Source organism: Prionailurus viverrinus, chromosome F2, assembly GCF_022837055.1.
Source record: "Prionailurus viverrinus isolate Anna chromosome F2, UM_Priviv_1.0, whole genome shotgun sequence".
Taxonomy (NCBI): Eukaryota; Metazoa; Chordata; class Mammalia; order Carnivora; family Felidae; genus Prionailurus; species Prionailurus viverrinus.
Genome location: NC_062578.1, coordinates 8,116,258 through 8,235,987, shown reverse-complemented (window position 1 = coordinate 8,235,987; position 119,730 = coordinate 8,116,258). Strand labels below are relative to the sequence as shown.

The window sequence follows — 119,730 nt, the reverse complement described above, 5'->3', positions numbered from 1 at the left end:
TTCATGGAACATTCTAGTTGTTGCACCTTTCTTGAAACACCATTTATAGGGCTCACTACTTGGCAGCAGCTAGCAAACCCTCCAGTAGATTTTATTTAATGTGTTGATTTTAAAAAGCTAGCACTCGGGGCCCCCGGGTGGCTCAGTGGGTTAATCGTCCGACTCCGGCTCAGGTCGTGATCTCACGGTTTGTGAGTTCGAGCCCCGCGTCGGGCTCTGGGCTGGCAGCTCAGAGACCGGAGCCTGCTTCAGATTCTGTGTCTCCTCCTTTCTGCCCCTCCCCTGCTTGTTCTTTCTTTCTTTCTCTCTCTCTCTCTCTAAAATAATGAACACTAAAAAAAGAATTTAAAAAAGCCAGCACTGTGTTCAGGTTGCAGGCACAGGACTCTTCAGCTTCACCAGGAGTTTGACATTTACTGATGTCTAAGCAGATGGCATGCTTTTGCCTTTGTGCCTTCTAAATGCTGTTTCCTTTCTTGGAATGTCTTGTCCCAAGTTGTTAACCTGGAAAAATCCTACTCCTGTATCTCCTCCTGTGATAACTTACCATGATGTTCGAAGGGCAGCCTTTTCATGGTACACGGGACGCTGTGTCATGCTTCTTGGTTCCTTGAGGGGACGATGTGGGTCTTTATCTTCTTTACCATTCACCATCCATTCCACTGTTTCTCAAAGCATGGTATCTAGCATTGTTTTAGGTAGTTAAATGGATGAACATCCTTTCTATTATTATATTAGCATACAAATACTAAAAGGGATAGTGAGTTTTCATTTTTGGCCGTATTTGAAATTGCTTTTCAAATACATTTTTTTTTTTTAACGTTTATTTATTTTTGAGACAGAGAGAGAGAGAGCATGAATAGGGGAGGGTCAGAGAAAGAGGGAGACACAGAATCCGAAACAGGCTCCAGGCTCCGAGCCGTCAGCACAGAGCCCGACGTGGGGCTCGAACTCACAGACCACAAGATCAGGACCTGAGCCGAAGTCAGACGCTTAACCGACTGAGCCACCCAGGGGGCCCCTCAAATACATTTTAAGTTTTAAAAATTAGCTGAGTTAAAAAAAACTGCCGCTACACATTGACAACAGGTGTGGTGACATTATGAGGGTAACAGACAACTGTCTGAGGTCTGGGAAGCACTGGCCTGGCCGACGTCTTTCCTCTGCCTGGTTGGGCCGTGATCCGGGGTACATGAGAACTTGGGGAGCACTTCCTGTTGTCTCTTACATCCCTCTGCTACGGCCTCCAGAATTCGTCGGGCAGCCTGAGATAAGATAATAACATTTGGAAAATGAGTGAGCTGTCCACAAAACATGTTTTATGCTAGTTTTTCAATCATTTTATGACAGAAACCATTAAAAAAAAGTCAATGAAAGGAAATATCGGAAGTTAATGTACTAACTTTATATCAATAGACCAAAATCTAAGTGAAGATATTTTTTCTTCTTTTTAAATTTTATTTAAATCTAAGTTAGTTAACATATAGTGTTAAAATGGTTTCAGGAGTAGAATTTAGTGATTCATCACTTACATTAAAAACCCAGCACTCATCCCAACAAGTGCCCTCCTCAATGCCCATCACCCATTTTCCCCACCCCGCCAACCCTCCCCACCACCCGCCCCCCCATTTGTTCTCTGTATTTAAGAGTCTCTTATGGTTTGCCTCCCTCTCTGTTTTCATCTTATTTTTCTTTCCCTTCCCCTATGCTCGTCTATTTTGTTCCTTAAATACCACAAATGTTGAAATCATTTGATATGTCTTTTCCTGACTTATTTCGCTTAGCATAATGCATTCTAGTTCCATCCATATTGTTGCAAATGGCAAGATTTCATTCTTTTTGATCACTAGTATTCCATTGTAAATATACCACATCTTCTTTAATGAATGGATATTTCTGAAGAAATTATATTAAAAAAACTCATGAAAGTATTAAAAAATGGAAGAAAAATGTGATTTTAAAAAATGAAAGTATCTTGCTGAAAAAAGTATCAGGCTTAGTTTTCCTGGACTTCTAACCAAGGGTTCAATGAACCAATAATGCTAATGTTACTTAGGACACAGGAGAAAAAAAAAAAAAAAAAAAAAGGAAGCATTCTCAAAGCATTCTGCCAGCATAGTCTAATTCTGATACCAAAACCAGGCAAAATGCACAAAAATCAAATATAAACAAAGTGAACTTACCAAGTGAAATCCAGCAGTGAACTAAAACAATACATTATGATAAAGTAGGATTTAATGATACATGCCCATATTCTTGAATAATTTGACATTTTAAGAGTATTTTAGCACTTTATTAAATAAGAGCAAAAAAAAAAACCTCTAGGATACAGTAGTATCTTTAATTCTAAGGCAAGCTCTAACATCGAATAGAAATGCTTCTAAGCTTTCACTGCAAAATAAAAAGCAAGAAGCAAGTGCCATTATCATAACATTCCTGGCAATCCTAACCAATACAATAGGAAAAGAATAAAGATTAAAAGGCACACTTATTGGCAAAGAGAAACTCTTATGAGGGTGTCATGACTGCCGATTTAGAAAATCAAAGTGAATCAGTTGAAACGCTGGAACTGTTCAAAAGGGTTCAGTGAAGTGACTGGATGTAAGAAAGTACGAGCAGTTACATGCAAACAATAGTGTAAGAACAAGAAAGATCCTATTCAAAATCAAACCATAAGTGTGAAATACCAAGCAATAAACTTGGCAAAAGTACCAAGATTTATATGAGTATAAAGGCTTTCCGGAAAGACACAGATCAGAAAGGGACATTTTAAGTCTTTGGATAGAAAGATTCAATGTTGTGACATCACTCTGTCTAAACTGAAAACTGTAAATCCTAATGGGGATTTAAAAATAGAACTGACAGACGTGCCTGGGTGGCTCAGTCGGTTGAGCGGCCGACTTTGGCTCAGGTCATGATCTCACGGTTTGTGAGTTTGAGCCCCGCGTCGGGCTCTGTGCTGACAGCTCGGAGCCTGGAGCCTGGAGCCTGCTTCGGACTCCGTGTCTCCCTCTCTCTCTGCCCCTCCTCCTCTCATGCTGTGTCTCTCTCTGTGTCAAAAATAAATAAACATTAAAAAAAAAATGAAAAAATTTTAAGTTCACCTAAAAAAGTAAAAATGCTCAGGAAGAGCTGAGAAAAATTTAAAGGACTAATGATGAGGGATTTGCAATTATTAGCACATACAATGAGAACTATAGTAATCAAAAACGCAGCACAGGAATGGACAAGTGACCGATGGGACAAAAAGAATTCCAGACGTAGAATTACACACACACACACACACACACACACACACACAGAATTCCAAATTAAAGGACAAAGTTTAGTTCATTTAATAGAAAATGGTGTAGTAACTAGCTAGTATTCATTTGGTGAAAAGATTAGATGCCTAACAGCACACGCACTTGCATAACAAATATATATGAAAAACTGTTCATCCCTCACTAGTTATCAGGACATGCCAATTAAAATAACTTTGATCAGTCTGGTAACAATAAGAATTGAAAACATGCAACGTTCTGGACAGTCGGGAAGAGTGGCCCTATTCGTGCATAGTTGGTGAGAATACACATTTTTGAAGGGCAACTTAACATGACGTACTAAATACAAAAATTAGCATGACTTTTAACCTAAGTTTCAGTTCTAGGACCCTACCCTACTTAGAAATCTACACTGCAGTAGCGTCTGCAATTGCAAAAGCTAGGAACAACCGAAATGTTCATAGTAGGGTAATGGTTAAAGACCGTCTCAGATCTGTACTATGGGACTGTGTAAAAGTGGCAGCACAGGGGCGCCTCGGTGGCTCAGTTGGTTAAGTGTTTGACTTCGGCTCAGGTCATGATCTCACGGTTCAGGAGTTCAAGCCCCGTGTCGGGCTGTGTGCTGACAGCTCAGAGCCTGGAGCCTGCTTTGGATTCTGTGTCTCCCTCTCACTCTGTCCCTCCCCGCTCTCACTCTGTCTGTCTCTCTCTCAAAAACAAATATAAAAAAGAAAAAATAATGGTGCAACTGTTTACGTATTAAAATGGAGAAACTTGTACGGCTTATTAAACTCAAAACAAAATCAAATGTCAAAATATTATCCTATTATGTTCCATCCCACTGTGTGTGGGCAGCTCTGGGAAATGTCTCGAAGTACAACATACTAAGGTGCTGCCCACCATTGCCTTTGGGAAGGGGAATGGAAATGTGGGAGACGAGGTGGAGACAAAGCGCTCCAGGCAGGAGGCGAGGGTAGGGGGTGTCCCTTTTTGAGTTGTTCACTTTGTACTCAAATTGAAAATACATCCTTTTTTTTTATAAAAGCAACTTTGAAGAAGTCTTGTAATTTAACAAGAAGAAAAAGAGAGTTGGACTAGAACAAGGGCTGCTAGCCTCATTTCTGTTTTATCGGAAGCAACTCTAGAAGCTTTACTTTTATCTGTTTTCCATATTTGGCCTTTTGGTAAGACTTTATTTGAACACAGGAGCTGCACGATAAAGTTCTTTTGAACACTACCAATAGTCTACAAACGAGTCTATGTTATGTCTGCGTGTGATGAGTGGAGAGTATTTTAATCTCGGCTAGGCTTCCCGTTCTACTCGTATGTATGTTCAGAAAGATAAATTAGTTTTAATATTAACAATATATAAACAAGAAAACGTACTGTGGAAAAAAGATACACATGAAAGGTTAAGGGACACAAACTAAAAAACACTTGGTGATTTCGGAAATCTGCTTTTACTCCTCTAACTCCTACCTCAGTGGCTGAGTACAGTCATGTTCTAGTTCTAGAGGCCCCGTGGTTATGACCAAGGGTGCCATTATTTAAAAAACGATGACAGACTTACGATACATACACTGATGTTCTGTGACGAGGAAGTATAAAAACAAAGAATGTTGACAGATTTTGATGTTGCGAATCAATAAACAATTCATCCTTCATGACCAGCTCTATTGCCACAGGACAACTGGGAACACATTGGAAAGTTTCATGAGACAAAAATTAGCATTGCGTCTCCATTGCCCGACAAAGTTGTTTTATTTAACAGTTATTCTCCCAGTACTTACTGGAAATTCCAGTTTATTTCAATTCCCCTAGCTCCATCCCAGCCAAAGCCACATTTTGTCTAATGTTTAACGTGGCCACATTATTAAAAGATAAAGGTCCCAGATCCCTGACAGAGTCCTACGGTCCTATCTTTTTACCTACTTGTTAAAATGACTAAACGCAGTTTTTATTTATTTTTTAAATTTTTAAAAAATGTTTTATTTTTGAAAGAGACAGAGCGTGAGCAGGGGAGGGCAGAGAGAGAGGAAGACACAGAATCGGAAGCAGGCTCCAGGCACCGAGTGTGTCTGCACAGAGCCCGACGCGGGGCTCGAACCCATGAACCGTGAGATCATGACCGGAGCCGAAGCCGGATGTTCAACCAACTGAGCCACCCAGGCGCCCCCTAAATACACTTTTTAGATGAATAATTACGCAACACACATTCCTCCTTTCATTGCCATTTTAATAGAAAAAGAATATAAACCCCATTTTACAAAATATACTTATTATTTTTGCAATGGAAATTTAAAACACATTAATTTTATAAAATCAGAGAATGTTAAAAAGCAAATTCTAGACGGAGCAAAGACACAAACACAGTAAAATTCTAGAAAAAAAAAAGCTTAGATCAATGTATGTATTTTCTGGGAATGGAAAAATGTCTTTTAAGAAAAACAAACCCAGAAGCAACAAAAAAAAAAAAGACCAATAGGTCTGACTACCTAAAAATTAAAAACTCATGTATGGCAAAAACAAAAACAAAAAAGCTACAGAACAAGGAAAGGCCAATAACAAACTGGAAAAACATATCTGTAATACCTACTGAAGGCAAAGGGCTCTTAATTTATGAAGAAGTCATGTATATTAATAAGAAAAAGATAACAATCCCTCCAAAACTGATAAAATACAGGAACAGTAAGTTTAAAAGGGGAAAAACTATTGAGACCAAAATATATGAAAATATGCTCAAATCTCATTCATAATTAAGGAATACATACAAACAATAAGATACTATTTTTCTGACACATAAGATAACAAAATTAAAATGCTTGATGACGCCTGCCACAGTTGACAGTTGCAAAAAACTGACAACAGTCCAGGTGTCCACCAACAGGGACCAGTTAAATTAATACAACATGATGGAATATAGGATAGCCATGAAAAGGAATGAGGTAGAGCTCCACGTACGTAAGGATATGGGAAAGGTCTTCAAGATACATCGATGAAATGTACATAGTTTAAAAAAACATACGTTACGTAAAAAACGGGGGAGTACTGAACAGTGCATCAATGAGAGGGAAAAAAGTGTATTAAAGTATACTGCAATTCCTTTTCTGTCTTCCAAAGGAATTATAAAATACTGTTAGCTGTCGTTATCTTTAGATAAATGAATAATGGATAGGGGAAGGGGTAGGAGAGTTCTACTTTTCATTTTGTACCCTTCTGTACTGTTTATGTTTCTACCCTTAAAGGCTTAATATTATTTATCTCAGCAGGGGTCTGATGGGCAGACTACAGCTCATTCACTGTTTTTTTATATCGCTATATTAGAAGAAACACGGTGATTGTTTTTTATACCCACTTACACACAAAGATGTTAAACCAAAACATGTGCGATTCAAAAATATATATAGACACACACACATACATATATACACACTGTCTGACATTAAGCACAGGGGAAAGCCTACCTTTTCCATTTCAGATACTGACTATCCTCATGTATACTGCACACAGTTAATATTATCCAAAGGTGTCCAAGTACCTCATTAATATTCATGAATCTACTGTAAGCTCCTGCGTCATACGGTGATGTAAGATGGTGGGTACAAAATATTAGTGAATGCAGAAAGAAATTCAAGGGTCTCATCTGAATAACGTTCTGACCACACATGATCCATTTGTCTGTCCTTATACCACCTTCACAGTTACGATTCAGAGGCTGATCTTCGAATCAGGTCCCCAAAATAAGCAGTGATTGTCTTCAATTTATTATTAAGAAAGTTTTGTTCTATTTCCACTTGCCCTCCAGGCCCGGCTAAGGATGCCACCTAAAAAAAGGAATAGAAAAAAGTCACACATAACAGAAGCATGATTTCAAAATAAATCCTTCATTTAAATGCTTTATCAAATAATAAGACTCTGGCTTTTCAATTAAGTCTTTCAAATAACAAGGCATCTCAAATGTTCATCGTTACTTTCCAGGCAGGTATTAATGTAGTATCTGGTGGCAGAAATACTTGTTTCAAACACATTTGATCATATGGGTAGGACCATGTGCTGTGTTTCTCGGGCAGAACCCAATCTCTCCAATGGCAGAAGCTAACGCCCTCAGAGGGAGAGAAAATGAACGGACCCTTCCCAAATATCAGGTTTATTTATTAAATAGAAACTTAAAAAAAGAACTCCCTTCCCTGACAGCTTTCGGTCCTGTTCACCTTACCTTCTTCGACTTGCCCTTTCACACATTCAACAATATTCATCGAGCACCTGCTCCCTAAAGCTGGAATACACCAGACAGCAAGATAGAAATGATCCCACGCTCCTGTCAGAGTTCTGGTCTCTGCTGTATGCTTTTTCCTTCTCTTGTGCTGTTATCCTGACCAGGACCACTTCCTCCACCTTTGCTCTTGTGTATTTTTTTAAGTGTTTCTTTAATTTTGAGACAAAGCATGAGCAGGGGAGGGGCAGAGAGAGTGGAGACCAGAGGATCCAAAGTATGCTCTGCACTGAGAGCAGTGAGCCTGATGAGGGGCTCGAACTCACGGTGAGATTGTGACTTGAGCTGAAGGTGTATGCTCCACTGACTGAGCCACCCAGGCGCCCCTCGTGTGTATATTTTTAAGACCCCCTACTTTTTGAGGTCTACGAGGAAACAGTGACCAACCTTTTTATTAGGAAGCTAAAAAAGCATCACCTCCTCTCCACCTCCACGGAGTTAACATCAAAAGGATGGTTCAAACTAGCAATGCTGTCCCCAAAGGTCTACAGATAAAATTTTGGTTCATTCCAACAACTTTTCATTCTCACGTCTATCAACTAGCAAATATATTACCTTCTAAACCCACGATTCCATTACCAGAATCTTTATCAAGATAGCAGCGAGAACGATCAGGGGGAAGGGTATTGCAAGGGGAAAGTCCTGGGGGTCTGATAACTGAAGGCACTGATATTTGGGGATACCCAAAACATCAGGGGCAGGTTCCAACGAAAGGAGACCTGTAGTTTCCGTAATCCACTCTGTGATCCTAATCGGCAGAGTATTTTGCAGGGCTGCAGCTGGTTTTGTTTGGCATGGAGGTTGAGAGAACTAACCTCAGCGGCATTACACGTGCTACACCAGCATCTGGCAGAAGGGAAGATTTTTTGTGCATCACCAATGAGTGTGTATTTTAAAAAAGCATTTCAACTTCCTCTTAGAAAAAAAGTTACAGCTACAGAAATAGGGAAGAAACCACAGGTCATTCTAAAAGAAGCTGTCCCACTAAAAAAGTTAATATCAACATCAATGCCCACCTGCAAAAAAAAAAAAAAAAAAAAAAAAAAAAACACAACAAACAGAACCCCCCCCCCCAAAAAACAACAACAAATATACCATACACCAAAGAGATGGCTGTGTTTTTATCAGTAGGAATAGCTGACGACCCAAGTCAAACACAGTATCTGTCATAATGATAAAAAGCACACGTGTATCCCACTATTTACTAATAAAGAGTACATTAAAGTAAAACTTTAGAAATTAAAAGTAGCCAACTAGTCTTTAAGTGGCAATTATAGGAATAATTGTTTCTTCTATTTTGGTATCTTTATGCCAGTCTGATTTTTCTTTATTCATTTCATTTCATTTTTTTTTTTTTTTTTAAGTAGGCTCCACACCCAACAGGGGGCTTGAACTTACAACCTTGAGACCAAGCGTCACACGCTCCACCGACTGAGCCAGCCAGGTGCCCCTGTTAGTCTGATTTTTCATAAGGGCAAAATGACAAATTTTGTCTTTAAACAATAAAAGGCATTCTCACTAGTATATCTAAAATATAATTATTTCATGGTAAGTTTTCCAGGAGTTAGACATAATTCAGGTGCAGTATTTCTCCTGTTCCTTTAAACCAGTGATTTGCTCAAGAGGAAGTGAGGAATTGGCAAGCTGGAGTTTTCTCGAGGGAGGCGGGGGTTGGGGGTGGTGACTGGGGAGGAGAGAGGAGGACAAGGCAGGGGGAGAGGAGAGGGCAGGTTAAGAGAACTAGAGTTGAGACCACAGCAAAAGTCTACTAGGAGAGGTCTAGCAGAAAACCAAGAGCAAAGTCAGAGGCAAATCTGAATACCAGTTCCACCATCAATTTAGAAGGATCTGAAAAACAGCACTACCTATGTCCCTGAAAAGTGCGTTTTGTGAGCCATAAATAGAATTATATTAAAACAAATCTCTGAGGGGCTCCTGGGTGGTTTAGTCAGTTAGGTGTCTGACTTGGGCTCAGATCATGATCTTGAGGTTTGTGAGTTCGAGCCCCGCATTGGGCTTTCTGTTGTCAGCACAGAGCTCACTTCAGATCCTGTCCCCACCCCCTCACCCTCTCTGCCGCTCCCCTGCTCGTGCTCTCTCTCAAAAATAAATAAACTTAAGAAAAACCCAACAAATCCCTGAGAAAGTGGGGTACTTTTTTCTGGATAGAAAAAAGAATGGAGATGCGCTTACCGCGTGAGAGTTTTCTCGGGTCTGTTGCAAAATGCTTAATGAATTATTTTATTCAAAAACTATTTACTGAATGCATGGAGGTTTCTGTTCCAGGTAGTGGAGTGTAGCAAACACACACACACACAATCTCAACCTTCTTGAAGGCTGGGAGAGGCAGATGACAGACAAAAAAACAAGCGTGCACTTTTCCTGATACTGAGGAAAAGGTGGGTCTATGTCAAAATATAATGAGAAAACTCGTTATCTATTCAGTGTTTAGAAACTTAAAGTGTTACTTTCACATGTTCTAATTAAAACCAATTTCTAACTTTAGTGTTTTTGTACATTTTCCATGTTTTTAAAACCATATATATTTTATTTTTAAAGTTCTTTTAAATGTTTATTTAACTATTAGAGACACACACACACACACACACACACACACACACACACACACACACAAGCTGGGAAGGGGCAGAGAGAAAGGGAGAGAGAGAATTCCAAGCAGGCTCTGCACTGTCACCCCGGAGTTTGATGCAGGGGCTCAAATTCACACACCATGAGATCATGATCTGAGCCAAAAACAAGAGTCAGAGGCTTAACTGACTGAGCCACCCAGGCCCCCAACTATATAAAGGTTAGGATTCTGGAGCTGAAAAGACTATAAAGACTGTGTAGTTCAAACCAGTAATACTTTGTTTCAATCAAACTTAATGCCATTGATTTCCAGTTGTCTTTATTTTTCACTAGCAGGTTTAACTGAAAAAGGCTATTTGATTCCTTCCTCTTTCTTAAAGTTTAATAAATTGAGAGAGAGAAAAGGAGGAAAGGAGGGAGGCAAGACAGGAAGGGAGAGTAAAGGGCAGGTAGGTAGACAGATAAAGGTTATTACCTCTGGATTACATAGTATGTTTCTGGCATATTACCCAAGGATACTAGACTTACCAAAAGAAATCCCAATTAGTTTGGACTGAACTAGAACTAAGGCTTGTAACCCTCATCAACTAGATGTTAAAATAGTTGTTCCTTGGGGACTGGGAAAGGAGAAATGGGTAAAAATCGTGGTAAAGGTGGTAACTTTAATAAAAACGAAAGATTTAAGAGTCAACTAAACATTCAAAAGTGCATTTCCTTCCTCCCTTCCTCTCTTTCTTTCTCTTTTTAAGTAAACTATGCCCAATGTGGGGCTTGAACTCAGGACCCGGAGAGATCAAGAGTCTCATGCTCTACTGACTGAGTTGGTGAGGCACCCCTGCATTTGTTTTTCAAAAGCAAACTGATTTGAAGTAAATAGGTATGGCAGCTGAACAGATAAAAGAAAATAACCACTAAACTGGATCCTAATGGAAAAATATATAATCAATACTAAGGGCAGGAACTTTATTGTAAGATGCAGAAAAATCAGAGCACTGGAAATAAGTCTTTTTATTACACTGCAGAAGTGATTATATCTGCAATATGCAAAAACTTGCTTAGATGCAAATTACATCCGGTGAAAACGAGGAGTATTTTTTATGGGGCCTACAGATTTCCGCCATTTATTTGTTTGTTTATTTATTTGTATGTATGTATATTCATTTTTGAGAGACTGAGAAAGACAAGAGTGTGAGCAGGGGTGGGGCAGAGAGAGAGGGAGACACAGATTCCGAAGCACGTTCCAGGCTCCGAGCTGTCAGCACAGAGCCCGATGTGGGGCTCGAACTCACGAACCGTGAGATCATGACCTGAGCCCAAGTCGGACGCTTAACCGACTGAGCCACCCAGGTGCCCCCGCGTTTCTGCCAAGTAGCGACAGGAGCAGCAAGCATCTGAAGTATTATTGGCTGTGACTGGAAACAAGTGCCTTATCTATGGTTCCTCTGCCCTTGTGTTTTGTGACAGCCAATTAATAACTGCACACAAATGAAAGTAAGCTGGATAAAATATTTCTGATGAACAGTTCTCTGGGAGATAAAAGGAAGTATTTTTTATCAGCAGAAAACCAGGGAATACTCACAACTTAAGTTGAGTTCCAGTTATCTGCACATGATAAACAGGAAGGAGATTTCTATGCTGGAGTGAATGAATCTTAATTTTTTTTGCTACAAGTTTTTCAGATAACTTAAAGATTACCTCAAGCTCCCACAAGTATCATTTCTTGTTTTTTTTTTTTTTTTCAAATATTGACTTGGCGATTAAAATAAATGTGATTTTTAGAAGCCACCACTGTCAACAGGAGCACAGTGGTGACAGGTCAAAAAAACCCTGCTGAGCACCAAAAGCTTTCCTACATTAGTTTCTCAGAAGAAGGCTGCCAAAAATCAGTTCACTGAGCTTTGCTCCTTACTTGTTCTCAGAGCTGGATACCAGAAACCCGAAGACTGCTCTTAAATCCAGCTAGTTACATACAGCACCACGGATCAGAGAATCCAGAGGCCCCGGCTGCTTGCACAGGACTTGTTTGTAGCACCGTGTGGTATGCTTCTACTTTTTATCTACATCATTTACTGAAAAAACTTACCCAAAGGAGCAAAAGAAATGTAAGCTTCTGTCCAGGATCTTATCTGCCTTTCCAGTTGCACTTATGGGGCCAGGTGCACGGCCCCTCTGGAGAATGAGAATATCTGCAGCACAAGAACGAACAACACTGCCCTTCTGGCCAGCGGCAAACTCCCCAGGGAAAAGCCAGCTACCGAAGCTGGTCGGACGTATCCTTAACCGCACTGTATGTACTAGGCAGTAGGTTTCACTAGGGATAGAAGTGGTCTAGACACCTGGTACCAGTTCCTAGAAGAGATAAGAGGATCCTCGTGGAGACCAAGCTCAGCAGCGAGTGCCTTTCAGTTTGCGGTGAAGTTCCAGCCCTCTTTTTTCTCACTAATCAGGAATGAAACAGAACTGACCCAGCCGAAGTTCTTTACAGCTCCCTTGCTTCTCTCGTACCAACTTCTGTTCACTGCTTCCAGTTGGAGGGTGGGCTAACTCACTGATAGCAGACGGACCTGTTCCTCTTGGTAGTGAATCCCTTGTCAGTGGGAGATGGCAAGGCCCTGCCACTGTGAGACAGAAGGAGCAGTCAAGTCACCGAACTCCTCCAGCCCGCGCATCGCCAACTTCAGGCTGAGAACCTGACTTGCCTGCTCTGGAGCTGCTGCGATAATCCAACGAAACGCGCGGGGAAAGCCTCGAGCTCTAAGGATGCCAACCAGCGAGAAACGTGTATTCAACAGGGACATAATTAGAAGCTGTTTGTGTTGTGTACAAATGCAGGATGAGGGCACTTTTGAGCGCTCGGAGTCTCAGGGGCTGGCTACTTTCAGGTTCAGCGGCTTTAGAGGTTACTATTCCTACATGTGGCAGATCCAATCCAGTTCCTGGTCCGTCTTCTCCTCTCTCCTGCTTCTGGTATCTACCCCCGGACTACGGGCCCTCCACCTGTCGGGACGACTTCACATACTGACCACGTGGATTCGGTTTTGGCTATACGACCGTGCTGCCATTATACCAGATTTCTACTACGGAAATTTCTTTTGGAAGAATCTGACACAAATTTCTTATCACAGAAACCGGCAAGGCCCTAATTTTTCATTTCTCATATAAACAGATACTATAACAGCTTGGAACTAATATTTGCAAAGAAATCGGTGGTAAGATTTTCATTGCACTCAGCTAAAAACAAACACTAAAAACGCCAATGAACTGAATTATATTTAAAATATTTAACATTATATTGAAAGTAATCTTTTTCCAAATAACATTGCCTCAGGTTTCCATATTCAGCCTCACTGTTCCTCCATGTGGTTTTAGAAATGTCACCTGTAAGTCCTCCTTTCCTGCCTGCCCGCCCACCTGACACAACAAGCTGCTGGAAGCGTGAGGACTGCTGTTAAGCAGGAGCTCTCCCCTTCCCAGACACCATGTACTGGCTCCAGCGGGAGCCTCAAGCACTCGGCCCACTGGGAAGAAGGGCTCTCTTGATTCAATCTCACAGCTTTTAGGCCTGGGGCTGCAACGTAAACAATCACAGGTTCAGTTTTACCTGTGGTACTAGGTCAGCTCACAAACCTGGTCCTGCTTCTTCGGGAAATAAAACAGTTGGGGACTGGCCTGCTTGTCACCACGGCGTGTGCGGGGGAGGTCACCGAAGGGCAGAGCACGTCTGCCAGCCCAGTGCCCGGACTGACACAAAGCATGGCTGCCTCCTGGTTCATTTTTCAACACAATCCTCAGGGATGCTGCTCAACGCTGCCCTTTCTGTACCGGTACGCACAGACTATCAAGAAGAGTCCTTTAAAGAGAAGGCTAGACATTTCAGGAGACAAAGATAAGGAGGTGCTGTATCCCAGCCGCCAGCAGCCGCCCCTCTCAGCACCCCAACGTCTGCCCAGCAGACGGGTTCCTCCACGTTGGAGCTGCCGCCCAAAGGGACTTTGTACCGACCTTCCGCTCTGCTCAGACATCTCGATCCATACTGCGTACGTGCACTTTTTAAAACAGAAGTTTCCCGTATCTGGAATGTCTGGTGGAACCAAAGCTAGTATTGGCTGAACTCTGATTGTCAAAGGAAGATTATCATCCAGTAGATAAATACATATATCCTGGGCCCTCCAAACTGAATCTAATCAGTTCCAAAGTTTCAACTGTGACTTCCCCTCCAAAGAGCCTGTCGCAAAAAGACTTTCTAAATTATTCAGTTCTTGAGTTGGACAGTGAGAGTGTGGATAACAAGGGAATACGTGTCCTGGAATAACACCCACACAGAAAAGGGGAGTAAGAGACTGAGGTAATAGGGGACCTAGAAAAATGTGTTACTGGACACAGAAAACAACTAGCCTGGTCTCCCATGTGGAAAGACTACAGGACAAGCTGTATCTGTGCTGAGTCCATACTCACTTTAGTTACCCTAAATACAAGCACCATGAGTACAAATCTCCCTGCCTGGGAAATTAACTGTTCTTAATAGACATTTCTGTGGGAAAAATGCGGCCTGAGTTTCAAACAGCCGACTCATGAACTTGGGGAACCCAGCCCATGTGGAAGTTCAGGTTGCTGTGACATTCTAAATGTTCCTTAGCAAAAAAGTGGACTTCTCTGTAATGCTGCTTTCTCTCATTCTTGCAGGACTGTCTTGTCTCCCATTGTAAAAACACTATATATGGATAGATTTTTTTCATTTTAAAAAGTTGACTCCCTACTGTAATTTGATCCAAATTTAATACCAAACAATATAACAACACTTGAAATCTCATTTCTTTTTGACTTTTATTATTTTTTAGTGTCGTTACTCCCTCTACAGGTAGAAAACGTGAATGAACTAATTCTGGCAGGTTTCTGAACTAAACCAAAAACACAAGTTAAAGAGAAAAAAATTAACTTCCTCCTTGGGAAAATGTTAACTTAACTAGAAAAAACATACTCACTGTAACTTTTGCAATAAACAGTGAGTTTCCTATTGTCATTCAAGTACCCCAAGAAGCCCATCAAATATTTAATAGAAGGATCACATAACCACTTATGAGACTAGCAATATGGAGCATAATATTTATGTGAGCAAATAAGAATTATGGAATCAACAGGCTCAACTTTACCTGGGAGCACAGGATGCAGATGAGAGTCACGTGAGTAGGAGATACAGTTTAATAAGAGATTTGATATAAAAAATGCATGAAGCAAGGGGACAGTGCTTTTTCTTGTAACGGTACAGCACACAGTGTTTGGGAGGTCTAATATTCAAACGCTGTGGCTCATAAATAGATGGCAGGTGACAAGATCTAATTTCACCTCCTCTAACCCACAGAGTAAGAGCTCCGGCTTGTTCAGATCATTTACCCTTCTCTTATCCCAGAGAATCTCAACTCCGACAGCATACTACAATCATTTGGGGACTCTTCAACTGGTAGTTTTAAAAAGCTACTTGCTAAAATCATAAAACTCTCAGGAGAAAACACAGGCAAGAGTTTCATGACATTAGATTTGGTAACAATTTCTTGACTATGACACCAAAAGCATCGGCAATACACAGGAAAAAGAGCCAAACTGAACTTCATCAAAATTACAAACTTTGTACAGCAAAGAACACTATCAAGAGAGTAAAAAAGGCAGCCCACAGGATGGGGAAAAATATGGGCAAAGTATATACTGAGAGGGGATTAATACACAGAAGATACGCACGTGAACAGATGGTCCTCAACATCATGAGTCATTAGGGAAGTGCAAATCAAAACTACAATGAGATACCATTTCATACCCATTAGGGCGGCTATTATCATAACAAAACAACAACCAACAGAAAAAACAAGTGTTGGGGAGAATGTGGAGAAACTGAACTCCTGATGAATTGCGGGTAGGAATGTAAACTGGTTCAGCTGCCAGGGAGTAATTGTAGGGTGGGTCCTCAAAAAACTCAACAGAATTGCTCTATGATCCGGCAATTTTGCTTCTGGGTATATACCCGAAAGAACTCAAAGCAGGAAAAGATATAGGGCACCCGCAGCAGCATTATTCACATCGGCCAAAAGGTGAAAGTAGCTCAAAATGTCCACTGATGAATGGATAAACGGTATGTGGTATGTCCACACAATGGAATACCGTTCGGCCTTAAAAAGGAAGGAAGTTCTGGCACATGCTGAAACGTGGATGACTTCAGGACATTATATTCCGTGAAACAGGCTAGATACAAAGGGACAAATACTGTATGACTCCACTTATTTGGGGTACCTAGATCAGTGAAATTCACGGACGCAGAGAGGAGAATGGTGGTTGCCAGGGGCAGGTGGTGAGTCAGTGTTTCACAGTACAGAGTTTCAGTTGGGGAAGATGTAAAAGTTCTGAGGCGGATGGCGGGATGGTTGCACGACAGTGCGAACGTGTCTGACGTTCACAGATGGTTTATGGTAAGTTTTGTTGTGTGCATCTTACCACAATAAAAAACAAAAGCCACTCAGGCGATTCCAATTAGCAGCGGGAGCTGAGAGCCAGTGTTGCAAAGACCAAGGAAATACGTCATGATCGCGAGAGTGTGCCCAACTGACACAAGTGTATGTCTGTTCAGAGTGTATGTTTCTGATGAGAGGATGAGAAAAACAGGTGATCGGGGAGGTGTGTTTATAAATTAAGTTCTATCATTTCACAAATACAGGAGCTTCTATTCTGTCCTCTAGGGAAAACATATCTCTCCATACTGGTCCTCTTCAAGGTGTTAGGAGCATTTACATTCTCCTCACAACAACTTTGCGATAGGTCACAGACATAGGACGTTATCGAAGGTTTGTGGGCTAGAGGTACCGTGTTAAACGCGGAACCCCCAGACTCGTCTACGCCTCGGAACCGTCGCCGGACAGCTGGTGAGTGGCAGGGCCGAGACTAAACCCGGTCCGTTTGATTTGCTCTCTCTCTCTGAGCCCATTAACTGAACGCTACCCACACATTCCCACCGCTGTGTCTTTGGCGCTCTGGCCACCTTCTGTCAACTCCTACCATCGAAGCTTCTTGGACTCCGAAGTCCAGTTTACGTCCTACATCATCGGAGCGTTTCCTGAAGTCATCCAACCAGAGAGCCAGCGCGTTCAATCTCCACCTTCCTCGTGAGAAGGTTGCACTGTCGTTATTTACGTCCCCGCGGCGAAAGCCCTGGGACGGTGCCGGGCTAGGAGGCCTGTTGGCTACCGCAAGCCAGCACCGGATGAAGACACTACAAAGGGAGGCCGCCAAACGAACGAGACCTCCGGAGACCCGGGATGGTCTGAACGTGTGTGCGCGGGATGGAGGGCAGCGCCTCTGGCCTGAGGCGGGAGGCACGGGCCTGTGGGAAGCCGGCACAGGAAGAAGGAGAACAAGAACTCGCAAGTTCCGCTCCGGCTGCTCCCTCGGCCAATTGCCTTGTCTTTGGTATACGCTGCCTCACTTCCAGAAACCGGGAACGCTGGTCAACGTTCAGTCGTTAGGGCAGTCTGAAAAGAAATCCCGCGTGACGAGCTGAGAGGAACAGGTGGCCACGTGGCCACGAGTCCCTGCAGCCACCGTCTCACTCTTCCCTCTCCACACCCGCGAGCTGATGAAGGACACTCGGCAATGAAAGAGCCCGTGAATCCGCTTCGGCCCAGCGCCTCCCCAAGAGCGAGGAGCTGCGTCCTGACGTGGTGTTTGGTGACAATGAATTGCGGTCTTGTGGTTCCCGGGCTGGCAACCCCACAGCTCACCTGACACTCTCGTCCCCTGAGGTTATCACCGGGACTAACGTAGCGGTGAGCAGCGCTTGGCTGCCCGGGCTCCACCTTAGAATGATCTGGCAGCTTTACGAACCTGGTTAGATCAGTTTCTGAGGTGGGGCTTAGATAGCCAGTTTTTCTAAGGGTCCCCAGTGACCCTAGGCTACAGCCAGAGTCGACGCTAGTTTCTAGCCTGGCCTGTCTCCTCCACGTTACTTGACAACAGTCAATGCACGCTAAGACATTTGAGGACCGCCAGTATTTCATGGAAGAAAAACAAAATGGATTCTAAATTATATGAAATGCAGAAAGGACAGACCAGATTAAGAATTTAAACTTATAATAACAGTAAGAGATATTATTACAGTATAAAAGAAAACAAAAACAGTACAGAAATTTTAAGTATAAAGAACACGATACTTGAACTAAAAAAACACAAGGAATATACTCTCAGGAATGAACTAGTTGGAAGCCCAGATCTCCCAGAAGAAAAAGGAAGAGAAAAAGCGCCAGAAAATAGAATTATAAAAGACTAACACACGCGTAAGTGATGTCCCAGGAAAAAAAAACCAAGGTGGTGTGAAATTTAATTGAATAGGTAACGGGAGATAATTTCTCCAGAATCAGATGATAAGGCTGAGCACGACAGGGTCAGCTCTCAGAGTATCAAATAGGAGAGAAAGGAAAACTCCAGACCTAGTTATACTAGTAAAATCAAAACATGAAAGACAAAAGATTTTCAACAGAACGCTCACCACACAGTAAATACGTAGTGTTTATAAAAAGCAAATCAACAAAAACATGAAATAAAGCCACCATCAAATCCTCACAAGGCAGTTGTACCAAATCCAATTCTACCAGAGAAAAAATAACATTACTAAAATAAGTGTTTATGGTAAGAATGGAATGAGGACATTTAACTGTTAGTCTAGCTTCCCACACTCCAAGACTATGGTTAAAACTGCTTCTGGCCAAATTAAGGTTTCATCTGTCTATGTATTTCTATGTAGGGTCCTCTTCTGAGGAATACCTAAAAACTCGATTCTCAAGGTAGGCTTCAGTAAAGACAGATCTTGCCTAGTTTCGGTATGCACATTTGAAACACAACACATCCGGTCATCCTTCCAGAACATATTAAAAGCCCCGAGTATTCTATTTATGTATATGTACGCCAGGAGCTGTGGAGATGAAGTGCATTAAACAGGCAAGGATTTAACTACCAAACACCTCCAGTTTTCTACTATTAGCAAAAAAGCCAGAGACTTCTCATAAATATGTTCTCAAAGAAATGCCCTGTATCTTTTTTCTGCCCATTTTTCCTAATAGTTATGCCACAGGCTCAGAGAAGTTCTGCAGTAGTGGCTTACTTACCTGGTCAATATCAGCATTTCTTGGAAGGAAATAAACAATATTATTAGTGATCTTCTGGGAACGCCTGAAAATTTCAAAGGTGGACAGCAGTTAAGGAATGGTAACAAAAAGAGCAGTTCATTTCTGATCAGAGATATGTTCTTGCATCATATCCCAAATATATTTTGATAGGTAACAATAAGACACACATTTAGATCCTCTAATGGAACCTAAAAGAGAATTAAGTAGGAGATTCTGTAATTCAGATGGGTCAAAGATTAGCAGTTAAAACTGTTCATTCGATTATCCTTGTGGAAGGCAGCCAGGGGTCAGAAATACACTGTCTTTCTACCATTTCCTAATTACCGTGAGAGTAGAAAGAAGAGGAAAGCACAGTACCACCTCTTTCCAGTAAAGAATAAAAGACAAGTAAATCTGGTCATTGTGGTTTACATCCTAAATTTTAATTAGCAGTTTAGAAACACGCTTCCTGTTAGAGTCAGAGGTGATTCCTCTGGGGAGGAGAGATAAAGAAAGGGACAAATAATAAATGTTACCATGAAAGAAAAATTTGCTTCGGTGTCTTGGAAAAGTGAGAGGAAACACTGGAAGAGACAATGAGAATCAGCTCAAGCCAGTGTAAGTTGAAGAAAAGTTAAAGGATGGTCACCCAGACTCGTAAGGACAGGTCTTGAGGAATCTCCCAATGTCCAGGACCATAATTTCAAGCAATTAATACTTCCTACTTCTTGTTTTATAATGATATAATTGGACACTAACCAAAGGAAATGTAACTTCACATTGGCCATTACTCTTGGCAATCAACCAGCACTTAATGTTTACATACTGGCTTTTTATGCAAAATAAACCGGAACCTATCAGGTGCTACTAGTGAGTATCTCCCCCCTTCACTAATCTCTCTCTCCCTGAAACACACACACACACACACACACACACACACACACACACACTCATTCATACGCACGCCCTTCTCTCTACAACCACTGTTTGAGTAAACTGCCAGCCTTGCAAAGGATATCCATCTGGAGACATCATGGTCCTAATGTCAAAGGTCTCTGCGGTAGCATAGTCTGGTCCTCCCCAAGGGGGGCTAAGAAACACAACGTCAGCCTTTAAGTGAGAAGCCAGCAGGAGGAAATCTCCACAGATGAACTCTATCTTGTCTGCTATTCCATAAACTTCTGCATTATTGCGAGCAAGATCGATCTTAACAGGATCAATATCAATGGCAATCACTGAAAGTGGGAAAAGAAGAGAGGAGTTAAATGACACCGACTGTTACATAGAACAGCTCATCTTCTGAGCAGTCTCCTTTCTTCTCTTTACAAGAACTTTTTTTAAAGACTAAGGGAGTTTGGTTCATGTAGCAGGGATAAAAACTTAATTAAAAAATTTAACCTAAAGTAGAAAGATGCACTTGTGTAGTACCAAGAAAATGGGACTAAATGGCCTGGCTTTCAAAGCTGTGTCACTCAGCCAGCTTTTCCAAAGCAAGTAGTGACAGGAGTCACACAGTACCTACTGAGAGGTAACGTGTTCAGCACTGTGACCTGAACGCCCTGAGCAGCAAACACTTGGAAAGGTCGCTGACTGCATGTCAAGCCTGTAACCACACAAGGATTTCAGAAAAGACCCATTTCCTAAAATGAGACACAGCCTCCAAAGACAAATTTGACAACTTCTACAGAAGAGCAAATTGAAACACATTTGACAAACCTATAGAGCCAACTTATGAACAAGAAATGTAAAAACATCTGCTGATAACATTTAATGAGACATCTTAGGGAGGAGGGAACTGACAACGTTATGTTTTCACCGAGAGGGCTTTCATTTAATTTACTGCAATTTCATAATTAGCAATGCAAACATAAGTTGATTTGAGCTCACTCATGATGCCTTACAGCAAATAACTCAAGTGCACCTGTACGTGCACCAGTGTGCTCGTGGCAATATTTTATATTTGCAAGGTCTAAGTGGAACCTTAATGCATACACCATGGTTGTCATGGAAACACAGTTGTTTTCTACAAAATGCTGGTTTCAAAATTTGTTAACACTTTTGAGAAATAATGCACTAAATAATCACTTGAACAATGTATACGAGCTCCAATTACATGTTGAAAATTATGCATTTACAATGCTATTTTTCTGTTCTAAATAAGCTAACGTTCATAACAAAAAAGATGAAAATGTCCTTTTTAGCTGTTCAATCTGCTCCACTTGTAGTATAGAGACAGATGGAAAGATATGCCGACAACATCAAAAACTCAATGGGGAAAAATGATTTTCAACATCAAATATACTCAGTCAATTCTCACGTTTTCATCTACATTCTCCTAGAGGCTGTTTTATTTTTAGGCCTAACAGAATGTAAGCACTCAATCTATTATGTAAATGAAATGCCGACAAACGTTGGATGACATTATATAGAACTGCACTGTCCAATAATGGTAGCCACCAGCCGTATGTGGCTATTACCTTTAAATTGATTAAAATGAAATAAAGAATTCAGATCCTCAGTCACCCTGCCACATTTTAAATGCTCAATAGCCACATGTGGCTAGTGGCTATCATACCTAGACAATGCAGATACAGAACACTGCCATCATCACAGAAAATTCTATTGAATAGCAAGGATACTGAAGTAGATAGAGAGGGAAAAAATCTTTTAACGGCAAAATGCAAAACCTTGTGGATTCTCGAACACTCAGGTGAGTAGATGCATAGATCACAACCATCTGAGTGGAAGGAAGCAATGGCACAAAGGGATCATGTCAATCATACACAACACTATTTTCTCGTATGTGTATGGGCACGTACACGTATGTGTGTGGATTCATATATATTCAGCTGAAGAATGATTACGTGCACATGTGTATATATATATATATATATATATATATATATATATCAACACACATAGAGATATGTAAGCACACAATCAATTATACTTCAAATGTTTTGAATCCCCTAGCACGGAGCAGTACCTATAACTAACATTAGAGCATCTGCGAGCTGTTGCTGCTTGTTTGGGAAACAGGTCACAGGACACCACTACGCTGAACAGGCTTGAGGGGTCCTAGGCTTTCCATTCCAGATGCTGCAAAGACAGAAGCCAGGTCATGACAGTACCAGAGAGGCATGGTGTTCGCTATCTGCTTCCCTTTCCTCCCAGAAGCTGGCTACCTGTAAGCGTGAGTGATTAAAAGACCCTAAGGCGCCTTGATGAAAGCTGGATCTGGGAGAACATGCCAGAAATAGACTTCCTTTAGCGTGGGACCCACATTGGACATTTTCCTTTACTAAATGTGTACTAAGCTGCAGAAAGCCTTGGCTACGGACCTATATTCAAAGAAATACAAATCTACAATATGGACAGTTTCCATAGTATTTGAAAAAATATCCAGATCTATTTGCTGCTTTATTGGAGAGCGGATATTTTATTTTTTTAAACGTTTATTTATTTTTGAGAGAGAGACAGAGCATGAACGGGGGAGGGGCAGAGAGAGAGGGAGACACAGAATAGGAAGCAGGCTCCAGGCTCTGAGCCATCAGCCCAGAGCCCGACGCGGGGCTCAAACTCACGGACCGTGAGATCATGACCTGAGCTGAAGTCGGACGCTTAACCGACTGAGCCACCCTGGCGCCCCGGAGGGCGGATATTTTAATTGTCATGTTATGATGCAATATCAAAATGAAGACCAAGTTGACAACTTGAGACCAAGTTGACAATGATTTTGAAAAATCATTTTCATGCAATATACACTGATTTGAGCTCACAGGAATGGTTTATCTGGCAAGTGCAGAGAAGAAATTGCAGAGTAAATAATGAATTCAAGGAAAACAAGAAAATAATTCCTATTCCAGTAACTCTGAAAACAACTTTCATTCAGGCTATTGGGAGACCATATAAGGTGGGCAATGCCATGCCCTGGAGCATGATTAAATAAGGGTCACAGTTCATCAGCATGGGTCTTAAAATCAATGTTAAGTTTTCCTTCATGATTTTTAGCTTCTATATTAGGCTTCCAGAATCATGCTTTCCTAGTCAACATTAAGAACTTCATATAAATTAATGAGACTTAACCTTAATTCACTGAAATGGAAACTACATGTATCATAGAAAGATGTCGGGGAAAAAAAAGCATCTTCAGAGTATGACTCAATAAATTGATGTCTTTGATACTACGCTTTCAAAAGAATTTAGAAAGAACAGGGATACCAGAAAAAAAAACCTTGGCTTCATGACTCAGCTATGCCAATTTGGGCAGATTGTTCAATTTTATAAAGCTTTCTTTTTCCTGGGAAACAGCACACGTACTACCTACTTGACAAAGTTCTTGGTAGATATATAGCAATAGAGGTTTTCTTTCCCGGGATTCCAAAGTCAAACATGAGGAGGACCTAACACTTGAAAGATTTTTAGAGTCTTATGATGTTAAAGCTGAAAGGTACTACAGACGTTATCTCAATTTAAGGTCTCCTTTAAACTGAGGTTAAATGATGTCCAAAGTCACAGAGGTGGCAAAGCAGGTACTCTCTGTCCACTCTTCTTCTAAAGAAGGCCTTCCCATTTCAGAATTGTTGGTTTTCTATAATGTTATTAATCTTGGCTTCACCAAGCTGTGTCTGTGTAATCCTGGGCAAATTATTTCATCTCTATTTTTCTGTTTATCTGTGAAACACAGATAGTAAAAGATTTACCTCACAAGACTGCTGACTAATAAATGTATACATATTAAGCACTTATACTAGTACATGATACAGGGTGTATGGCTTGATATATGCTGTTGTTGTTGTTATTATTATTATTATTATTATTATTATTATGTATTTTTAAAAAATGTTTATTTACTTATTCTGTGCTGTTAGCACAGAGCCCAATGCGGGGCTCGATTTCATTGTGAGACCCTGACCTGAGCCGAACTAAAGAGTCAGATGCTTAACTGACTGAGCCACCCAGGCGCCCTGCTATTATTATTTTGGATATTTGGGGTTATGTTACTAATTATATACAACATACATAGGCTAAAGCAAAATGAAACTTTTTAACTCAAACAAACGGAAAATAAATCGCTTTCTTCCATTGTCGGCTAATTACCTCTCTTTCCTGTTAAGGCAAACTGAATGGTATTTCCTCCGACTCCACAAAATGCATCTACTACAATGTCACACTTGAAGGACTGGCTGACCCGGCCAGCAATGTGTTCAGCAATCTTCTCAGGGGTCACGGAAAACCAGCCCTCTGCAGAGGAAGAGCATCCGGATGAAGATGGTTCAATTTCAAGAAGCCAACCCGAGCACAAACATCACAGCAAACATTACTATATATGCTATACCCGAACAAGACCTAGTTTCTCTTTTCAAGAACTTATAAATTGCTTCGTTTTTTTTACAGAAAGTTCAGTAGAGCTTGTTATAAAAAGCAGTACTATTCCCATTCCCGATTTGCACAGAAGCAACCATCTCAATTCTTGCCTGTTGCTTTTATAATATACTTCTAATAACTGAATGCAACTTTAGTTTTTCTGTTTGAAGTATTAATGACTATTAAGGAAAATGGAAAGTTGGCTCTATTCAACTGGCCAACTCCCCAGACCCCACTGAGTTTCCGGATTACTTTATTTCTAACAGGGAACTATTGAGCCAGATTTGTACTTGACACTTTGGAAAAATGTGTACATTTCAAAAGGGTCAGGAAAAGCAAGAAGCTGACAGCAAAAGGATGCAAAGCTGTAGGAATAGACCCCTCTTCATTTTCAGAAACGGGGTCCTATGCCCACTCCAGAAGAAAGAGGATACTGACTTCCTTTCCCAACAGAAAAAATTAACATTTTTTTTCAGAAATTTATTTCTCTGGAACAAAATCATGCACCAACTTTCCTGTTCTCTTTCCTTACCAAAACTTTAAATGGCTCCTCATTGTTGGAAGAATACACACATAAATTCCTTTTATAGAATTAGAAAGCTTTTTTATCCAGCCTCATTTCTCCAAACAAACTCCTATGTACTCTCTTCGATACACAACAAACACAACATTTTGTAAATTATTAGAAGAGGTTCACAGAACCCAAAATTCTACCCAGGTCAAGTCTCCTGATTTTGACAGTCAATAAGGACCAATGTTTAGGGAGCCCCGATATGAAAATAAGCATCAATTTGCAGAAATGAATGAAGGAAGGTGTTCCAGACATAGCAGGAACACTCACAGAAGAACTCCGCTTCCAGAGTTAATTCATTAAATTACACCTTTTGCACTAGGTATTTCTTCATCAGATGTTCTGCTTAATAGTCTATTGACATTTTGCTATCCATCCTAAAATGCCGCAAATCCAGATTAAACCTGAATGTGAAGTTTTAAAAATACATATATACTCAAAGTAAGAGACACTGTAGAAAATAATTGGCCACTTTTCTTTGGAAAATGTCAGAGTCAAGAAAGACAAAAAGGCTGAGGGACTATTCCAGATGAAAGGAAAAGAAAACAACATGAAAACTAAATGCAATACGTGGTCCTCAACTGGAAGAAAAAACGCCATAAAGGACATGATTAGGGTAACAGATGAAACTGCAGTCTGGACTGCAGAATAGAATATTGCAGCAAGGTTCAATTTGTAATTTTATCACCATTACATAAAGTATCTTTGTTCTTAGAAAACACACACGCAAGTATTAAGGGGTAGGAGCGATTGGATCAGAAACACACACACACAGAATGATAAAGCAAATGTGGCAAAGTGTTACCAAGCAGTCAGATATGGGTAAAGGGCATTATGAAATTTTTACTATTCCTGCCACGTTTCTGTAACTTTGAAATTATTTCAAAATAGTGTCAAAACCCCCCCACATATATTTTACCTTTGTCCAATTTAATCCCATCATCAAAACGGGAGAAGAGCCTGTATCTCTGGGCCCAGTACTTTGCCAGCTCAGGAACAGCAGCTATCTCGGGAGGCAGGCCAATTACCTTTTTGTTCCTGTTTTTCTTTGTCTTCTTCTTCTTTTTACTTTTAGCTAAAATAAAAGAATATAAAAAATACAGATGCTCACTATGAAAAAAAGGAAATCGTAGATGAATTTATCTAAAAGTATACCCACATTCAATATTTACAATTTAGGAATGCACTCCAGAACATGTGTGCAACGGCACCCCTGGAGAAGCAGGAGGGCCTGATGCACATAGCACTGACTTTACATGACAGCTTCTGTTTTGCTGTTTATAACTTGCCTGGGCTTGGTAAAGAAACCCAGGCTCACTAAGATCCAATTTTTAATTCCTCAAAAGGAATGAATGAATAGTATTTTATCTACTTACTTCTCAAGATTGTTAGGGGATGTGTACAGATACTACACAGGTATAAAAGTTATTACTTCTGTTAGATAAGGTACTACTTTAGTCGGTCAATTATAGAAATCCAAACATTGTTCTTCCCTTCTTTAAAATAAAACCTCCCAAGGACTGACTGAGTCCTAACTTGGTAAATCCTCTGAACACAGACATGAGCTGAAGATCCTATGACCTAAAGGAAATTAAAATAGGTCATGGCTTTAATGTTAACAGAAAAGGATCTCATTCATTCAAAGATGGACTTTTTCTTTTTCTTCTTTTTTTTAAATGTTTTATTTATTTTTGGGAGAGCAAGAGACAGAGTGTGAGCAGGGGAGGAGAGGGAGACGCAGAATCTTAAGCAGGCTCCAGGCTCTGAGCTGTCAGCACAGATCACGATTGTGAGATCATGACCTGAGCCAAAGTGAGATGCTTAACCGACTGGGCCACCCAGGCACCCTGCGACGGACTTTTTTCTTAAACAATTTTTATTAATTTGGTTATCTTGTCTCAGTTCTGAGATCAGAAATAGCAACTTAGAGCATTATCACAGCTAGACATAATGAGAAGAATTGATGATGACAAATAAAACTACTGCTTCAATGATTCTCAAGGATAGAACTATGTCTTAATACGTCATCCGGTCATTGCAAATAGCACAAGGTGTCATCAACACTAACATTTTGAATGAACAATTCCTTATTGTGCAAGATCATCCTATACACGACAGAAGGTTAACCCCAAGTACTAAACGCCCCTACCCCCAGGTCATTCTAACAGCCAACACCTTCCAAATGCCCCTGAGGTGGGTGGTATGGGCCCAGGTGAGAACTACCAGCACTGTGACATGAGGTAATTAGGGAAGTAGGGAAGTAGGGAAGCGGTAGGGGGGAAATGGGACTGAGGAATCAGACAACCTGGTACTGAGTCCTAGCTATGCCACCTACTAGCTGTGTGATCTCAGGCAAATTTCTTAGTTTCTCTGAGCTTTACTTTCTGTATTTATAGAATAGGGATAATTCCATCTACCTATTTTATAGATTAAATGAAAATAAGGCACATGAAATCTGCAAGTACCATATGAACATCAGTTGTACATGACAAAAAAAATTTAAACTACCTTTAGTATGCTTTTTAGAAAGGCAAAGGAGTATGTGATACAAAGAATACAGCTCTCTACACACACACACACACACACACACACACACACACACACACACACAAATCAAGATTCAAATGAGGTATTTTCCTCAATATTAAAAAAAATTTATTTTAATCCTTATTTAGTTTTGAGAGAGAGAGAGAGAGAGAGAAAGAGCGTGAGCAGGGGAGGGGCAGAGAGAGAGGGAGACACAGAATCTGAAGCAGGCTCCCGGCTCTGAGCTGTCAGCATGGAGCCTGATGCTGGGCTCGAACTCAGGAACTGCGAGATCACGAACTGAGCCAAAGTTGGACGCTTAACCGACTGAGCCAGCCAGGCGCCCCAAAATAAAAAGAATTATTAAAAGGAACACCAGAGCAATACCAAATTTCAAGAGGGATAAAAGGGACTGCCAGTCACTTTTAGCCCAGGGAGCAGAGGGTAGTGGCAGAGACCAATCTTAGTGGAACAGAGACACTCAGTTTTCCCACATGTGCGCCCTTTTCTCTCATCACGCTTGCTCAGCCAAGAGTGTGGTCTCCTGGTGCCAAACCACAGCCACTAGCACACTTACACTTGCTGTGCATCCTCTCTACTTGAAAATGAATGGCGGTGAGAGGCGCCTGGGTGGCTCAGTTAGTTGTCTGACTCTTGATTTCGGCTCAGGTCATGATCCTAGGGTTGTGGGATCGAGTCCCACATTCTCTCTCTGCCCCTCCCCGTGTGTGCACACGTGCTCTACCCCCACCTCAAAATAAAATGAAATGAAATGAAATGAAATAAAATAAAATAAAGTAAAATAGCGGTGCATCCTTAGGTATAGACGGTTAACAAGTGACAGCTAGGGAAGCACATTATCCAAATTCATCAGCAAGTTGAAGCACAGTCTTACCTTCAGTGTCGACCTGTAGAGAGTCTGGTGTAATCTGAGTAACACAATCTTCCTGATGTGTAATAGCTGTTACTGTGCTGTCTCCTTCATTTTTTTCTGTTTCCAGTTCACCAGCTGAAGACACGGCGTGACACTTTCCAGGTTCTTGATTGCTCGTCTCAAGTGGGTCATCGCCTTTTTTAACAGACATTTCTTGCTCCTCTGAATCACTGCTTGTGCACGTGTCTTGCACGTTGTCATGAGAAACTGACTCCTGTGATGCTTCCTCATCCATTGGTTCATTAACCCATTTTAGAAATTTTTCTACCTGAAATTGTCAGTCATCGCAAGCACGAATTAATTCCAAATTGCACAGAATAGTCCTACCTGCTTTGACCATTTGGACTTCACTGAGAAGCTGAGTCATAATTATTAGCTCCAATAAGTACACTGTATCATACAAGCTAATTACACAAAAAGTAATTCTGAGCTAACTGCACAATTTTCTTATCTGGACATACCATGAACTTATTAAAGATTTCTTTAAAAGGAAGAAGATATCAGCTTAAACACAAGGTGGTGACTTTCCTGTAATCAATTAGCACTAAGAGGATAAAGCTGAACTGTTCCAGTAGCTTTCCATAGAGGCTTCTGACAATATAACCATACTATGTGATATTGCCATTACACACGTACCTACTTATTACTGTCATTAATGTTATCTTTTCCATTCATACAGGCCTTTCTTCAATGGCTGAGGCTATCGTCTATGTTAAATTGTACTCAGCATCAAAGATAAACTCTAAAAAGATTTAGTGCCCATCTGAAGAAAAAGAGCAATGCAAACTGCCCTTTAACGGAGCGAAGCCTGTAAAAGGATTCCTAAAAACTAGGTTTCTTAGAAATGTTAATAAGGTCAGGTAACTTCCTTGCAAACTTCTGTAACAAGAATATTCTTTTAAACAAAAAATTTTTAAAGCTTATTTATTTATTTTGAGAGGGGGAGGGGCAGAGAGAGAGGGGGGGGAAGAGACAATCCCAAGCAGGTTCTGCACTGTCCGTGCAAAGCCCAATGTAGGGCTCAAACCCACAAACCGTGAGATTATGTCCTGAGCCGAAACGAAGAGTCAGATGCTTAACCAACTGAGTCACCCAGATGCCCCTACAAGAATATTCTTCATAACAGAGTTCATGACCCTCTTAAGAGTTAGGAAATTGGAAGATGAGCATAGACAAACCCAGAATCTTCAAGGCGACTATGCCTATGTATCAGACAGATAACTAAGGACACAACAGCCATATTTCTTTTTTTCCTTGTCAATACATAGCAGGTATGTTTCTGCTTTGTCTACAGATGGATGTATAGGGGCAATCACATTCAACAAATAAAAAGTTCTATAGGACTGACTGACCTGAAGTGGTAAATGTGTTCCAGACATAACCAGGGCCACTAAAATATTAAAATACCACTAGCAACCAACCAATCTAAAATGAAAAGGAAAACATGAAGGCAGCTATAAATCTGTTGCATGTTTTAGAAGAATGCTGAAGTTTAGGAAGGATAATGTACCTTAAGGGTAACACAAAGTCATTACAGGATCTGAGATTTTGTTCTGTTGTCCAAAGGAGTTGCTGGAGAAGTGACTAATACAATGATACAAAGGTTTCACTCATGAGAAGGTGTCCTCCCTGCCCACCACCCCAGAACAGAAAAGTATCACTCATCAAACCAAGCAAAAACTATTCTAATTACTTTTGTTTTTCAGGTGCTGGCACAGCAGGTATAGCAGAGTCCAAGAGAGGGGACACGAATATTCTAGTGAACACTCCAGTTAACAGTGTAAATCACTAAATTCGCATGAGACCATTAGGATGAACTGGTTAGTGCAATGTTTAATTTTTTTTTTTTAACATTTTTTATTTATTTTTGATAGAGGGAGAGACAGCACAAGTGGAGGAGGAGCAGAGAGAGAGAGGGAGACACAGAATCCGAAGCAGGCTCCAGGCTCCGAGCTGTCAGCCCAGAGCCCAATGTGGGGCTCGAACTCACAAACCACAAGATCATGACCTGAGCAGAAGTCGGACGCTTAACCAACTGAGCCACCCAGGCGCCCCATAGTGCAATGTTTAATTGATCGCCTCTGGATGATCTCGTAACTAAGACTTACAATAAAAGCTGTACTAGAAATTGACTTCCAGGATCCTACTTAGCCTGAAGCAGATGAGAAAGTCTCACTGTTACTACATATACAAGGCAATTTTATCTATCTTCCCAGATACTTTATAGCTTTCAAAACATAACATTACTACCAACTTACTCTTTTTCAAATTTAGTTCACATGCTATATGCTTTTAGGAAGCAAGGGGAAGAGAATTATTTTAGGCACCTTTATATCTGCTAGAAGCAGGATTTCCATTTGAATACCATTTGAGTCAAGCTCACAAAATGAGATTCTATCTGTAAATATAGAACAAAATTTATACAGACCTTAGTCAAAGCTTTGCTTTTCTTGACAAATGTTTTATCTGACTCTTCAGTAAAGAAGATGTGTTTGTTTTTCATATTTATTTGTCTTCTCATGTCCAGGAACTTTGACTTATACTTCACATTCTTCTGCAAGTATCTGACCCGCCGATGACTGAAATTTGAAATTCCACCGTATCTGTGACCAAACCAAAGGAAGATGACTCAAACCTTAAGTTCTGTGAATTTGTTTTCTTATATGAAAAGAGAATAAAACGGACAATTTTCACTATTTTTCGATTAGCAGCCACCATTTTAATTTCTTTTCTAAATTATAAAAATTATGAAATTAAGTTCAAATGCATAGGAGTTGTATGGTAATTTTAAGTAAATCTGAAACATCAGTTGGGAGTATCAACATACCTTATATATAGCAGAAAGCAGGTATTACATAGTAAAATGTAATAAAGAAATCGCAGAAACATGTAACCCCGTTGCACACCAGGGAAATATAATCTTTTCTCATGGTGAGATGATACCAAAGCTCTTTCATACATACATACCTGGACTTCAATTATTTTAAAAGTGGTCACTGACTTCTTAACCTAAATTAATCTGAGCTTACCCAAGAAGCAAACCCATATTAACAAAATAACTAGAAAATATCTGCTGATCTAACCATCTGAATTTTTCTAGTCTTAAAAGATCAAGATCTGCTACAAAGACTTCTATGACTATATCAAGCCTTATTTAAGTACTTCTCCCCCAGACTATAAGAAACTTAAAGTGTAATATACAATTTAGCGATTACAAACTCCTGAACAGTTTAGTGTTAAATATCAGGTGTTATCTTCTAGCCATATTATAAACTTTATAAAAAAGTCCATTTTATCCTTTTCTTCTTCTTCTTCTTTTTAAAGAGTGGGAGCACACAAGCAGAAGAGGGGCAGAGCAAGAGAGAGAATCTTAAGCAAGCTCCATGCCCAGCGTGAAGCCCAACGCGATCTCATGACCATGAGATCGTGACCCGATCTCAAGAGTCGGGAAATCAACAGTTGGACACTTAACCAATTGAGCCACTCAGGTCCCCCTTATCCTTTTCTTCTAAGTAGAACTGGGAATCCTAAACAGAAGAAAAGTTAAATCCCAGGTCACAGAATAAATCTCCAGGGATGTATCCTAGCAAGAGCCACTCAAGTAATTTCTCAATAAAATTACATGTGGGTAGAAATAAATTCTGTCAGGAATTTAAACATGGCACTATCAAGAAGACACTTTATATTACTCATCTTTGTGATCTTTAGCCTTAAATAATTATACCAACGGCAACTGCCTTCAAGTACCGTAAGGGAGAGATAATTGATAATTAAAAAAATATTTATAGTATTATGAGCATGTAATCCTTAACCGATTTGGATTCAATTTATAAGTCAACTTTGAGATCTGTGTCCTTTCCTTGCTGACTTCACAATATGTAGGTATCAGCTAAAACTGCACAACTAACAAAGTAAGTCTCAACCCTTAGAAACATCAAAGACCTTAATCTTGGTTTAAATCACTGGTGCATGTTGACATAAATGGTAGGTCTTTAATGTGCCTTAAATACTCAGTTTGGTCTTCATGGTATATGCAATAAGCCCTTCACTTTTCTTATATTTAATGCCTGGGCATTTAATACCAGAGAAAACTTACACCTTCTGTATATAAATGTTCATAGCAGTTTATTTGTAATAGCCAAATACCATACATAGTCCAAATGTCCTTTAATAGATGAATGGTTAAAGAAACTGTGGTACATCCATACAACGGAATACTACTCAGCAGTATGAAGGAATGAACTATTGGTACACACAATAACGTGGGAAGAACCTCAAAGGAACACGCCTAAATCTTAGGAAGAACCCAAAAGTCCATGCAGGGTAATCAATTAAACACACAAGGATTAGATAATTGTGTGAGCACTGATAAGTCAGGGTTGCTTAGAAGTCTCAAAACCTTGCCCTGTATCCTCTCCCTAGGAAATGATATGATCCCAACCAAGTCACTGCTTTATCTATGAAACTGTAATAACGATATTGGATTGTATGAAGTGCAACTGAGTAAACGATGTATGTGAATATAGCAAATGTGTGGTGATCTCTCCACAAGAGAGGTTAGTGTTTTAACTATACTATCTCAAATGCTATCAAATCTATAACTATCATTAGCTATCAGAGAACTTTAAGACAGCTGAAGTGTTACAATTTTGGGAAAACAACAGTATTTATACATAATTACTTCTGTCCTGAGCCATGCTTGAATCCCAGAAGGGAACCATTGTCATCAAAGTCTGAATCTGGGTTTTCATCGACGTCCAGCTCGTGGCTAAACAAACAAAAGGTAAAACAGTGATAAACCATTATATCTAGAGGCCACTAGTTAATGAAAATATCAAAAGGTACACAGAATTAATCTACACACACTTTCTAATCACAACAGTCAACCACAGCTCCAGCTCACAAATCCACGAAGACAGGAAAGAGTACTTTAATCAGATTTTCCAAATAAGATAAAGTACCCAGCAGTATTTGGAACACAGCAAAAAGCACTCAGATCCTAAACTTTGTCAAGTAACTCTCTCTACTCTTGAACATGGCACGAATACAGATCTCTCCATCTGCCTTTGGAAAAACACCTGTAAAAACTACAGCCTTCAACTAAGCTCCTAGAATGTTACCTTTAGAAGTTTTCCTCAAAAACAAAGAAGGAAACATTTGAGAAGTATCAATCCAACCAAAAACTTTAAAAAATATATGAAGAATAAGGTTGTGATTCAAGTGTGTTATCAAGTAACCCATGATCACTGATCTAATGGGGATACCTCCCAGTGACCCCTATGACATACATGACAGTACTAAGAGAAAATGGGGAGAAGTAATTCTTACAAATTAAATTAAGCTCACTGAACATTTATGGTGGACCTACTACGTCCCAGAAATGTAAGAACACACAGAGTCTCTGCTTCCGGGCACTTAGGGAGGAATTAACAAGCACTGCGAACCATGTAGAAGGAACACAATGGAGGCATGCTTTTATGAAAGTACTAGGTTACTGGGCCCCCAAAGTTTGCATATTATTTTTTCTAGAAGCTGTATGTTAACATAAAAGTCATATGTGGAACACTTCACATCCTGTCACAGAAATAAAATGTTTTTAGCTAACATCTAAGTTCTGTAACATCCGTCCTTTCCTTGTATCTTACAGAATTAGCATTTGACTGTATCCAACCTGTGTTACTTGTCACTTTAATTTTACATATCAATAGTATACTGGAAGAGCACTGCCTCCAGAAGAGTTGGTCTGGGCATCAGCCTTGGAACTGCCATTGTTTTGCTATGTAACTCTGGGCAAAAGCACTTAACTCATTTTGTCTTAATATTCCCATGTACAGATTAAGAGCATTAGATACTTGAGGTCTTTGAGCATAAAATTCTGTGATAACATATACTTAGATTTTTGAAGAAAAAATCAGACCGTCCTTGAGAGAAACCATATCTACGGATACATTATTAAAAGCTGTCACCTACTGACACTCCCATCGGATATATTACATGCTAGTTCTAGTCTTCCTAACGATCTCATTAAAAAAAGCATTGGTTCCATTTTATAGACAAGAAACTGTGGGATTTGACTGCTGGGATTTGACCGTGTTCCAAGGCTAGTACGTCTCATCTTTTCTCCTTTTCTCCAGGACTAACAGTAAGTACTGTAATATAACAAATGCTTTATAGCCACCCCCTCATGGACACAAGTGCTTCTGCTACCCCACTGTGGAGAGGGAGGTAATGTGTTACTTGCCTCCTCTTGAGTTTGCTTGGCTTATGTTCAGGTGGATCTTCTTCACTCTCGTCTCCATCAATACTGTTGGAGTGTGGTCTTTCTCGGATTGCGTTTGCTTCGGAAGAGTCCTGTGAATCTAAAGAGGCAGAGATATTGCAGTGGAGTTCTCTCCTTGGTTTGACAATTCCTCTGCCTTTTGCAAAGGCGATCAAATACTTTACTGCCTTTCTTGCAATGAACTGTATGCGCATGTCAGGCACAGCGCCAGATCGAATTGACCTATTTTGTGTATCCACATGCAGAGTCTGAGCGTAAAATTGTAGCTATGTCTATCTATTAAAGTTTCCATGATCTAACTACTTAGAAAGCAAACGAAAACTTTTTCCTCATAGCTGTCCAAATCTACATAAATTAATCCAGTTACTTTTATGAAAGCTCTCTAATCACACACACTAACAGCTATCACATTTGACCGAATTTTAACTTACATGACTCTGAATACAGTGTTTTCAGAAAAATGATTTCTCCTTATTAAGAAGCAAATACATTGGTCTCTAATATAGCCCTTAAATTGACAATGCAAGTAACAGAAAGGTAAGCACCATCATTTAAAAAGAATGCTTTTAAACTTGTGGCAGCTCTGACTGAGGCACCTGTCTTTGTTCTGTATTTCTTCAGACTGGCACAAAGTGAGTAGGGGGAACTAGAAATGGAGAGTTGTCTGTAGTGTAGGCAATGGGATACTTTGATTGTGTAGGCACAGACTATTTCAGGAGAATACGCAACCACAAACAATAGAAAACATATACGCTTACATAGAAAACATGCAACATATACCTTGTGTTGTGATCTCAAGGGAGGATCCAAAACAAATTAAAACCTCAAATTCTCAGATTGATCCTGATGGCACTCACCCCGGGACTAATTAAAGAAATGGCCAATTACACACATAATTAAGGGAAAAGGTAACAAAAATGGCCAATCTATGCATGTAAACTAGGAAATAGACCACAGAAGGCAGAGACTATGAGGTTTACTATGTTTGACAAAGGGAACAAACAGGAAGACAAGGGAGGATGGTCAAAGAAGTAACATGAAGTAGTAAGACAGGGGCCAATACATTGGCCAATATACAGATTTCTAGTTTTATGGTCAAAATCAGCACAGAAAGTAATCGAGAGAGCAGAGAGCAAAGACTAACATAAAGTAATCACATTAAAAAAAGGATGAAAATAACACCAAAATAGAAAAGAATGATAATACTGAGGTAAGCTCCATTGGGAGAGCACAGAGAAAAAAGAAATCAAAAAGTAGGCAGGGTCCTTTAGGAACTCTCTCTAAAGGGAACTCTCAGCTAGATGACAATCCGCAATCCAAGGAACAAAGCAAACCCAATTGTTAAATAAAAGGCCAAAACCTTTTGCTTCATATAAGAATGAGGCCGAGAAGAAAGTCCTCTATTATAAACCAGACTTGTCTAGCACCAAACATCAAGGATGCCAAACTTATAAAAATTTCCTCCTCTCTGATTTTCCTGGTTTCCTTAGGATTCCTTAGAATCCTTTTCCCTAGCAAGAGCATTCTTAATAACCACCTCTGACTTCTTAACATACCTCTCACTGGCTTTCTTTCATCCTTTCTTTAGTTCTTTAGACATCAATTTGCATGACAGGTTTTGTTTTGTTATGTTTTCAATCACTTAGGCTGGAGTCAACGAAGTTCCTTATCCTGGATATTTAACGAGGATCCCGAGGTCAACTCTTCTAGATAGAAATTAATATCATGCCCTGTTGAGATTCCCTACAGAGCAAGACTTCATTGGTTCCAAAATAAATTTCCAGATATAACTTAAAGTAAGATTTGCCTGATATCCATTGTGTACTCTGAACCATTCTCTAATATGCCTCCTATAAATACATTTGCTTCACAGAAACTTGGAAGTTCCATGTCTATTCTAAATTTCTCAAGGGAGCTCCAAGGTGTTTTTTGTTTGTTTCGTTTCTATGTTTTATTTATTTTTGAGAGCAAGAGAGACAGAGCACAAGTGGGGGAGGGAGAGGGAGACAGAGAGGGAGACACAGTATCCGAGACAGGCTCCAGGCTCTGAGCTGTCAGCACAGAGCCCTATGTGGGGCTCAAACTCACAGACTGTAAGATCATGACCTGAAGTCGGACGCTTAACCGACTGAGGCCACCCAGGCGCCCCAAGGGAGTTTCAAGTTTTAATTGGCCACCAAGGTACAAGTGGAAAAAATGATACTTTTGAGAACACTTTGCAAATATTTTTCTGATTTATATGAAAGGGAAATAAACAACTTGGATATATGGAGTAAATCATTTTATACTATAAAATGCAGTTGGCATTGTGTAACTCTTGCATAAAGGATTAGTGTTATTTTGCTCAGTAGGTTCATTTTCCTGTTCAGTAGGATACATCTTGGCCAGTCTTACCCTGAGCTGGTTGGTTTGCGCTTCTGTTCCCAGACACGTTGCTGTCCTTGGTTCCTCCGTGACATGGTTCACTTTGGCCAGAAGCAGGGCATTCTCTGCTGCTGCCGACTTCACTTAGCAACTGACATCCATCATAACTTACTGAAGAATCTAACTGGCTCTTTTCCACTTCCTCTGAATTCAGACTTAAGTTACTAACTCCATCAAGTATTTCATTATGCTCTTTATCACTTGAACTAGAGCTTTCACTATCAATGGTTATAGATGAAGATGGAAAAGACGTTAAGTCCGCTTTTATGCAATTTTCATCTTTCTCGTCGTCAACCTCTATTTTAGGCCCACCAGTATCTGTATCACAGGTTTCTGGGGCATCAAAAGTCCAACCCTGCGCTTCCCAATACTGAAACTGTTCCAAATAATACCAATAGAGTTGACTATAATGTTGTTCCCATTCCTCCTTTGTATCAGGAATGTTCCAAGGTTCAGAACACAGTGTCTGACCTGGATGTTTCTCTTGCCAGCTTTGCCATAAGAGTCCTCCGCCATATTCATTCCAATACTTTTCCCACTTCTCTGTAATTTCTAGCTTTGGGCATAATGTATTTTCAACAGGAAGATTTTCAGTTTCAATGTCCTTTTTGGTTTGAAGTTCACATGTTTTGGTGTTCTCATACCGTTCAACTGAAGACGGATCATCGGAAGCCAAAATGTCATCTTCCTCATATTCTTGTCTCCAAGACTCTCTCATAATTTCATGCAAGTACTTCTTTTGCTGTTTTTTCTTTTTCTTTTTGACTTTAACTTTATTTCTAGTATTCATAGACACCTACGTAAGATAAATAACTTGAATATCAAATGCACCTCATAAAGTATAAGAGAAAATAGAATCCAAGTCTCTTTTACCATTAAATTAAATAATAGATCCTCAAACCCTCATCCTGGGCTTTAGTTACACACACAGATTAATTTTACTCTCTATGTTTACAGGAGGAGGAAAAAATCAAACACAGACATATATCAAAACTTGCAGTTTTGGTTAATTTATAAATATGTACGTTTAAAAAGAAGTGGGGTGCTCTAATGTATGAATGTGTTGGATTTGGGATAAAATAATTCCACGTGGTATTTCATGAAGAAAATGAAGAAACAAATAAAAGTAACTTATACTTTTGTAAAAATTCTTTTTTTAAAAAAATATTTACTTATTTAAAACACAAGTGGGAGAGGGGCAGAGAAAGAGACACAGAAGATCCCAAGCAGGCTCCACACCACTACCACAGAGTCTGATGTAGGGCTCGAACTCACAAACTACAATATCATGACCTGAGCTGAAATCAAGAGTCAGACGCTTAACCGACTGAGGCACCCGGGCGCCCCTACTTACCTCAAAAGTCTTATGTGCAGATACACCACCAAACTGGAGTGGTAGTCCCATACTTCTCATGAGTTCAGCCTCAGAATCAAGTTCACTTTCATCTAGGCCTAAGCCTTTGCTGTCACGTGACTCTGCCGTGCCACTTTCCTCCTCTTCTGTTGCTTGGTCTCCTACAGACAGCATTTGTTAGCTTCATTTCAGAGAGAATGTAGATGTAAGTCTTATCATCCTCATTTTAAAGAGGAACCTGAGATCCAGAATCATGCAAGTGTTACGATTTTTAAGGAGTTTAAAAGACTAGTAAAAAGCGGCCAACTGAGAATCAAGGACAACTTCTAGTCTGGCTGTGCCTGCTACCAGCTGCCCATCCAAGTTACACGTACTGAGTGCCTCCTCTGTGCTGGGCACAGAGCCCTCTGCACCGTGCAGAGTACTGAGGATACGAGGGGGGACAAGGTAGAGTAATCACAGGGAAAACACATTTTCGCCATAGGCAGTATTACTCAACTAGATCAGTGAAGTTAAAATGATGATTTGTGGAGTTACTTTAGGAGCTAGTAATAAGAGAGGGGAAAGGCATGTCTTTAGTCGCCTCGAGGGTACTTTATTATTATTTTTATTTATTTATTTATTTTTTTGAGGGTACTTTAATCACAACTGGGATTTATATTCTGTGACTCTGGGAGAGATGATTGAATGAAAGGGTTCTGCTATTGAAAGTGAAATCTACTGAGCTGGAAGATTCTTTCAAACTCCTGATTCTAGGTCTTACAAAAAAACCTGTTGTATTGTAACAAAGTAAGTTTTGCTTTATACTAATATGGTTAGATAAAAAAAAGTGTATCACACCATTAACAGGAAAAATGCCATTCAAATGCCCCATTAGCCATTTGAAATGTGAGATAAATGTCACTTTACACATTAGCATACTCAATTAGGGGTGAGCTGCACTCCAGCTAAATGACTGTAGGCAACAGAATGGTGAGTCTTACAAAGCAAAAATGGAGACTATAAAGAAATCTTTGTGTACAAATCCTACTAAAACAAAGAGGGAAAAAAACATCTCTGCCTAAGTAATAAGGGGGATTCCACTTACCATTCCACTCAATGAACTTATGAAAGTCCAAGAGAGAGCAAATAGGAAAAACAAATGTGCTAAGTTTTATGTTCCTTTCATAGTATGTGTTTTATTCATTGATTGATTGATTGATTGATGAAAAAGAGAGAGAGAGAGAGAGAGAGCATGCACACACAAGCAAGTGAGAGGAGTAGAGGGAGAGGAGAGAATCCCTAGCAGGCTCCACGACGACACGGGGCTCACTCTCACAACCATGAGATCATGAGCCACCCAGGTGCCCCATGGTATGTATATTTTACGTTTAGCAGGAGCTTGGGGTCTGAAGAAACCTTACTTGTACATTACATTGAAACACAAACCAAACACTTTATCCAGCAATCAACTGAAGAAACACTGACTCGTTCCATTATTGTGAGAGTTAAAGGACTTTTAAGGGCAACACGACACTCTTTACTTGTGCTGGCTTTAGCCTAGAACTCATGCTAGTTTTGCCTGTATCTAGAGAAACAAAAAAGATCTGTGTGGAAAGAACAAACGCGGTCTCAAAGGGAAGTCTGAGAGAGAGCAAGATGGTTTTTGGAAACTAGATAAGGCTCAAACTATACAACAAATTCTATTTGTTATTTGGGAACGTGAACCCAGATGATGGGCTCTTCACTTCAGTCAGAAGACTATGGATGTTCACTTGGCACTTATCCTGAATACCTTATTTATACGATTGGTAAAGTATATAAACAAGGAGGTCATTAGACTGAGGTGGCTCTAAGGCCTTTGTTGTCAATGGAAGCAAACCAAAAACCTAAGCCAGAATCCAAGCGCTCAAATCGAAGAAAATAAAACTTAAGAACAACCAATCACAAATAGCCAGTATGCTTCCCCAAATGAGCCCACTGCTTAAGCCATAGCCAATCAAGTAATTTCCTTGCTTTGCTTCTACACCGTCTCTATAAAAACCCCTCCTCTAACTCCTGTTGTGGAGTGGTGCTCCTATCCAGGGAGCCGGCACTGCCTGCCTTGGAGAGGTGTCTACTCGAATAAACTCTTGAAAATTTTAATATGCCTCTGTTTATCTTCCAACACAATAAAATTTTGCTGGGGGGAAAAATATGCTCTCTACTTTTCAAAGCTGCAAATTTCAGGCTGCTCTTATCTAATGGCAACAACTCAGGAAGGAACGTTACATAGAGCAAAAGAGGCTACCTCAAGTCCATAGAGGAGCTAGCAGGAAAAGAAAAGAAGTGCTTTGAAAAGGATTCTAGAACCATGTCATAATAAAAAATAAGGACTATAATTACTGGTTGTCATTTATAATATTTTATGCAACAAATCAATATGGTATTATAACAAATTATATTTAAAATCAATACAGTATTATAGTTACTTTGAGTGAAAAGGGACCATATGGTTTTATTCTGTATTACCTGCATTGTCACCATTGCCTTTGACATAGTAGCCTTTTAATCCCAAATTGCACAATTTTCGATCTCTGCAAAGCAAATTAAACAGTCAAAAACGAAATACATTATAAATCTGGGGGAAAAATTCAAGGCAGCATAGATTTAAAATGTTAAGGAACAGAAAAGCAATCTGCTAATATATCTTCCTCATCTGTAATACAGAGGAAAGAACACATATCTCACGAGGTTATTACAAGGATAGTACATCTAAGACAGGGAATATATGCCACATAGGAAACATTTATAATTACAATTACTAATTAGTATAATTAAAGGGTAGTTCTGGCATTGTGGGAAGAATTGATCTTATAATACATAAACAAGAAAGTGTTCTCTAAACTTGCTGTAAGAAGTGAGCATAAAAGTGGAAAGATTTAGGGGCGCTGGGTGGCTCAGTCTGTTAAGAGTCCAACTTCGGCTCAGGTCCTGATTTCATGGTTCGTGGGTTTGATCCCCACATCGGGTTCTGTGCTGATAGCTTAGAGCCTGGAGACTGTTTAGGATTCTTGTGTGTCTCTCTCTCTGCCCTTCCCCGCTCATGCGTGGTCTCTCGCTGTCTCTCAAAAATAAACATGTAAAAAAAAGGTGGAAAGATTTACCTTCCACACACATAAATCCACATGTAGACCCTACTCCATTTGCAAATCAGCCAAGTTATCATTGCTTAGTAGACAAGATAGTCACAGTCCAAGCAAAGGTTGTTTTGGGGACTAACATACAATGAAGTTCTTATTTAGATATTTTATCAAACTGAAACAGAAATCAAAACAAAACATTCAGTCTCAACAATTTTTAATTGAATAATTATTTAAGTAAGCTCGGTGCCTAATGTGGGGCTCAAACTCATGACCCCAAGATCAAGAGTTGCATGCTCCCCCGGCTGAGCCAGCCAATACCCTAGTCTCAACAATTTTTAACAACAGTGAATGATTCAACTTTTCTTTACATACCTACTTCAAGAGTTGTTTTCTATCAGCTAAGATCAGAGATTACTTAACACAAATAAACTTGACAGGACACTTTGAAAAAGGAGAAAATTGTGCCATTTTCTTCCTACCATTAAACTGAGCTGTAACGAACTCCATCAGAACTGCCAGAAGAAAGCCATCTGCAAGTAATACCTGATACTATTTTTCCAGTGTAACCACAATAAATTCAACCAAACAAAATTTTTGTATACTTGATATATTTCACTATCCTCCTGTTTATGTTTTGATACTTTATAAAAGATAAAGTGATGACTCACAGTAGGACAGCAAACACGCCAGGGGATGCAGTGCAAATGTGCTCTGGCACAATGCCCACTGGCCCCCCAAGAACACTGGACAATGGAGAGGGCTCTGGGGGTGGGGGAGAGCAGCGGCTACACAGAGGGCATCAACGGCGTGCCTGTCAGCACCCGAGGATACGGGGCACTAGGTGTCAGATGGAGGAAAAGGCTAGTAAGATTGCAAGATTGGTTACACTGAGCACATAAGTAAATGTACTGAGGATACCGATAGCCAAGCTATTCCTACACACCTACATGTATTTCTGTATGTATGCAAAATGCAGATACACCCTGCCTAATTCTATCTGCTGAGAGAGCATAGGGGAAATGAAAACCCAAGAGCAGGGAACACAACGAGCACCCAAGTCTTGGTTTCTGAACACTCCACTCCGCTAAAAGGAACCAAGGTACCTTCAGAAATGGCAGTTCCAGGTTGAAGCATGGACTATAAAAGATTATGCTTGGGTCACCTTCTGTGCCAGAAGGTTAGGAGGAGGTCTAACAATGCCAGGGACACATCAAAATGATATACAAGCCACCTCAGGAGGCCCCCACCACCTAAGCTGAGACAATATGAACATCAAAATAAATGACAGTAATAAAATATAACTTATCAATAAACGAACAATCCAGAGTTCACGTTAATGTAACTAAAGGAGTAAACAAATATGTGGAGAGAAGGGAAAGTGCTCCATACAGAATGCCAGCTGATAAAAGTAGAACAATACAGGCAGAGAATGACTCTTTGGCAATCTTCAAGAGGTAGCAGATTCAGGCAACAACGGGGTATTGGTATAGCACTGGAGTACTTTCCTACAACATCCTAACGAATGCAAAGGGAATCACTGTGACTTTACAGTGAAGAAAACTGGGAGACCCCAATGATTGGGCAATGGAGGTTAACGTCACCAGTGGTGGACTGGATCTCCAGAAAGTCATTGCTGAAGCGATGCAGGGCCAACCACAGGATCACTTCTGTGGCTTTCCTGCCATGAAGGCACGGCCCCATCTCTGTTCCTGTTGAAATGTCAGAGAGACCCAGGTTAAGTAAGGTCAGCCTACAGAAGGAGAAGGTAAGGTCTGCACTTCTTAAAATGTTGAGGCCACGAAAGGGAGGGAAAGGGTGAAGAATTTTTCCAAAGGAGATTGACAAGTCAAAAGTAAACATAAGAGGAACTATGTGGAATTCTGGATCAGAAAGAAAAGAGAAACACTGCTGGGAAAGCTGGGGGAAATGTGAACCCTCGACAGTGGTTATGAAGGAGAATATACTTGTTTTAGGGAAATGCACAATGGAGTATTTAGGAGAGATGGGGAATCACGTCTGCAGCTTGCTCTCAAATGGTTCAGAAAAGATGGTGTATGTGGGGCCTGGGCACGTGTCTCTGTGTCTGCAGAGGGAGAGATGGAACAAAGGCAGCTAACTATTAAGACCTGGTGAATCTGCGGAGAGGGGAATATGGTTCACGGACCTATTTTTTAAGTTTGAAATTATTTTAAAATGATTTACTATGTGGCCAACTAATCTTTGACAAAGCAGGAAAGAATATCCAATGCAAAAAACAGTCTCTTCAGCAAATGGTGCTGGGAAAACTGGACGGCGACATGCAGAAGAATGAACCTGGACCACTTTCTTACACCAGACACAAAAATAAAACTTAAAATGGATGAAAGACCTGAACATAAGACAGGAAGCCAGCAAAATCCTAGAGGAGAAAACAGGCAGCAACCTCTTTGACCTCAGCTGCAGCAACTTCTTATTTGACATGTCTCCAGAAGCAAGGGAAACAAAAGAAAAATAAACTATTGGGACCTCATCAAGATAAAAAGCTTCTGCACAGTGAAGAAAACAATCAGCAAAACTAAAAGGCAACCAACGGAATGGGAGAAGATATTTGCAAATGAAATATCACAAAAAGGGTTACTATCCAAAATCTATAAAGAACTTATCAAAATCAACACCCAAAAAACAATCCAGTGAAGAAATGGGCAAAACAGACACTTTTCCAAAGAAGACATCCAGATGGCTAACAGACACATGAAAAAAACGCTCCACATCACTCATCATCAGGCAACTATCAATCAAAATGAGATACCACTTCACACCTGTCAGACTGGCTAAAATTAACAAGTCAGGCAACAACAGATGTTGGTGAGGATGCGGAGAAAGAGGATCTCTCTTGCACTGCTGGTGGGAATGCAAACTGGCGCAGCCGCCCTGGAAAACAGTATGGAGATTCCTCAAAATATTAAAAATAGAACTACCCCGTGACCCAGCAATTGCACTACTAGGTATTTACCCGAAGGATATCCAAAGGAGTGCTATTTCGAAGGGACACATGCACCCCAATGTGTACAGCAGCACTAGTGACAATAACCGAAGTATGGAAAGAGCCCAAATGTCCATCGACGGATGAATGGATAAAGATGTGGTATATATGGACAATGGAATATTACTCGGCGATCAAAAAGAATGAAATCTTGCCATCTGCAACAACGTGGATGGAACCAGAGTGTATTATGCTAAGCGAAATAAGTCAAAGACTAATATCATATGGCTTCAGTCACATGTGGACTTTAAACAGATGAACATAAGGGAAGCAAAAATAATATAGAAACATAGAAGAAGACAAACCATAAGAGACTCTTAAATACAGAGAACAAACAGGGATGCTGGAGGGGTGTTGGGTAGGGGGCGCTAAATGGAGGAGGGGCATTAAGGAGAACACTTGTGGGGATGAGCACTGGGTGTTATATATAAGTGATGATTCTATTCTTGAAATCATTATTACACTATATATTAAATACCTTGGATTTAAATTAATAATAATAAAGTTTAAAAACAAGAAAAGCATATACTTTCTAAGAATGAGTAACATCAGATATATATAATAGGTAAATCTTAAAGAAAAAAATGATTTAAAAGAATTAAGTAATTCCTTTAAAAGAATTAAATAATTAATGTCTGTTGTTTTCATAACAAAAATCTACTACTCCATCATTTCAGCATTTTACTATATTCTATTCTAGACTACGTACATATTAACACAAAATTTTTACATAATTGTAATTATAGTGTAGATATTTTATATTCAGACGTTTATTAACGTAAGCTATTTTTTCATGTTACTACTGAGCCATCATGATGATTATTTTTAAAAGCGCCATTACATGTAATTATGTTTTCTTCATATATATGGTGTATGAAAACCTGAATGTGCAGATGAAACAGATTACTCTAGAGCTCATAAAACAGTACGTTAATTTTTTTTAACGTTTATTTTATTATTTTTGAGAGAGACAAAGCATGAGCAGGGAGGGGCAGACACACACACACACACACACACACACACACAGAATCCTGAGCAGGTTCCAGGCTCTGAGCTGTCAGCACAGAGCCCAATGTGGGGCTTGAACTCATCAACTGCGAGATCATGACCTGAGCCAAAGTCAGACACTCAACTGACTGCGCCACCCAGGTGCCCTGACAGTATGTTAATATAATGTCCTCAGAAAACAAAAATTAGTTACAATATGAGGTTCTATTTTCTGCCTTCTAGGAGAGGTGTACAATAACCTTTAGTTTAGTTTAGTATGAGAGTCAACTCAATACTAAGAAGGTATTAGGCACCTATGCTAATGCTCGTTTTCTGTTTCTGCTCCAAAGTATGGTACTGTATTTTTCAGTTTAATAATCTATTCTAGAATTTTGCTAACAGTCAATCTGTTATTTTAAGATGGTGAAACAGACCTTTTCTCTACCTGGAAAGTCAGAGTTACACTATTAAGCCTCTGAACTGCCAGCATGTCTCCAAGTCCCCAGGACTTCTCCTGGAAATAATTTCAAGATCCTATTTCCAAGTTCTTTTTGTTCTAAGGGGTTATAATTTGAGCATTAAGTGATCTAAAGGAAAAAGCCATTCTTTTCTCTTTATCTATTTTGAACCCAGAATGTGGCTTCTAAAAGCAAAGTAGAGCTTCTAAGTTTTAATATGTATGAAATTATACGAAGTTTAAAAAAATGAACATTTTGGTTCAAAAAGACTAAATTCAAAGTAATTGGTGATTTATATGGCAATTAAATTGTGTTTTATTCATTTATTTTTATTTTGAGAGAGAAAGAGAGAGAGTTTGTGTATACCAGGGGGAAGAGGTGTTGGGGGGGGGGTGGAGGGAAGGGAGAGAGAGAGAAAATATTAAGCAGTTTTCATGCTCCGTGCCAGCCCATCACCAGCCCATCAGGTTCCATCCCATGACCATGAGATCATGACTTGAGTTGAAATTGAGTTGGAAGCTCAACGGACTGAGCCACCCAGGAGCCCCCTAAATTGTGTTCTAAATAAAGTTGCTTTAATTGAAATCTAGTAGCATATTGCTTTGTAGGGGTATGGCATGACAGTTTGTTCTCAAATCTTTACATTTTTTAAAAAAACTCTTTATTGTTTATTATTTATTTTTGAGACAGACAGAACACGAGCGGGGGAGGGGCAGAGAGAGAGAGGGAGACACAGAATCCAAAGCAGGCTCCAGGCTCTGAGCTGTCAGCACAGAGCCCAACGCGGGGCTTGAACTCACAAACTGTGAGATCACGACCTGAGCTGAAGTCGGGACCCTTAACTGACTGAGTCACGCTTAACTGACTGAGCCACCCAGGTGCCCCATCAACTTCATGCATTTTATAACTCACATTCCCTTTCTTTCTTTCCTTTTTTTTTTTTTTTTTTTTTGTGGAAAGAAGGCTTCATGAAGATAGCCCCGAGACTCATCTGGCTGCAGGCTAAGAAGCAGGTATGTAGACTTGGCTTTCTTCTACTTTTTACAGAGTTCTGCTCGTCGCTCCCTCTCTCACTCAAACATACCCCAGTTTCCTTCCACTCTCTAGACCTCTTTTCAAAACCTATTTTTCTCAAAGAAATCTCTGTGATCTTTGGAGAAAGGTTAGGTTTTTGCTATGACAGCCCCCTGTACTCCTCTCCTATAACACCTACAACCGTAATTCGCTAAATAATTATGTAACAGTTGTCTTACTATGGTGTAGCGACAGGCTGTGTCTTATACCCCAGGGCCTACCAGGGTACCTAACACAAAGAACCACAGAAAGCATTTGCACATGCATGCACGTATGCAAAGATGGCAATATTTTAAAAGTTAAACATCGTGTTTAACTTCTTTTTGGATCAATTTTCCGATTACTCCACACAAATACAGTAACTGTAAGCATTTCTTTAAACTTCAATTCCCCCACATTAAGCTACATTAAAAGTACAGCCCATGAAATTTACTTCCACAGGTTGAATCTAACAATAAGCCTGCGAAATCACTGGAAATCATTGTGAAAACATACCTGCTTTAGGGACGGAAAAAAGATTGAAGCGTCTTAACTCACACACCCGATATGCAGACGGTCATCCCTATAATCCGATTCCTTAGTTCCTTGTTTCCCACCCACTGGTTATCTTCCTTCCATGGAGGGCAATTTTTACCCCAAATATTTCCCAAAAATACAGCTGAAAAACTGATGGAATTATAGTTAAATCTTTTATCTCGGGTAACTGGAAGCTCTATGTCTGCGCATATGCACTTGAATAAATCTCAAGGTTTTCAAAAAATGTTAACAAAAGGTACTCATCTTAAAGTCTTCACCTTGAGCTGTCACACCCCTGAAGGAGCGTTTACATTTCACTTCCCCCGATTTTTAAACGTCCCCTCGGTTTATAAAAACGAAATCAATCAGCTGCCGCGTTTTTTCACAGCAGCCGACAAAGTCGATTTCCCCCTTCCCCTAACGGTAATAGGCGACCTTCCGTGAACTCTGAGGACTTTCCTTCCTGAAACCACCTTGCCCACGGGTCTTCGACTTGAGCCACGGCTTCGGGGATCAATCACACGTAGCTTGCGAGGCCTACATTTCTGGGCAAGAACCGGGCTAGAAATGAAGAGGGACGCGTTTTTACTTACTCCACGAATGCCCTGGAGCACAGGCAAAGGATCTTACAATCCTCCTCCAGGTCTTCAACGAAGAGAAACATTTCGGCCACGCGGCTCCACTTGTCGCAGCACATTTTCCCACTTCGGAGCAGGAAGCCTTGCGACCAGCGGCACGGGACCGGCCTTCCCGGCCTCTGCTTGGTTCCCGGACACCGAAAAGAGGTCTCGCCGGCGCGCCCGCTGTGGGGAGCGGGGGAACGTCAGGAGTTTACAAACGGGCCCTGAGGTGCTCAAGCCCGGAGCGAGCGGAGGGGGCGCCACCGGAAACGGCTCCTGGCGGCCCCGGAAGGGGCGGGGCGGCAGGCGGTGCACGGCTCAACGCGGTCCGGGCTGCCGCCGGTGTTTGTCTTTTTCTTCACAGGTTGCTCGTGGGGGAGAACGCTGGCCGCTGAAATTTCTCCGCTTCCCTGGGTCGCTGAGCCACCGAAGGGCTCCCGCCGCTGCTCGAGGGTGAGGGCGAGCCGCCTCCGCCCCTCCCGCCAGAGGCGCGTCGGTCCTCCTCTTGTCCTCCGTTTCCGGCGCGCGGCTCCGCATCAGTGTCGCGGGGCTCTGAGCCGCCAGGACCGCGAGTCTCGTCTCGGTGAGGCAGTCCCGGAGTCCCCGGCGGATCCCGCAGTACTCGGTATAAGCTCGGGCACCGGAGTGGCGGGGAGGGGTGGCCCTGCCTGGGTCACAATGAGCCCTTTCACTCCGCCGCGCATCTCTCCCCCCCCCCCCCAACCCCCGCGCTTAAAAACCTCGTTTCATCTCAACTTAGGCGGCGGGGCGAGGTGTCAGAACCTCACTACAGGCCTCTGGGGCTTGCCCGGCGACCTCTGGTTCCGGGATCCGAATCGAGCCTTCTCGGGTGATCACGGGCGTGTACGGGAGAGGCCGCAGGAATAAGTGGTTAAGAAGGCTTCCGGACGAGTCAGGCTTGGAATCCTGGTTTGATGCCCCTTTGCTGCCTCTGTGATCCGGGCAAGCGAAGTAACCCTTCTGAGCCTCTTTGTGATCATCTGTAAAATAGGAACGGTGAATAATAGTACCTGCCTCCTCGGGCCTCCTCGGGCGGCTGGAAGGACTAAACGAAACTGTGTATCCGATCGCTCGTGTGCTATTAATAGTTTGAGTGGGTACCTACTTGGTGCGCGCAGGCACTGCGTTGGTCCCTGGGGTTTGCAGCCTGTGGAACAGATTTCTGCCCTCAGGCTGCTGATGCGTAAGAAAAATGCATGTGCACATAACCAGGACGCCGAAAACTGGAACACCACTGCTAGTTTTGAAAAAGGAAGTTAGTATTTGGTGTGTGGTATTCGTTGAGACTGCCCAGGCAGCTTCCTTAAAGAAGCAAGTTCAGACTTGGGGGTGGTTGGAGCGTTTCAGGACTTGGTTGTGCTGTTAATGCTGAAATGGCATTGTTACTTCTTTAGCCTGTGTTAAAGCTGAGATAAAATCCGGGTGTTTAACACGGTCCTTAATGTTTTGGTCGCGTTTACTATTGGATAGAAATAGAAGATTAATTTTCTAATGAAATGTTTATTTCCACCTGGTGTCCGAGATAGGCTCATAAGAGTGCTGCCCAGTTACAGATACACCCGTATAGATGTGCAACATTTGGGGGGTGAGGATAGGTTAAGGAAAAAAAAAGGTAGAACAGTAATTATCAGAATGCAAGATTCTAGCTAAAAGTTGAAGGACATTCTAGGGTTTAAAAAAAAAAAAATCCCAAACCTTGGAAGGTAGTTCATATCAGAACTTAGAGTTTGAAACTTGAAATCTAAAAGGTAATTGTTTTTATTTATTTTTAAAATTTTTAAATTTTCTTTAAATTTGTTTTTGAGACAGAGTATGAGCAGGGGAGGGTCAGAGAGAGAGGGAGACACAGAATCCGAAGCAGGCTCCAGGCTCGGAGCTGTCAGCACAGAGCCCGACGCGGGGCTCAAACTCATGGACTGTGAGATCATGACCTGAGCTGAAGTCGGACGCCTAACCGACTGAGTCACCCAGGCGCCCCTGGTTTTTACTTTTTTAATGTTTATTTTTGAGAGAGGGAGAGAGAAGAGAGCTCGCACGCGAGTGAGCTTGGGGAGGGGTGAGAGAGAGGGAGACAGAGTCAAAGCAGGCTCCAGGCTCCTGGCTCTCAGCACAGAGCCTGATGCTGGGCTTGAACCTACAAACCGTGAGATCATGACCTGAGCTGAAGTCGGACACTTAAACCGACTGAGCCACCCAGGCGCCCCTAAAAGGTGTTGTTTTAAAGATAAAATTACTAGGTTTGCCAGATGTTTTAATGGAGATATTAGATAAACTTCAGTTTTATTGATGGTTTGAAGTAGAATGTTTATTCGCTAGAACTGAGTCCTATCCCCCTGTTAAACAATTATTAAAAATGCAGAAAGGAAAAGGGAAAATTAATTTTATTTCAGCGAGTATTTAATTTAATTGGCATTTTCAATGTATCCTTAATGTGGCTTATATACTGAAAGTAAAAAATTGATCTGCTGCTATCCATGGTGCTAAAAGTACTGATAATGGGTGTTTAAAAAATAGATCTATTTCCGGGTGCCTGGGTGGCTCAGTCAGTTGAGCGTCCGACTTCTGCTCAGGTCATGATCTCACACCTCGTGAGTTCGAGCCCTGTGTTGGGTTCTGTGCTGACAGCTCAGAGCCTAGAGCCTGCTTCAGATTCTGTCTCCCTCTCTGTCTGTCCCTTCCCTCCTCATGCTCTGTCTCTCTCTGTCAAAAATAAAATAAAAATGTTAAAAAAATTTTTTTCTTTTTACTTTCTATAACTTATTTATTTTTTATAATTTACATCCAAGTTAGCACATGGTGCAACAATGATTTCAGGAGTAGATTCCTTAATGCCCCTTCCCCATTTAGCCCTTCCCCCTCCCACAATCCCTCCAGCAACCCTGTTTGTTCTTTGTATTTAAGAATCTCTTACGTTTTGTCCCCCTCATTGTTTTTGTATTACTTTTGCTTTCCTTGCTTTATGTTCATCTGTTTTGGATCTTAAAGTCCTCCTATAAGTGAAGTCATATATTTGTCTTTCTCTAATTTTGCTCAGCATAATACCCTCTAGTTCCATCCACGTAGTTGCAAATGGCAAGATTTCTTCTTTTTGATCGCCGAGTAATAAATACTCCATTGTATATATAGACCACATCTTCTTTATCCATTCATCCATCAGTGGACATTTGGGCTCTTTCCACACTTTGGCTATTGTTGATAGTGCTACCATAAGCATTGGGGTACATGTGCCCCTTCGAAACAGCACACCTGGATCCCGTGGATGAATACTTAGTAGTGTAATTGCTGGGTCATAGGGTAGTTCTGGTTTTAACTTTTTGAGGAACCTCCATACTGTTTTCCAGAGTGGCTGTACCAGTTTGCATTCCCCCCAAAATTTTTTTAAACAGATTTATTAAGTTTTTACAGAAAACAAGAAATCCTCTGTTCTGATTTATTAGTTTTTGAAATGTTCTTATTTTAACGTGTGTAAAGTCAATTACAATAAATGTTCTTCACTATCAATGTCTACATTACGATATTTTTTTAATATGTGATGCGAGGACTGTGTTTGATTGTAGATTTTTTTTTTTTGGTTGGAAATAACCTGTTATTTTGGTAATTAAAATACTGTATCTCCCCCCAAACCACTTTTAACCATTATAGTTTTTAATTGGATCAAAACAAAGTGGTAAGGAGTCCAATATAGCCTGTGGTAAATTGGAGGGGGACAAGGGCCAGGCAGAAGTAGTGGGAAGACAGAAATTGCAATCTTAATATTTTCAGCTTTCTGTTAGAGAGAGAGGGACAGAGATATTACAGAGAATGTAGTGAAAACCAGAGTAGGAAGTAGGAACTGGATTTTAATTTTGGTCCTTGGTTCTTCACTGAATTAATGTAGTAACTTTGGGCAAGTGAACTTGGCTTTCTCTTTTTAACTGGTTTCTGCAAAATGAAGAGGTTGCATTCATTGACTTCTAAAGCCAATATTCATATTATGGAAAGTAAGTATTTATCCACTCAAAGGCTTGTTATTCAGACTCCTCTGGTAGTTCTTTAGTGGCAGGTTTTAGGGCACTGTCTTGGTCCACATTTTTTGTCACGGATTTGAAGGAACACAGGTAAGGTCTATATTTAGCTGGTATTTGTTAGGTGCCTACTATGTGCCAGACATATTATTGTAAGTGCTTTACGTATGTTTTCTCATATGGGTTTTTAAAATTTTTTTTTACATTTATTTATTTTTGAGAGAGCGAGAGAGAGAGCGAGCACAAGTGGGGGAGGGGCAGAGAGAGAAGGGGACACAGAATCCGAAGCAGGTTCCAGGCTCTGAGCTGTCAGCACAGGGCCCGAAGTCAGGGCTTGAACTCACAAACTGTGAGATCATGATCTGAGCCGAAGTCGGACGCTCAACTGACTGAGCCACCCAGGTGCCCCATTCTCATATGATTTTTTAATATTTATTTATTTTTGAAGGAGGGAGAGATAGAACGTGAGCAGGAGAGGGGCAGAGAGAGAGAGAGAGATACAGAATTCAAAACAGGTTCTGGGCTCCAAGCTGTCAGCACAGAGCCTGACATGGAGCTGTGAGATCATGACCTGAGCTGAAGTCGGACGCTTAACCAACTGAACCACACAGGCACCCTGATTTTCTCAGATGATTTTGTTTACTGATGTATCCTCAAGTGTTTAGAATAGTGTGGAGCACGAACTACTTGCTTAGTAAGTATATGTTGAGTAAATGGATTAATAACCCAATGGCATAGTCTTCTCTGGGCCATCCCCTGTCTTATACGCTGTATTTATCCCCTGTGGTCTAGTCAAGGACCGGTCCCAACATTATTCCTCTCCTGCATCATCTCTTTCTTCCTCTCCCATTGACCCATTACCATTGGTATTAAAGCTTGCTGTTTTCTTTCATCTTAAAACAACAACAAACTTGACCCACATTCCCCTCTAGATACTCACCCTATTTTTCTGTTCCTTTTTGTGTCAGTATTTCTCTGCAGAGTTGTCCATATTTGCTGTTTCCAATTCGTTGCCCTTTTTTTTTTTCATGAATTTACTCCACCTGACTTTCATCCTCACTGTATCAAAATATTTCTTAATTATCAGGGTTTGTCAATGTCTCTGTGTTGTAAAATGCAGTGATCAATGATTATTTCTTAGGCTTCTCAGTATCATTTGAAACAGCTGAATACTCTTTCCTTACTTTGACACACAGGGTGCCATTCCTGGGAGGAGAGTGTTGGTTCCTCATGGTTTTCCCAACTTCTAAAATGTTGAGGGCTGCAAGGCTCAGTCCTGGGGACTCTTTTTCATTCTAGATTCCCCCCCCCCCCCCAGGAGGAATATATGTCTGTATTCCTCTAGTCCTGATCTTCCTGCTGACCTGTATGTCCAGCTGCCTGTTAAAGGTCTTCACTTGGATGTCTACTAGAATCTTAACATGTTCTAAATTGAATTTCTGATGTCGAGACCACTCCCAAACCTGTTCTTCCTGTAACTCCGTCTTTTCTCAAGCTAGCTAATAACAGTGGTGATCATAGCAATATTAGGTCTGCCTAGGTCACACGGGAAGTGACAGTCTCCTGGAATACAAGCCCACATTGCCAAAACTGCAGTCCTCCCAGACTTCTCTCTTTCACTCACATTCTACAGACGTTCATCAGCAATTCCAGTGGCTTTATCTTTACGATAGATCCAGAAACTGATGGTCTCTTACAGACCTTCACTCTGTTAGCCTTGTCTGAGCCATTTTCAGCATTTCACTTACTGCCTTAACTTCTCTTTTGCTCCCTGTGGTCACTTAAAGCTGCAGTCAGGCTGTCTCTTCTGGTGCCCTCTCCAGCTCACTTAAGATGAAAGCTGGCCTAGAGAGTTCCACAGTGCTACCTCTCTGCCCATTTCTGACCCCTCTCCCTTCACTCTTCTCAGCCTGCTACCCTGCTGCTCCTCACCTTACCAAGTACACACCCTGTGTGTCTGCTTTTATTTTAGCCAGGAATTCTCCAAATTCCCACATCGTTTGCTTCCTCACTTCCTCAGGTCTCCGCTCAAATGTACCTTTCAGGAGTCCTTCTTGGGCTATGATATTACAACATCGCAACCCCCTCCTACCCTCTTGCCTGCTGTGGAGCTCCGTATTCCGATTACCCCGCTGTAGATTTTTCTCCATAGCGTCATGACCCAGCGTCATCTAACGTAGTGTATCTATTACCATCTCCCAGTTTTACAGATTTTAGCAAGTTGAGGCACAGGTGGGTTACTGTACCTGTTGCTCTCAATATCAAACTGGAGTCTGTCACAGGGAGTGACCGGAGTGGTGAGAGGTTATGACGCTAGGGTCTGAGGAGTGGTTGAAAGAACTGAGATTTTTTTTTTAATGTTTATTTATTTTTGAGAGAGAGAGCACGCAAGGGGGCCGAGGGGTGCAGAGAGACTGGGAGACAGAGACTCCCCGGCAGGCTGTGCACTGATGGCTCAGGGCCTTGACGCGGGCCTCCATCTTAACTGTGAGGTCATGACCTGAGCCCAAATCAAGAGTTGGACACTTAAGCAACTGAGCCACCCAGGCGCCCCAAAAGAATTCAGGATTCTGACTAGAAAACGGGATTTCACAGCTTATCGTAGCTGTGCCGTGTCTCGCGGAAGAAGTTCTATGGTGTAGAACTAGGTCCGGCAGGGAAAAGTTACAGTCAGGTAAGTATATGGACGATCTTTTGTGGATTGATGGATGGTTTTGAAGATGGAATTGGACACCTTTTGAGTTTCCGGTTCTGAAAGGGCTTAAATCAAAAGCGAGGATGACCATTTTGGAGGAGGCCCTTTCCTGCAGCACGGGGGCACGGTTCAGGGACTGTGCATGAAGATGTCCGCATAACTTCTGTCCCTGGATGTGCACCTGTGCGCTGTCCCTCTTCGTTGTATGTGTTTGTTAAGTATGTGTGATAACTGAAAATGTAATTGAGCATAAGAGGTATAGTTCTATTACCAATTTTGAGTGGGGGAGGTACTAAAGAAGGTTTTAAAATCACAAGATTTTATGATCCTATTAAAATCAGAAATGAGACTAGTTTAGAGGGGGCAATTGTATTAAGCAGTAAGGGTCGGATCATCAAAATGATTGGTTTTCAGGCTTAGGAGAAGCTCCTTTTAACATATTTGAGAAGCCATCGTAAACTTTAACTTATGAACATTTTTTAAAAGCTCTTTTTGTGGAGGTGTAATTCACCATAACGTGGACCATTTTGAAATGTACATCTTGATGGTTTTTGGCATATTCACAAGGTTGTACGGCCATTACTACTATCTAATTCTGGAACCTTTTCATTCTTCCCAAAAGACACTTCCACTTCCATTAGCAGTCACTTCTCATTGCCCTCTCCTCCAGCCCCTGGAAGCCACTTGCCTCTCTGTCTCTACTGATTATCTTCTTCTGGGAATCTCATATAAATGGAATCATGTAAAAGGCGGCCTTTTGTGTCTGACTTTTTTTTACCTCGTGTGTTTTTAAGGTTCATGCCTGTTGTAACATGAGCCAGTACCTCTTTGTATGACTGAATAATATTCTATTGTTTGGGTGTAGTACATTTTGTTTATCCATTCATTAGTTGATGGGCATTTGTATTGTTTCCACTTTTTGGTCCTTAGGAGTAATTCTGCCATCAGCATTCATATACGAATTTTTGTGTGAATGTGTGTTTTCAGTTTTCTGGGATACGTACCTAGCAGTAGAATTGTTGGGTCATAAGGTAACTCTGCGTGTAGGTTTTTGAGGAATCGCCAAACTGATTTATTTCCACAGTGGCTGCATCATTTTTACTCCCAGCGACAACATATGAAGGTACTAATTTCTCCACATCGTCATCAACACTTACTTTCCATTTTCGTAGTTCTAGCCATGTTACTGGGGGAAAGCTCTAATTTTAAAAAGTAGTAAGTTTTGCTATGTTTATATTGCCTTCTAAATGACCACATCCTGATACGTTATAGGGGTTCAAGTCTTCAGATGGGTTGATAAGAATATGATGTAATTGAAGCCCACGTCACTGTATGGTAACAAATGGCAGCTACATTTGTGGTGAGCCCAGCAAAACATTCAGAGTTTTTGAATCACTATGTTGAACACCTGAAACTAACATAGCATCGTGTGTCCAATATACTTCAGTGAAAAAAATAAAGCCCAGCTTGTGGGCTTAGCATGTGCCGTGTTTAGCTTCTCTTATCATCACAGGCCCACATTTCTCACAATCACTGCCGTTGGTAACAAGGAAATTAGACTAAATCCTCCACCCCTGGAAGACCAAGTCAGATCGCAGGCCTGCCAATAAGTCAGGGAGCAAGATAATCTTGGCATAAAGACAGCGCACATATAACTGCTGTTGTGTATCTGTCTCTACCTCTTCCTCCACCCCTTTCTTTACTATGTCTTCTCGTCTCATCTCCAAAGGGTTTGAGATGATTTTTGTAGAGACTGTGTTGTATGCAGTGATGACAAAATGTCTCTAAGAATAGAATCAGAACCTAAGAAAACAGGAATGAAAGAAGGAAATCTTGTGTAGAGAACATGATCATAAGAGCTAATGTAATTATATCATTGAATATCATATTTGACCATCAACTTCTTATTTGGCAAAGTTACTAAAAAGAGACATGTTCAGTTATACATTTTACTTTTATACTTTTTCTCCAAAGAAGCAAAAAATTTTTGTAGCTCTGAATTTTTTTTAGTGCTTATTTGTTTTTGAGAGAGATAGAGAGACACGGTGTGAAGTAGGGGAGGGACAGAGAGAGAAGGAGACACAGAATCGGAAACAGGCTCCAGGCTCTGAGCTGTCAGCACAGAGCCCGACGTGGAGCTCGAACTCATGAACCGTGAGATCATGACCTGAGCCAAAGTCGGACGCTTAACCGACTGAGCCACCCAGGCACTCCTAGCTCTGAATTTTAAAAGAAAGTCTTAGGTGGGGCTTTATATACTGGAAATAAGCGTATAGCGTTGTCCTCACTAAAGCATTGGTCACGAGAATGATTTAACTGTGATACGCTAGTGTGGGGTTATAATATTTGTCACACATATGTGAATGTCTTTTGTTATTTATTTTATGGAAATTCTAACTTTAGATATTAATGATTATATATTTTTAAGCATATTTTTCTTTGTATACTGTGTTTTCCAGAACATATACACTGAAGATTGGGACAAGATATTTGCCTAATTTCTGGTAAGTTAAGTGACTGGTTTAGAGATAAGTGGCATAAAATAATTGTATGGCTGTAGTTTCAGCCGTTGAAGCCTTAAGAGAAATTTTAGTGACTACAAGATAAAAATGACACTGATAAATTTTTATTATTGCATAATGTCAAAAGAATAGAGAAATTTTTTGTAAACCTGCTTGTGAAGGACAGTACACACAAATGTATGTCATCATTTCCTAAAGAATTGGGTTACTTTTATTGACTCAAATATTGATGCTTTCTTTTGTGAAGAGCAGTTATCTCAACATAGCCTAATTTAAGATACAAACATTCAGTGTGATCCACTTAAGATGTAAGTCAAATTGTTAAGATCAATCCGAAATCTCATTCTTCATCAGGTTTATTTTCCTTCTCAATTATAGCTTGTGAGTTATTTCAAAAGCTAAACCTGACATGCTTCATGAGCATGCAAATGAAACCTTATAATTTTCACATTTAAATCTGCAACAGAGTTAACCATGAACAATGTACTTCTTTTTGGTATTAAGAAATGATTCTATGTGGGTGACTCAGTTGGTTAAGCATCTGACTTCATCTCAGGTCATGATCTCACGGTTTGTAAGTTGGAGCCCCATGTGGGGCTCTGTGCTGACTGACAGCTCAGAGCCTGCATCCTGTCTGGGATTCTGTGTCTCCCTCTTTCTCTGCCACTCCCCTGGGGGCGATCTCTCTCTCTCTCTCTTTCAAAAATAAACAAACATTAAAAAAAAAAAATGAAATAAGAGGCGGTTGGGTGGCTCAGTTTTTTAAGCATCTGACTTCAGCTCAGGTCATGATCTCACAGTTCGTGGGTTTGAGCCCCACGTCAGGTTCTGTGCTAACAGCTCAGAGCCTAGAGCCTGCTTCGGATTCTGTGTCTCCCTGTCTCTCTGTCCCTCCCCTGCTTGCTCTCTGTTTCTCTCTCAAAATAAATTAACATTAAAAAATAAAAAAAAATAAAAGGGGGGGGGGGCGCCTGGGTGGCTCAGTTGGTTGAGCGTCCGACTTTGGTTCAGGTCACGATCTCGTGGTCTGTGAGTTCAAGCCCTGCGTCGGGCTCTGTGCTGACAGCTCGGAGCCTGGAACCTGTGTCTTCCTCTCCCTCTCCTTGTGTCTCCCTCTCTCTCTGCCCCTCCCCTGCTCATGCTCTGTCTCTCTCTCTCTCTGTCAAAAATAAACATTAAAAGAAAAATTTTAAAAAATGATTCTGTATAGTATTTATGTAGACTGAAACACTTCTCAGTTGTGAAGAGAATAACATTGGATTATTTTTCCCTTCTAGTGGCAAAATTAAAGACCTACCATGACAATGAAGAAAGAGACTGAATTTGTCATTTTCACCTAAAGAAAGATGATAGACAGAAATCAAACCTGCGGTATAGGACAGGATTCTGTGCCCTATATGACTTGTCTGATTCACATCCTCGAAGGATGGTTTGGTGTGGAGCAGTTGGAGGACTATTTGAATTTTGCAAACTATCTCTTGTGGGTTTTTACACCACTAATACTTTTAATACTTCCTTACTTTACTATCTTTCTTCTCTATCTTACTATTATTTTCTTACACATTTATAAGAGGAAGAATGTATTAAAAGAAGCCTACTCTCATAATTTATGGGACGGTGCAAGGAAGACGGTGGCGACTCTCTGGGACGGACACGCAGCAGTTTGGCACGGTAAGCAAGAGTCCCCTGCTGTCTGTGTTGCCGTTCACGTGTGTGGCACTGAAACTGTCTCATCGTTCGTGATACTGAAAAGTACAAGGGATATTTCCCTAGTTCCTTTCATCTGTCTGCATGCATTGTGCGTTTACATGTCTTTTTTTAAATGATTGGTTTTTTGTTTTGTTTTGTTTTGTTTTAATTTTAGTGTTTGTTTATTTTTGAGACAGAGAGGCAGAGTGCGAGCAGGGGAGGGTCAGAGAGAGGGAGACACAGAATCTGGAACCGGCTCCCGACTGAGCGGTCAGCACAGAGCCTGACGGCGGGGCTCGAACCCACGAGCTGTGAGATCATGAACTGAGCTGAAGTCGGAGGCCCAACCGACTGAGCCACCCAGGAGCCCCTAAATGATTGTTTTCAAACATGTTACTTTTTCTTAAAGAACCATACAACAGTGTAGGCTGTTATGATAACGTAAAATGTAAAAGTGCATGTGTGAGACATCTAAGAGTAAGAAACTAATTAAAACGATTTAGAAACCTATTTTGAAAATAGGTTTAATTATTTAAATGCTTTAATTAGTGTTTAATTCCATCTTGTTCAAAGTAAGTTTGAACTTTCCTAGTCAAATTAGATTTTTTTTGAAAAAGAATTATTAACTAATAATGTTAAATATAATTTGTATACCAAAATTTATCCATTTTCTGCTTGCTTCATTTCAGAGGTTATTATGTCTCTTGAAGAAATGAGATAGCAATAAGTTTCTCTCCAGGATATTCATTCTTTTCTTTATCATTTGAGAGATTGTGATGTTTTACATTTAATGATTGGTGGTTCTTTGGCCGTCATGAGAATTGCCCTCCTGTGGCCTGTTATCAAGGACTTGGTGTTTTTCTCTACCAATTTTTGTCTTATTCATCATTTTTGCTTAAGGACTGTACAAAAATTCAGTAGGTGTTTAACAAAGATGTGCTTTCTATTTCATGTTAAGCATCAAAATCGTTTCACAGAAATACACAGAAGGAAGCACAGATTTTGACATAGGTACTGGAGGAAATATATATCATGAAAGTATAAGGCTGCTGTTAGCACAGATTACCAGTAACACGCTTATTATTAGGCCAACGTGTCATCATTTTTTTCTTTTTTTTTTTTTTTTTAATTTTTTTTTTCAACGTTTATTTATTTTTGGGACAGAGAGAGACAGAGCATGAACGGGGGAGGGGCAGAGAGAGGGAGACACAGAATCGGAAACAGGCTCCAGGCTCTGAGCCATCAGCCCAGAGCCCGACCCGGGGCTCGAACCCACGGACCGCGAGATCGTGACCTGAGCTGAAGTCGGACGCTTAACCGACTGCGCCACCCAGGCGCCCCCAATGTGTCATCATTTTAATATGACCTACATTCTTATAAGTCTTTTGAGCATTTAGTATGCCATACACTGTTGAATGCTTGATGTACATTAATTCTTAAATCTTAGAATAGATAGAGTCTACATATTATCTCCATTTTGCAATTTTCCTGTGAGGAAATTGAGGAACAGAGAGGTTGTTATTTGCCCAAGGCACGCTAGGAAGCTAGGAAGACGAGCCAGGATACAATCTCCGGTATCAGGCTCTAAAGCCTGTCCTCTTGTGATCTGTGCTCTGTGGAAAGTTTGTCCCAGGTTGGGGATTCAAGATCATGGTGAATACCTGAATAGCAGGTTTGCAACCAGGAGCCATATACCTTTGATGTACTGAATTTGGAATATTTACTCCTGAATACTAGTGCTCATGCTGGTCATTACAACTCTCATAACCTCTAATGGTGGTTTTACATGAGACAAGATGATACTTCCGCTTTCCACGTGTGCCTGTCTGCAGAGATTGCGTTGGTGTCGGCTGCTGTCGCTTGTTGTCTTTAAAACAGGCACACGGAACTTCTTTGGCATTGTTGACAATACTTACTGGGAATATGTATCCCCCTCTTACGTATACACCCCCTCTATTTCAGGATAATATATAGCATGAGGAATTTGAATTTATTCATATTTCAGGAGACATGATTTAATTTAGGTAACTAAGCACTAAGCTCATTTTGTAATAGAATATATACTTTTGGGGTGTTTTTATTTTTTTGAGGTACTTTTAAAGATGCATTTATGGCTCAGAGGAAGTAAACGACATAGTTCTTAGCCTCTTTTAATGTTTTTTTATGGTAACTTGGCATTGTATTTTATTAGGATAAGTGATACTCTTTTAAAAGTGAGTTTTCCTTATTCAATCATTAAAAACAAGGAAATCCTGCCATTTACAACAATATGGATGGACCTTGAAGACATTATGCTAAGTGGAATAAGTCAGACAGAGAAATATAAATACTGTATTTATGGCACCAAAAATTGATAATTGATTTTTTCTATACCCTTACCAGCACTTGTTATTTATTGTTTTTTTTGATAATCGCTATTGTAACAGATGTGAAGTGATACCTCAGTGTGAATACCCTGATGGTTAGTGATACTGAACATTTTTCATGTACCTGTTGGCCACCTCTATATCTGGGAAAATGTCTATTTAGATCCTGCCTCTGTCCATTTTTTATGTTTGTCCATTTCTCCTCTTTTTTTTTTTTTTTTTTGCTATTTTTGAGTTGTATGACTTTGTGGGTTGCATATTAATTGCTTATCAGATATATGGTTTTTGCAAATATCTTCTCCTATTCAGTAGGTTGCCTTTTCATTTTGTTGATGATTTCTTTTGCTGTACAGAAGCTTTTAGTTTGCTACAGCCCCACTTGTATATTTCTTTTTGTTGCCTTTGATTTTGGAACCTGGTTTAAAAAATCATTGCCAGGTCTGGTATCAGGGAGCTTACTTCCTAGGCAGTCTTCTAGGAATTCTGTGGTTTCAGGTCTTAACCTTCAAATCTTTAATCCATTTTGAATTAATTTTTGTACGTGGAAGATAGTACATTCTTTTCTTTATCAGTTTTATTCTTTTGAACGTGACCACCCAGTTTTCCCAAACACTGTTTATTGAAGAGACTGTTCTTTCCCCATTGCATATTCTTGGCTTTTTTTGTCAAAAATTGGCCGTATATGTGTAGGTTCATTTCTGGGCTCTCTATTCTGTTCTACTGATCTGTGTGTCTGTTTTTATTTCAATATCATGCTGTTTTGATAACTATGACTGTTTAGTTTTTCAAACTGTTGTGTAGTTTGAAATCTGGGAACATGATGCCTCCAGCTTTGTTCTTTCTCATGATTGCATTGGCTCTTTGGGATCTTTTGTGGTTTCATACAAATGACTTAGGATTATTTGTTCTATTTCTGTGGAAAATGCCATTGAAATTTTGACAGGGATTACATTGAATCTGTAGACTGCTTTGGCAGGTATGGGCATTTTAACAATATTAATTCGTCTAATCCCTGAGTATGGGATATCATTCCATTTGTGTTTCAAGTTTCTTTCATTAATATCCTATAGTCTTCAGGGTATAGGTCTTTTTACCTCCTTGGTTAAATTTATTGCTAGATATTTTATTCTTTTCCATGCAATTATAAATGAAATTGTTTTCTTATTTTCTCTTGTTGTTAGTGTACAGAAACACTAATTTCTGTAAATTTCTGTATATTGATTTTGATCCTGCAACTTTACTGAATTTATTAGTTCTAACAGTTTTTTGATGGAGTCTTTTTTAATTTAATTTTACTATTTATTATTATTTTTTAATTTAAATCCAAATTAGTTAATATATAGTGTAATAATGAATTCAGGAATAGGATTTAGTGATTAATCACTTAGGTATAACTCCCAGTGCTCATCCCAGCAAGTGTCCTCCTTAATGCCCCTTGCCTGTTTAGCCCACCCTTCCCACCCCCCACTCATCACCCCACCAGGAACCCTCAGTTTGTTCTCTGTATTTAAGAGTCTCTTATGGTTTGTCTTCCTCTCTGTTTTTATATTATTTTTGCTTCCCTTCCCTTATGTTCACCTGTTTTGTGTCTTAAAACCCACGTATGAGTGAAGTCATAGACTTTCTCTGACTGACTTATTTCACTTAGCATAATACACTCTAGTTCCATCCACGTTGTTGTAAGTAGCAAGATTTCATCCTTTTTGATCGCTGAAAAATATTCCATTGCATGGTTTTGTGTGTGTGTGTGTGTGTGTGTGTGTGTGCGTGTGTATACAACTTCTTTTGTGTATATATACGTATATATATATCTTTCATTGTATGTGTCTATATGTGTATATATATATACATATATATACACATATATACACATATAGACACACAACTATCCATTCATCAGCCTATGGACGTTTGGGCTCTTTCTGTACTTTGGCTATTGTTGATAGTGTTGCTATAAACGTTGGGGTGCATGTGCCCCTTCGAATCAGCACTCTTGTATCCTTTGGATGAATACCTCTGTATCCTTTGGATAAATACCTAGTAGTGCAGTTGCTGGGTTGTAGGGTAGTTCTATTTTTAATTTTTTGAGGAACCTCTTTACTGTTTTCCAGAGTGGCTGCACCAGTTGGCATTCCCACCAGCAGAGCAGAAGGGTTCCTCTTTCTCTGCTTTTTGGTGGAGTCTTTAGGGTTTTCTGTATGTAATATAATGTCATCTGTAAATAGTGACAGTTTTAGTCCTCCCTTTCCATTTTGGATGCCTTTTACCTCTTCTTCTTGCCTAATTGCTCTGGCTAGGACTTCCAGTACTATGTTGAATACAGGTGGTGAGAGTGGGCATCCTTGTCATGTTTCTGATCTTAGAGGGAAAACTTTCAGCTTTTTATCATTGAATGTGATGTTAGCTGTGAGCTTGTCCAAATGGCCTTTGTTATGTGGAGATACATTGCCTGTATACTCACTTTGTTGAGAGTTTTTATCTTAAATGGATATTGGACTTTGTCAGATGCTTTTTCTGCATCTATTGAGATGATCATATGATTTTTATTCTTCATTTTGTGACTGTTGTGTATCACGTTGATTGATTTGCAAATGTTGAACCATTTCTATATCCGTATAATAAATTCTACTTGATTGTGGTGTATGATCCTTTTAATCCATTGCTGAATTTGGTTTGCTAATGTTTTGTTGAGGGTTTTTACATCTGTGTTCATCAAGGGTATTGATCAGCCTATAATTTTCTTTTCTTTTTTAAAAAACTGTTTATTTATTTTGAAAGAGCGTGCGAGCAGGGGAGGGGCAGAGAGAGAATCCCAAGCAGGCTGCACACTGTCAGGGCAGAGCCCAACGCGGGGCTTGAACCCATGAACCGTAAGATCATGACCTGAGCCGAATCAAGGGTCAGATGCCTAACTGACAGAGTCATCCAGGCACCCCTATAATTTTTTTTCTTGTGATGCCCTTGTCTGGTTTTGGTATTAGGGTAAAACTGGCCTCATAAAATGAGTTTGGGAGCGTTCTCTCCTCTATTTCTTGGAAGAATTTGAGGATTGGTATCAGTTCCTCTTTGAATGTTTGGTAGGATTTACCAGTGGAGCCGTCTTCTGGACTTTTGTTTGTTGGGAGGTTTTTGATTACTGCTTCAGTCTCCTTACTTGTAATTGGTCTGTTCAGATTTTCTATTTCTTCATGATTTAGTCTTGGAAGGTTGTATGTTTCTTAGAATTTATTCACTTCACGTAGGTTGTCCAGTTTCTTGGCATGTATTGTTCATAGGAATCTCTTACCCTTTGTCTTTCTGTGGTATCAGTAGTAAGGTCCCCTCTTTGATTTCTGATTTCATTTTTTGAGTGCTGTCTTTTTCTTGGTGAGTCTAGCTAAAGGCTTGTCAATTTTGTTTATCTGTTCAAAGAAACTGCTCTTGGTTTCATTGATATTTTATATTGTCTTTTTATTTCCTCTCTAATCTTTGGCATTCCCTTCCTTTTACTACCTTTGTTCTTTTTATAGTTTCTTGAGGTGTAGTTACGTTGTTTATCTGAGATTTTTCTTGTTTTCTTGAGATAGGCATTTATCATTATGAACTTCCCTCTCAGAACTGCTTTTGCTGTATCCCACAAGTTTCATTATGGTTTATTTCCATTTTCGTCTATCTCAAGGTATTTTTAAATCTCTCTCTCTTTTTTTTAATGTTTATTTATTTTTTTTTGAGAGAGACAGAGTGTGAGTGGGGGAGGGCCAGAGAGAGAGGGAGACACAGAATCGGAAGCAGGCTCCAGGCTGTGAGCTGTCAGCACAGAGCCTGATGCGGGGCTCGAACCACGAGCCGTGAGAACATGACCAGAGCCAAAGTCAGATGCTTAACCGACTGAGCCTACCCAGGCGCCCCGAATCTCTTTTGCTTTCTTTTGCTTTCTTCATTTCTTCATTGTTCAGTGGACTTTTTCTTTTTGCTGGGGCCAGCTGAGGCTGAGGTCAGTAATGACACCTGACAGCAGTGAGATGGGAAGGAGGAACAGGTCTTATGACTAGAACCATGATCACATTTCATCAGCTCCTCAGAGTGTTAAGTTCCAAGTCTTGTGATAAACTATGCAGGGTATTTTCCTTTGAAGCATTGGTGGAGCTTACTGAAATCTGTTGTATCCCCCACCTCCGCCAAGAGGACAGGGTTGCCATGAGAGATGTGCTAGTGGTTGGTAGCAGTCTAAAGGGCAGTAGACGGGTTCATCTCTTTAGCGTCGGAGGAGAAAACAAGTATACTCAGGAAGCCAACCTTGAACTGAAGCACGTTAGAAGGAAGCCTCCAGAGATCGCCCCTCTCCCCATGTCCACCAGCCTTTCATCCTGTCATTTACTCGCTCCTCCTTACAGTGACTTTGTGGGGTTTATAGTGTGTCAGGAAGAAAAGACGGGGGGGTGGCGCGGGTCTTTAATTTCACTTGTACTGCAGGAGATTTCTGCAGTCTCTGCAACATACCAAAAAATATGTTTGTGAATAAAATCAAAGTTTGCAACGTGGTTAAGTTACCCATTGGTATGTAACAGTTTAAACGGATGTTTTATTTTGCACTGAGTCAAGAGTTTAAGAGTTTTCTTATTTTTATCAATGAATTATTTTCGTATATGTGCTGCCGAAGCAAGCGCTCAATGAATTATTTTATGACTCACTGTTAAATTTTACTCTAGATTGTGTTATCTCAGGGAAGCTATAACTTAATTGACGTCTCCTACCTTGGCCCTCTTCACTACTCCCCTTGATCTGCTCATTACCCGTTTTACAACCTGCTTGTAACAAGACGAATCTCCTCCTCTAGAACTACTCTGTATTAAGCTTACACAGAAGGGTCCAGATTGTGTTTTAAAAGCCAGTGGATTCAATAAAGTGTACTTGATGTTTTAGAGACGTGTAACTCCTTGGGTAGCCTTGATTAACAACCAAAGATAGTCTTAAGTTTTAATATGTCTGTTAGATTGGAACCCAAAGGTTCTTTTTTATCTTATAAATTTTGTGATTCTAAGATCTTACATGGTTTTTCCATAGAGAGCAATAACGATTGTTGCTTTTATTCATAGACTTTTTAAAAACTAATACTCCAAGTATTATACAAAGAACTTATTTTCCTAAATCATTTGACTAGAAGTGCCTACGTTACCCTCTCTTTAATGCTTTTAGTGTATATTTCCTACAAACAAGGAAGTTCTTCTATTTAACATTAATAAAACCATTCAAATCAGGAAATTAGCATGGAAATATTACTGATCTTTAGATCTCATTCAAGTATTTTGCTTTCCATTTGATTCATTGTTTTTTATAACTTCATTCTATCTGCTGAAATTTCTAATCTGATTGTATATGTGTTCCTTTTTCCACTAAATCCTTTAACATATTAACCATGGTTAATTTAAAGTTACCGTCCGATGATTTAAACTTTTGGGTCTGGTTCTCTTGATTAAACAATCTCTTGACAGTGGATTTTTTTTCTTGCTGCTTTGTATGTTTCGTAATTTCTTTTTTTATTGAATTCTGGGCATTGCTTTTAAAAGAAAGTAGAAAATGAGGTAAATAGTATTTATAACTGAAAATTGACCTTTTTCTGTCAGGCCGTTAGTGAGTGGGGTGGCGTTTAATTCAGCCTACCCTGTAGTGGACTGGAGTTGTGTTTTGTTGTAGCTGTAGGTACCTTCCATTCAGCACAGAATGCAAAATCCTGCAGCTGCCTTGTGCACAGTGGTGTTTCCCAGCACCCCTCCCGCGTCCTCAGTCCAGTACATCTGCCACTGCTGGGCACATCGTTGCCTTTATAACTCCACGTGAGGCCGGCGGTGGGGTGGGGATGTCAGGGACACTCTTCGGTTTTCCTGGTCTGGCTGGGACCGCACTCAGGCCCGGTCCCTGCATGCCTGAGGCGCAGGTGGGAGGCTTTCTCAGCGTCCTTTTTCCTCTTCCCAGTGGCAGGCAAACTCTGCCCTACCTAGGTGGGAGTTTGGGGTTGGCAGCAAGTTTCTTGCCCTTCCTTCCAGGGGGAGTCGATCTCTCCTTGATGTCATTTCAGAACCCGGGCCTACTGTCTACCTCCCAGGGGCAGATGCTTTGGCTTCTGCGCTCCCCTAGCAGTAGTGGACTTTTCCCTGAGAGTGCGATGGCGGGGTGAGGCAAGGGTGAGAGGAGGGGACTGAGCTCTGTCCTTTCCAGCATCAGGTGCCCTTTCCCTGGAAGGGGTGGAAGAGTTTCTTGCACTTCTCCCAGTGTCAGGTGTCGATTTTCCAAGAGAAGCTTCCAAGAAGCAAGTGGGGTTTTGTTCTCGATACCATTTGCAAGGGCTCTTTTCAGTCTCTTGCCTACTGCGCCCCCACTTTTTCTTGTAAGCACCCACTGAGGCCTCTGGAGGACTGTTGCTGAGTGAGTGTGGACTCTTGCTTATGTCTGGGCTTCCCAGGGATTCTGCACTCAATGGCCACCAGCACTTGGCCTTTAAATTTGTTAACATCTCAGTTACTTTCTTCTTGCTTACTTTTAGGGCACCTGTGTCTTCTCCATACTTAAGTTTAAACTTCCCTCTCATTAGAAGTGCTCATCACCCATTGGAGCTCTCGGTTCACCTGATGGAGAGAGCGACCTCAGCTTTCTGACACACCGCTTATTCTTGCTTTTAGGGTGGGAATGAGGTTCTCATACAGCTAGACTTTATTCTAGTTTTCTCCTTTTCTGTTTTTGTAGCCACCTTCTCCAGCAGTGAGAAACCTGGCTCACGTTATCCTTAATGTGTAGGCTCATTAGACCAGTCCTCCTGTATTTAATCAAGCTCTCATCACTGCCATCATCCCGTGCTACTCAAGGACACCATCTGACCCCACTTGGGCTGACACCCCATACTAGGCCACTGAAGTGTCTGAATGCTGTCCTCTACCCCTGTGTTTGTCCCCACTCCTGGCTTCCCTCCCTTTCCCACCCAGGCCCCAGCACCCTGTTCTAGGCTGTTGCCCTCTGGGGGTGTACTCACAACTCTGCTTGGGCTCTGATTCCCCACTCTGGACCACCTCATGGGGATGCCCTCCTCAACCTGCCTGAGCTGGAGCATGCCTTGCTGCTCCCCGCCCCGACTTCGCTGTGGCCCACCTAATCGCTGTGGGACCGATTTATGTGAAGAGAGAAAGAGAAAGAGGAAGGCTCGTGCACTTCAACGACAAAAGACCGAGTTTCTGAGTTAGTAACCATCCTTTAGTGTAAATAGACTAATAAATATATTTTAAGCATCTGTATTTTGTCTTTCTAACAGGTTATGAAGTTCACGGGATGGAAAAAATACCAGAAGAAGGACCAGCACTTATAATTTTTTATCATGGAGCTATTCCCATAGATTTTTACTACTTCATGGCTAAAATTTTTATCCATAAAGGCAGGACTTGCCGAGTAGTAGCCGATCACTTTGTCTTTAAAATCCCAGGTAAACTTTGACTGTGGATAGTGGTGTTAACATGATCAAATTATGTTAAAGTCTGTGTCCTTGAGCTCTCTAGGATCATTTGGAAAAGCTTTTTGCCTTTTTAGGGTAACACACTTAGAACTCTAGTTTGGGAGTATCTAATTACCCGATTTATGTAATATATCTAAATATAAAAACATGGTCAAAAATGTCACCTAACTTTTTTCTTTATTAACAGCTATTTTGTTATTATTTGTCTAAGTTAAATTGTGAAATTCCACTTAAAAAAATAAATTGTAACTTTTACCAAGTAATTAATTTATATTTTGCCATAGAAAGTAGTTGATTTTTCATATGATGAATTTTTCCATGAGATACTGATTTTTGGAGTTTAACTTCACAGTAATTAGAGTTTGATTACTGTTGGTATTCTAGCAAATCAAACTTACTTAAAACATCAGTGAGGGTATATTTTGTCTTCATATAATAACATTGCTTCAGAAATCCTATCCTTACGAGTCTGTCTTTTTCGTACTTGCCCGCTGGACTTACAACTCTTAAAGTTAAGGACTATATTCTTCTTAATCTGTTCATAAAGGCTTATGCCTTAATGAACCAAATGATTTCAAACTGTTTTTAAAAAGCCATCCTAAAATAAACTCCTTGGTAGTAAGTCTTATTTTCTTTTGTCACTGAATCACCAGAAATGAGCCAACAAAGTTTATCATTTGTTCTATGGCATAATAAAAGCAAAAGCCACCCATCAACCAGAAAGACAAACACCAAGCAGTGAATTAAGTAACAGTGCCTTTCATAGGCATGGTTAATCTTTTGAGTGTCCTTGTGTACTAAAAAGCCATTTGTACTCTGATTAAACTAAATTGTCCAGGAAAGGTTTTTCTTTAGAAAATAATTGTGATCACTTTATAATAAATTTGAAAACTAGAGAAAAGGAGAGTATCATTATGATCTTACCACCCTAACATAACCAGTTATTGTTTTGATTTATTGTACTTCATTTTTCATTTGCATAATTTTGCATGTTATGCAATCACTTCTGTGTTTTTCTTTATAAAATTGTGATGTTAGCATTAACATTGTACCATGCTTTATAAAGAATAGTTTTAATGTAGGGCTAAGATATTTACTTGACTAGTTTTCTCTTATAGAACATTAGGTTGCTTGCATTGTTTTTATACGTAATGTGCATATTTTTATTTGCATTTGCCTTGAAATTTCCCCTTTATCATCTTGTAATTTATGAAACCCATTATGAAAATGTATCTAATTAAATCAGTGAGCTTTTAATATAATGGGGGTGAATAGTCTTTCAATCTTAATAATATGTATAATCTTGCTTTAGATCCTTAAACCTGTGAGAAGTTTGGTTAGTCTGCACAGTCTTCACTACCCAATTTTCCATTCTCAAGAATAATGTATACGCTAACATCAGCCCTCCAGAGTTCCAGTGTAGGATTTGGTTAAAATATTTAGTTACTAACAGGATTATTTCTTTCATCCATAAATAGTTGTGCTTTGAAAAACTGTATAATAGTAAGACCTGGAATTGGCTGTTACTGAATTAAATACTCACTTTATTAAAAACTCTTAAAAAAAACCAAACCTCTTAATGATTTTGCTATCATTATTGATTTTAAAAATTTAATTGTGAGAGTAACATCATCTAACTTGGAATTTCAGTTGATTTGATTATGGCTTGCCAATTTTGGTAGGGCTAAGCATAGTCAGATTTACATTCTCCTGAGTGATTCTCTTTCTTATAGGGCTAAAGGAAGATTAGATTTGTGATTGCTGATGGGATATCATTTCTGATTGCTCTAGTGAATACTATACACAGTGTTTGGCCCCGAGATGCAGTGGAAGGGGCTTTGGAGTAGACATACCTGGACCAGAATCTCTGCCCTGCCATTTGCTAGATGTGTCACTTTGAGCAAGAGACTCATTGAGCCAACTTTCTTTGTCTGTAAAATGGGGGCCAGAATCCCTGTTTTCCATGGTTTTTGTGAGTTTTAATTAAGGGTTTGAATATGTCCAGTAGCCCGAATAGCAGGTGATCCGTGAGGAGGTGATCAGTGGGAGGCGATGAGTAAGTCATAGTAGCCGTTACTTTACCAGCAATATTAATTGTACGTAAACCTTAAGAGTTCTTGTTGATCTAAAAAGAAGTAAAGAAAGGAATTTACTAATTTAAGTGTAGATATTAAGTTCTGTGGGTTGCAAATGTTTTTGTTTTGAAGAATTGGACAAGAAGTACTTAAGACATATCTTCATGCTAATGTTTCTTACAGGGTTTAGTTTATTACTTGATGTATTTTGTGCTCTACATGGACCAAGAGAAAAATGTGTTGAAATTCTGAGGAGTGGTCACTTGTTAGCTATTTCACCAGGTGGAGTTCGAGAAGCCCTAATTAGTGATGAAACCTACAACATCATTTGGGGTAATCGTAAAGGCTTCGCTCAGGTTGCAATTGATGCAAAAGTGGTGAGTTGTATAAAACCAATTATTAAAGTAAAGCTAGGTTGGATTTAAAATAAATGCTTACATAGTGAGCCAGAGTATATAAGAATTTAGATCCTTTCATTGCACTACTTAAAAATCAGTGTACGCGTAACTCTTTGTAAGGTAGTGGTGGAGAAGTTGTGCATGGGATGTCACCTCCACATCAGTCTGGAAATTTGGCAGATAGCCACCAAAGTTTTATATCGTATTTCAAAATCTGACTTTTAATCAGATTTGTAAAATGTTTTGTATTCCTTCAGTCATACCTTGTTCAAAAGTGTAATCAGTTCAGTTCTATGTATTTTAGTCCTTTGGTATGATTGAATTGGCATATTTTCAGTGACGGTCGTTGGTTGGTTTCACTGCAATTCTTTTATCTGTGACCAATTTATCTAATCCTAGGAATTGAATAATTCGTAGCCCCTATTATTTTTTTTATCAGCAAATGTGGTCAGCTCTGATTGTACTGAAGATGAGAAACAAATATTACTGTAACTTAGATCTTTGAAAAGATTTTGATGAAAGAACTAGTCAATAAAATTAAGTGTTCCTCTGAGATCCACTGTAATTATTCTGTTTAGTAGACTGGAGAATGTGAATGCCATTTTGTCCTTTTGCTTTGGAAAGTATTTCTCAACTTTTTGGTTTCCATATTGTACTTTATCCTGTGAAACGCTTACTGATCACTTGTGGAATGTTCCTGTGTTTTCTGTTTTCATTTTAGATTGTCTGTTGGGAAAAGAAATGGTAGTGCCTTTGACCAGGATGGTGTTCTTTTTCTGGGCCAGTTAGTTAGAGACTGCTGACAGTACTTCCCTGCGTCAGTGTTTTTTGTGTGCCCGTTGCTGCTACATAGAGACCGGTGTGCACGCTTAACTTGCCTGTTCAGCTCGCAGATACAGGCTCTTGATTAAAAACGAAGAGATTACAGATGACTCATTCTGACCCAAGACGGATATTTGAGGAAGAACGGGATTTTTCTTTTTTTTTTAACTGCAGAATTAAAATAAAATCCATTGAGTTTTAGTTTGTCCTGTACACATGTACATGTGACTACCAGAAGTTACTGCTGTGGCGCACTAGTAATGTGATCCCAGAATAAGAGTTACTGCACTTGCCCAAGTGTTTAATAATAGACAACATACACATTTAAACACTATTGTCCTACTGTAGATTATAAGCTCCCTGAGGACGAGACCATCTACAGTGATTGGCATTTGGTAGTCTTTGAATTGAATTGAATTGATTTTTTAAACACAACGTTAAGCACTACTAGAAAAACGTTAAGCACTACTAGAAAGGGATGTTTGAAGTTGAACTTTATGTTAATAGTATTAGTGATACAGAAAATTAATTTATAGCACATTTTATTTCCCAAAGAGGCTTTTTTTTAAAGCCATATAGCTTTTTTTTCCTTAAGTTTATTTATTATTGGAGAGAGAGAGAGAGAGAGAGAGAGAGAGAGAGAGAGAGGATCCTAAGCAGGCTCTGCGCTGTCGGCACAGAGCCCCACGAAGGGCTTGAACTCTCACGTACTATGAGATCATGACCTGAGTGGAAACCAAGAGTCAGATGCTTAACTGACTGAGCCACCCAGGCACCCCTATTTCTCAAAGAGTCTTAAGCACTGATGTATAAAACAAAATTTTAGAATATATGAATAATGTAAAACAAAAGGATATATGCACCATTGTACAAAAATTAATGGTAATGAATGTAATATCTGTTAAAGCAATGGTAAAAGCTGAAAACCTAATCAAAGATAGTTTAGTTTTCAGTTTATATTTTGAAAGAATGATTTCTTATAAAGTTTTAAGATAAAAATGACAAAAATAGATTTGGAATTAAATTGATCGTGAGATTCTAATTTCTCATCCTTAACTTCACAGATTTAAGGAACATTGCCTGGACGAAGGCCTGAAAGTAAGAAATTACAGAGAGAAAGGAACTATTTTTTTCAATCTTTGGTAGAGTTTCTAGATAATTAAGTAAGATAATCCAGATCATTTAATTAAAGTTTCTGTATAAAACTTGGGAAAATTTTATAAACCCCTTTTTTTAAGTTTAAAAACAAAAATCGTTAATGTTGTTGATTTACAAAATAGCATTAAATGTTTGGTAAATACTGTATCACCCCAACCTTTTGTAGTGCTTCTAAAGGCTTTACGTTGGTACTCCTGTATAGTAAGTAGGTGACGTAATTATTCCAGTGTTGCAGATGAGGGAACTCAGGCACAGAGAGATGAAGGGACGGAGGGGTCAGGTCATACAGCAAGGCAGAAGCAAAGCAGAGCTTACACTGCGGGACTCCTGCCTGCATTTCACCGTGAGTCTGCTGACCTGGAGGTTAGGGGGACCCTCCGGATACGTGACGGAGCTCTTTCAATCATATATGGATCTAGTTGTGAATGCTACAAATATCCCATCTGGAAAACCCCTCCACAGTCCTCACAGAACTATCATAAACTTCAGTAAAAATTTAAGACTGTTGCAGGAATAACTGCATTTAAATTGTGACATTATAACAAATTGAAGTGAAAAAAATCTAGATTGTCAGTGCAAGTTTACAAAATATTGGTAAAAAATATTTAAGGTTTATCTGAAAGTTACAGGCTTTTTAATATGATCTAAATCACTCATTTTGTGAAATTCCTGAGAATTATCGCTTTGATAGGAATGTTTAGGTGACTTCATATCTAAATAGGTTGGGAAAATATTAGCCCATTTATTCAAGTTAGAAAACAAATAACTGATGTAAAAGAAAATAACAGTTGTTTTAATAAAATTGTTAATATGTATTATCTCAATCCACAAAATAGCCTTTGAGATAGGATAATTATTATTATTTCCACTTTGGTGATTTGTCCAGTGGTGCTCATTTACTTTTAGTGGCAAAGTTTAGACTCTCAGACCACATTCACCTGATTCCCCAAGACTAGTTTTAACAAAATACACATTCTCTTTGTCTTGCACACCCTTACACAGAGATACATGTATACTGCAAACAGTTTCATCCTAGGTTACTTATGCAAGTCCCTCGTATACAAAAGGTGCATGAGGAAAGGGAGGAATAATTGTACTACAGTATCAGGTTGTAATAAAGTAATGCTTATGGTCTTAAGGCTGTAAGCTTGAATGCAAATCTAAGCGACCATATGCCCAGACTATAGCCTGGAATACTGAGCCTGCTAGCGTAAGCATTTTCCTGTTTAGGGAGTTCTAGAAATATCTAGCTTCTGGAGAGTAAGCTTTTTAAACGATGATATGTAACCTCAAGAGTCTTCATAAAGTGCACGCTTCAGCAGAAACTTAGGGGTTCCTGCCACTCAGTAGACATAAATCCAGCAATACTGGTCAGAGAAGACAAAGGGTGTGTGTATATGTGAGCTGAAAGGTTTCTGTTCCTCTTTGGGCATTTTATGTTCTCAACTCTAAAGACATTTTATAACTCTTTAAAACGTTAGACTGTCAGCCAATTACTTTATTTCACCAAACTAGGGGTGGTTTCCTTGATCATAATCTGAATTTTTTACCAAAGAGTCCGTGTACTTTGTTTCATGTTTTAGCTTTGTGGATTAACGCCACGAAACTTTAAATTCTTCCACCGGAGTGCTTTTCTTTACCTGACTTTTTTTCCTAACTGGTTTTAAGATTGCTGCTGCCTGTTTCTGACGTTTTGTATTCAGAGAATACAAACTAATCCATTACAGGCATCCTGTCTGTTCTGTGTACTCATTCCTTCTGTGATTCCTTCGTCGCACTTCGTTTTAGCACCTAGTCTAGTCCAGGCACTGTTCCGGGTGCTGGGGACGCTGCTGTGAGCAGAACAACGTCTCCGCTGTTAGGGGTCTTCCTTCCGCTGCGGGGAGAGATACAGTAAATAGATGGTCAGGGGTTCTATGTGAGCTAGTAAGTCTTAGGAAGAAAGCTATGTCTTTAGTCCCTTTCCTTCAGTCCACCATAGTTTACTGTTCCCCACAGCTGAGTAAGAATGGCTTTGTAAAATGTCAGCTTATTTAAACATCTCAAGCCCTGCTCACCGAGGCAGGGAACACTGTATTCGGCACAGACTGATGGTAGACTGGAAGTAAAGTGATACTCAGCCTTTTTTTTTCTTTCTGAAACATCGTTTAATTCGTTGGATTTTGTGTGCATATTAAGGTGTTTCTATTCAATTTTTTTTGTCTACTTCAGTTTCACCATGGTAGAACCTCCTTACGTGATCCTTTGCTATTTCATCATTGTTAAGGTCTCTGTTTAAAAAATCATGCTTAATCGGTGATATTCATGGGATAATAAAAACCATGAACTTGTGAGCAGAAATGCTCTAAAATTAATGATAAAAGGAATTGTTTTCTGTATATGCTTTTCCTTTTTTTTTTGTTGCAGTGAGTCTTATACTTTTCATTAATGTTGAACATTTTTAGATTTCATAAGCTCACACAAAAAAGTGTTTCAGTTCTGTGACAGCATCTTGCCAAAACCTGTCATTTAAATTCATATGTATTTCCCCATACAGGGACCTCTGCCTTGTAACTTTTCTCCAGTCAGCATACTCTTCAGTGGACCGCTAAGATCAATTTACCATATTCATTTTATTCCGTGAAATTAATGATTTTGGTAATCCTCATTTTGAGTTTCAAGGGTTTATGTGGAATGATAGGAAAGTTGGCAAATGAAATATTATATATCGCCACTAGAGGGTAGTAGTTCCAATTTTTATTTTTACAAATGATCAAGTTAAATTTAGTCTGATAAATCACACTAGTGATAAAAGTATACCTTTATTTTTAAAATACCTCATTTTCATAATCTTAAGCAGGCCCCCAAAAGTTTGCATTACTGACTCAATGGTGATATTGAATGGATCAATATATTTACTTTTTAATTCAAATTCTCTCTAGCCCATTATTCCTATGTTTACACAAAATATTCGAGAAGGATTTAGATCACTTGGAGGAACAAGTAAGTTCTGATTCATATGGTTTTTCTAATTGTAATGTAATATTTAGATTATAGTAGTTTAAATATTTGGGCTTTTGAACCCTGTAAGAAATCCTTTTGAGTTATTACTTTAGATAATGAATTTATTATTTAGATGCTTTTCTATTTAAAGTCTAAACGATAACTCATTCTAAGTAATGGCAGTTCTTAGATGTTAGATTTTTGTTGAGAATCTCATCTACATACTGAAGCTTATTTGTTGTGGGCTTAAAATTACAGTGAGTTATCTAATTTCCTGGGTTGAACCACGTTGTTGAGGTTTAGAACAAATGTACCCATGACTCAGACTGCCTTCCTAACTCACTGCTGCATGAGTTTCAGCTTTAAAAATGGATGACAATATGATATTGAATTAAGATTAACGACACAAGGATGTATCATCTGCTTTGGTTCATATCTGTTACTTCTTATTTTTTGCTTTTTAAAATATTTTGAACCATGATACATTTATATTATAAAGTTCTTTTTGCCTAACTTTAATTTATGGGTAACAAAATAAGCTTTGAGTGTAGTTAGAGGAGAGATGACATTTAGATGTGCTTTTTCTTTGCGGTTTCTCTGTTGTTTTCTTTTTATTTTGAGATTTTCATAGTTTATTTTTATATCCTGTGGTTTATATATTATATTCGATTGATTATATTTTGTATCCCTAGCAATATATTGTTCCTATCCCCATGCAGATCTCCTCTTGAAGAACTTTAAATTTCTATTGTCTGTTTTATGTCTGATGTTGGTATATCGTTGATATTCGATTACATTTTTTAGGTATTACTCCCCCCCCCCCTTTTTTTTTCCAAATGTAAAGTGGAAAGTGATGTGATACTTAACTGTTGGGGATTATTTCTTACAGTAGAATTATTTCTTCTAATTTTCTCTCAGGTCATTTCTTCAGAATTTAAGTTGCATACCAAAAATTATTCCTAATTTTGTTTCTTTAATTATAAAGTGGTTTAAAAATTACTGTTGACTGCTTTTTGACTTTCTTTTTTACTTAGTTCATCAGTTTATTTTACATTATTGCCACTTGCAATCCTGCTAAATTTTGTACTTGGTCACTAACATTAGTAATTCTTTGCTACTCTGCAGTTTTCTTAATTTACAATATTTTTTCTTTACCTGGTTTATTGGTGCATTGTAGTTTCATGTTTACGTGAATTTATCTTACCCTTTTCTTTTTTTTTTCTTTTATTCATACCAGCCTGTTTTCGTGAGTCTCTAGACATTGTAGCTTCTAGCTTTGGGTTATAGTCTTTACCCTTTGTTTTGTAATAATAGTAATTGATTTGCCTTTTTAAAATTCTCTTATTTTTGAAAGCTCATTTTAAAAAAAATGAACAAACCTATTTTGGGGGGCATTTTTAGGTTCCCAGAAAAATTGAGCAGAAAATGCAGAGTACTGATACAGCTTCTCACCACCCCTCAGTTTCTCTTATTATTAACATCTTACGTTAGTATGCTCCATTAGTTACAAGTGATGAAAAGCTCGTCTTAAAAAAACATGTATTGTACTAATTGCCCGGGGGTGATATTGTTTGCCACCTTCCTCTAAGTCTTACATATTAATTTGAAAGTTACAATTATGTGCTCAGAATATTTAACCCATTAAAATACTTTGTTTACTTTAAAACAGGGTTATTTAGATGGCTTTATGAAAAATTCCGCTATCCATTTGCTCCGATGTATGGAGGTTTTCCTGTGAAATTACGCACCTATTTAGGTGAGCCTATTCCTTATGATCCAAAGATAACAGCAGAAGAATTAGCTGAAAAGGTAAATTATTGTTTCTTTCTTAATCTTTGAACAGAGTTTTCCTTTTAAGTACTGTATTAGAAATGACTTCACTACTGTATCCTACAAACATGTTCTAGATCAGTTGTGATTTCCTCCCCGCAGGGGACATTTGGCGGGATCTGGAGACTGTTTTTATTGTCATGACAGGCAGGACCCGGGAGGTGGTGGTGCTACTGGCATTTAGTGGGTAGAGGCCAGGGATGCTGGTAAACATCGTACGATGCCTAAGGAAGCCCCCCACCGCAGAGCTACTCAGTTTAAAATGTCAAACGTGCCGAAGTCGGGGCTCTTGGCACTGGTAAGTAAAAGGTTTCATAAGTGATGTTCAGAAGAACAAAGATTTGACCTCCATATAAAGACAAGTATTGTTCTTGTTTGATAGAAGTATCTTGGGAGGAGAATGGAATAGTGTTCAAGGGTGTGGGTGATGAAATCAGATTGCTCCCAGCTCCACAACTTGCTGTGTGACCTCAGGGAGTCCACAGCTCACTCTGTTAGTGTGCAGAACCGGGAAGAGAATAGTACCTGCTCATAGTTGTCCCTGAGCATTACATGAGGTTACGCAAGTTCATTGTTTAGAACAGTGAGTGGCAGATAGTAAGCGCTTCATGAATGCTGGATATTAACACTGTTAACACCAGTGACTCCTGTTGTCCTAGGAACTTACAGTCTAGTGAGGGAGCTAAATAACTAAATCAGTGCTTATATGGTGACGTGTTACCATGGTAGTGTGCTTACGGCAAGGTTTTTTAACCTGGGTACTGTGGGCGTTTTGCTGTGGGGTGCTGTCCTGTGCACTGTGGGATGTCTACCACCACCATCTCTGGCCTCTATTCACTAGATGCCAGTAGCACTCCCCATCCTCACCCCTCACTCGTTGTGATCATAGAAAATGCCTCTAGACCTTTCCGTATGATCCCCAACGGGGCAAAATCTGATCTGATTGAGAACTTCTGTCTTAGGACATCATGGAAGCACAAAGGGAAGCTATCTAACTTAGATTAGGGATGCCTCCTTGAGAGAGGTGATGCTTGAATTCGGCTTTGAAAGACAAGGAATTAGCTGGACAGAGGGTACTGAGGTAGAGGAAACAATGTATAAAGGGATGGTGTTATGAAATAGCATAAAATCTTTGGGGAGTTGAGAGTGGTCTTGTATAGCTACAGGGATATCATAGGCGATGGGGCTAGAAACACAGGAATGGTCTGGACTAGGATGGCCTATAATTGATTTTGTTTCCTGAAAGCAGGTGGGGGGTGGGTGCTCTTGAACATAGGTGAATGGTGTAATAGGTTTGCGTTTGGCAAGATCACTGGAAGTGATACGGAGGCTGAATTTGAGCGAGACCAGTAGAAGCTCAGAGGGGAAAAAGACTGCTTTGTGAAGGAAAAAATAGGAAAAGCTCCCTGGAGTGAGGGCATTTGGGTCTTGAAAGAAGGGCGTGGCTTGGTCCTGTGGACTTGGGGCTGGAGGAAGAGTATGAACAAAGATGCGGTGGTTGGAGAGTTGACCATATACCAGCAGTGTTGGTTAGAACGGCAAGGTTGGAAAAGACTGCCTAATAAATTCTCCAGGGATTTTGCAAACTCATTAAAGGCTGCAAGAAGCTCTGCAATGAAGTCTATTTAACTGTTTCAAAGGGCATTTCCCAGTCTTTGCTGACCAAAACCTCCTTGTTTTTCCTGGATTAGCAGCTGTGGAATAAACTTGGGGAATCAGTAGCTTGGTGGGTAGGGTTTGGTTGAGATGCTGCTGGATAATAAGTAAGTAGCTACATTTTTAGGCCCTTAACTATCAGACTAGGGAATTTGTCTACCAGATAACATTTCAGTGAGGATAGGTCTCTGCTTGGGAGTGGCTCATATCAGTTTCATTCACATTTAGGAGGCCCAAACAAGCAGATGTATAATCTGTTTCTCTACAATGGTTTGTGAAGATGACTATAGCAATTGTGATCACTTAGATACATAAGATTATAAGTGCACTCTTTAAGAGCAGGGCTCATGCTGTTGAATTCTTGGGTCTCCACTTCCCAGCACCATGTTAGGTATTTAATTAGATGTCAGTAAATGTTTGATGAATGAATGAATCACATAGTGGTCTCTATCTACTTGAAGAAGAGCAAGGGACAGATTTGAGAGATTTTACAGAGATAGAACGTACCAGACTTGAAAACTGATTCTATAGCTACCTGCAGGATATGTCCATATATATTATACGCATAGGTTTTTAAAAATACTCGATGATGAAAATTTAGAAGTTATCCGCACGAGACAGTTACTGAAGTCATGAGCTTCATTCACAAAGCAGGTTAGAGACAGAAGACTGAGGACAGATGGGAGGACAGGGAAGAACACACGAGGGGCATGCTGAGGACGTCGGCCAAAGCTGTGGAGACGTGGAGAAAAGTCAGTTTGTGTGAGAGAAGCCAGCCGGCGAGGATGTTTACACAGTAGGAATGACCGGTATTATTCATTCCTGCAAAGAGATCAGGGAAGATGAGGACGAGAAAAGCCCACTCAGCTTGCAGTTACATCTTCAGAAAGTATAAAACTACGTGAAAGCCATAAATTGAATGGCTTCTGTTGAATCACCTGGAAAATGGTGTGAGTGTGTTTTGATTATGACTTTTATACCAGCCGTAGGTATGTGTAGTGTGATTTCTTTCAAGTTTTTAAAGTGTAGTCAAAACCACAACGTTTATTAGCCGTTTTTAAGTGTATGCTTTAGTAGTGCCAAATATATTCACGTGTGCGGCCAATCTCCAGTCTCTGTACCCCCTGAAAACCTGCTGCCCATTCTTTCTTTTTTCTTTTTCATACATACCCGTCAGCTTTTTCTTCTGGTTCCTTCACGGGCCACGCGAGATTCTTGTTTTTCCCCCAGCTTTGTCGAGATACAAGTGACCAATCACATTGTAAAAGTTTAACGTGCAACGTGAAGATGCGATACATGTGTATATTGTGAAATGATGGCCACGGTAAGGTTAGGTGCTTCCATCACCTAATTGCCATTTTGTGTGCCCGTGGTGACAGTATTTAAGGCCTTTTCATTAGCAACTTTCTGATATATAATACGGTATTCGTAACTGTAGTCACTGTGCTGTACCTTAGATCCTCAGAACTTGCTCATCGTGTAACCAGAAGTTTGTACCCTTGACCAACATCTCCCTCTTCCTCCACGCCCTGGTAACGCCCCTATTCTGCTCTGCGTTTCCATGAATTCACCTCTTTTAGATTCCACATATGCGTGGAAATCATACACCACTCGTCGCTTCTTCCTCCCCGCAGCCCCTGGTGACCACCATTCTGCCTTCTATGACTATGAGTTTGACCGCGGTAGGAAAGGGGAATCATACAACGTTTGTCTTCTTGTGACTGGCTTGTTTCACTTAGCTTAATGTCTTCAAGGTCCATCCATACTACAGCACGTGACAGAATTTCCTTCTGGTTTTTAAAGCTGAATGAATAACACTCCGTTGTGTGTACCACATGTCGTATATTCATTCGTTCACCGATGCACGTTAGGGTTGCTTCCATTTCCTCTGCTGTTGGGAATAGTGCCGTGGTGGATATGGGTGTACAAATATGTCTTCGAGACCCTGCTTTGAATTCTCTTGGATATATACTCAGAAGTCAGATTGCCGGATCATAGGTGGAAAGAAAAAACTCCAGCTTCTCCCTCCCGGAGGGAAAAACCTAGTTCTTCCATACTGCGTCTTTCTTTCACTTGCACATCTCCTTTACTTTTACACAGAACATGACTTGCGACCCTTCTGGTCGCCAAATGTGTGGAGGGAGGCTTTGCCCCCACCAAGCAATTTTCCGACACCAGTTAGACATCCTGTCGCTTAACTCATTTCGGACACTGTCTACCTGGAAATAGTATGGATCCCACCGGTTAAGGAATCAGTCCCACAAGACTGCTCCCACCCCACTCCACATGCGAATCACGAGTAGTGGGTCCCCAGGTAACCTGCAACTTCTGTTCAATTTGGCTACAAATTGGAGGTTCCCAGGACCCCTCCCAGGTTCAATTATTTTGATGTATTGGCTCACAGAACCCAGGAATACACTTACTTACTTTACCAGTTTATTAAAGGATGTGATAAAGGATACAGACGACCAGCCAGATAAAGAGATACGTAGGGCAAGGAATGGGAGGGCCTCAACTGCAGGGCCCCTGTGGAGTTAGGGCGTGCCACCCTTCCTGGTGTGGATGTGTTCACCCGCCTGGAATGGAAGCTCCCTGAACTCTGTACTGTTGGGATTCTATGGAGGCTTCTTCACATAGGCGTGATTGATTGTTAACTCCATTTCCAGCTCCTCTCCCCTCTCTGGGGCATGATGGAGTAGAGCTGAAAACTCCAAGCTTCTAATCATAGTTTGGTCTTTCTGGTGACCTGCCCTTATTCAGAAGACATCCAGGAATCCAGTAGAACAAAAGACACTTTTATCACCCATGAAATTATAAGGATTTCAGGAGCACTGTGTCCTGACTGGAGTCAGAGACCAAATATTAGCACGAAAGATGTTCAGTGCCCTTATTGCTTTAGGACATAGTAAGAGTTTTAGGAGCTCTGTGCCAGGAACCAGGGGTAGAGACCAATATATATTTTCTATTATCTCTCGGTGCGATCATTCTTTTTTAATTTTGGGGGGGACCCTCATCCATACAGTTTTCTAGAGCTGGCCATGCCATTTTACATCCCTACCAATAGGGCACAAGGGTTCCAGGTTCTCTGCATCCTCACCAACACTTGTTACTTTCTGTTTTTTGTTTTGTTTGTGATAGCAGCCAACCTGATGGGTGTGAGGTAATATGTCATTATAGTTTTGATACGCATTTCCCTGACTAGTGGTGTTGAGCACCTTTTCATATGCCTTGAAGAAATGTGTGTTCAAGGTGTTGGCTCATTTTTAAAGTCATGTTATTTGGATTTTTTTGTTGTGGAATTGTAGAAGTTCTTTATTCTGATGTCCTCTTTACTGTATATATGATTTGCAAATATTTTCCCTCATCCTGTAGGTTCCTTTTCACCCGGTTGATTGTTCCTTTTTATGTACAGAAGTTTTTGAGTTTGAGGGAGCCCTGTTTGTCTATTTTTCCTTTTGTTGCCTGTGCTTTTGGTGTCATATTCAAGAAATGGTTGCCAAATCCAGTGTTACGAAGCTTTCCGTCCTATATTTTCTCCTAGAAGGTTTATAGTTTTAAGTCTTATGTTTAGGTCTTTAATCCATTTCGAGGTAATTTTTGCTTATGATGTAAGATAAGGTTCAACTTTATTCCTTCTGCTGTGGGTGTCTAGATTCCCCACCACTGTTTGTTGAAGAGACTGCCTTCCCCCCAATGTATGGTCTTCGCACCCTTGTCAAGGATCATTTGCCATACGTGCAAATGTTTATTTCTGTGTTGTCTGTTTTATTCCATTGGTCTATATGTTTGTCTTTATACCAGTACCACACTGTTTTCATTACTGTAGCTTTGTAGTATGTTCTGAAATGGGGAAGTATGAAGCCTACAACTTTGTTCTTCTTTTGGCTACTTAGGGTCCTTTGAAATTGCAAATGAATGCTGCTGGATTTTGATAGGGATTGCCTTGAATCTGTAGATCACCTTGGATAATATGGACATCTTAACAATATTAAATCTTTTAATCCATGAACACAGGAGGTCTTTCTATGTATTTGTCTCTTTAATTTCTTTCAGCAGTGTTTTATAATTTTCAATGTATAAGACTTTCTCTTCCTCAGTTAAGTTTATTTCTAAGTATTTTACTCTTTTTGATGTGTTTATAAACGGGATTGGTTTTTTTTTTTTTTTTTTTCAGATTGTTCATTGGTAGTGTATACAATTTTTGTGTTGTGTGTGGATTTTATATCCTGCAATTTTGCTGAATTTGTTTATTAGTTGTATTTGTGAAATCTTTAGGGTTTCCTATATATAAAATCATGTCATCTGTGAACAGAGGTGATTTTACTTTTCCTTCTGTGCATAAGTCTGATTTAATCCTATAGAGCAGGACTTATTACTGCCTTCTACACATAAGAAAACTGGATAATTTAGTTAGTTTTGCTAGGGTGTGCTGTGCTAACAACCAGCCAATCTCAGAGGCTAAGACAGGAAAGCTTACTTCTTGTTTATGTTATATTTCCCCTGAGGTCCCTGTCCTCCTCCTCCTGGATTCAGGAGGATTCAGGTGGGATGTTGCCATGGTAAAAAGAAAATGTCAGGCACCGAGGTGGCTCAGTCAGTTAAGCATCTGACTCTTGATTTCAGCTCAAATCAAGGTCTGATGGTTTTGTGAGATTGAGGCCAGCCTCATGGCTCCATGCTGACAGAGTGGACCTTGCTCGGGATTCTCTCGCTCGCTCTCTCTCTCTCTCTCTCTCTCTCTCTCTCTCCCTCCCCCTCCCCCCTCTCTCTCAATAAACAAACTTAAAAAAAAAAATGTCAGGAGTGAAACTTTTTAAAGCTTCTGTTTGCAGGTGGCTCACTTACTCCCACTGACATTTTATTTTATTTCTATTTTTATTTATTTATTTTTAAATGTTTATTTAGTTTTTTTTTTTTTAATTTTTTTTTCAACGTTTTTATTTATTTTGGGGACAGAGAGAGACAGAGCATGAACGTGGGAGGGGAAGAGAGAGAGGGAGACACCGAATCGGAAACAGGCTCCAGGCTCTGAGCCATCAGCCCAGAGCCCGACGCGGGGCTCGAACTCACAGACGGCGCGAGATCGTGACCTGGCTGAAGTCGGACGCTCAACCGACTGCGCCACCCAGGCGCCCCAAATGTTTATTTAGTTTTGAGAGCAAGAGAGCAAGCAGGGGAAGGGCCGAGAGAGAGGCAGACAGAGGATCTGAAGCAGGTTCTGCGATGACAGCAGAGAGCCTGATGCGGGGCCCACACTCACAAACCGCAAGATCATGACCTGAGCCAAAATCAAGAGTCCGACACTTAACCGACCGAGCCACCCAGCTGCCCACTGACGTTTTATCGGCCAGTGCTGTCACAGGGCCACCGTGGACTGACTTCACGGGGACAGGATCTGCATTCCTCCCATAGGATGGTCCAAAAGAGAGAGGCCTGGTAGGCAGAGAGAGTGAGTAACTATAATCTGCTCTGCCATATTGGGACTCAGCCAGACTAGACACTTAGAAAAGAATGTACAGTTGAAACAACGATAATGTTACATTAGATGAGACCGTTCAAATCAAGCAGCTGACATGTAGGAAGTTTCACAAAGGTTAACAGTAAAGAAACATTATGCGCCCTGTCTTTGCTTACGTGTCTCTGAACTTCATTCTTAGAAAACTTACCTCTGGGGCGCCTGGGTGGCTCCGTCGGTTAAGCATCCGACTTCAGCTCAGGTCATGATCTCACGGTTCGTGGGTTCGAGCCCCGCGTTGGGCTCTGTGCTGACAGCTCGGAGCCTGGAGCCTGCTTCGGATGCTGCGTCTCCTTCTCTCTCTGCCCCTCCCCTTTCTCTCAAAAATAAATAAACGTTAAAAAACAAAATAAACAATCAAAACACAGAAAACTTACCTCCAGTTACGCTGCGGGCTCATTAAATATACTGAGCGCTTACTACCCTCCTTCATCCTGAAGACAAAGCTCCGTGACACTGGCTTTTAGAGTCAGCACATGCTGTCCGTGCGACATGACTGTTGTCTCATCCCGCGGCGATGCCTTACTGATGAGGCTCCGGGAGCCTGACGCCAGGGAGAGGCCTTACCCAGTGACATTGCTTCTGCCCACGTGCACTTTATCGTTAACACATTTCTGTGCTGCCCCCGACCTATGTGTTCTCCTGTAGGATATGTGAATTCTGTGTTGTTCTTTTACAACTTTTTCCAGATTTAAGTGGCTCAGAGCCAGTTAGGAACCCCTTTTACAAATACCATGTATTTTTATGCACAAAATAGAAGGTAACAGAAAAAGAGCAGGAAAAGCCTGGCGTGGAAGATTAGGGACCTGGGTTAAGATCGTCACCCGTGTTACTCACCACCAATCCTACCACTAGGCAGCAGCATCACTTTAGAGAAATACGTTCTTCCCCAGACCCCGATTTCCTTATTTGTAGAGCAGAGAAATTGAACTAAATGCTCTTCGGCATTTCTTTTAGGTCTCAAATCAAGTGAACCCTGTTCCCTTATTTTCCTCGGTTAAGGAAAGTATATTCTGATAGTTAAACTCCAGTGCCTTGGTTTTTCATATGAGAGCAGGATTTACTCACATTCGTGTCCCTGGTAGGGTTAGGTATTTTATATAGTAAAACAGATAAATATAGTAAAAACTTACCAGTTTAAGTAAGGAAGAAAAGGCCTTTCTGAATCATCGAAATACCTCAGTTATCATCTCCAGTTGCTTTATGCGCTTTATTTTCAGTGCCTAAAGTAACAAGTAGTCTACCAAGGCATCGTAGAATTTCTTGGGGGAATTTACTTAAGTACATAGTTGCTGTATTCATATTTTGGATTGTAAGTTGTCATTATTGAACTAAAGTATACTGCAAATAAAGAACACCTAAAATTTTCCTTTTGTAATACATTGTCATGATTTTCCAGTCTTCATTGTTAATAATACAAACATAAACTAGGATAATCATCCCTGAATCATCACAAATTCAAAATTACTAGCATCCAAATTAATGTAGAAATGAAACCTCATTTAAAAAATGGGTGATAGATTGTTCTGGCATTTGATTGCGGAGAACCATTTTGTAAGCACTATCTAAATCCAAATTAAAATATACTATGCTAATGCTGAACAGGGCACTTGGGATATTTCCCGAAAGTTCTCTCAGTCTTAATCTCTATTGTTCTGTTTCTGTGTTTACAGTGTCTGTTTCTGTCTGTCTCTTTAACTCTCTCTCTCTAGTCTCATGCGCACATACACACATAGAAATATGGGTTTATTTATATCTACACGCATGTGTCATAAAGGTGTAAAGAAGACGGAGGGAAGTGGATAATGTGAGTGGTATTTGGGAGGTAAAATAAATGGATGTGCCGATGGATGGATTGGCTATTGGGAGTGAGAAGCAAGAGTTGTGAAGGATGGCTTCTAGGTTTGGGCTTACTTGGCTAGGTTTGTGGTAGTGTTGTTTGCTGAAACAGGGAAGGACTAAGGGAAGGACAAAGTATGAGGTGCCTTTAAAACACTCCAGACCATTCCTGTCTGAAGCTGAGCGGGCTGGAGGTGAATGTTTAGGAGTCATCAGCAAATGAAAGGTAATTAAAGTTGTGGAAAGGGGAAAGATTACTGAACCTTTGAAGCATAAGTCAGTGGCAGATTTGGGGACTAGAAATCTGCAAGGAAGATTGAAAAGGAGCAGCCTGAAAGTTAGAAGAAAACCTGGGTTTTCCTCCACTGTGAGAATTCCAGAAGCAAGATCAGGGGAGATTGAGAGGTCAAGTGAGATTAAAAGAATGTCACTGACTGGAGCACCGTGGTGGCTCAGTCAGTTAAGCATCCGACTCTTTTTCGGCTCTGGCCGTGGTCTCACCTGAGTCGGGCTCCGCACTGACAGTGCGGAGCCTGCTTGGGATTCTCGCGCTCTCCCTCTCTCTCTCTCTGCCCCTTCCCCCCACTGGCACGCACACTCACACTCTCTCGAAATAAATAAATAAACTTAAAAAAAAAATGTCATCGGGTTTGGTGACAGAAGAGTATCATTGGTGATTTTGCAAGAGTTGTATTTTCTTAATGCATTGCCCCGATATTTCTCCACCCCAAACCCTTCCTTGATGCTTCAGTTCATAGTAAACCAAGTCTACACTTTCTCACTTGGTGTTTGACAGCCTCATGATTTAACTGAATTATAATTTTAGAGCCTTCTACCACCCGGCTTCAGAACACATACCTGAAAGTGCAGCCAAGCCCCCTCACCCACCCGTCCTTAGCCAGTTGTTTTCCTGGGTCTTTTGCTTCCTGCTCTTGTCTCCACTGTCACTGAAATCTCACTGGTCCTTGGAGACCCAGGCCAACCAGTACCTTGTTCGTGTGTCCTTCCCTGTCACTGCCCACCAAACAAATGGGCTGTCGTCTGAACTTCTAGATACTGTCTTTTCACATCTCAGGTGGTAGATAACAGCTTACAAATGATCTTCATTGTTGTTGTTTTTTTTTTAATCTTTTTTTTTTTTTAAATGTTTTATTTTTGAGAAACAGAGAGAGACAGAGTGTGAGTGGAGCAGGTCAGACAGAGAGGGAGACACAGAATTCGAAGCAGGCTCCAGGATCTGAGCTGTCAGCACAGAACCCGAGGAGGGGCTTGAACCTACCAACTGTGAGCTCATGACCTGAGCCGAAGTCGGACACTTAACTGACTGAGCCACCCGGGCACCCCCAAATGATCTAAGGTTTTTATTACTTTGTACTTGACCCACTTACTAAGTTACAAGCTTGAGATTAGAGACTTGTTTCACTAATGTGATAGCTTCCAAAGCATCTACTGTTTTCTAAATAAATGAATAAATTTTAAAGAACATACTTCACAAGAGACAACCTTTATTAGTTACTTTTAGTCACTGCCAAGTACCTGAAGACATGGTTGAAATTTCATTTAACCCTTATAATAAGTATATGAAACAGTTCTCCTTTTACAGATATGCAAACTTGTGGTTCAGAGAGGCATATTTTTAAAATACATCTTTGGGGGGGGCGCCTGGGTGGCTCAGTCAGTTAAGTGTCCGACTTCAGCTCAGGCCATGATCTCACGGTTTGCGGGTTTGAGCCCTGCATCAGGCTGTGTGCTGACAGCTCGAAGCCTGGAGCCTACTTTGGATTCTGTGTCTCCCTCTCTCTCTGCCCCTCCCTCACCCGCACTCTGTCTTCTTCTGTCTCAAAAATAAATAAACATTAAAAAAATTTTTTTAAATACATCTTTGGGCTAGAGCTTCTTAATTATATTTAAAGGAGATGAAGCTCAGACTCTTAACTCTAAAGAACAAACTGATGGTTACCAGAAGGGAGCCAGGTTGGGGGGGAACAGGTGAAACTGGTGATGGGGATTAAGGAGGGCGCTTGTGATGATGAACAGCAGCGTGTAATGTATGCAAGTGGTGAATCACTATATTGTACACCTGAAACTAATATTCCACTGTATGTTAACTGGAATTTAAAAAAAAACCTTTTTTACAAAAATAAAAGGGATGAAGGTCCAAGATTTATAAAAAGAAGGCTTATTAAAAGGTTGCCATCTAAAATAACGTACGTGTGTACATGCATGCATGATGTGCACACAGATTTTTTTTAGATAGCCACAAAGTGATATAAAAGAAAAGATTATTGAAATTTGTCATGAATTTAATGGGAAGCAAATCGTTTTAGGAGACACCTTGTTATATCCTAATCGGCTTTTCCATTGCTGTGTCTTAAAGTCCTCTTAAACTGTCTAGAAATTGAGGCAGTGAACTAAAAGTGTATCAGCTCATTCGTTGTTCTCACTTTTTCCTCTTGCGTTGCCTGATGTAATTGTGTGTATGTGATGAAAGAAACGTGCACACAAATTTATTCGTGGATAGGAAGGAGTAAAACTTCCTTCCCCATCTGCGCACTAGAAAAATGTCCTACGACTTTTGTCGTTCCTCTTAGTGTTTATTGTATGCAAAACATTGCTGTGCTCAGCGTTGGAGAAAGACGAAGCTGTGTCTCAAGGAGCTTACAGTGTGGTGTACAAAATAGCCGTGTAACATTAACTGTGCTTCCAGCCTGGCAAGTGTGAGAACCACACGACGGGTATGCTGGGAAGGAAAGCATTAATTTTGGGGAGAGAGGGATGCTCAATTAGGGAGGGCTTTTTGCAAGTAGTAGTATATTAAAATCTTTACAAAATGAATGATCTATTTTGAGAACTAAAAGAATAATGGCTTTTCTTTTGTTTTCTTAATAGACAAAGAATGCTGTTCAAGCTTTGATTGATAAGCACCAAAGAATACCAGGAAACATTATGAGTGCTTTGTTAGAACGTTTTCATAAAAAACAAAAGATCAACTCGAAGACGATTTAATACGTTTATATTAGTATGTTTGTGTCCCTAGTACTGTCTTCTAAATTTTGTAGGTTCTATAATTAGTATTTTTTAAAAAGAATGTTAATAAGCATCTTTTGCTGAACTTGTTTGTTTAAAATTGTATCGATTTTGCTTTTGCAATCAATTGTGTCAAAATTAAGCAGTAACTCATTACCTGCCTAATAATTCAGAGAATGGTGTTTCTTTTTATAAATTCCTGATAATGTATGATAACTGTATAGATTTTAAAAACTAGGTTTATTAATAACAGCAATTTAGGCTAAACACACATTCCCAAATAACGCGTCTAATTTCTGTATCTGTTGCATTGGGCTAATTTTGCAAGATGGCGGAATTCAGTACAGACACTTTAAATTGGAGAAGAAATACTCCTTTATCTGCCCTTCATTCCTTTCCTGACCTTGGGCAAATCACATAATGTTCTTGTGCCTCAGCAATTCACTTTTCAAAACATAATAATGCTATGTTGAGGAGTGTTGTTTTAAATTCTTTATATTTGCTGTGACTGAGAACTGTAGAAGTGAAATTATAAATGAATTAAACAATACCAAGAATTTTTAGAAGCTTATGTATATATTTGGTCCATAGGATCTTTAAATGATTTCCTTAGGTATGATGTCAAGTTGCCAAGCACAATGGAAGAGGCACACTGTTTTCCAAATTGAATAAAAAAGAAATTCGGAGAAGTAAAATTTCTAATAATTATTCTTTTTTAGTATTATTTTTTAACAAGAATCTGTGGACAGACGATAGAGGGTGTACCGTGCTGTAACATGGCGTTTAATAGTGGCAGGTGGGAATCACGGTTGTGTTCCGCGTTTTGTGTAAGGGGCTGATTCTGTAAAACCAGAGCAAGAAAGCTCCACTCTTACTCGGTACCATGGCTTATTCAGTGTGATTTTGCAGTCAGTCACGTGGTGTATTATTGTTCCATAAGAGTATACTTGAATGATGAATTTATGTGAACACAAAGCTTTCTGAAAAATTAATGGCTTTCAATTTGTTGTCTCCTTGAAATCTGAATTTTAGAAGTATTTAAACAGAAGAGTACCAGAAATCAAATGCAGTATCTCCCGCTCCCTTTTTTAGATACTAAATTACCTGGATTTTTGTATAGATTTTTGTATAACAAGTATATATGTATGATATGTGTGATGTATATAAAAGTAAGCAACATAAAATAAAAGTAAAGCTGAATTACAGTTCATTTTCTTGTGAAATTACATATGCGACATTTTCTCATTTTAAAGTAATTTTTTTGTTTTACTGTTCATACATTTTTCACCCACAATCCTATGTTGACAATCATCTATGTCAGCCACAATGAGTAAACCTTACTTTCTAGTGTAAGAAATATATTTTAATTTCAGTTCCAATGAAAAGAGTCAGTTAATGATTATTTGCAGCTTTTTTTCCCTCTGGCAGTGAGCAGTGTTTGTTTGAAAATCGATAAGTATTTCCAGAATGAATGAATAAATGATTATAAAACAAATGAGAATAATGTTTCGGGGCCACCATTGGGTTTTAAAAATGGAGGAAAGAACAATATTCATTGCTAATGTAGCAAAAGCTATTATTGTTTACACTATTTAAGTTTTACTACTTCAAACCATGCTCTCTACCTGGAAGCTGTCCCGTCTTGCTCAGGACAAGATCTTTATCTTTGCTGTTTGAATTTACATGCCATTTAGATGAATGAGGGGATAGGAGTAAATACAGAAACACAAATAATAATGGAAAGGGGGTGTTGTTCACTCTTTTTGAAGGGAGTTTTTCATAAGCCTGATGAAAGCTAGGGACTCTCCAGAAGCAGGAACATGGCATACTTCTATGGGAGATTTTTCATATCCTTTTTAAAAAAACTTAAACTTAGAAACAATATCAAATTTACAGAAAAGTTGCAATAGTAGCACATAGTACTCCCACATACTCTTCACCCAGATTGGCCAATTGTTACGTTACATTTGTTTTATTCTCTTCACCCACCCCTCCTCCTATCTCTCTCCCCCATCCCATGTATATATTGTATAGATATTATATATATCATATATCTATATAGGTAGATGTTTTCTTTCTTTCAATTTTTTCTTCTCGATTATAAGTCTGTCCATTTATAGCATCATAGAACAATGACTGGAAATTTATCATTGATATCTAGTATTACCTGATCTGAAGATCGGATTCACATTTCACCAGTTGTCTCCATATTCTTTATATCAGTTTCTCTTCTGGATGCATGGTTCATAGCAGGATCACGTATTGCATTTAGTTTTACTGTCTCTTGAGTTGCCTTTAGTCTGGAATGATTCCCCAGCCCTCCTTGGTCTCTGACGATACTGACATTTTTGGAGAAGACAGACTGTTTGCTTTGTAGATACCCTTTACTCTGTTTTTCTCTGATATTTTTGTCATGATTTGAATCAGGTTATGCATTATTCCAGGAATACTACATAAATGATGCTGTGCTTTTTCAAGCGTTTCACATCACGAGGCACATAATGTCAGTTTGGTTCATTAGAGATGGTAGTAACTTTGATCACTTGGTTAAAATGGCACCCGCCAGGTTTCTTCCCTGTAAAATTTTCCTTTGTGTCGAGTTTATGGAGAGATACTTTGAGACCATGTAAATATATGTGTCTCATCAAACTTTCACCCACCGATTTTGGCATTCTTGAATTGACTCCTGAAATAAGTACTACTGTGAGGTTTTCAAAAGTGTGATCTTCTATTATTCTACATTTGTTAGTTGGCATTCTACTCTTCTAATAGAATTTTCCAGTTTCTGCTCTCCCCACATACTTGATATTATCACTGTGGACTCTGAGATTCGTATTCTGTTTAAAGGATTCTACATATACTTATAAGTGATTTAAATATGAGACCCTCTGAAGTTTATAGCATTAGGAACCTTTGAAATAATAGATGTTTACAAGGGTAAGAGATATGTTTTTGTATTTGTATATGATTACTGTTTTTAAAATATATTTTTGTTACCTTTTTTGGAAAAATGTATGTAACAAAATTTGTCATTTTAGCCCATTTTAAGTGTACAATTCATTCACCTTAAACACATTTACAATATTGTGGAATCATCACTACTGTTCGTTTCCAGAACGATTTCATCATCCCACACGGAAACCCTGTATCCATTAAATAATAACTCTCCATTCCCTGCTTTGCTCAGCCCTTGGTAACATCTGTTCTTTCTGTCTCTCTGAATTTGCCTAATCTAGGTAGCTTCTATACGTGGAGTCACAATATTTACCCTTTTGTGTCTGGCTTATTTCACTTAGCAAAATCAGTTGAGGTCTTTTCTGCCACCAGATGACGTAGTTCCAATGCCAGTTCTTTCGTCTCTGGCATCAGCTGGATTTCCTACAACTCCATTCAATTCTGACACTATTGGAGTTAACATAGACCCTCCAAGGTAAGGGCTCAGTCTCCTAAGACTGGCCCCACTTCAGATGCCAGCAGCAAATAGGGCCTCCAGGCTACCCCCACTTCTGCCTGGCCTACTACAAATTTGGAGGTTTCCATGACCTCCTCCCCTTCCATTCCCCCTCCCCAGGTTGGGTTAATTTGTAGAACAACTCATAGAACTTAGGAAAATGCCATACTTACTATTTTATTATAAAGGATACAATTCGGGAACCACCGAATGGGAGATGGCAAGGTATGGGAGTGGGGGGGGGGCGGGGTTGTCAGAGCCTCCATGTTCTCCCTGGGTGCCCCCCCTTGATAGCATATGATCTGTTCACCAGCCTGGAAGCTTCCCCCAAGCCTCATCATGGCATCATTCGTTGACTTGTTGGCCACTGGTTGGCCTCTCACCTCCCTAGAGGTTGGGGACGGGACTGAAAGTTCTAAGCCTCTAATCACATAGTTTTTCTGGTAACTAGCCTCATCCTGAAGCTATCTAGCCTTCCCTCATCCCACCCAACTAGGAGTCAGCATAAAACAGTTATTCTATCACTCAGAAAATTACCAGGATTTTAGGAACTCAGTGCCAGGAGCTAGGAACAAAGACCAAATTTGTGTGTGTGTGTGTGTGTGTGTGTGTGTGTGCGCGCGCAAAATCTATCTATGTATATATAATAAATGTGTAAATATATATTTACACATATATATTACTATGCCACAGTGTTTTCAAGGTTCATATAGATGTATCGAGATTTCATTCCTTTTTATGGCCCAAAAATATTCTATTGTATGTATATAGCACATTTTTTGCAAAGTGTTGTTTCTACCCTTTGGCTACTGTGAATAGTGTTGCTATGAACATTGCTGTACAAGTAAGTTTCTGTTTGGTTCCCTGCTTTCAGTTCTTTTTTATATATACCTAGGAATGGAGTTGCTGGATCATATTGTAATTCTATGTTTCACTTTTTGAAGAGCCACCAAACTGATTACCACAGAGACTACCATTTTAAATTCCCAATAGCAATGCACCAGGATGCCTTTTTCTCCATATTCTCGCCAACACTTGTTGTTTTCAGTTTTTTCACTTATTTTCAGTAAGTGGTATCTTACTGTGGTTTTGATTTGCATTTCCCTAATGACATGATTTTGAATATTTGTTCATGTGCTTATTGGCCATTTGCATTCCTTTGGAGAAATGTCTATTCAAGTCCTGTTGTTTTTAGAGTTCTTTATATTCTGGATATTAATCCCTTATCAGTTATATGATTTGCAAATATTTGATCCCATTCTCTGTGTTGTGTCTTTACTCTCTTGATACTGTCCTTTGTCGAACAAAAGTTTTTAATTTTGTTGAGATCTAATTTATTTTTTCTTTTGTTGCTTGTGCTTTTGGTGTCGGTCCAAGAAGTCACTGCCAAATCCAATATGAAGCTTTCCCCCTGTTTTTTCTTGTAAGAGTTTTATAATTTTAGTCTTTAAGTTTAGATCTTTGATCCATTTTAAATTAGTTTTTGTGTCTGGTATAAACGTTATGCTTTTGCATGTGGATGTCCAGTTTCCCTGAACCGTTGGTTGAAAAGACTGTCCTTTCCATTGTGTGGTCTTGGCACCCTTCTCAAAAATCAAATGGTCATATATGCAAGCATTTATTTCCGGACTCTCTGTTCTGTTCCATTGTTCTGTATGTCTGTCCATTTGCCATATCACTGTTTTGGTTACTGCAACTTTGTGGTAAGTTTTGAAATCTACAAGTATGAGCTCTCTTTGTTCTTTTTAAAGATTGTTTTCATTATTTGGAGTCCCTTGAGTTTCCATATGAACTTTAGGATGGGTTTTGCTATTTATGAACAAAAACTTGGGATTTTGATAAAGATTGTATTCAATCTGTAGATTGCTTTGGATAGTATTGTCATCTTCACAGTATTAGAACAGGAGATATTTTCCGTCTATTTATATGATCTTAGATTTCTCTGAGCAATGTTTTATAATTTTGCATTTTGTTCTGTTTTAAACAGTTGCTTTCATAATTTACTTTTCAATTACTCATTTTTAATGTATAGAAATACAAGTGACTTGTGTGTTAATTTTGTTTCATCATCTTTGCTGAATTCATATATATTTTTTAAATGTTTTATTTATTTTTGAGAGAGAGCACAAGCAGGGGAGAGACAGAGAGAGGGGAACAGAGGATCCAAAAGAGGCTCTGCGCTGACAGCAGCGAGCCGATGAGGGGCTCAGACTCACAAACAGTGAGATCATGACCTGAGCCAAAGTCCAGTGCTCAGCCGAGCCACCTAGGCACCCCATGCTGAATTCATATATTATCCCTAACAGGGTTTTTTTTTGGTGGAATCTTAGAGTTTCCTGTATATAAATTCATGTCATCTGCAAACAGATAATTTTACATCCTCCTTCCCAATTTGACTTTCATTTATTTCTTTTTCTTGCCTAATTGCTCTGGTTAGAACTTTTGACAATATGCTGACTAGAAATGGTGAAAGTATGCATTTTTGTCTTTATATGATTATTTTTCATGTTCAAAGATGAAAGAATAGATGTGGATCTTCGTATCTCTTCCATGTTGTGTGTTGACTTCTAAACATCAGGCTGGTTTGTGGTATGAGGGTTATTTTGAAATCTAGGTGGCTTTATGGTATTGTTTTAGATCATAATTCAACATCTATGAACCATTTTTTTTTTTCTGTCTTGGTCATCCCATTTAATTTCCCCCACTTGTCCTGTTCTTACCTCTTCTTTAATATGTGCCATCCTCCAGCAGTGTTGAAAGCCAAGTACTCGTGATTCACTCAAAATCTTTAAACCCTACATTTAACATTATTTCCCAATTTCAGTCTGTTGTTTTATAGGTAAAAGAACGCATTCATCAACTGGTAGGCAAAATCAAATTCCCAGCAGGAACTCTCACTTTTAAAGGTAGGCTGGGGGCACTTGGGTGGCTCAGTCAGTTAAGTGTCCAACTCTTGATGTCACTTCAGGTCATGATCTCAAGGTTGTGGGATCAAGCTCCACATTGGGCTCCGCGCTGGGCGGAGCAAATATGTTTACAGCTCGGCCATACAGTGTACCATGTTGAAATGCAACATCTGGAGTTGATACCATGGTCCCAATATGACCAGAAGTGAGTACGATAAGACTGTTTCTTCTTTTAACCTCGTCACTCTCAACAATGAGTTCCAGATTCACCATCTGATCCTTTTGGCTCATACTGAATTTATGATCAGTACAAAAATCACAGCTTTTTTTTTTCACAAGAACTGTTTTAAAGCCACAGATCGTGTGCAAAAGGAGGGTGAGAAGAAAATGTCCTCTGAACGAGACATTGTTGACCGTCTACCCAGGATCCATTGTTTCCTTCCTTTCTTCTTCCGAAAAGAATCCTGACTTTGTTCAGGTATCCTTCCCTCCTCCAGGAAGTTTGTGTATCTCAGGGGATGCTGTCTCCACTTGCAATTCCAAGGATGGCCCAGTTTGTCTAAGAATAATCTCATGTCCTTGATCTGTTAATAATTTTGACCTGGGAGATGGAAGTAGGAGTGAGCCCAGGGCCTTTGGGGAAATTCTTTTTCGTTTTTCTGGGTGAGCTCCCGGAAGTGACCTTTTCTCTCTTTGTTTGGATTTATTGCACATGGATGTGAGTCCTGGATCTGCTGTGAGCTTGTGACTTTTCAGCCTGTGAAGAAGCCAACTTCACTGGAGGCCAAGTAGAAAGATTTGCCATTAGATTAAGTCAACCCCCAAAGCCATTCTACCTCTGAACTTCTACTTACGTGAACCAATTACTTTCTCTCGTGTGTAAATCTGCTTAAATTGAATTTTTTATTACTCGCCACTTACATATCCTGGCGGATATGGGGATCAAATGATATAGCGTGTGATTTGTTATAGGCTAGCTTCTTCTCTAACAATGGGGAGTAGCATGGTGTGATGGTCACATGTAAGGGCTGTGTGTTTCAAGTTCCTCAGTACCTTGGGCCTTCCTCCTCCCAGTTAGATGACCTTGCAGGGAATTATTTACCCTCCCAAACCAAAGTTCACCTGTGTGAAAAGCAAGAGTAATACAAGCTCCTGTCTTACAGGTTCGCTGAGAGGATTAGTGGAAATCATTTCTGTAAGGCGTTTAGTACTTTGTGGCATCTAGTTGCACGATTATAAAGCACAAAGTGTAAGTAAGGCCTGGCTCATGATAGCTGCTGGGTACTCAGTAAATATTTGCCATTATTATTTACTTTCCTGGTATGTATGTGCGTATATGTGCAGTTTAACTGTTGGACCTTTGTTAAATGCTTCATATGTATGCCTGTTAAATATTATATTCTCTATTTTACCCTATCATTCCAAGTTGTAATGATCTCTCTGACTCTATCGGCAACATACTGACATCTCTCGCTTTCTTTCGTTAGGCCTTTTAATTCTCCCCCTAAGTGTTGTCTAAATACGGGGAAAACAGTATCTCAGAGAAGTGAACTAACTTGCCAGCAGATTGCTGATGTGTCTTCCGAAGGCCTTGACTTTTCCTCAACTACCGTTGCCACCTCCGGCCTCAGCCCTGCCCGTGGTCCAGGAGGACTAGAGGCGATCTTGCTCCGGGCTGTGGAGACCCAGCATCAGGCCGAGGCTCGTGGGTCCCGTGGTGCATCGCCATCCTCCTATAGGACAGACGTGCTTTTCCTCCGGCTGCTAAAGACAGAGCTGCGTGTCTCCCTTGGCATTGCCCTCTGCTGAAAGGGCTGCAGCGTCACCCTAGGGCACGCCCCTTCCCAACGGTAGCTCACCACCAGTGACGAATCCAGGGGGGGGAGTAACATAGGCCTCGTCCCTGTCTCAATTCAGCCTGTCTCTAAAGGGCCACCCCGGCTCCAGACCTCCCCCGTGGAGTTGGCCCTCACGGTCCAGAGACCGTAGCCCTCTGCGTGCTAACATCCATCTCAGAAACCAACTGCCCAGCATCTCTGGCTCTGTGCATATACTCTAGTTCCAGCTCTGACCAGGTTCCTCAGACCCTAGTTCTGATCATGGACATCTCAACCCTGATATATATATATATTTTTTTGTGTGTGTGTCAGTTCTTATCTTCAACCCCTGGCACCTGTGGGTCTTATGCCCACCCATCCGCTGGAGCCCTGAATGTTGCCTGCCTCTATAGGCTCCTGGATTTAATATATGGTTCTCCCAGATCTCTTGTTACATTAACTTTCTCCAAAAAAGAATCAAAATCAGGGTTGTAGGACTTGTTTTTAGCAAGTCAACACTGGTGTTAGCCGTTTATCTCTTTTTTTTCCTAAGTGCTTACGAGCCACCTGCTTCATCAACAGAGCTGGAATTATCTTAAGCAGGGTGTCTGTGAGTTAAAACGATGCACGTCGCTTTCAGTATCGGCATTTTCTTTCTTTATGGGGCCGGTGTTCTCAGAATCCACCTCTGCCCCTTCTTGAAAATTAAGACATTCGTTCAAGGTCCCCCGGAAAATTTTGGTCTCTGTACTGCTGTCTAAAATTCGTTGGCTGTTCGTAATTATAAATTCTAATTCATCTGGCCCTGGAGATTTGAAAAATCAAAAGCAATTAGAAATTACCATGTTTGACCAACGTATTTTAAGCATCAATTCTTTTAAAGAAAGCTTACTTATACTTCTCTAGTTTTAAGGTATTTTTTTTAATTTTTTTTTTTTTTTTTTTAAATTTGTGAGAGAGAGAGCACGAGCAGGGAAGGGGCAGAGAGAGAGAGAGAGGGAGACACAGAATCTGATGCAGGCTCCAGGCTCTGAGCTGTCAGCACGGAGCCTGACGTGGGGCTCGATCCCACAAGCCACAAGATCATGACCTGAGCCAAAGTCAGTCGCCCAACCGACAGAGCCACCCAGGCACCCCTAAGGTATTTTCTGATGAAGAAAACCAAATCTAAGTTAAAAGTGAGTGGTTTTGCTGTGCTATTAAATGTTTTTATTACCTAACATTCCATTAGGAAACAGTTTAATACTCACTTCCTGGTTGCCTGCCATTTACTAAACCCTTTACAGACATGACTTCATTCTACCAATCCTATGAGGTAGAAATCATGATCCCTTATTACAAAATATATGAAATGGTCCCGTTTCTACCGAGAAATAGAAACGTAGGCCCCCAGAGATGAAGAAACTTGCCCGTGGTGGTCATGTCACGGTTGGGAACAGAGGGGAGAATCCCGCCCCCGCTCTCCCTGTCTGTCTCAGAGCCTGCCCCTTTCCTCTTCCACATACTGCTCCTCACTGGGCCCCAGCCCCACACATGGGTCTGTCCTTCTCTTCGTGCTATTTAAAAGGCTCTCTCATTGTCTGTGATGGTTAATTGTGTGTGTGTCAACTTGACTGGGCCTCAAGGTTGCCCAGATATTTGGCAACGTTATTCTGGGTGTGTCTGGACGAGATTAATGTTGGAAATGGTAGACCGAGTAGAGCAGATGGCCTTCCTTAATGTGAGTGAGTCTTACCCAATTTGTTGGAGGCCTGAATAGGAAGAATGAAAGGTGAGGGAAGCAAGAATTAGCTCTATCTGCCTGCTTTTGTGCTGGGCCAAAGGTCTTCTGCAATAGGACTGAAACTTAACACCACACACTGGCTTTCCTGGTTCTCCAGCTGGCCGATGGCAGATCATGGGGTTTCCCACCCTCCATAATCGTCAGAACCGATTTCTAATAATAAGTCTCCTTCTATACACCTACATCTCCTGTTGGTTCTGTCTCTGGAGAACCCTAATATATTATTCTCATTTGCTGCTTCTGCCTGTAATGCCAGTCTAGAGTTTCGGGCCCTGCCATTTTGGAACTTGTACTCGGACATTTGCCATTTCTTCCACCTTTCATAAATATCTATTAAAACTTGAGATTTGATGTGTGCCTTCTATTTCTTTTTCTTTATTTTTAACATTTATTTATTTTTTGAGAGAGAAAGAGACAGAGCATGAGCAGGGGTAGGGGCAGAGAGAGAGAGGGAGACACAGAATCCGAAGCGGGCTCCGGGCTCGAAGCTCTCAGCATGGAGCCCGACGCGGGGCTCGAACTCATGAACCGTGAGGTCATGACCTGAGCTGAAGTCGGACGCCCAACCCACTGATCCACCCAGATGCCCCGTGTGCCTTCTATTTCTTCGTGCATCGCGTTGATATTGTGAGGACTTACATTTTTGGTCCCTGCTACTTCTGAAGCCATCTTCCTTTTTTAGAATCTCCAGATACAGAAATGTGGCTATTTTTATACGAAGTCAAGAGTGTCTGTGTTCAGAATTCCTTTGCTTCGCTTTTAAGGCATCATGGCCTTTTACCTTTCCAACCAGTTCTGGTGTCACAACCGAGTTAGGACAAGTTTTCATATTCTTCTCTCTACTGAATGTGGGACGTGCTTAACTTCAAGGCAAGTCAGGATTTATGAACTGCGTTTTGTTTGTTTCTTCTTGGTCAAATGAGATCCTCCGCAAAGGAGATCAAAAAACTTTTGAGATCCTCAAAGTTTTCATATTTTGCTGATTCCTGTCCATTTTGGAAGGGAGGTTTTTTGTTGTTGTTGTTCTCTTCCTTTCCTTGAAGCTGCCTGCTCTGTAAAATCTCTTTTATTCTCTATTACTTTTGAGCCCTTTGTTTTTTTTTAATACTGCAAAGTGTAACTTTTTGTTTAAAAAAAAAAAAGCTGTAAATGCACAGGAGAAGTATAAAGTCAGGAGCAAATTTTTGACACCACATTTCCTTCAACTTGTCAAAATGACGTGTTTGTGTTCTCCTTCGTATTTAGCTCCTTTAGCGTGAGGGGCAGGAACCATTTCTTTTAAGAAATGTGTCCGCTCTTAGCATATCTCACACAGATCCTTCAAATAAAGATGGTTAATTGATGGTATTAAATGAAAATGAAAGGTACCCTCTTCCTCAGTGATCTGTCTGAGGTAAAACAAGGCCCACCTTGATGAGTGTTTGAGTGACGTTCCTGGTTACCTCGTGCCCTAGTGCCCAGTTCCAGAATGATGGTTTGTCACACTGTTTTTAGTTTTTGTTTTTGTTTTTGTTTTAATTATTTCAAAATGTATCTGCAGTTCACTCTTTCTGATGTATACAGTTCTGTGGGCTTTGAAGGCATCAGTATGTACCGACCGTGAAAATCGAGATGTAGAACTATTGCGTCATCCACCCCCAAATTGCCCTGTGTGCCTTTCTGGAGTCACCCTTCTCCAACTTGCCATCCCTGAAGATTTGCCTTTTCCAGAAAGTCATATCAGTGGAATCATACACAATATATAGCATTTGGGGTTTGTCTTCGTTCACTTACCATAAGTGCATTCACCCATGGCATTACATGTGTTGCCAGTTGGTTCCTTTTTCTTGCTGAGCATTATTCCATTGTATGGACGTACCATAATGTGTTTCATCATTCCTGAGCAAAGGGACATTGGGGTTTTTTCAGCTTCTGGCTATTGCAGATAAAGCTGCTATAAATATTTTTGTGCAAGTCTTACACGAACATAGGCTTTCATTTTCCTTGGATAAATACCTAGGAAGGGGATTGCTGCATGTCTTGGTTTCCTGGGATTTCTGTAACAGATAACCACAAACGTGGTGGCTTAAAACAACAGAAATTGATTCCCTCACGGTTCTAAAGGCCAGAAGTCCAAAGTCAAGGTGTCAGCAAAGCCACACAAGGGAAGAGTCAGTTCCTTGCCTCTTCTGGTTTTTGATGGTTGCCAGCTTCCTTGGCTTGTGGCCACATGGCTCCAATCTCCATCGCTATCTTCAAGATGCACGTCTTCTTTGCATGATTGTCTTCCAGAGTGTTGGCCTTTAACTCCAGGTGACGAGAAACACATTTAGTCTGCAGACAGCTCTCCTCTGAGGCTTATTGATGGAGTTGAAGATGTATGGGGAATCTAGGTGTCATACCAGGGACATTTTTTTTTTTCTTTTTATGAGTGTTTCTTGAGTCTTGCTACTTCCTTCTGGGCTCGCTCTCTCTCTCTCTCTCTCTCTCTCTCTCTCTCTCTCCCCCTCTCTTTGTTCTGAACCACTCAGGGTTCTTGCTTGCAAACAACAGAAACCAATTCTGGTTAACTTAAGCAAAAGAACACTTTTAGTAAGGATATCCGATACTTTGCGTGATCAATGGAACAGCTCCATTTCTGGCCTTCAAAAACACGCAGTCACCGATGGAACCTACTTATGACGCTTTTGCACCTGGGATCCTGCTCTGTGTCCCAGGCGTCTTGTCTCTGCCACTCATGTCAGGAATAATCTCTGCCTCATCACTTTTATGTTCCCTCTCAAGATTCAAAGTCCTAGGTGGAAGCATCTAATTGGCTAAGTCAGGACCCAATGACCATGCCTTAGCCATGAAGGAATTGGGAAGAAATTACAACTCTCTCTTCACATTAGCCGCCTTCCTGGGAGCATCCTATGCCCAACAAATTTGGTTTTCTTCAAAATAAGAAATGTGTTTAGCTTCTAGGTAGCCAAAACAAAACGAAAATCACAAACGTTTGCTGCAGAAACACACAGTTCCTTTTGTAATTTTTTTTTTTAGGTTCGTTAGGGATGACTATATTTCTCCTACTTCTAGTCCCACAGAGGATGAGTGTGTCTTATTTTTAACCTCTACTACTGCTTGTTTTGGAGCCCAGGAGGACGCATAAAGCTTGACCTCCCAGCATTATCTTGACCAAATTTTCTCACACTGCCCAGGTATGTTAGCTAATGCCTATCGCTTGGTGAGCCCTTGTTCCTTTTGTTTACTGTATCAGAAATGTCATAACCAAAATTACTTCATAATTTTTAAACACACACACACACACACACACACACGCACACACACACACACACACACACTGGGCCAGTGGCAAAGATATCTTTTAAGCATACCCAGTTAGCATGTGACTCTGTAACAGGTTCGAAACCGTGCCCTCCCTCGTAGACCCACTCGACCACCTCTTTCTTGCCTCTTTGGCTGGCCCACTGCCTGAACCCTGTTGCTCTCCCACTTTTGGGCCTCGTTAAAACTTTACACAGAAGAGTATGGTATCTGTGTTTCTGAGCGGCCTCCAGTGGGCTGGGTAATGCTACCTGGGCACGTGGGAGAGGTATCTGCCCTTGAAGTGAATACCAGCAAAGGGGCGGGGGGGGGGGGCGGCAAGTGATGAGTGGAAGTTAGACATGCTCATTCTCCTCCTTTCTCTCTGCCGTGAACTACTCTGAGATGCAGTTCCTCTTAACAACTCTTCTGGAAAATCCTATGTGGTGAATGAATATACTGCAGAGCAACCTGCTGGTTTTTTGTTGTCACTGAGTGAAAACCAGCTCGAGCGGCAATGCTAACATATCCCAATACTCTGGGATTTTTTTTACTTTACCATCTTTTTACTTTACCATCACTGTCCTGGCCTTGCTTTTCCTAAATAAACCATTAGCATCTTAATCCTTGCCTCTGGCTCTGCCTTCTAGAGGATCTGGGCTAAAGACACGGGGTTTAAGACAACAGCTCTCAGTGGACTTACCCTGTCCACAACTACCGAACGTGACTGGTGTAAGGCTCATTTCCATATCCATCCCATTCCGAAAATCCAGGGAAGAAGGAGAGGTTTTCTCTTACTCCTAACAGATTCTAAATGATTCCAATCTTCCAGAGCATAATAGTTTTGATGTCATACATTTATGTTTTTACATTTATTTATTTCTTTTGAGAGAAACAGTGAGCAGGAACAGGTGAAGGGCAGAAAGAGAGAGAGAGAACCCTAAGCAGGCTCTGCACTGTCTGTGCAGAGCCCGACGTGGGACTGGAACTCACGAACCACAAGATCGTGACCTGAGCTGACATCAGAAGTTGGACACTTAACGGACTGAGCCACCCAGGTGCCCCTGATGGCTATAAATTTATAAATCTGAGCTGCCATGATTTATAAAGCTATGCTTCTGTACAGAAAGGTCAGGGGCAGGGCGAAAGTTGGGGTTTTAGTAATATCAAGCAGATCAAGAACAGTATCAATGACGGTGACCTGGCAGTCCAAGGTGGGCACCAGCAGTGGAGCCCAAGAAGGCTTGTGCTTTTCCAGTCCCCCTCACATTCCTGTTGAGAAAAAAAAAGACACCTTCTGTACAATAACCTTCTTGAGTCACCTCTCCTCGCATGAACAATAGTTCTGCGTTCTGTTAATGATTTATTATTCCGGCATTTCTTGGTTTATTTCAAAAGCCTAACCTAAAGTACCGAATGAGGAATAATGGATCTCTAGAGAAATCATTTAACTCATTTAGCAACAACATTTTACAACAGAATTCATAGGCGCTCCTCACTGAAAGAAATCCATTCCTACAGAACGGAGCCTAACTGTCGTTCTCCCAGACTTCCATTCCTCTCCTCTCCTCTTGGACTTGCAACCACTGTCACATAAATTAATTAAAGACGAAGCCAGCTTTCCCCGCCTTCTCGTTGTCTCCTTAGTTTGATCCTAGCTGCCTAGGTAGAATATAAACCTCTTCAGGACTGTGACTCTTTCTACTTTCTTTGTGTCCTTCGGGGCATAGGGCAATGCTTGGCCACATAATAGATGCTTCACATCTACCTGCTAATTAAAAACGTGCACAGTGAGTAAATAAGCAACCAATCACTGCAGAATTTGAAACCTCGGTATATGGGTTTTAGGATGCGTTTGTCTGCATGTGACAGAACTTCCAGATGTTGGGAATTTATTTCTCTTTTGCTCAAAGGAGATCCACGTCCTGGACCCTTCTGTCATGATCTCCTGCTGCCCCCGAGTCAACTCATCGTCCGTGACGGGGCTCAAGATCCAGGCTCGTCTTGCAGTCCAGGCCACGGAGGGGAGGGCGGGCAGGAGATGGCTTCGTGTAAACTAAGGCACATAATCTGGTGCAGCTCTGACCTGGGTTCAACTGAGCCAGGTGGGAATCAAAGTCCAGTTCTTAAGTCAGGACCCAGATGCTTGGAGGCAGTCAACGTTAACGATCAATAGCCACTGAGAGATGTGGGGTGAGTGACGAGGCAGCCATCAGGGGAAGGGGAGCCAGGGAAAGAAAGACCTAACAAAGCAGGCCCTGGAAAGGAGGCCCTGCCCTCGGAGCTGGGGACACCCGATTCTTGTGTATTTCAAGAATCAGGAAATACACACACAGCAACAGACGGTTTAGAGTCCGGCCCCTTCTTTCTGAGATGATTTTTCACCTTATAGTGGAGGTGTAACAGCCAAATAGAAGTCTCTAGGGAAACTTTTTTTTTTATTTTTGGTTGGAACAATTTTTCCTGTTTAAATCCTATTTGATAGATTTCTGAACTACAAAAGTAAAGCCTGTTCTTTGTAATGACTGAATTCGTCCAAAGGCATATAAAGAAATTAAAAGGATCCCCCTCATGCCTCCCCCTCTGTGAGCCTCTGAGGTGTGTGTTGTCAGCTTCCTCTTGTGCAGTGAACACCTTCCCCTCCTTCCTCATAGATGCCCAGACATATTCAAATGGATGTGCACTAGATGGGAATGTTGTCCTCTGGGGTGTGTGTGTGTGTGTGTGTGTGTGTGTGTGTGTGTGTGTGTTGTTTTTGCAAAAATAAAATCCAATTATAAACATGGTCTTGAAACCTGCTTTAAAAAGAAAAAAACAGGGGCTCCTGGGGGGCTCAGTCAGTTAAGCATCCAACTTCAGCTCAGGTGACGATCTCGCAGTTTGTGAGTTCGAGCCCCACATTGGGCTCTGTGCTGATAGCTCAGAGCCTGGAGGCCGCTTTGGATTCTGTGTCTCCCTCTCTCTCTGCCCCTCACCACTAACTCTCTCTCCTCTCTCTCTCAAAAATAAATAAAAATTTTTTAAAAACCTTAAAAAAAAAAAGCAAAAACATACCTTGAACACCACTCCAAATGAACAGATATAGACCTAACTCATCCTTTCTGATAGAAGCATAATATTCCACAACAAATATATTGTTGTTAAACCATCTTTTTACTGCTGGATATTTGGGAACCCATGTGATAGTCGCCTATCTATGTGAGAATATCTCCACATCTAAGTTAGTGTTGCAGAACCTGGGAAACATCAACATTCTTCACGTCTCCCTTAGTTGGGGTGCATAGTGGCGTCCAGAATTCCATTGAGGACTTGAGGTGAGAAGATTACCACCAAGCCTTCCCAGGGTAGGTATTCATTATGTGACAGTGCACGACTGTTTAGAAATTTTGAACCGTAAGAACCTCACCAAATCCCGGAAGCGGGATGGCTGGAGTGAGTCTGTCTCCTCAGGAAATGAAGCATTAAGTTAATTAAGATGACAACTGTGGGCTTGGGGTCTGCGTGGAGCTCTGTGTGTCAGTCGGGAGGAGGAAAGGCATCTAAAAGCGATAACCTCCAGGATTGAGGTGAAGCAGAGGCAGTAAAAATTGCTAGTCTTATCGTTTATAACCAGCTAACGAGACCTGTCAAGCGCCATCATAGCGTTAAGCTCTTCATCACGGATCCCCCACAGCGTGGCCTGGGCTCCAGGCATGTCAACCTCCCCTAATGAGACTCATTCATAACTGGCCCCCTTCAGTTCAGTGAGCACCGCATTACCCAGCAGCTGGACCTTCTCTTGTTGTGCCAGGTCCCCTCCCAAGGCCTTGGGGAATCTTCCCTAGCAACCTGACAAGGCTCGCAAGGCATAATTTTAAATGTGGTACATCCATGAGGGTCCTGATTTAATAGCAGCAGCCAACAGCTGTTGAACACTCCTCACAAGCCAGGTGCCATTCAGACCTTGAAAATCCGTTCACCACCTCGTAAAGTCGGCCCATTAGGGGAACGGTGTCAATATACCAGGAAAGTATCACGGTATCACTTTAATTTTGGCGTAACAGGTGTCTCTTAGAAGCAAGTGCCTTCAAGGACTTGCCTGTTGCAAGCGAAGGCCTTGACTCTGGGCCGCAAAGCCTGGTTCCTTGGGTGGACTCTTCTGTCCTAGATGCCACTGCCGGGAGCTGGGCCCCAGCCTGCCAACCAGTGGTCCGAGTGTGTGTATAAAGCAGGGGGTATCCACTTATGATGAGGTCTGTGCCTTTCAGATGGCTAGAGATCCGAGGATCCCCACCTTACGTCAATGATTTTGCAAAACCAGCCAAAACATCTCTTCACCGTGAAGGACCCTGATCAAGAAGCGGAAGTCGTCGTCATTTGAAATCATTTTCTTCGAAACGTAGTCCGGTAACCCAAGTCCTGTATCATTCTAATTTATGAAAAATGGGAGAAAACTAAATGTATTCATATTCGACTGATAAGAAATTGAACTGTTCTGTGAAAACTACGGGCAAATACGCACGAAAATGGAAGACTAGAGAAAGCCACGCTGAGGTGCTAAGATGAAGTGCCTCTGCATTTAGATAAAGTCCTGTGTTGTTGACAGGGATCTGTCTCCACCCACCACTTGTTTGTAGCCATACAAGGTTTTTTGTTTCTTTTAGTTTCTCTGCACCTTGCCCCCCCTTTCTCCTCTGCTTAACTGTACAATGCCCTCAATTCTTCTTGCTTTCCTTGGACGACTCTTGTCCAGCTAAAATGGCACATCCGTTTTGGTCTTCTCTGTCCCCTTGCGAGTTGGGCTGCCATAGACTTCTTTGTCACATTTGTAGTTTCTTAACGTATATGATCTACCAGGAGCATTAGAGCACTGTGGTTAAGCGCTTGGGTTCCAGAGGCAACCAAACTGGGTTTGAATGTTGCCTCTTTCGCTTCTTGTCTATGATAGCTTGGGCAACTCACGTGACCTCTTTGAGAAAAACAAAAACAAAAACAAAAACAACCCCAGAAAACACACAAACAGAAAACCCAGATGTAACTCACTTGGCACAGTCCTGGTATATACAACTGGATACGTGTCATGTATTATTAGTCAGCAATGGTTTGTATCATTGACCACTGTGTCCTTGGTTCCTTCCAGAACACTTGCCATGTGATACATAGTTACTGAATAAACCACAAAGTGTATGAAAAGATAAAAACATTTTCTTGTGATGAAGTCGCTAGAGTTCATAGAATAGAAGGGGTTTAATTGATGTATAAAAATGCGCCGGTGTATTTAAATCCCAAGCAACAAGTCCTACTAGCTAGGAAATTAGAATCTGTTCAAAAATGTTTTTCTCTACTGGTAAATCAAAAGAATTTGATTCCCCTAAAGATCAGCTTTCAGGACAACACTATGCCTAGAATGTAGACATAACAAAGAGATCCCTTCTGTAAAATGTATTGTATTGAGTTTTCTGCAAATTGAATCTAGGAATTGTTCATTTTTATTGATCACTGCCAGCATGAGATGCTACAATGAGGTCTCTTAAGTGTTCCATGACACAATTAAATAGATTTTGTGAAATCTGTGTGCAATAACTTTTGGAAATGAACAGTTGTATTTCATGTGTGTTTAAGACTGAAAAAGACTAATTGGCCTTACATGTAGGCAAGCATGGTATTGATTAAGTTTCTTGAGATTTGGGGTTATAAAGCACTATAATAGGCTAGACAGGGACGTTGTGAATCCCAGCGAATGTCTTGTTTTTGTTTTGTTTTGTTTTGTTTTTAAATAAAAGAAGAAAAAAAGGTAATAGTACATACAAGACATCGTCCATCCATTTTCTTCTGGAAAAACTAATTTATTTTCCCTTGCCCATCCAAGTCCCTATGCACTAACCTTGAAGATGTTAGTTTTTACAAAAAAGGGGGGTTAGAGGATTCTTTTTATACACCTCGTGTTGCTGTGCCTGGTACCACTTTCGTACCCTTATTTGTCCATTTTAACCAAACAAAAAGAGCCTCTTTTTGGTCCGTATCTTCTGCTCATGGCATCATTCATGTGTCTTTCCTGCTGTTGCTTACCGACCTCCAGATTTACAATTTCCTCCTCCAAAACCTACCCCCGTGGTGACCCTTGGTCCCCTACCTGATGGATGAATTGTCTACTATTCTTTTTTTTTTTTAAATTTATTTATTATTTTTGAGAGAGAGAAAGAGAGCAAGCAGGGGAGGGGCAGAGACAGGAGAGAGAGAATCCCAAGCAGGCTCCATCCAGGCTCTGACCTGTCAGCACAGAGCCCAACATAGGGCTCAATCTCACGAACTGTGAAATGATGACCTGAGCCGAAATCAAGAGTCAGACGCTCAACTGGCTGAGCCATCCAGGTGCCCCAATCATCTGACATTCTAAGTTGCAGCTGGCCTTGACCCTGGATGTCCACTGTTCATCCTGAAATAACCATTCCTGTGTCTTCCTTGCTGAAGACCCCCACTTTGGTTTGGTGGCCACCCTTCCACACATGGAACCCACAGATTTGCTGAATAGTCCAGGGAACCCCTTTCCCCTTGACAGAGATTTGTTGGGGGTTTGCATGTGACCCAGTTTGGCCAAAGACCCAGGAGGGTAACTATGTTGGGCTCCTCTGATTAAAAATGATAAATATGTGAAGAGATAGCTCCTTGTCTCCATTGCCTGTTGCTGTTTCTGGAACCACAGCCACTCTTGCCAGGCCTAGGGGAGCTAAACAGGCAAAGGATGGCAGAATGAAAAATGTCAAGAGACAAAAACAAATTTAAAAATGCTAGATTACCTAAGCCAGGGGCCATTCTACCTCCCGGTGAAAGAAAAATGTTCCTTGCTGTGAGCCAGTTGAAGTGGGAATTTCCTTTTTCATTGTGATGGTTTTTATCTTGATATTTCATCGTCATTAAATTTAGGCTATGCGTTTTTGGCAGGAGCACGGCTGAAATGAAGTTCTGTTGTGTTCTTCTTGGTGCAGCTGTCAGGAGGCACAGAGGGTCCATTACTCCCAATAATGGTGAAATGAACCTGATCACTTGGTTAAGGTGCTGTCTGCCTGGTTTTTCCACTCTAAAGTCACTGTTTTCCTTCTAAATGCCTTGAAGAAGGTATTTTTGATATTCTAAATTTCCTGTTCTTCCACACTCACACCCACTAGTGTGAGTATCCATTGATGCCTAAATCATTTATTACCACGATGGTTGCCAAGTAGTGTATCCATGACTTTTTTTAAGTTTTTAAACAAAAATTGTGGTAAAGTATGTAGAAAATGTACCATTTTAACCTTTCTGGAGTCTATAATTCAGTGACATTAAGCACATTTGCATTGTTGGGCAACCACCCCCATTACCCACTATACCACTCAAATCTCAAAGTTCTTCACTTTTCTACCTTCTGCTGTCAGCGTCTTTCTGTTTAGGCATTTCCCCATCTAGCCCATCATCAACATCTCTACCTATGTCTCCAGCCTGCTGAACATCAAAAGCTCCATGTAAATTGGGGTTATAGTCTCTAACATCATTAAGACCCTAAGCATTGCCTGAAGATCTTTTATATAAGTTCTTAGTGGCTAACCCAAGATGATCCCGAACTTTCCCTGATTTCTTAGCCCTGCTACGATGCTCTCAGCCTCCTAACTCGTGAGCTCCATGAACTTTACTGAGAAAATAAAAATCGTAACCCTCATTCTAGAACCTCAGCTCTCCACCCACCACCCACCAACATCTCCCATCTCTCCTCAGACAGCTTTCTCTCCTCATAGTCCGGTAAAGGAGGGTCCATTCCTTCTGTCAAGGAGAACCCACCACCATTTGTCCCTGAGGATAAGGATGGATCCTACCTGCTCTCTGCTCTGGGAAGCCAAGCACTTGCCCTCTGGCTTCCAGTGGAGTTTTGGCCAATAGATTCTGGAAGGAGACTGGAGCGTGAAAGGAGAGGGAGTGATTGAGCCCCCTGGCCCACTCCATGACCAGCCTTGAGTGTCTCTGTCAAGCCACAGCTCCTGCTGGGTGGTCCCGTCTTAGAGCTGGGACACTTTCCCCTCCAGCCCCTTCAGGCCACAGGTGGCAGTGGCTTCTCCTACCAGCTCAGGAGTGCTCTGCTCTTCCCCTTTGGTTACTACTCCAGCCCGCACCAGGGGTTCCCGAGATCCCCTCTTCGGGTTTGATGAATCCTCTAGCATGGCTCACAAAAGTCAGGGAAACACTTACTTAATGGTCACCAGTTTATTAAAGCGTATGATAAAGAACACAGATGACCAACCAGCTAAAGAGATATGTGTGTGTGGGGGGGGGGGGGTCTGGGAGGGACCCGAGTGCAGGATGCTCTGTCCTCGTGAAGTTGGGATGTGTCACCCTCCAGGTGGGGATATGTTCTCCATTCTGGAAGCTCTCTGAACCCCATACTGTTGAGATTTTATGGATGCTTCCTCATGTATGCATAATCCATTTATTAACTCCATCTCCAAGCCCCCCTCCCTCTCTGAAGGATGGGGGACAGGACTGAAAATACCAAGCTCCTAATCATGGCGTGGTCTTTGCAGTGACCAGCCGCCATTCAGGAACCATCCAGGGGCCCACCCAAAGTCACCTCATTAGAACAAAAGATACTCCCGGCACTTTTATCACTTAGGAAATTACAAGGGTTTTAGGAGCTCTGTGCCGGGATCCAGGAGCAGAGGCCAATATACATATTTTCTATTATCTCAGGTTCTCTTTCCTAGAAAATGAATGATGCTCCAAAGTCTCTTTCGGAGCCTCTGCCGAATGCTGTAACTTCTCACGTAGGAAGAATGATGAGTGGGGTTCTGCTGGTGAGAAAGAATGAAGCAGAAACATTATTTTTTTCTTAATTTTCTTTTCAAGATGTTGGGGATAATTAGACCAGGCAAAATGTAAGTGAAGAGAACGTAATTCTCATTCCTGCCTTGACTTCTTGAACTTTGGCCAGTGCTTGGACATTGAACACACATCTAGTAGCTGTGGTTCAAATGCTTCCTTTCTAAATACTCACCCATGAAATCCAGTGGTTGCCTCCTGAATCGAAGAGTCTCAGAGACAGCATGAGGGGAGTCCAGACGGACGCGTAATTTAGATTCTGCCACAGAATATCTTCCAAGTTTCTATCTTTTGCTATTCTGGGGAGAGGGGCAGCATGCGTGAGAAAGATCTGAGAGTTCGAGAGCCCATTCTGAGCGGCACACCTCTGGCTTCCTCTCCTCTTGCCCTGGTCTACCTTCTGGTCTGGCCACATCAGAGGGACCTCGTGAGCAAAAGGCAACCGGCTGAGGAGTCTGGCCCTCCAGCCCTCCACGTCTCAGGAGCCCAGGGGCCCAGAATTCCTCTAGGTGCCAGAGCTACGTGGCTTCCTATTCGACTTTTGTTAGGTCTTCACTTCCTCTTCTCCCTTTTGACTCTTTGGCTTTGGGGTTTATCTATATCTAAGAATGAGGGAAGGAAGGAGAAACGTGGCTCGATCATTGTGGACGGCTCTTCCATTTATTTGCCGTCTACGGTGTGAATATGCGTGGCTTGTCATGTTCACCGATCTTAAATCTTTTGAACCTCATGGGAGCTTGGTCGAAGGGAATGTCCTGGGGAGCCATCATTAAAGAATTTTTCTTTTAATTTTTTTTTTCCCCCAAAAAGGACTCAGGGAGCATGGAGCGATTCTGAAGGAAGACTTTCCCAAGAAATGAGTTTCTAACTTACTCCTCATCCATTTCAAAGCATTTGAAAACAACTTTCCCATGAGACCATAGGAGTGTTGCTTTCTTCCTTAGCTTCTTAGATTTCTGAAGTTGAGGGAAGAAAGTCTGAAAAGGGGAAGGCCAGCGGACTTTGAGTAGCAGCAAGAAGGAAGCCATTTTCTTCATGCCAGAGGGCAGCAGTCTGGTGAGTAGCAACTCCTTCCCTGTCACACTGCTATTCTGGGTGCAGCTTGCTCTAGTAGCCTTAAATTATGCACTTGAATAGTGAATAAAATAAGTAAAATAAAATAAGATAAAATAAAACAAAATAAAATAAAACAAAAATTTTCCATCCTGTGTCATTCTACGTCAGTGTTGTTTAACCTCTGCAGGAGTAACTTCTTAAAGTCTAAATACTTTTCTGTATTAGGTTTCTTAATAAAAATATTGCTGATGGCTTTTTTAAGGGACTGTCCTAACTAGATGTATGCCAAGCCTTTTACTATATGTACCTTGTAAAAAGTACGATTCTTTGTTAGAAGGTTTTGTTTTGAAATTTTAGTGTTTATTTTTGAGAGAGAGAGAGAGCAAGCAGGGGAGGGGCAGAGAGAGAAAGGGAGACACAGAATCTGAAACAAGCTCCAGGCTCTGAGCTGTCAGCACAGGGCCTGATGTGGGGCTCGAACTCGAGAGCTGTGAGATCGTGGTCTGAACCGAAGTCCGGCGCTTAACGGACTGAGCCACCCAAGTGCCCCGCTTTTGTTTGTTTTGAAGCCCAGAAGGTCTTCTATAACTTTTACCAGAATCACCTGGGACGTACTTGTTAAAAATTCAGATTCCTGGGGCCCACCCCAAACCTACTGAATCGGAATGTCTGCGTTGAAGCCAAGGAGTCTGCATTTCCAACGTGTTCCCCATGTTTGAGAACATTTGTTCTAGATCACACAGATGCTGAGTCCAGAGCACAAAATTCTCAATCTGGGCCTAAACCATTATTTCTCAGCCCAGGTTACGTATTAGAATCACCTGGAGTGTTTGAACCATAAGACGTCTGGGTGTAGTGGTGTTAGGGATGATTATGATTATGATTATGATTATGATTATGATTATTAGCTTCTAAGTGTTTCTAGTGTGGACCCATGATTAGAATTTCTGGTCTAAACCTAGAGGCCAAAGAATCACCTTCAGGATGTTGGTTACTAAACTCGGTGAAATTGCATGATATACAACAACCGGGCGGACTGCCCAGTTCATGGTGAGTTCCTCTTCTCGAGAAGCATCTTGATTCACAGCATAGAAATCCAGAGCCCGCTGAGTCAGCTAAGATGTCAACCCAAGCTGAGTTCATCAGTATCTTTGCCTGGGAAGTATTTTTGTTCTTCGGTTCTTTTCGTTTTTATTTTTCCTTTACTAGACTGTTTCTCAAAATAAACATCATTTTATTTTTTTCCTTGTAATAAAAACAACGCATTAATAGAAATGAATCTAGGCAATACAAAAGGTGTAAAGTAAAAATGAAAATTATCTCCGTCCAGAGAGAAATCTTATTAACATGTTGATGAGTGCCTTTCCACATTGTTTCCATGCATATATAAAAAATGTGATCATATGCATGCTGTTTTGTAAATCTTTTGTATTAAACGTAACATATCGTGGGCATTTTTCTTTATAATGAATATTGATCTTCATGATTATTTTAAAATCCACATAGCAGCATTCCATGTAATGAATTCTCTGTTGAAAATTGAGGAAAGATACTTTCCATTTTTTCACTAATACAAATAGTGTCGCGATGAATGTAGTTAGGCAATACAACTTTGAATGCCTTTCCAGTTATTTCCTTAGGACAAATTCACAGAAGTAAGATTGGTGGCTAAAAGCTAGGCATATTTTTATTTCTTTAAATTTCTTTTTTTATTTTTTTAATTTTTGGGAGAGTGCAAACAGGGGAGGGGCAGAGAGGGAGGGACAGAGCAAACCAGGAGATCATGACCTGAGCCTAGTTGGACGCTCAACCGACTGAGCCACCCAGGTGCCCCTAAAGGGTATGTGTATCAAAAACTGATCACATTACCAAATTACCCCCTAGGGCAGCTGATCTCACTTCCTCTGCTACCATCGCAGCCTGAGAATGTGCCGTTACACGTATTACCAATGCTGGCATTGGTAATCTTCAAATTTTGCCAAAGTATTAGGCAAAAATTATACTTATTATCATGTAGTGACTTTGGTTGCTTGGTAGGGAGAACACTGATCCAACTCTGAGAGAGAAAATTTCACTTGAGCCATGGATGCCACGAGGGCTCGGTCCCACATTAGGGAAGTAACAAGGGACTGAGTCTGAGAAAGGCTTAGATGGCACCCTGCTTTATGATTATTTTTTTTTGGAAGTGTCTGCTTTTGAGGCCCCTACTGTTAAATTACCGTTTGTTCTGATTTTCAGTTCCCCTTTTGGTCCCAAAGATCCAAAGTAACTTGAGAAGGACTTGGAACGGTCTCGAAGAAGTTGCTCGCTGCATTAACCTCCCCATCACCTCAGTGTGAAATAGTGTGAAACAGGTCTGGCACTTAGTTCACTACTGTAACTGTGTCGCTTTATGTCCTCAGACTTCGGCCTCAAGTTTTTTGTTGTTGTTGTTCCTCAAAAACATTCTCTTACTTATCCAGCAGTGGTTTCATTCCTTTCTGCCCCCACTCCACCGTGTTTTGTTCGTTTGTTTTAATTGAGGTAATATTTACATAACACAAATGTGACCCTCAGCTATTTTATTTTATTTCACATTTTTTATTTTGTTTTTATTTTACGTAGGCTCCACGCCCAACGTGGGGCTTGAACTCCCAACCCTGAGATTAAGAGTCGCATGCTCCACTGGGGCACCTGGGTGTCTCCGTCAGTTGAGCGACCGACTTCGGCTCAAGTCAGTGAGTTCGAGCCCCTCTTCGGGCTCTGTGCTGACAGCTCGGAGCCTGGAGCCTGCTTCGGATTCTGTGTCTCTGTCTCTCTCTGTTCCTCCCCTACTCACTGTCTGTCTCTCTTTCCCTCTCTCCCCAAAATAAATAAAAACGTTAAAAAATTTTTTAAAAAATCAGCGAAATTCAGACACATGCTGCAGCATGAATGAATCTTGAAGCCATGCTAAGGAAAATAAATCAATCACAGAAAGACAAATACTATATAATTCGACTTCTACCAGGCGCTTAGAGTAGTCAAACCAGAGACAGGAAGAATGGTGGTTGTTAGGGGCTGGGTGGGGGGGAGGCGAGTGTGGGGATCATTGTCCAATGGGGAGAGGCTTTCAGTTTGGGAAAATGGAGAGAGTTCTGGAGGCTGGGGGGGGGGGGGGCGGTTGTGGTTGCCTGACCCTGTGAATGTTCTTACTGGTACTGAACCGTACAGTTAAAAATGGTGAAAATGGTAGATTTGGTGTTATTATGCTTTACCACAATTAAAAAAAATACTAGGGTCATCTGCAAAGGACACAGGAGGCATCGACAGAGGGCGACTTGACCATCAAAGAGAATAATGATTGTAGTAAAAAAAAATCTCAGTCACTTTTGGATACTGCTGGGGCACCGATGAACTCAGTATTCTGAAAACTGGTAAATAGAGTAGAAGTATGAGAAAAAAAAGATATGGGTAGAGAGGAATAATATGTGCAGCCAGTTTGAAGGATCTGTCATTTCGGCCCTCTTGTTTTTGTGTCTATTGTTGCTGAAAACTGGTCATAACCTTGTGGGGAGGCCCCTTGCCAGCCTGACGGGGAAGCTTAGGTCTGGGCATTTAAAAGAAAAATGATCGAATGTCAAATGTGTTTCTCGTGGGGCCTGAATCTCAGCCAGGAATGCAACAATGCCCTTTTTCCTTTATCTGTACCTCTAGTTGTAGAGACAATATTGTATTAGTCTCTCCTCAGAGCTGGATTAAATCTGGTCTGTTGCCAATGGAAGTTAGGACACTAAAGTTAGAAATCTCTTAAGTTGGAATTATGGAAATATGCACAAAATACCATTTCCTCCTGGGTTTGGTCCACGTTTGCCGGAGAACTTTATAAAATTGTTGACCAGATTCTTCTCCAGGGACAAAAACACCTCAAACAGTGAACAACACTAGCAGCTGTTTATAGTATATTTAATGTCCATTTTATTAATATGATCATTTATTTAAACGACATTCCCTCGAACATTAAACATAAATGATTAATATTCCTCCGAGTAGTTACATGCTACCTAAGATGAATATATCGCAATTTAACAAATTAAAATACCCAAAGGCTTACGCATTGATTGCAAACGTATTTAACCAAACTCTTCCAAACATTAAATGAAATCGTGAATGTCCTCTGTCTAGTGGTTCAGATAACTAGCAGGAAAAGAATGCACAGAAGCATAATGATAATTACCAAATGAATTACACTTAACTAATACGAGTTATGAATATGCTAATGCCATGGGTTGATTGATTGATTGATTTCTTATACTTTTTTCCTGGGGTTGCCTTCCTAGAGTTTCAGAGAGTTGTATACGGCCTGAGAGAAAAACACCCAGACTAGCTGGGGTTGCGGGATCTGGTCAAGCACCTGATTCCTGCTCAAGACCCAGCGTCCGTTGCTGCTAAAGACTTTTAACTGTGAGCCACTGTGAAAAGGCTGATCCCTTTTTATATCTCCCTTCCTCCTTTACATCAATGAGGCTTTTAAGTCCATGTTCTTCAGGAGGCTTTTAGTTCTTGAAAATTTGTGGATTTCCAAGAAACGACACATTCTTTAACCTTTACATGGTCTGCATTACCAAGCGTATCCTGCCATTAAGGCCTGATTTCGTAGTATTACCGGAAATTGATGGGTTGTATGCATTATATTTAATCAGGCCATTCAGAGTTTTGGCTACAAGTGAATGAGGGTTAATACCATCTTTGGGACATTGGCTAACTGATCTGGGAACAATTACGTCTGACCACTGGTACTGATGACCTGATAACATCTCAGTTCCCTGAGGTTCTGTTCACTTACTAAAGTATCTTTTTTTTCTGTTTTTCATATTGGATACTTTCTATTCTTATCTTTGTAAAAATCTGACGTCTTGAATTTGATCTTAAGCTCATCCAATGAATTAAAAAAATTTTTTTTAACATTTATTTATTTTTAAGAGACAGAGAGAGAGAGAAAGAGAGAACAGGGGAGAGGCAGAGAGAGAGAGGGAGACACAGAATCCGAAGCAGGCTCCTGGCTCTGAGCTGTCAGCACGGAGCCCGATGCGGGGCTCAAACTCATGGACCACGAGATCATGACCTGAGCCGAAGTCAGATGCTTAACCGACTGAGCCACCCAGGTGCCCCCATCAATCCAATGAATTTTTAATTTCAAGTATTATACTTTCCAGTCACAGAATTTCCATTTGGTTCTTTTTGGGGGGTTTTTTTGTTTTTAAAAAAATTTTTTTTTCAACGTTTATTTATTTTTGGGACAGAGAGCGACAGAGCATGAACGGGGGAGGGGCAGAGAGAGAGGGAGACACAGAATCGGAAACAGGCTCCAGGCTCTGAGCCATCAGCCCAGAGCCCGACGCGGGGCTCGAACTCACGGACCGCGAGATCGTGACCAGGCTGAAGTCGGACGCTTAACCGACTGCGCCACCCAGGCGCCCTGATTTGGTTCTTTTTTTAATGGTATCTGTTTCTCTGCAGAGATTTTCTCTCTTTCCATTAATTACGAGCATATTTTCTTTTATGCCTAGAACATAATCATAGTAGCTGCTTAAAAATCTTTGTCGACTAATTCCAACCTCCAGATCATCTCACAGTGAGTATCTGCTGGTCATGTTTTAAGTACAGGTCATGTTTCCCTGTTCCTTTGTATGTCAGATAATTTTGGAATGTGTCCTGATTATTGTGAGTGATAACGCTGCATAGATTCTGGCCTCTGCTATGTTATTGCAAAAAGCACTGATGTTTTGTTTGAGCAGGAAGTCAGACTGCAGATCTTGTCGCCCCTGGTCCCCGTCTCACTCTGGCCTGGAGCTGGGCTGTGCATGTGATTCAGAGGTTGAGGGCTCCGGGCCATGTTCATACACAGAGCTTGGTTCTTGGCTTCTGTCACTTCTAAGAGGACCCTTTTCATTTCCTAGCTGTTCCTTCTGCCCGATCTCTGTTTTCTTCTTCAAGCCATTAAGACTTAAACAACAAAACAAAACAAAATAAAAAAAACCAAACAGACCAATCCCAGGGTTAGCCCCATGGTACA

The 119,730-nt window shown here is 40.6% G+C and overlaps 2 protein-coding genes across 11 annotated transcripts; one reads left to right on the top strand and one right to left on the bottom strand.

The window, feature by feature from the left end:
* Positions 1 to 980: 980 nt before the first annotated feature.
* On the bottom strand, positions 981 to 48,791 carry TGS1 (trimethylguanosine synthase 1). Of its 6 annotated transcripts, none has more exons than XR_007148663.1 (15): positions 48,476 to 48,791; positions 41,212 to 41,276; positions 38,722 to 38,882; positions 37,338 to 38,163; positions 34,905 to 35,022; positions 33,345 to 33,431; positions 31,092 to 31,266; positions 28,625 to 28,931; positions 26,123 to 26,278; positions 24,366 to 24,509; positions 20,284 to 20,500; positions 19,266 to 19,344; positions 6,802 to 7,087; positions 4,843 to 4,953; positions 981 to 1,265 (listed from the first exon to the last, which is right to left on the bottom strand). XR_007148663.1 is itself a non-coding variant. In XM_047842678.1 (13 exons), exons 1-13 carry the CDS (start codon positions 48,577 to 48,579, stop codon positions 6,965 to 6,967), a joined length of 2,562 nt encoding a protein of 853 aa, XP_047698634.1. In that variant the 5' UTR covers positions 48,580 to 48,791; the 3' UTR covers positions 5,483 to 6,964. The 6 variants fall into 6 exon arrangements, 2 of the variants coding, with proteins under 2 accessions (XP_047698634.1, XP_047698636.1); XR_007148661.1 differs by lacking the exon at positions 981 to 1,265 and adding an exon at positions 3,034 to 3,050 and having other exon boundaries at positions 6,728 to 7,087; XR_007148660.1 differs by lacking the exon at positions 4,843 to 4,953 and having other exon boundaries at positions 6,728 to 7,087.
* Positions 48,792 to 48,946: 155 nt separating this feature from the next.
* Positions 48,947 to 109,989, top strand: TMEM68 (transmembrane protein 68). 5 transcript variants are annotated; one of them, XM_047842683.1, is made up of 9 exons: positions 48,966 to 49,085; positions 49,263 to 49,519; positions 57,682 to 57,726; positions 59,022 to 59,415; positions 69,079 to 69,246; positions 71,535 to 71,728; positions 76,651 to 76,711; positions 78,381 to 78,520; positions 90,441 to 91,783. In XM_047842683.1, the coding sequence occupies exons 4-9, from the start codon at positions 59,091 to 59,093 to the stop codon at positions 90,555 to 90,557; spliced, it is 1,005 nt and encodes a 334-aa protein (XP_047698639.1). In that variant the 5' UTR covers positions 48,966 to 49,085; positions 49,263 to 49,519; positions 57,682 to 57,726; positions 59,022 to 59,090; the 3' UTR covers positions 90,558 to 91,783. The 5 variants fall into 5 exon arrangements, with proteins under 5 accessions (XP_047698638.1, XP_047698639.1, XP_047698641.1 ...); XM_047842682.1 differs by lacking the exon at positions 49,263 to 49,519 and having other exon boundaries at positions 48,947 to 49,085; XM_047842685.1 differs by lacking the exons at positions 49,263 to 49,519; positions 90,441 to 91,783 and adding an exon at positions 108,065 to 109,989 and having other exon boundaries at positions 48,990 to 49,127; positions 78,381 to 78,467.
* The last annotated feature ends 9,741 nt before the right edge of the window (positions 109,990 to 119,730 follow it).

Bases quoted from the DNA above. Each gene is read 5' to 3' on its own strand.
- TGS1 (XM_047842678.1), bottom strand. From the start codon at position 48,579: ATGTGCTGCGACAAGTGGAGCCGCGTGGCCGAAATGTTTCTCTTCGTT. The intron at 33,432-34,904 runs GCAAGTAACACA...TTGTTTGTTTAG, and splicing joins CCAAGCAAACTCAAGAGGAG to CCACGAGCTGGACGTCGATG. The intron at 20,501-24,365 runs GTAATTAGCCGA...TCCCACTTTCAG, and splicing joins TGCCTTAACAGGAAAGAGAG to TGATTGCCATTGATATTGAT.
- TMEM68 (XM_047842682.1), top strand. From the start codon at position 59,091: ATGATAGACAGAAATCAAACCTGCGGTATAGGACAGGATTCTGTGCCC. The intron at 59,416-69,078 runs GTAAGCAAGAGT...TCTTTCTAACAG, and splicing joins ACACGCAGCAGTTTGGCACG to GTTATGAAGTTCACGGGATG. The intron at 69,247-71,534 runs GTAAACTTTGAC...TGTTTCTTACAG, and splicing joins CTTTGTCTTTAAAATCCCAG to GGTTTAGTTTATTACTTGAT.